General features: G+C 54.9%; 11 protein-coding genes across 46 annotated transcripts; 7 read left to right on the top strand and 4 right to left on the bottom strand.

The window, feature by feature from the left end:
- Positions 1-7,466: 7,466 nt before the first annotated feature.
- UPK1A (uroplakin 1A) lies at positions 7,467-20,431 on the top strand. Its single transcript, XM_037991551.2, has 7 exons — positions 7,467-8,016; positions 9,560-9,760; positions 15,828-15,902; positions 16,034-16,141; positions 18,129-18,308; positions 20,126-20,209; positions 20,290-20,431. The coding sequence occupies exons 1-7, from the start codon at positions 7,930-7,932 to the stop codon at positions 20,332-20,334; spliced, it is 780 nt and encodes a 259-aa protein (XP_037847479.1). The 5' UTR covers positions 7,467-7,929; the 3' UTR covers positions 20,335-20,431.
- Positions 20,432-43,995: 23,564 nt separating this feature from the next.
- Positions 43,996-47,344, top strand: ZBTB32 (zinc finger and BTB domain containing 32). The gene is made up of 6 exons (XM_073016643.1): positions 43,996-44,022; positions 45,088-46,071; positions 46,321-46,394; positions 46,503-46,571; positions 46,697-46,861; positions 47,051-47,344. The coding sequence occupies exons 2-6, from the start codon at positions 45,191-45,193 to the stop codon at positions 47,323-47,325; spliced, it is 1,464 nt and encodes a 487-aa protein (XP_072872744.1). The 5' UTR covers positions 43,996-44,022; positions 45,088-45,190; the 3' UTR covers positions 47,326-47,344.
- Positions 47,345-48,573: 1,229 nt separating this feature from the next.
- On the top strand, positions 48,574-69,768 carry KMT2B (lysine methyltransferase 2B). Of its 2 annotated transcripts, none has more exons than XM_007996400.3 (37): positions 48,574-48,952; positions 50,039-50,111; positions 50,354-52,374; positions 52,917-53,030; positions 53,131-53,281; positions 53,559-53,838; positions 54,011-54,066; positions 54,296-54,571; positions 55,200-55,294; positions 55,552-55,650; positions 55,783-55,896; positions 56,015-56,161; positions 56,259-56,354; positions 56,776-56,893; positions 57,678-57,791; positions 57,960-58,144; positions 58,222-58,311; positions 58,405-58,509; positions 58,622-58,695; positions 59,299-59,414; positions 59,510-59,601; positions 59,683-59,820; positions 60,495-60,653; positions 60,885-61,005; positions 61,081-61,159; positions 61,250-61,410; positions 62,451-62,678; positions 62,758-64,051; positions 64,140-64,229; positions 64,306-64,415; positions 67,207-67,344; positions 67,429-67,503; positions 67,603-67,780; positions 68,527-68,634; positions 68,749-68,832; positions 68,952-69,081; positions 69,172-69,768. In XM_007996400.3, exons 1-37 carry the CDS (start codon positions 48,590-48,592, stop codon positions 69,445-69,447), a joined length of 8,148 nt encoding a protein of 2,715 aa, XP_007994591.2. In that variant the 5' UTR covers positions 48,574-48,589; the 3' UTR covers positions 69,448-69,768. The 2 variants fall into 2 exon arrangements, with proteins under 2 accessions (XP_007994591.2, XP_007994592.2); XM_007996401.3 differs by having other exon boundaries at positions 48,611-48,952; positions 50,420-52,374; positions 52,890-53,030.
- A 371-nt stretch (positions 69,769-70,139) lies between these two features.
- On the bottom strand, positions 70,140-73,662 carry IGFLR1 (IGF like family receptor 1). Of its 6 annotated transcripts, none has more exons than XM_073016641.1 (6): positions 73,605-73,660; positions 72,368-72,538; positions 71,905-72,109; positions 71,265-71,449; positions 70,600-70,656; positions 70,140-70,516 (listed from the first exon to the last, which is right to left on the bottom strand). In XM_073016641.1, the coding sequence occupies exons 2-5, from the start codon at positions 72,374-72,376 to the stop codon at positions 70,606-70,608; spliced, it is 450 nt and encodes a 149-aa protein (XP_072872742.1). In that variant the 5' UTR covers positions 72,377-72,538; positions 73,605-73,660; the 3' UTR covers positions 70,140-70,516; positions 70,600-70,605. The 6 variants fall into 6 exon arrangements, with proteins under 6 accessions (XP_072872742.1, XP_072872740.1, XP_072872741.1 ...); XM_073016639.1 differs by having other exon boundaries at positions 70,600-70,975; positions 73,605-73,658; XM_073016640.1 differs by having other exon boundaries at positions 70,600-70,975; positions 73,476-73,631.
- Positions 73,663-73,735: 73 nt separating this feature from the next.
- Positions 73,736-76,626, bottom strand: U2AF1L4 (U2 small nuclear RNA auxiliary factor 1 like 4). Of its 9 annotated transcripts, XM_007996404.3 has the most exons (7): positions 76,507-76,625; positions 76,284-76,371; positions 75,816-75,882; positions 75,683-75,732; positions 75,515-75,613; positions 75,204-75,337; positions 74,866-75,103 (listed from the first exon to the last, which is right to left on the bottom strand). In XM_007996404.3, the coding sequence occupies exons 1-7, from the start codon at positions 76,548-76,550 to the stop codon at positions 74,968-74,970; spliced, it is 618 nt and encodes a 205-aa protein (XP_007994595.3). In that variant the 5' UTR covers positions 76,551-76,625; the 3' UTR covers positions 74,866-74,967. The 9 variants fall into 9 exon arrangements, 4 of the variants coding, with proteins under 4 accessions (XP_007994596.3, XP_037847485.2, XP_072872743.1 ...); XM_007996405.3 differs by lacking the exons at positions 75,683-75,732; positions 75,816-75,882 and adding an exon at positions 73,736-74,021 and having other exon boundaries at positions 75,009-75,103; positions 76,507-76,626; XM_037991557.2 differs by having other exon boundaries at positions 73,736-75,337.
- A 95-nt stretch (positions 76,627-76,721) lies between these two features.
- Positions 76,722-78,155, top strand: PSENEN (presenilin enhancer, gamma-secretase subunit). 2 transcript variants are annotated; one of them, XM_007996403.3, is made up of 4 exons: positions 76,722-76,848; positions 77,021-77,139; positions 77,569-77,673; positions 77,859-78,155. In XM_007996403.3, exons 2-4 carry the CDS (start codon positions 77,079-77,081, stop codon positions 77,996-77,998), a joined length of 306 nt encoding a protein of 101 aa, XP_007994594.1. In that variant the 5' UTR covers positions 76,722-76,848; positions 77,021-77,078; the 3' UTR covers positions 77,999-78,155. The 2 variants fall into 2 exon arrangements, with proteins under 2 accessions (XP_007994594.1, XP_007994593.1); XM_007996402.3 differs by having other exon boundaries at positions 76,983-77,139.
- Positions 78,156-79,724: 1,569 nt separating this feature from the next.
- On the top strand, positions 79,725-85,874 carry LIN37 (lin-37 DREAM MuvB core complex component). The gene is made up of 9 exons (XM_007996410.3): positions 79,725-79,925; positions 83,545-83,620; positions 83,803-83,853; positions 84,171-84,200; positions 84,281-84,366; positions 84,454-84,620; positions 85,376-85,516; positions 85,603-85,676; positions 85,750-85,874. Exons 1-9 carry the CDS (start codon positions 79,742-79,744, stop codon positions 85,829-85,831), a joined length of 891 nt encoding a protein of 296 aa, XP_007994601.2. The 5' UTR covers positions 79,725-79,741; the 3' UTR covers positions 85,832-85,874.
- A 48-nt stretch (positions 85,875-85,922) lies between these two features.
- Positions 85,923-88,412, bottom strand: HSPB6 (heat shock protein family B (small) member 6). The gene is made up of 3 exons (XM_007996423.3): positions 88,177-88,412; positions 87,136-87,258; positions 85,923-87,048 (listed from the first exon to the last, which is right to left on the bottom strand). The coding sequence occupies exons 1-3, from the start codon at positions 88,372-88,374 to the stop codon at positions 86,887-86,889; spliced, it is 483 nt and encodes a 160-aa protein (XP_007994614.1). The 5' UTR covers positions 88,375-88,412; the 3' UTR covers positions 85,923-86,886.
- A 1,090-nt stretch (positions 88,413-89,502) lies between these two features.
- Positions 89,503-102,043, top strand: PROSER3 (proline and serine rich 3). 8 transcript variants are annotated; one of them, XM_073016633.1, is made up of 11 exons: positions 89,509-89,583; positions 90,749-90,845; positions 91,130-91,332; positions 93,321-93,448; positions 93,558-93,658; positions 95,909-95,991; positions 96,108-96,217; positions 97,811-97,998; positions 98,116-99,109; positions 99,198-99,279; positions 99,447-102,043. In XM_073016633.1, exons 1-11 carry the CDS (start codon positions 89,573-89,575, stop codon positions 99,586-99,588), a joined length of 2,139 nt encoding a protein of 712 aa, XP_072872734.1. In that variant the 5' UTR covers positions 89,509-89,572; the 3' UTR covers positions 99,589-102,043. The 8 variants fall into 8 exon arrangements, with proteins under 8 accessions (XP_007994612.3, XP_072872734.1, XP_037847490.2 ...); XM_037991562.2 differs by having other exon boundaries at positions 96,081-96,217; XM_073016631.1 differs by having other exon boundaries at positions 93,555-93,658.
- A 3,931-nt stretch (positions 102,044-105,974) lies between these two features.
- Positions 105,975-119,219, top strand: ARHGAP33 (Rho GTPase activating protein 33). 10 transcript variants are annotated; one of them, XR_005238296.2, is made up of 22 exons: positions 108,110-108,225; positions 108,307-108,391; positions 108,764-108,844; positions 108,948-109,085; positions 109,523-109,615; positions 110,710-110,832; positions 110,920-110,997; positions 111,081-111,147; positions 111,253-111,315; positions 111,412-111,564; positions 111,642-111,744; positions 112,859-113,003; positions 113,083-113,165; positions 113,249-113,356; positions 114,589-114,734; positions 115,372-115,525; positions 115,608-115,753; positions 115,828-115,902; positions 116,813-117,472; positions 117,571-117,782; positions 117,884-117,962; positions 118,075-118,179. XR_005238296.2 is itself a non-coding variant. In XM_073016629.1 (21 exons), the coding sequence occupies exons 1-21, from the start codon at positions 106,135-106,137 to the stop codon at positions 118,830-118,832; spliced, it is 3,867 nt and encodes a 1,288-aa protein (XP_072872730.1). In that variant the 5' UTR covers positions 105,975-106,134; the 3' UTR covers positions 118,833-119,219. The 10 variants fall into 10 exon arrangements, 9 of the variants coding, with proteins under 9 accessions (XP_072872730.1, XP_037847487.2, XP_072872729.1 ...); XM_073016629.1 differs by adding an exon at positions 105,975-106,140 and having other exon boundaries at positions 108,128-108,225; positions 117,571-119,219; XM_037991559.2 differs by adding an exon at positions 105,976-106,140 and having other exon boundaries at positions 108,128-108,225; positions 111,256-111,315; positions 117,571-119,219.
- Positions 119,220-119,324: 105 nt separating this feature from the next.
- On the bottom strand, positions 119,325-128,893 carry LOC103234540 (uncharacterized). Of its 5 annotated transcripts, none has more exons than XM_073016636.1 (7): positions 128,230-128,893; positions 127,238-127,444; positions 122,151-122,243; positions 121,412-121,533; positions 121,002-121,213; positions 120,584-120,670; positions 119,325-120,498 (listed from the first exon to the last, which is right to left on the bottom strand). In XM_073016636.1, exons 1-5 carry the CDS (start codon positions 128,373-128,375, stop codon positions 121,074-121,076), a joined length of 708 nt encoding a protein of 235 aa, XP_072872737.1. In that variant the 5' UTR covers positions 128,376-128,893; the 3' UTR covers positions 119,325-120,498; positions 120,584-120,670; positions 121,002-121,073. The 5 variants fall into 5 exon arrangements, with proteins under 5 accessions (XP_072872737.1, XP_072872738.1, XP_007994617.3 ...); XM_073016637.1 differs by lacking the exon at positions 120,584-120,670 and having other exon boundaries at positions 119,325-119,467; positions 119,564-120,498; XM_007996426.3 differs by lacking the exon at positions 120,584-120,670 and having other exon boundaries at positions 119,325-119,955; positions 120,410-120,498.
- Between the last annotated feature and the right edge of the window lie 1,414 nt (positions 128,894-130,307).

Below are 130,307 nucleotides of genomic sequence, written 5' to 3'. Positions count from 1 at the left end.
TTTTTTTTTGAGACGGAGTCTCGCTCTGTCGCCCAGGCTGGAGTGCAGTGGCACAATCTCGGCTCACTGCAAGCTCCGCCTCCCGGGTTCACGCCATTCTCCTGCCTCAGCCTCCCGAGTAGCTGGGACTACAGGCGCCCGCCACTGCGCCCGGCTAATTTTTTCTATTTTTAGTAGAGACGGGGTTTCACCATGGTCTCGATCTCCTGACCTTGTGATCCGCCCGCCTCGGCCTCCCAAAGTGCTGGGATTACAGGCATGAGCCACCGCGCCCGGCCACCTTTTTTTTTTTTTTTTTGAGACAGAGTCTCAGTCTTGCCCAGGCTAGAGTGCAGTGGTGTTATCTCAGCTCTCTGCAACCTCTGCCTTCTGGGTTCCAACTATTCTCCTGCCTCGAGATACCTATTTTTTTAAACATAATTATTTACACCTAAGAAATTAGTTCTTAATGGCAAGGCGCAGTGGCTCACACCTGTAATCCCAGCACTTTGGGAGGCCGAGGCGGGTGGGTCACCTGAGGTCAGGAGTTCGAGATCAGCCTGGGCAACACGGTGAAACCCCGTCTCTACTAAAAATACAAAATTGGCCAGGCATGGTGGCACATGCCTGTAATCCCAGCTACTTAGGAGGCTGAGGCAGGAGAATCACTTGAACCTGGGAGGCGGAGGATGCAGTGAGCCAAGATAATGCCATTGCACTCCATCCTGGGCAACAAGAGTAAATCTCCGTCTCACCAAAAAACAAAACAAAAAAAAGAGTTCTTAATATCTCAAGCAATCTCCTGCACAATGTGTAACTTCTCCCTGTGTTGGGACCTGCTCTTTCATGCTGATCACGATGGTAGTTGGAAGTCATTTAAGTAGGCCAAATTGAAGGCCAGGCGCGGTGGCTCACACCTGTAATCCCAGCACTTTGGGAGGCCAAGGCAGGCAGATCATGAGGTCAAGAGATCCAGACCATCCTGGCCAACATGGTGAAAACCCGTCTCTACTAAAAATATAAAAATTAGCCGGGTGCGGTGGCGGGCGCCTGTAGTCCCAGTTACTCGGGAGGCTGAGGCAGGAGAATGGCGTGAACCCAGGAGGCAGAGCTTGCAGTGAGCCGAGATCGTGCCACTGCACTCCAGCCTGGGCGACAGAGCAAGACTCCGTCTCAAAAAAAAAAAAAAAGGCCAAATTGAGAGCTGTTCTTCATGGTACCCCCAAAAGAATTGCCACACAATAACAGCCCAGAATATCCCCAACAGACTTGTCAACAGGGACCTAGCCAGCATGACTAGCTGGAACATTCTCGTGGCTGAACTGGTGTGTCCTAAAAACCTTTCAAATGACCGGGGCGCAGTGACTCACACCTGTAACCCTAGCACTTTGGGAGGCCCAGGCGAGCGGGTCACGAGGTCAGGAATTCAAAACTAGCCTGGCCAAGCTGGTGAAACCCATCTCTTCTAAAAATACAAAAATAAAAATACAAATACAAAAATTGGCCAGGTGTGGTGGTGCATGCCTGTAATCCCAGCTACTAGGGAGGCTGAGGCAGGACAATCACTTGAACCTGGGAGGTGGAGGTTGCAGTGAGCTGAGATTACACCACTGTACTCCAGTCTGGGCGACAGAGTGAGACTCCATCCCAAAAAACAAAAATAAACTTCAAATGGTGACAAACTTGTCTGATGCGTTCACATGAGCAGAGATGATTCTTGTATGGAGAAAAATGGCCCCAGAGACAGATCTTGTGAAATAGCTGCTCATGAGGAAACGTGGCTGTAGGAGCTGGGCACGGTGGCTCATGCCTGTAATGCCAGCACTTTGGGAGACCGAGGCGGCCAGATAACCTGAGGTTGGGAGTTCAAGACCAGCCTGACCAACATGGAGAAACCCCGTCTCTACTAAAAATACAAAATTAGCCAGGTGTGGTGGTGCATGCCTGTAACCCCAGCTACTCTGGATGCTAAGGCAGGAGAATTGCTTGAACCTAGAAGGCGGAGGTTGCTGTGACCTGAGATTGCGCCATTGTACTCCAGCCTAGGCAACAAGAGCGAAACTCCGTCTCAAAAAAAAAAAAAAAAAAAAAAAAGGCGGCTATAAACAGGATCTTAGTGCACACACAGGGAGCTTGAGGGATCATGGGAGGAGGTTATGACGTGGGTCGGAAGTAGCAAAGAACTTAACCATCATGAAAAAAAAGGGCTTTTTTGAGACGGAGTCTTGCTCTGTTGTCCAGACTGGAGTGCAGTGGTGTGATCTCTGCTCACTGCAACCTCCACCTCCCGGTTCAAGCAATTCTGCCTCAGTCTCCCAAGAAGCTGGGATTACAGGCGCCCGCCACCACACCCAGCTAAAATTTTTTTTGTATTTTTAGTGGCAATTTAGAGAGTAGTTTTACCATGTTGGCCAGGCTGGTCTCGAATTCCTGACCTCAGGTAATCCATCCACCTTGGCCTCCCAAAGTGCTGGGATTACAGGCATGAGCCACACCGTGCCCAGCCAACACCATGAAAATTTCAAATGAAACAGGATGGCCAGTGAAAAGTCAAGGTGCTGGACTCCTTGAGTCCAGCTGCCCAATTCTGCCCAGGGTTTGCCGCCAGTGCCAGTGTTTCCTGTATATTCCTTTGGAGATAGCTCATGCATCTAGAAGTATTTGTAAATGTATTGATCTGATTGGATATGGTGCCCATTTCCTCTCTGATGTACTACTTCCATTTGCTCCCATGGCCCCTGCCACACTGGCCTCTTCAGTGCACAAGAACTGTGAGCAAATGAGGTATTTCAACATACCAGGCTGGCTCCAACGCCTTTACGCTCCAGTCCTTTATACTTGCTGTTTGCTCGACCCGGAACATTTGGCCACCAGGTGTCCACAAGCTCACCCCTCACTGCCTTCAGGTCTTCATTAAGGGAGGCCTTCTCTGACCACTCAGCCTTCACCTTCAACTCCTCCCCCTTTGTGCCCCTTCACTCCTTTTGTTTCTTTCTCTTTTTAAAAATTTTTATTTATTTATATTTTAATTTTTGGAGATGGAGTCTCACTCTGTCGCCAGGCTGGAGTACAGTGGCGCAATCGGCTCACTGCAACCTCAGACTCCCTGGTTCAAGCCATTCTCCTGCCTCAGCCTCCCAAATAGCTGGGATTACAGTCACGTGCCACCACGCCCAGCTAATTTTTGTATTTTTAGTAGAGGCGGGGTTTCACCATGTTGGCCAGGATGGTCTCCATCTCCTGACCTTGTGATCCACCCAGCTCAGTTTCCCAAAGTGCTGGGATTACAGGCGTGAGCCACCACACCTGGCCTTGTTTCTTAAGAACTTACCACTAACACGCCAAATATTATCCTTCATCATTGCACCACTGAAATGTAATCTCCATGTGGGCAGATTTGAAAATATATATTTAACTCCCCCTTTCAGCCTTTTTTATTTTTTTAAGATAAGGTCTTACTCTGTCACCCAGGCTGGCATGTAGTGGTGTAATCTTGGCTCACTGCAGTCTCTGCCGCCCAGACTCAAGCTATCCTCCTACCTCAGCCTCTAGAGTAGCTAGGGCCACAGGCATGGACCACCACACTCGGCTAGTTTTTTGTTTGTTTGTTTTTGATAGAGACGGGGTTTTACCATGTTGCCCAGGCTGGTCTCAAACTCCTGAGCTCAGGTGATCCGCCTGCCTTAGCTTCCCAAAGTGCTGGGATTACAGGCCTGAGCCACCGCACGCCAGCCTGCTTTTTTCCAAATGTTCTAATCTTTCTTTTTTTTTTTTTTTTTTTGAGACGGAGTCTCACTCTGTTGCCCAGGCTGGAGTGCAGTGGCATGATCTTGGCTCACTGCAAGCTCTGCCTCCTGGGTTCAAGCGATTCTCCTGCCTCAGCCTCCCTAGTAGCTGGGACTATAGGCATGCACCACCATGCCCGGCTAATTTTTTGTATTTTTAGTAGAGACGGGGTTTCACCGTGTTGGCCAGATGGTCTCGATCTCTTGACCTTGTGATCCACCCGCCTCGGCCTCCCAAAGTGCTGGGATTACATGTGTGAGCCACCATGCCTGGCTGTGTTTTGTTTTGTTTTTTTGGGGGGGGCGGGGACAGAGTCTCACTCTGTCACCCAAGCTGAGGTGCAGTGGCGTGATCTTGGCTCACCACAACCTCCACCTCCCAGGTTCAAGTGATTGTCGCCTCAGCCTCCCAAGTAGCTGGGACTACAGGCGCATGCCACCATGCCCGGTTAATTTTGTTTATTTTTAGTAGAGACAGGGTTTCACCATGTTAGCCAGGATGGCCTCAATCTCATGACCTCGTGATCTGCCTGCCTCGGCCTCCCAAAGTGCTGGGATTATAGGCGTGAGCCCCCCATTTGAATATTTTCATTTTACTTACTGTAATTTTCAAGTTCCAAATTTCTGTTTAGTTCTTTTTAAATAATTTCTGCTTTTAGGCCAGGCATGGTGGCTTACACCTGTAATCCCAGCACTTTGGGAGGCCAAAGTGGGAGGTTCACTTGAAGTCAGGAGTTTGAAACTAGCCTGGCCAACACTCCGTCTCAAAAAAAAAAAAAAAAAAAAAAAAAGACGGTATTCTTTAGCATGTGTTCAGCTAATGATTGGACAAAGATTTCCTTAGCCTCCAAGAACCAATAATCTCCTAGCCTTTGCTGAGGCATGGTGGGCCATGCAACTGAGCCAGGCAATTGACGACTCTGCCATCGCCATGACTTCTCCCGGGAAGGCACACATCCGCAAGGTCAGCCCAATGTAAGAAGACTGGGTTCTCATCTCTGGTCTTTCTTGAGCCTGCATATACTCCCGGGCATGCACACAACCCTCTGCATGCATGTGACCTTCTAGATTTCTAAGAATATTTTGGAGTTTTTCAAAGCCTTCTCATTCCCCAGCTTTATCTTTTAAACTTTTTCATTAGCCTATTATTGGCCTCAACTGTTATTCATTGCTTAGGCAGCTGCCTAGTTGAGCAATTGCATACAATTGTGTTTCACAAATGCCCCTGGGGAAATAATTCTGAGGATGTATGAGCTCTAAGTTAGCTCAAATACAGACAATGTTGCAAGCAGGGGCTTCCAAGGAACCATAAGACGAATCAAATAATTCTGACTTTCTGGGAGTCAGGCTTTTAAGGAGTTTCATCCTCTTCTGCTCCATTTGGTATATGCCAGGCTGCTAGTTTCCACTGAGAATGCCGGCAGTTAATATTCAAGGCTACCATGGAGCTGGAGTGGGGGAATGGAACTACGGCAATTAAAAATGTCACGAAGTACAAAAATTAGCTGGGCGTGGTGGTGGGCACCCGTAATCCCAGCTACTTGGGAGGCTGAGGCAGGAGAATCGCTTGAACCTGGGAGGCGGAGGTTGCAGTGAGCTGAGATCACGCCACTGCATTCCAGCCTGGGCGACAGTGAGACTGTATCTCAAGAAAGCAAAAATAAAAATAAATTTTTAAAATATCATAAAGTGCACTGCTCCAGGATTCAGCTGCTTTTCTTTTTTTTTTTTTTTTTTTTTTTGAGACGGAGTCTGGCTCTGTCACCCAGGCTGGAGTGCAGTGGCCAGATCTCAGCTCACCGCAAGCTCCGCCTCCCAGGTTTACACCATTCTCCTGGCTCGGCCTCCCAAGTAGCTGGGACTACAGGTGCCTGCCACCTCGCCCGGCTAGTTTTTTGTATTTTTTAGTAGAGACGGGGTTTCACCACATTAGCCAGGATGGTCTCGATCTCCTGACCTCATGATCTGCCCGTCTCGGCCTCCCAAAGTGCTGAGATTACAGGCTTGAGCCACCGCGCCCGGCCAGCTGCTTTTCTTGAGTAAACACTTTTCAGATTTTTGTTGTTGTTGAGACAGAGTCTCTGTCGCCCAGGTTGGAGTGCAACCATGGCACGACCTTGGCTCATCGCAACCTCTGCCTCCCAGGTTCAAGAGATTCTCCTGCCTCAACCTCCTTGAGTAGCTGGGATTACGGGCACCTGCCACCACACTCGGCTAATTTTGTATTTTTAGTAGAGATGGGGTTTCACCATGTTGGTCAGCCTGACCTCAGGTGATCCCTCCACCTCAGCCTCCCAAAGTGCTGGGATTACAGGCGTGAGCCACCACACCCGGCCAAAACAAATACTTTAAAATCTCAAGTGAGTTGACTAAAACCAAATTAACCATTTTAATCGGAAAATATCTCATGTATCTAATTACCAAACCAGTGCCTTGATGATGGGATTTTCAATGTCATTTGTTTGCCAAATTCGCAGGCACCGCAGTGGGGAACCACGGCTCCAACAGCAGAGGCAATACACGGCCTGGCCTTGGGGTTGAGAAGTTCTGGGGATGGTGTCCCCATCCCCAGATGGGGACCCGGGCCCGGGCCACCATGTTTGCCTGTGGAACCAGCCCTGCGCCGCGAGGGGGCGGCATCAGAGAGACCATGGCCTCTCGGGAGCCAGCTGCGGGGCATGGCCGTGGGCAGCATCGCCCCTTGGGGACATGTGCTGGCTCAGTCCCCACCGCTGCCAGGAAGCAGTCTGATGACACCCATTTCGTAGGTGGGCAAATCCACAAGCCAAGTCGCACCGGCCAGAAGAGGCGGAACCGGGATTCGAACCTAGGTTTCTCATTCTGCAGCCTGAAGAAATACATGTCTGCTTGGTCCATGTGTGTGTTGGGGGGCAACAGGGACTTTTCTTCAATCAAGCCCAGTGTGCCCCTCTCACTTTCTAGCACGTTCTTGTCCCCGCTCTTTGTACTCATCTCAGACTCCCCTCACACATCTATCCTGGGTGCCATCCTTTCCCTCAGCCCACCGCCCATGTAATCAGCCTCCTAAGTACCCCTTCCACCTGTCCCCTCATCTCCCCACTGCTCGCTCTGTCGTGGTGCAACCCTGGCCTCGGCAGGGGTCCCTGCCTGGGCCTCCCCACGGGCTCCCGGCTTCACGGAGGAGCAGCCACCTGCCCAAGGTCACACAGCAGAAGAGGTACTTTTGGGATTCAGGACCCATCTGTGGGTCTGAAGTGGATTTTTTGTTTGTTTTTGGAGATAGGGCCTGGCTCTGTCACTCAAGCTGGAGTGCAATGGCATGATCTTGGCTCACTACAACCTCTGTCCCCCAGGTTCAAGCCATCCTCCCACCTCAGCCTCCCAAGTAGCTGGGACCACAGGCATGAGTCTGGCTGATTATTTTTGTATTTTTTTTTTGAAACGGGGTTTCACCGTGTTATCCAGTCTGGTCTCAAACTACTGAGCTCAAGCGATCCGCTTACCTCAGTTTCCCAAAGTGCTGGGATTACAGGCCTGAGCTACCACGCCCTCCCCTGATTTGGATCTTGCTCCTACTTCCAGGAAGGCCCATGTCCTAGCAAGAGAGGTGCCAGGTGGTGCGCGCACCCTCCATCCCCAACTCCACCACCCACGGAGCCTGGGACCCAGAGGCCATGGGTCCTACACAGTCTGGAATTTCAAGTCTATAAATCATGGGGGTGGCAGGGAGCCCATAGAAGCTGTTCACCCATCCTGGTCTGCCAGCTCGGCCTCTTGTCCACCCCCCTGCCGTGCCCCAAAACACACATACACACCCTCCCTCCTTCCTGGGAGACCGGCCCAAGGAGGGGCCTGGGCATATATAGGAGCCACAGTGGGTGGAGATGGCCAGAGAGGCTGCAGACAGAGAAGGTGAGGAGGGGACTCTGGAAGTCTGGGTGTGGCATAGGGGGTCTGAGGCTCAGGAAGGGGCAGTGCCAAGTTCGGGCCAGTGACTGCCACACCGGAGCCTGGGTGTCCTCTTCTGCAAAATGCCTCCCCGCCAGGGCTGTGGGCACATCGGTACCAGCCTGGGCCCCGCAGAGAGCTGGAGCAACCCTTCGCAGCTGGGGTGTGGCTCAGAGATGGGGGGTCCGGCTGGCCCTTTACACTCCTGGCCTCATCCTTGCTCATATGTCCCAGGATGATGGCGTCTGCGGCAGCAGCAGAGGCCGAGAAGGGATCTCCAGTTGTGGTGGGCCTGCTAGTTGTGGGCAACATCATTATTCTGGTGAGACTCGCCCCAATGCTGGGAGCGGAGTGGTTGTGTGGTGGGGAGAGGGCAGTCCTGAGCTCGGGGTGGGGGATGAGGGTCCAGAACTGTCTCTTGGACAGACTCAGTGATCAGCACAGCCTGGGTTTAAATCCCAGCTCTGCCTCTCCCCAGTTCTGTGACCTTAGCAAGCGACTGTCCCTCTCTGTGCCTTCTTTCCTCGTCTATAGATTGTGTCCTCATTGTGTGAGCTGTTGTCCTGTGGATTAATCCCTGCATGGTCCTCAGCTCACAGAAAGCGCCCGACCAATGCTGGCTATCACCATCAGCATCGCTCTGGATATAAAGTGACTGCCTGGTGTACAGGAGGCCACAAGAAGGAAAAACAACAGTGTCTTTCAATTAACGTTGGGTTTTGGTTTTGTGTTTTTTTGTTTTGTTTTGTTTTGTTTTTTTGAGATGGAGTCTCACTCTGTCGCCCAGACTGGAGTGCAGTGGCCGATCTCAGCTAACTGCAACCTCCAATTCCCAGGCTCAAGTGATTATCCTGCCTCAGCCTCCAGAGTAGTTGGGATTACAGGCACACACCACCACACCTGGCTAATTTTTTTTTTTTTTTTTTAGACAGAGTCTCGCTCTGTCACCCGGGCTGAAGTGCAGTGGCGAGATCTCAGCTCACTGCATCCTCCATCTCCTGGGCTCAAGCAATTCTCCTGCCTCAGCCTCCCAAGCAGCTGGGATTACAGGCATACACCACCATACCCGGCTACTTTTGTATTTTTAGCAGAGGCAGGGTTTCTACTGTTGGCCAGGCTGGTCTTGAACTCCTGACCTGAGATGATCTGCCCACATCAGCCTCCCAAAGTGTTGGGATTACAGGTGTTAGCCACTGCGCCTGGCCTTGTGTTTGTTTTAGAGACAGGGTCTCGCTCTGTTGACCAGGCTGCAGTGCAGTGGTGTGATCCTGGCTCACTGCAGCCTCCAACTCCTGGGCTCAACTGATCCTCCCGCCTTAGCCTCCCGACTAGCTGGGACTACAGGTGCACATCACCACATCTGGCTAATTTTTTTATTTTTCGTAGAGACGGGGTCTCACTATTGCCCAGGCTGGTCTCAAACTCCTGGACTCAAGCAATCCTCCTGCCTCGGCCTCCCACAGTGCTGGGAGGATTGCAGGTGTGAGCCACCTTGCCTGGCCCATCTGTAATTTTTATGGCCATGGCCATGTTCCCCTCCTCGGGGGAAAACAGCACCGTCAAGGGAGGGCAGGTGGACCAACCATCTCCTCTGTGCCAGTCCACTGCTCCAGCCTTTCCACGTGGCATCCCCTTTCATCCCCGAAGCAACTGGCAGCTGGGGCATGAGGGTCGGTTGTCTGGCTGGGTCTCTTCTCTCCTGGCCTCTGCTCACCCTCATCGCTGCTCATGGAGGGCGAGATCTTTGCCCACTTTACTGTGAGGGCAGTGGAGGCTCCGAATGGGGAAGGAACTTGCTGGTGGAGATGCCTGGTGCCAGGGCTGCTGGCCCCGAGCAGACCTTCCTAACCTGCCGCTCCGTCCAGCTGTCAGGCCTGGCCCTGTTTGCCGAGACCGTATGGGTGACAGCCGACCAGTACCGCGTATACCCACTGATGGGAGTCTCAGGCAAGGATGACGTCTTCGCTGGCGCCTGGATCGCCATCTTCTGCGGCTTCTCCTTCTTCGTGGTAGCCAGTTTTGGTGTGGGCGCCGCGCTCTGCCGCCGCCGGTCCATGGTCCTTACGGTGAGGCCCCGGGGGTGGGGGGATGGGGACATTGAAAACGGAGTTCAGCATCACTGAGTCATAGTAGCAGGTGCTGCCCCAGCCACTAGTGTGAGTTCCCCACAGTGTCACACTCAGGGATCCCAGGCATCATCTCACTGAGTCTTCCCACAGCCCAGTAACCCAGGCTCTGCAGTTACCCCCATTTAATGAAGAAAACAGGCAGAGACAGGGGAGTGGGGCTCTGCACAGTGGGAGGACTTGAGTAGCAGCACTGGGAATTTTATTTTTGGTAAAGATGGGGGGGGGTCTCACTATGTTGCCCAGGCTGGTCTCAAACTCCTGGCTCAAATGATTCTCCTGCCTTGGCCTCCCAAAATGCTGGGATTACAGGCTTGAGCCCCTCCACCTGCACCCAGTGCAGGGCTAGAATTTGAACCCCTGCTAGCTGCTCTCCAGAGTCTGTGCTCATGAACTCTGCCAATAATAGCACAGCTACCATTTAATAATGGTTTACTACATGCCACGAGCTGTTCTAAATGGTTTACTGGATTCGTTCATTTATTCCTCATAGTCCACCAAGAGATACCATCATCATCATGACCCTATTTGACAGAGATTGAAACTGAGGCTCAGAGAAGTGAAGTGACTTACCCAGGGGCACACATTGAGACAGAGGCAGAGTCAGTTTCAACCTGAGCAGATCAGCTCTTGAGCCTGTGCTCTTAATCTCTGCCCACAACAATAACCCACACTTCCCAAGTATCTCTCATGCACCTGACACTAGGGTAAGCAGTTTAGAAAATGAACTTCATGGCCAGGCCCAGTGACTCATGCCTGTAATCTCAGCACTCTGGTAGGCAGAGGCGGACAGATCACTTGAGGTCAGGAGTCCGAGACCAGACTGGCCAACAGGGCAAAATCCCATCTCTAAAAAAAAAAAGAAAAAAAAAAAAAATTAGCCAGACGTGATGGCAGGCACCTGTAATCCCCACTACTCAAGAGGCTGGGGCAGAAGAATCACTAGAACCTGGGAGGCAGAGGTTGCAGTGAGCCAAGATCACGCCATTGCATTCCAGACTGTATGACAGAGTGAGACTCCGTCTCAAAAAAAAAAAAAGGAAAGAAAATGAGCTTCCTCAATCTTCCCAGAAGCCCTTCACAGTTAGTGCTTTTCAACCCATTTACCAGATGAGGAAACTGAGGCTCAAAGAGGCCAACACCCTCTCCCAGGTGACCAGGAGACCTGGGATTCCAATCCACGCCCCAGTGACACAGAGACAGTACTGTGCTTCCTCGACAGCCGAGGGTTTTTCGGATTCCCAGGAGCAGCCACTGATTTGATGAACAAATGCTTATGAGCAGGAACTATGTGCTGAGCCCTATGCTGGGCACTGGGGCTCTGTGCTGAGTGAAACATAAAAGCCCTTGACCCAGGGGAGTGGTGCTCAGAGGAGGAAGACAGTGAACAGGAGGGGAGGTCAGGAGCCGAGGAGGGCGAGGGAAGGCCTCACTGCCAGGGAAAGCAAAGACCTAGAGGCACTGGGGGTGAGGAATGTGTGTAACTGGAGCAAGAGCCTGCCAGGTGGAGGTGGCAGCAAGGGCAAAGGCTCTGAGGCCAGAGCGGGCTAGGAGTCCAAAGCAGCTGGAGCTGAGTGAGGAGGAGGTTGGGCGGTGAGTGGACATGAGGCAGACAGGTGGGGAGGAGAACAGTGAGGAGTGGGGATGGGAAAGAAGCGGGAGGGAAGGCAGGTGTTGTGGACTTTGGCTTTATCCTGAGTAAGATGGAGCCATGGGCTCCTTCCCTCCCTCCCTTCCTTCCTTCCTTCCTTCCTTCCTTCATTTTTCTAGACAGGCAGGTATGGTGGACTTTGGCTTTATCCTGCGTACGATGGAGCCATAGACTTCCTTCCCTTCCTCCTTTCCCTCCCTTCCCTTCCTTCCTTCCTTCCTCCCTTTCCTCTCTCCCTCCTTCTTTCCCTCCTTCCTTCTTTTCTTCCTTCCTTTGTTTTTCTAGACAGGGTCTCACTCTGTTGCCCAGGCTGGAGTGCAGTGGCACAATCATAACTCTTTGCCACCTTGAACTCTCGGGTTCAAATGATCCTCCCACCTCAGCCTCCCAGTGAGCTGGGACTACAAGTGTGCACCACCACGTGCAGCTAATTTTTGTATTTTTTGTAGAGATGGAGTCTCACTATGTTGCCCAGGCTGGTCTCGAACTACTGGCCTCAAGTGAGCCTCCCACCTCAGCCTTCCAAAGTGCTGGAATTACAGGCATGAGCCACCACAACTGCCCTCTTATTTTCTTATCCTGTATTTAATTTTCGGGCATAACAATTTAACCAAAGCCCTAAGAATTCACCCAACTAGTTTTAAAAATTGTGTCTATGTCTGTTTCCGCTATTAGTTTGTCATTAACTAAGACATTTTTTCCCCAAATTTCTTTCTTCTTCTTTTTTTTTGAAATGGAGTCTTGCTCAGTCTCCCAGGCTAGAGTGCAGTGGCATGATCTTGGCCCTCCGCAAGCTCTGCCTCCAGGGTTCACACCATTCTCCTGCCTCAGCCTCCTGAGTAGCTGTGACTACAGGCGCCCACCACCACGTCCCGCTAATTTTTTTTTTTTTTTTGTATTTTTAGTAGAGAGGGGGTTTCACCATGTTAGCCAGGATGGTCTCGATCTCCTGACCTCGTGATCCACCCGCCTTGGCCTCCCAAAGTGCTGGGATCACAGGCGTGTGCCACCGCGCCCGACCTTTTTTTGTTTATTTTGAGATGGAGTCTCGTTCTTTCGCCCAGGCTGGAGTGCAATGGTGCGATCTCGGCTCACTGCAACCTCTACCTCCCGGGTTCAAGCAATTCTTCTGTCTCAGCCTCTGAGTAGCTGGGATTACAGGTGTGAGCCACCATACCTGGCTAATTTTTCTATTTTTAGTACAGATGGGGTTTCACCATGTTGGTCAGGCTCGTCTTGAACTCCTGATCTCGTGATCTGCCTGCCTTGGCCTCCCAAAATGCTGAGATTACAGGTGTGAGCCATGGCGACTGCCTTTTTTTGTTTGTTTTTTTGAGACAGAGTCTCGCTCTGTCGCCTAGGCTAGAGTGTAGTGGCGCAATCTTGGCTCACTGCAAGCTCCGCCTCCTGGGTTCAGGCCATTCTCCTGCCTCAGCCTCCTGAGTAGCTGGGACTGCAGGCGCCCACCACCACGCCTGGCTAATTTTTTGTATTTTTAGTAGAGACGGAGTTTCACCGTGTTAGCCAGGATGGTCTCGATCTGACCTCGTGATCCGCCCGCCTCGGTCTCCCAAAGTGCTGGGATTACAGGCATGAGCCACTGTGCCTGGCCCCCACCCCCCGCTTTTTTTTTTTTTCCAAATTTCTTATGGGAAATTTCTAACGTAGACTAAAGTAGAGTCCGTGGTATTTGAGCTCTGCATACCTCTCACTTGATTTCAACAACATCAGCTGCAGACTGCCCAGCATTGTCTCCTCTATCCCCATTCTCCCACACTTTTTCTTCTGGGTATTTTGAAGCACATTCTAGAAGCCAAGTCGCTTACCTGGATAAGCTCCAGTAAATACTGGAGCACACATTTCTCTGACTGACAAGCACATTGTTTTAAAGCAGTCGGGTGGATGTGCAGTGTTACCCATCTCCCAGCAGCGGAGCTCACAAATCCACACACAACCTCCTGTTGCTTTATAGGTGAAGATGCCAGGTGAGGACAAGAAAAGAATTTGCATTAAACATCAACTATCAAGCTTTTTTGTTCTCCTGCCCTCCATGCTATTGGCACAACCCACCAAATTTACCCAAATTCTTTTATATCATCCAATACCCAGTCTGTGTCAAATGTCTCTGATTATCTGAGAACATCGTTTTATGTTTGTTTGTTTTGTTTTAAGAGACAGGGTGTCACACTGTTGCCTGGGCTGGAGTGCAGTGGCACGATTTCGGCTCATTGCAACCTCCACCTCCTGGGTTCAAGTTATTCTCCTATCTCAGCCTCCCGAGTAGCTGGGATTACAGGCACCCATCTCCATGCCCAGCTAATTTTTGTATTTTTGCATTTTTAGTAGATGGGGCTTCACCCTATTGGTCAGGCTGGTCTCAAACTCCTGACCTCAGGAGATCCACCCGCCTCAACCTCCCAAAGTGCTGGGATTACAGGCGTGAGCCACTGCACCCACACTTGTTTGTTTTGTTTTAAGAGGCAGGGTTTTGCTGTCACTCAGGCTGGAATGCAGTGGTGCGATCATAGCTCACTGTGGCCTCCAACTACTGGGCTCAAATGATCCTCCAACCTCAGCCTCCCAAGTAGCTAGGACTAACACTACCACTAGTAGTAACCATGCTTAACTAATTTTTTATTTTTATTTTTTGTAGCAACGGGGTCTCACTGTGTTGCTCAGGCTGATCTTAAACTCCAGGGTTCAAGCAATCCTCCCACCTCGGCCTCTCAAAGTGCTGGGATTACAGGCATGAGCCACTGCATCTGGCAGAGAATGTCTTTATTTATTTATTTATATTATTATTTTTTGAGACAGAGTTTCACTCTTGTTGCCTAGGCTGGAGTGTAATGGTACAATCTGGGCTCACTGCAACCTCTGCCCCACGGGTTCAAGCAATTCTCATGCTTCAGCCTCCCGAGTAGCTGGGATTACAGGCATGCACCACCACGCCCGGCTAATTTTGTATTTTTAGTAGAGATGGGGTTTCTCCATGTTGGTCAGGCTGGTCTTGAACTCCCAACCTTGGGTGATCCACCTGCCTTGGCCTCCCAAAGTGCTGGGATTACAAGCATGAGCCACTGTGCCTGGCCCCAAATGTCTTTGTTTTTTAATTTTCTTTTCTTTAGTTTTTTTTTTTTTTTTTTTTTTGCTGTCATCTATTTATCCCAGATATTTTTCTCTTTTTATAGGAGACATTTATTTAGTGATTCTAAGTCAATACTTAACTTTGGCAAATATGTTACTTTTTAAATTTCATTTTCCCTTGACATTTTATTATAAAATATTTCTGGCTGGGTGTGGTGGCTCACTCCTATAATCCCGCACTTTGGGAGCCTGAAGAAGGAGGATCACTTGAGCTCAGGAGTTTGAGACCAGCCTGGGCAACGTAGCAAGACCCTATCTCTAAAGAAAATTTAAAAATTAGCCAGACATGGTGGCATGTGCCTGTAGTCCCAGATACTCAGAAGGCTGAGGCAAGAGGATCGCCTGAACCTGGGAGGCAGAGGCTGCAATGAGCTATGATCCTGCCACTGCACACCAGCCTAGGCGACAGAGGGAGACCCTATGTCAAAAATTTTATTTATATATATATATATAATTTTTTTTTTTTGAGATGGAGTCTCCCTCTGTCGCCCAGGCGATCGTGCAGTGGCCCGATCTCAGCTCACTGCAACCTCCACCTCCCAGGTTCAAGCAATTATCCTTCTTCCTTAGCCTCCCAAGTAGCTGGGATTACAAGCACCATCAGGCTGGAGCACAGTGGGGCAATCTCAGCTCCCTGCAACCTCCGCCTCCTGGGTTCAGGCGATTCTCCTGTCTCAGTCTCCCAAATAGCTGGGACTACAGGCCCGTGCCACCATTCCCGGCTAATTTTTGTATTTTTATTAGAGACGGGGTTTTGCCATGTTGGCCCAGCTGGTCTCAAACGCCTGACCTCAAGTGATCCACCCACCTCAGCCTCCCAAAGTGCTGGGATTACAGGCGTGAGCCACCAATGCCCAGCCCTAATTGTTGTATTTTTATTAGAGAAGGGGTTTCACCATGTTGGCCAGGCTGGTCTTGAACTCCTGACCTCAGGTGATCGCCCCTTCAGCCTCCCAAAGTGCTGGGATTACAGGCATGAGCCACCACGCCCGGCCTGCCTCAAAAATAAATTAATTAAATTAAATATATCAAAATACAGAAAAGTTGGAAGACTTGTATAGCGAACACCTGAAACCCACCACATATTATGGATGATACTAGTTACACTGCCCCAAACTTTTTAAAAACTTGCATTTCCACAATGATGCGTCCCTGATGGGGTGTGGCTTCACGGGCTCTGCCCAACGGGCCATCCTCCCTCTGTCTCCCCAGTACCTGGTGCTCATGCTCATCGTCTACATCTTCGAGTGCGCTTCCTGCATCACGTCCTACACCCACCGTGACTACGTGAGCCCGGCGAGGCCTGGGGAGGGCCCTGACCTGCATGGGAAGGGCAAGAGTCCCGGCGCGGCGGGGCGGAGGTCGTCCTCTCTCCCCACCCAGCCCTGCCGGCCCCTGCTCTTCCCTGTTCTCCGCAGATGGTGTCCAGCCCATCCCTGATCACCAAGCAGATGTTGACCTTCTACAGCGCTGACACCCACCAGGGCCAGGAGCTGACCCGCCTCTGGGACCGCGTCATGATTGAGGTGGGCAGGGTGGCCCGGGTGCCGGGAGGGCCTGGGGCTCCGTCCACAGAAGCCGATAGAGCGCCCGATGTGCCCTCTTATAGAGGAGTGAGTGCCTTAAAGACATCCACTCATGAGGTCTCCAGGAGAGCAGGGCTGCGGATGAGTAAACCCTTCTGCAGATGAGTAAACAGGCCCAGAAAGGGAAAGTCCCTTGCCCGAGGCCATGCAGTCCATAGGTGGTGGGAGCTGGGATTGGAACCCGGCAGCCTAGCTCCTGACCCCCTGCTCTTAGCCTGCACATACTACCTCAACAGAAATGTTGATAATAATAACAATAGTAACAGCACCATTCACTGAGCACTAACTTGGGTTTAACACAGTTCAAAGGACTTTTATTTTTATATTTTGAGATGGGGTCTTGCTCTGTTACCCAGGCTGGAGTGATCAGAGCTCACTGCAACCTCCAACTCCTGAGCTCAAGTGATCCTCCTGCCTCAGCCTCCCAAGTAGCTGGGAATACAGCTGCACCCCACCACACCCGGCTAAATTTTTTAAATTATTTTTTGTGGAGACAGGGTCTTGCTCTATTGCCCCAGGCTGGTCTTGAACTCCTGGGCTCAGGATTAGAGCGATTCTCCCACCTCCGCCTCTCAAAGTGCTGAGATTACAGGCATGAGCCACAAGTGCTTGGCCTCAAAGCACTTTTAAATCTTTTTTAATCCTCACGACCACCCCATAAGGGAGATCAGCCTTTTAGTGATGAGGAGACCAAAGCAAGAGGTTGAATATCTTGGATGAGGTCACACACCTGGTAGGTCACAGAACTGGAAGGATTCAAACTCAGACTTCCAGGTTTGAGGAGATACACTCTTCATCAAATCCAGCATGATATTGCATCGGAAGAGGAAGAAATTGGCTGGGCGCAGTGGCTCACGCCTATAATCCCAGCACTTTGGGAGGCTGAGATGGGCAGGTCACTTGAGTTCAGGGGTTCGAGACCATCCTGGCCAACATGGTGAAACCCTATCTCCACAAAAAATACAAAAACTAGTCAGGCGTGGTGGTGTGCGCCTGTGATTCCAGCTACTTGGGAGGCTGAGGCAGGAGAATTGCTTGAACCCAGGAGGCAGAGGTTGCAGTGAGCCAAGATGGCGCCACTGCACTCCAGCCTGGACAACAGAGGGAGACTCCGTCTCAACAAAAAACAAAAAAACAAAAAAAAAGGAAGAAATTGACGACTCAAGGAAAACTGAGGTGTCAATGTGGCCCAAGTCCTCTAGCTAGCCAGGATTTGAACCCATGTTTGAAGGGTGCCCAAACCTATGTTTTCCTCATTCAGGAGCCACAAATTAAACACCAGGATTCCTTACCAAGGCCAGGAAAAGTCAGAAATCTGCCCTTTTTGTGTTATTTTATCAGCATAGTTGTTGATAAAAAAAAATTTTATTTTATTTTATTTTATTTTTTGAGATGGAGCTTCATACTTGATTCCCAGGCTGGAGTGCAGTGGCACAATCTCACTCACTGCAATCGCCACCTCCTGGGTTCAAGCGATTCTCCTGCCTCAGCCTCCCAAGTAGCTGGGAATACAGGGGCCCACCACCACACCTGGCTAATTTTGTATTCTTAGTAGAGATAGGGTTTCATCATGTTGGTCAGGCTGGCCTCGAACTCCTGACCTCAGGTGATCCACCCACCTTGGCCTCCCAAAGAGCTGGGATTACAGGCGTGAGACACCGTGCCTGGCAAAAATATTTTAAAATAAGTCAGAGGTATGGATTTGATCCAAATCCCCAATCAGCCTCCTGGTCCCGGGACAAATCTTGTCTGCTCCGTGCTCACACACAGACACCCACCGGACACACTCGCTTGGAGGCCCAGGACATGGCGAAGTTGGGTCCAGCTGTGTCAAAGGCCAACCCGGCCCCTCCTTGCTGTGTGACCTCAGGCAAGCGACTGTCCTCTCTGAGCCTGAGCCCGCCTGACCCCCTGCTTTTCTCTCCAGCAAGAGTGCTGTGGCACATCTGGTCCCATGGACTGGGTGAACTTCACATCAGCCTTCCGGGAGGCCACTCCGGAGGTGGTGTTCCCCTGGCCCCCACTGTGCTGTCGCCGGACGGGAAACTTCATCCCCCTCAACAAGGAGGGCTGCCGCCTGGGGCACATGGACTACGTGTTCACCAAGGTGTGGCCCTCTGCCCTGCTGCATCTGTCCGTCCATCTGTCTGTCTTCCTCTGGTCTCTGCTCCCTCTCTGATTCTATCTCTTTCTCCTCGCCTGTGTCTGTCCATCTAGCTTTTTCTCTCTCCTCTTCCCCTCTCTGATTTTCTTGTTTTCTGTTTCTTTCTTTTCTTTTTTTTTTGAGACTGAGTCCCGCTCTGTCACCCAGGCTGGAGTATAGTGGCACGATAGCTCACTGCAGCGTCTGCCTCCCAGGTTCAAGGGATTCTCCCACCTCAGCTTCCAGAGCAGCTGGGATTCCAGGCACGCACCACCCTCTTGGCTAATTTTTGTATTTTTAGTAAAGACGGGGTTTGATCATGTTGGCCAGGCTGGTCTCAAACTCCTGAGGTCAAGTGATCCACCCGCTTTGGCCTCCCAAAGTGCTGGGATTACAGGCATGAGCCACAGCGCTGGGCCCCCTCTCTGATTTTCTCGTGCTCTCCCAACTCTCTCTCAAGTCAGCAGGATGCACCCAGGGTCTGTCTGATCCAGACCTGGCACCTGCAACTTTACTCAGGTTGTCCAAGAATAAGAGCAACAATAGGGTGGGGCGCGATGGCTCACACCTGTAATCCCAGCACTTTGGGAGGCCGAGGAGGGCAGATCACTTGAGGTCAGGGGTTCAAGACCAGCCTGACCAACATAGCAAAAATCCATCTCTACTAAAAATGCAAAAACTAGCCCAGAGCAGTAGCACATGCCTGTAATCCCAACTACTCGGGAGGCTGAGGTAGGAGAATCACTTGAACCCTGGAGGTGAAGGTTGCAGTCAGATGAGATTGTGCCACTGCACCCCAGCCTGGGCGACAGAGCGAAACTCCGTCTCAAACAAAACAAAACAAAGCAAAACATCAAACAAAACAATAGAGCTAGGCACGGTGGCTCAAGCCTGTAATCCCAGTACTTTGGGAGGCCAAGGCAGGAGGATCACTTGAGGTCAGGAGCTCAAGACCAGCCTGGGCAACATATTAAGACCCTGTCTCTATAAAAAAGTACAGAAAATTAACCAGGCATGGTTAATTTTGGTGGTGGTGCGTGCCTATAATCCCAGCTACTGGGGAGGCTAAGGCAGGAGGATCGTTTGAGTCTAGGAGGTCAAGGCTGCAGTGAGCTGTGATGGTGCCACTACACTCTAGCCTAGGCAAGAGACTTAATAAAAGGCAAGAGACTTAAAAACAAAACAAAACAAAACAAAACAAGGCCGGGCGTGCACGGTGGCTCACGCCTGTAATTTCACCCAGCACTTTGGGAGGCCAAGATGGGCGGATCACGAGATCAGGAATTCAAGACCAGCCTGACCAACATGGTGAAACCCCGTCTCTACTAAAAATACAAAAATTAGCCGGGCGTGGTGGTGCACGCCTGTAATCCCAGCTACTCAGGAGGCTGAGGCAGGAGAATCGCTTGAATGCGGGAGGCAAAGGTTGCAGTGAGCCGAGATCACACCACTGCACTGCAGCCTGGGTGACAGAGCAAGACTCTGTCTCCACAAAAAAAAAAAAAAAAAAAAAAAAAGCCAGCCGTAAGAGCAAAATCACCCTCAGACTGTCATAGCCATCAGCAAGGCGGCACCTACTTTGCAGGGCCTGGGTTCAACATCAGCTCCCTGGGGCCCCGAAACCACCCGAGGAGGTGGACAGTGCCATGGTCCCCACTGCACAGGTGAGAAAACCAAGGCTCAGGAAAGGCGGTGACTTTCCCAAGGGCGCACAGTGACTCTCACCTTCAGCAGCCACCCTCATGGGCGTCTTCTCAAACCTCCCCCATCCCCCTGCCCAGGGCTGCTTTGAGCACATCAGCCATGCCATCGACAGCTACACGTGGGGCATCTCGTGGTTTGGGTTTGCCATCCTGATGTGGACGGTGAGAGGCGGGGAGCCCACAGGCCGGGTGGGCTGGGGGTGGGGGAGTGGAGTGCCCTCATCTCTCTGCCTCCTCGCCAGCTCCCAGTCATGCTGATAGCCATGTATTTCTACACCACGCTCTGAGGGACGAGAGGGGAAGGCAACATACACACCCCGGCCTCCTCTGGCAACATACACACCCCGGCCTCCTCTGCATCCTCCTCCTGCTTCCTCCGCTGAGGCCTGGATGGCTGCCTCACGTCTGCCCTCCCAACCTCCCTAGCCCTTACCTCCTTCCACTTCCAAGATCTTTTTCCAGGTTCCTGTGCCTCGGGTGTGCCCTGAAACCCCAGGGCTTGTGTGCACATATCTTTAGCCTTGACCTCACTCCACTTGGCTGGTTCTTGCCCAGCTTTCAAGGGACCTCTCCATGATCCCATCTCCCATTCACAGACACCTCTCCTGTAGCTCTCTGAGCTCCTCCTTCATGGCAGGCGTCGCCATTCTTGCCGAACAGTCTGTGATTGCCGTTTGAGCTCTGGAAGCCTTGATTACCATGAGAGTTCTGTCACAGTCACTTTACTGTCCCCATCATCACCCAGCATGGGGCTGAGCACATACTAGATAGTCAATAAATAAATTAATTAATTAATAATGAATGAATGAGTTTGTTCTTTTCTGGGTCAAGGGAGAGTGAACAAGAACTGTTCTAGGCCAGGCATAGTGGCTCACGCCTGTATTCCCAGCACTTTGGGAGGCCGAGGCGGGCAGATCACCTGAGGTCAGAAGTTCGAGATCAGCCTGGCCAAAATGGTGAGACCCCATCTCTACAAAAATACAAAAATCAGCCAGGCGTGGTGGTGCACAACTGTAATCCCAGCCACTCCGGAGGCTGAGGCAGAAGAATCACTTGAACCCGGGAGGCGGAGGTTGCAGTGAGCCGAGATCACACTATTGCACTCCAGCCTGGGTGACAAAGCAAGGCCCTGTCTCCAAAAAAAAAAAAAAAAAAAAAAAAAAAGAACTATTCTACTATTCTGATGGAAGTGGCAGAAACCCAACTGTCACTGACTGAAGTATAAAATGGAATTTATCAGCTCACGTAACTGAGTCAACGGGCTGGCTTCAGGCATGTCTGGATCCAGGTGTTCAATCTAAGTTTCCAGGAAACCTGCTTCATTTCCTGACAGGATTTCTCTGGCAACACCATACTTAACGTCTTTATAACTAAGCAATGCAACAGAGAGAAAGAGCCTCTCTCCCAAGGGCTGTAGCCAAGGTCCAGAGTTGAATCTCATTGTCTTGTCTTAGGTTCTAAGCCCACCGTTAGGTTGGGAAAGGGAGAGCACCTGGCATGGTAATCCTGCTAAGGATGCATGCGGTGGTGGTGTTGGAAGGGGAGTTGTTTATCAAAGGAAAATCCAGGTACAGGGCTGTTGAGACTTATAGGTGATAAAAATCCTTCTCCTAGGGATATAGCTTCCAGGAAGTTCTATAGAGGGTCCATGACAACAAACCATTAAGAACTGAATTATGGCTGGGCACAGTGGCTCACACCTGTAATCCCAGCACTTGCGGAGGTGGGCAGATGGCTTGAGGTCAGGAGCTTGAGACTAGTCTGGCCAAAATGGCGAAATCCCATCTCTATTAAAAATAGAAAAAATACCCGGGCATGGTGGTGCACACCTGTAGATCCAGCTACTCAGGAGGCTGAGGCAGAAGAATCGCTTGAGCCTGGGAGGCAGAGATTGCAGTGAGTTGAGATTGTGCCACTTGCACTCCAGCCTGGGCAAGAGAGCAATACTTTGTCTAAAAAAAAAAAAAGTCAGGTGTCCTTACCAGCAAGTTGATGGTGACTTAGCCATTCTTCTGCCTCAGCCTCCCGAGTAGCTGGGACTACAGGTGCCCACCACTACACCCGGTTAATTTTTTGTATTTTTTTTTTTTTTTAGTAGAGACAGGGTTTCACCGTGTTAGCCAAGATGGTCTCGATCTCCTGACCTCGTGATCTGCCTGCCTTGGCCTCCCAAAGTGCTGGGATTACAGGTGTGTGCCACCATGCCCGGCCCTATTACATATATTTTTAAGACAGGGTCCCATTCTGTCACTCAGGCTGGAGTGCAATGAATGGCAGGATCATGGCTCACTGCAGCTTCAACCTCCCAGGATCAAGCGATCCTCCTGCCTCAGCCTCCCGAGTCGCTGGGACTACAGGTGCATACCACTGTAACTGGCTAATTTTTAAATTTTGTGTAGAGACGGAATCTTGCTGTATTGCCCAGGCTGGTCTTAAACTCCTAGGCTTAAGTGATCCTCCTACCTCGACTTCTTAAAATGCTGGGATCATAGGCTTGAGCCATTGCGCCCAGCTGGTTTTTTCCTTTAAAAATCACACTGCTGACCAGGCGCAGTGGCTCACACCTGTAATCCCAGCACTTTGGGAGGCCAAGGCAGGTGGATCACCTGAGGTCAGGAGTTCAACACCAGCCTGGCCAACATAGTGAAACCCCGTCTCTACTGAAAGTACAAAAATTAGCCGGGCATGGTGGCACACGCCTGTAATCCTAGCTACTCGGGAGGCTGAGGCAGGAGAATTGCTTGAGCCTGGGAGACGGAGGTTGCAGTGAGCTGAGATCATGCCACTGCACACCAGCCTAGCTGAGAGAGCGAGACTGTGTCTCAAAAAAAAAAAAAAAAAAAAAATCACACTGCAAAAGAATACTTAATGGCATGAAAAAAATACTTGGGAAATTGTGACATGAGAAAAACAGGTTACAATATAGCATGCCAAGTATGATTCCTTCTCTGATAAAAATGTAAATATGTGCATGTTTGCATTTTTTAAAGGTCTTCCAAAGGTTATTGAGGAAGAGGACACATTTGCAGGGGATTTTTGTTTCATTCCTTGGGCATTTTGGTATTTTCCAAATATTTTATGATGATTATTGCCTTTGTCCTCTAACAAAAATCAAGAAACGTATCTTAGTTAAAATGTCACTGCTGGACATAAGATGTACATTGAGAAGAGAATTATTCCTCAAAACATTTTCAAACTTTATCTGAGCAGTTAAGACAGGTCAGGGCTGGGCACAGTGGCTCACGCCTGTAATCCCAGCATTTTGGGAGGCTGAGGCAGGAGGATTGCTTGAGGCCAGGAGTTTCAGACCAGCCTGGCCAACATAGCGAGACCTCGCCTCTCCAAAAAATTTAAAAATTAGCTGGGCATGGTGGTGTGCACTTGTAGTCCCCACTACTCGGGAGGCTGAGGTGGGAAGATCGCTTGAACCCAGGAGGTAGGGGCTGTAGTGAGTTGTGATGGTGCCACTGCATTCCAGCCTGGGCAATAGCAAGACCCTGTCTCAATAATAATAATAATAGGCCAGGACTTACCAGATACGGTGGGGAGGGGGGGGCCGGGTTTTGACCTGACCTCTGACCTCTGGGCAGTTGGGTAAGCATGCCACCATCTCTGACCCACATCTGCCACTTGGCTTTTGGGCTCCATCCGACTGCATACTGCAGAGTGTGTCTCAGTCAGACCGGCAGCAGCGTGGCCTCACCCAGGCGGGCCTCAGCCTGCAAGACAGGTTTGTCTGCCCCAGCCCCCAAACTCAGAGGCTGGCTCCTGTGGGTAAGAGGGGAGCAAAGAGGTCAGGGCCAGGTCAGGGCCCCGATCCCTTGAGGGACAGGCAGCCATTCGAGGGCTGCTCTCCCCACACCTCCAGGTGACTACATCCCTCCACGGCTCTCCAGCGCCCTCCTCACCTCACACTGAGGGGCCGGTGTGGCTGGGCCCCTTGCCACCTCTCCAGGTATCTCTCTCTCTCCTGCTCCACTGAGCCAAGCTCTCTCTCTCACCATCTGAGATCACAGAATAGAAACAAGAAACTGTGTTACGTAGCAATCAAGCGGGGCACATGCCTCTGACTACATCCACTTTTGCTTACGCTCCTTCCATGAGGGCAAGTTGGGTTTTATTTTTTTAACTAAAATCTAAAAACCCACACCCCTGCCCTTTCCTCAGGCGTCCCACGCCCACTGATTCCTCCTCTCTGGTCACCTCGTCCTTGGCTGGTGTTAGAAAAATGGCTACAAGCTTCCTGGGAATCAGATAATAAAGCTTACAGGAACTCTTCCCAGATTTAAAAGAGCTTAACAAATAAATAGATAAATAAAGCTTACCTTCTAGAGGGGAAAATAGATAAAACCAATAAGAAAAACACATGTCAGAGGCTAATAAGTGCTAAGGAGAAAAATAAAAGAATGAAAAGCAAAACAAAAACCTAGCCATGGCGGGCGCAGTGGCTCAAGCCCGTAATCCCAGCACTTTAGGAGGCCAAGGCAGGAGGAACGCTTGAGGAATTCGAGACCAGCCTAGGCTCCATAGTGAGACCCCTGTCTCTACAAAACAGTAAAAACAATTAAAAATTTTGCTGGCCATGGTGGCAAGCACTTGCATCACAGCTACTCAGGAGGCTGAGGCAGGAGGATCACTTGAGCATGGGAGGTTGGGGCTGAAGTAAGCCAAGATTGCGCCACTGACTCTGTCAGGCCAGGTGACAATCTCAAAAAAAAAAAAAAAAAAAAAAGGTGGCTGGGCATGGTGGTTCACACTTGTAATCCCAGCACTTTGGGAGGCCAAGGCGGGCAGATCACCTGAGGTCAGGAGTTGGAGATCGGCCTGGCTAACATGGCGAAACCTTGTCTCCACTAAAAGTACAAAAATTAGTTAGGTGTGGTGGCATGTGCCTGTAATCCCAGCTACTCGGGAGGCTGAGGCAGAAGAATCCCTTGAACCTGGGAGGTGGAGGTTGTAGTGAGCCAAGATCGTGCCACTGCACTCCAGGCTGGGTGGCAGAGCAAGACTCCATTTCAAAAAACAAAAACAAAACAAAACAAAATACAGTGAGGGCCTGGTGCCCCCTCTGGAATGTTTTTCATTGTCTGGGTTTGACGCTGTGCTGTGCCATCACCACGTGTGGGGCCGGGGAAAGCGCTGATTCCGGGGCACACGCCTGCCCCTGGAGCGCGGGTGGAGTCAGCTCCATCTATAGGGTCTGGCCTGTGAGCAGGGAGACGGTGCTTGCCCAGAGCAGGCTCAGACCCTGACCCTGAGCCTAGGGAAAGGTGAGCCGACCCTGGGGTCAAATGGACCACAATCCCCCCTCCCCATGAACTTTCCCCTGTGATTCTGGGATAAATGACACAGCACTGAGAATTCCATGGTAGTCGTTATTATTACTGTTGTTTTTACTAATAGCAGGGGCCCCATCACTCACCTGTAGGTAATCAATTTATTACCTCTCAGTTCCATTTGTCACCTGGGGCCAGGTTAGGCTTTGTCAATAGAGGGCGCTGGAGAGCCACTGAGGAGCCAGGGTCCCTCTGCCTCACTCCAGGGCTTTGTGTTCTCCTTCCTACTGCCTTGTGACCAGCAGGTGGCTGCTATGCTCCACATTACAGGGAGTGACCTCCAGGGCCGCCTTCTCCTCCTTCTCCCTCCTCCTCCCTCCTCCTCTTTCTCCCTCCTCCCTCCTCTTCCTCCCTCCTCCTCCCTCCTCCTCTTCCTCCCTCCTCCCTCCTCTTCCTCCCTCCTCTTTTCTTTCATCCCTCTTCCTCTCTCCTCCTTCTTCCTTCTCCTTCTTTCTCCCTCCTCCTCTTCCCTCCTCCTTTTTTCTCCTCCTCCTCCTCCTCCTCTTACCTCCTCCTCCTTCCTCCCCCTTCTCCTCCCCCTTCTCCTTTCTTTTAAGAGATGGGGTGTCAGTCAGGCGCAGTGACTCACACCTGTATTCCCACCTGCAATTCCTCACTTTGGGAGACCAAGACAGGAGGATCACTTGAGTCCAGGAGTTCGACACTGCAGTGAGCTATGGTAGCACCACTGGACTCCAGCTTGGGCAACAGAGGGAGACTCTGTCTCAGAGAGAGAGAGAGAGAGAGACAGAGAAAGAGAGAGAGAGACAGAGAGAGAGAGAGAGACAGAGAGAGAGAGAGAGACAGAGAGAGACAGAGAGAGAGAGACAGAGACAGAGAGAGACAGAGACAGAGAGACAGACAGAGAGAGAGACAGAGAGAGAGAGAGAGAGACAGAGAGAGAGAGAGAGACAGAGAGAGAGACAGAGAGAGAGAGACAGAGAGAGAGAGAGAGAGACGGGATTGCACCGTGTCACCTAAAGCTGGAGTGCAGTGGCAGGACCATAGCTCTCCAGTGTCTTCTTGAACCTAGCTAGGGACTTGCCACTTAACCCAAGAGATCTATTTAAAACATGAAGTGGAATCATTGTTTCTCACAGAATCAGCTGCCTTCTCAGATCCTCTGCAAACGGAAACAGAATCATGCAAAATGGGCAAAGTAAAGGGACAAGAAAATTGCCTTTTTGAAGAGCTGCTCCCAGCCCTGCTGGACAAAATGACCAAAATAGGATCCCTGGTATTAAAGTTCGTCTCATAAAAATCCATTCAGAAAATTGAGGACACTTTGGGAGGCTGAGATGTGAGGACTGTTTGAGGCCAGGAGCCTGGGCAACAGAACAAGGCCCTGTCTCAAAAAAAAAAAAAAAAAAAAAGATAGATATATATATATCTGTACCCAGAGTCAAGACAAGCGATATTTGTTGTCTAAAAACAACTCTGGTTCAGGGTACATCAGTTAGCTTTTTTTTTTTTCTGAGACGGAGTCTCGCACTGTCGCCCAGGGTGGAGTGCAGTGACTCCATCTCGGCTCACTGCCAGCTCCGCCTCCCGGGTTCCCGCCATTCTCCTTCCTCAGCCTCCCGAGTAGCTGGGACTACAGGCGCCCGGCACCACGCCCGGCTAATTTTTTGTATTTTTAGTAGGGACAAGGTTTCACATGTTAGCCAGGATGGTCTCGATCTCCTGACCTCGTGATCTGCCCGCCTTGGCCTCCCAAAGTGCTGGGATTACAGGCGTGAGCCACCACGCCCGATCTTTTCTTTTCCTTTTTTTTTTTTTTTTTTTTTTTTAGACAGAGTCTTGCTTTGTCGCCCAGTCTGGAGTGCAGTGGTGCAATCTCAGCTTACTACAACCTCCACCTCCCGGTTTCAAGTGATTCTCTGCCTTAGCTTCCCAAGTAGCTAGGATTACAGGCTTGCACCACCACACCTGGCTAATTTTTCCATTTTTTGTAGATACAGGGTTTCACCATGATGGACAGGCTGGTCTTGAGCTCCTAGCCTCAAGTGATTCTCCCACCTCAGCCTCCCAAAGTGCTGGGATTCTAGGTGTGAGGTGCCCAGCCCAAGACAGATACTTTACTTTAAGAAAGTAAACTGGCCAGGCACAGTGGCTCACACCTGTAATCCCAGCACTTTGGGAGGCCAAAGTGGGCAAATCACTTGAGGTCAGGAGTTCAAGACCAGCCTGGCCAACATGGTAAAACCCCGCCTCGACTAAAAATACAAAACTTAGATAGGAGTGGTAGCAGGCGCCTATAAATCCAGCTACCTGGAAGGCCAAAACAGCATCATTTGAACCCAGAAGATGGAGGTTGCAGTGAGCTGAGATCCTGCCACTGCACTGCAGCCTGGGTGACAAAGCAAGGCTCTGTCTCAAAAATAAAATAAAATAAAGGAAAAGAAAATAAAGAAGGGAACTTAGGTTCAGTGAGGTCATAAGGGTGGGACCCTGATCCAATAGGACTGATGTCCTTATAGAAAGAGAGACACCAGGAGTGCACACACACACACGGAGGGAAGGCCATATGAGGTCACAGTGAAAAGGTGGCCTTCTACAAACCAAGGAGAAATGCCTCAGGACAAACCAACCCTGCTGGCACCTTGACCTTGGACTTCCAGTCTCCAGAACTGTGAGAAATACATGTCTGTTGTTTGAGCCACCCAGTCTGTGATATTTTGTTACACAGTCCTAGCAGACCATTACATTCAGTCTCTTCTTTGCTTCCCACTGTGTCCTTTCTACCAAGCACCATGCCTAGCACATAGTAAGTACCCCCAAAAAGATGTGCAAACATCATTGCCTCCTGTGGGAAGCTGTCCCTCACCCTTCTCCACTCCTTCTGCCCTTAGCTTAAGTGCCTCTTCTCAGCTTCAGTTCCTACACTTTCCACTTGGCTCTCGAAGAATATGTTTTGAGGTCTAATTCCTCTTTAGAAGGTGAAATGTTTGAAGGCAGGGGCTGGGTCTTCCCCAGGGCTCAGCACCAATGGCATGCACCATCAGAATTTTGTTTTGATTTGTTTTTTTGAGATGGAGTTTCCCTCTTGTCACCCAGGCTGGAGTGCAGTGGCCCAATTTTCAGCTCACTACAACCTCTGCCCTCCAGGTTCAAGTGATTCTTGTGCCTCAGCCTCCTGAGTAGCTGGGATTACAGGAGCCTGGCACCATGCCCGGCTAATTTTTGTATTTTTTTTTTTTTTTTTTTTTTGAGACGGAGTCTCGCTCTGTCACCCAGCCTGGAGTGCGGTGGCCGGATCTCAGCTCACTGCAATCTCCGCCTCCCGGGTTCACGCCATTCTCCTGCCTCAACCTCCCGAGCAGCTGGGACTACAGGCACCCGCCACCTCGCCCGGCTAGTTTTTTGTATTTTTTTTTTAGTAGAGTCGGGGTTTCACCGTGTTAGCCAGGATGGTCTCGATCTCCTGACCTAGTGATCCGCCCGTCTCGGCCTCCCAAAGTGCTGGGATTACAGGCTTGAGCCACCGCGCCCGGCCTAATTTTTGTATTTTTAGTAGAGATGGGGTTTTGCCACGCTGGCCAGTCTTGTCTGCAACTCCTGACCTCAAGTGATTAGCCAACCTTGGCCTCCCAAAGTCCTGGGATTACAGGTGTGAGCCACCGCGCCTGGCCAGGAGTTTAATAAATATTTGAGTGAATGTAAGTTTCTTGACCTTGATGCATGGGCCCTGGAGAGCTAGAAGACCTGAATTCTAAGCTTCATCCCTGTGCAGCTGTGGACACTGAGCCTCAAATGTAATCATGGTCTGGGGTTTTTCCAGAGATCAAAGCTTGGGGAAAGTCCTTTATTCTCTGAAAGGTACAGGGTTATTTTCACATCTGTTATGAACACTTGTGCCGTTGAGCTGAGCTCCTGGGTCTTAGTCAGCTGTCTGGCTCCAGTTGGACTTCCTGCTGTACCTCAGATACACTAAGCTCACTCCTGCTTTGGGGCTTTTGCGCTTGCTACTGCTTCTGGGAACACACTGCCCCCAGGCTTTCCCAAGGCCCCTTAATTTTCAGGGTCTATGCCAGGGCAGATGATACTGATTGCAAGGAAACAACTTGGTTGCAGGGCATTTGGGAACAGAAGAAATACTACTGTTCGGCCGGGCGCCCTGGCTCACGCCTGTAATCCCAACACTTTGGGAGGCCGAGGCAGGTGGATCACGAGGTCAAGAGATCAAGACTATCCTGGCCAACATGGTGAAACCCCGTCTCTACTAAAAATACAAAAAAAAAAAAAAAAAAAAAAAAAAGCCAGGTGTGGTGGCGGGCACCTGTAATTCCAGCTACTCGGGAGGCTGAGGCGGAGAATTGCTCGAACCCAGGAGGCAGAGGTTGCAGTGAGCCAAGATCGCGCCACTGCACTCCAGCCTGCAGTCTCAAAAGAAAAGAAAAGAAGGCCGGGCGTGGTGGCTCACACCTGTAATCCCAGCACTTTGGGAGGCCGAGGCAGGCGAATCATGAGGTCAGGAGATCGAGACTATCCTAACACGTTGAAACCCTGTGTCTACTAAAAATACAAAAACAAAATTAGCCAGGTATGGTGGCGGAGGCCTGTAGTTCCAGCTACTCTGGAGGCTGAGGTAGGAGAATGGCGTGAACCCAGGAAGTGGCAGGAGGATCACTGAGGCTAGGAGTTTGAGGCCACAGTGTGCTATGATTGCACCTGTGAATAGCCACTGCACTCCAGCCTGGGCAACACAGCAAGACCCTATCTCCAGAAAAAAAACAAAACAAAACACAGGAAACCCATACTGTAGACCAGTTTATTAAAATAGAAAGAAAATAACCAGGTGTGGTGGCACACGCCTGTAGTCCCAGCTACTCGGGAGACTGAGACAGGAGAATCGCTTGAACCTGGGAGGCAGGAGTTGCAGTGAACTGAGATCGTGCCATTGCACTCTAGCCTGGGCAACAGAGTAAGACTCTGTCTCAAAAAAAAAAAAAAAAAAAAAAAAAAGGGAAAAATGTAAATAATAAAAAATTGTTAGCAATTATCACTAGGGCTTCTCAGTGAGAATCGGTGAGAAACTCCAAAGGTTCTGAGGCTGTAAAGTATATTCCCAACCACCTTTAGGGTCAAAGTTGGGACAAGATGAACTAACTATAAATGAGGCTTGTTGAGTGAGAGGACTTCTCAACCAATCCAACCCAGGACCTACCAGATAAGTACTTCCTGAAGGTAATGTGGTTTGGGGGTGATCTCGTGGGTCAGACAGATCTGGGTCTGAATTCCAGCTTTAGTTACTCCTCAGGGACTCAGTTTCTTCGTCTTTCTTTTTCTTTTTTTCTTTTTTGAGATGGAGTCTTGCTCTGTTGTCCAGGCTGGAGTGCAGTGGCATCATCTTGGCTCACTGCAACCTCTGCCTCCCAGGTTCAAGCGATTCCCCTACCTCAGCCTCCTGAGTAGCTGGGATTACAGGCACGTACCACCATGCCCAGCTCATTTTTGTATTTTTGGTAGAGACGGGGTTTCACCATGTTGGTCAGGCTGGTCTCGAACTCCTGACCTTATGACCCACCCGCTTCGGCCTCCCAAAGTGCTTGAATTATAGGCATGAGCCACCGTGCCTGGCCTAATTTCTTCATCTTTCAAATGGGAAAATGCAGTGTGAGGTGTGATGAACTCAGGCTTGGATTCAGGTCTTGTATCATTCTACTCCTTGCTCAGCTATGGACCAGCTGTGTGAGCTGAGAGGAGGAGCTGCACCTCTGTGAGCCTTGGCTGTCTATTCTGATGCGTGTTGGCATCATTCTGCTTCCTATGGTGGCTGGGGATTCCCTGGGACCATGTGTGTCTGCACTGTGGTCGCTGTAGTTGGCAGGATAGGAGGCAGTGTATAAAAATGTTTAGGAGCTTAGGCTCTGGAGTCAGACTGCAACAGGCCTAGTTCAAATTCCAGCTCTGATAATTACTCCCGGTGAGATCTTAGGAAAATCAGTTTCTTCTCCAAACCTCAGTTTTTGTTTTGTTTTGTTCTGTTTTGTTTTGTTTGAGACGGAGTCTTGCTCTGTCGCCCAGGCTTGAGTGCAGTGGCATGATCTCGGCTCACTGCAACCTCTGCCTCCCAGGTTCAAGCGATTCTCCTGCCTCAGCCTCCCCAGTAGCTGGGATCACAGGCATGCGCCACATGCCCAGCTAATTTTTTTGTATTTTTAGTAGAGACGGGGTTTCACCATGTTGGCCAGGCTGGTCTTGAACTCCTGGCCTCAAAGAATCCACCTGCCTCATCTTCCCAAAGTGCTGGGATTACAGGCATGAGCCAATGCGCCCGGCCAAACTTCAGTTTTTGTATCTGTCAAATGAGCATAATAACAGTAAATATCTGATAGAGTTTACTATGAAGAGTCAATCAGATGATGCAGGTAAAGCACTTAAAACTGGTCTGGGGCCTGGCACAGTGGCTCATGCCTGTAATCCCAGAAATTTGGGAGTCCAAGGTAGGAGGATCACTTGAGCCCAGGAGTTTAAGTTCAGCCTGGGCAACATAGTGAGACCTCTCTACAAAATAATAATTAATTAATTAATTAGTGAGGCATGGTGTTGTGCACCTGTAGTCCCAGTGAATTGGGAGTCTAATGTGGGAAGATCCTTTGACCCCAGGAGGTCAAGACTGCAGTGAGCCATGATCCTGCCACTGTGCTCTAGCCTGGGCAAGAGAGCAAGACCCTATCTCAAAATAAAAAAGCAAAGATATTATAAGACTGATTTTTTAAATACCTTTCTCTAGGTCGGGTGCAGTAGCTCATGCCTGTAATCCCAGCACTATGTGAGGCCGAGGCAGGAAGATCACTTGAAGTCAGGAGTTCGAGACCAGCCTGGCCAACATGGTGAAACCCCGTCTCTACTAAAAATACAAAAATTAGCCAAGTGTGGTGGCAGGTGACTGTAATCCCAGCTACTTGGGAGGCTGAGGCAGGAGGATGGCTTGAACCCGGGAGGCAGAGGTTGCAGAGAGCCGAGATTGTGCAAAACCAGGGCCAATGTGACCAGACCCCATCCCCATCTACAAGATCAATCCTACTTAATCATAGTGTAGCTTGAAGGTTGGACTCTCACCACAGCAGGGTTCACAGCAGGGTTCGAGTCCCTGCAATGCCCGTACCTGCTGCAGGCCCTGAAATAAACGGCTTCACCTCTTTGGCCCTCAGAGGTTAACCAGGCATAGTAATCGCCTCCCTCACGGGATTATTTAGGTTTCAACGAGTTGATGCACAAGCGTGGCACATGGAAAAGGCTCGATAAACGCGAGGTGCTGTTACTCCCACCACAGCGCCAGTCCTCCCCTTTTTACTTTATTTTTTATTTTTATTTTATTTTTATTTTTTGAGATAGGGTCTTGCTCTTTCGCCCAGGCTGGAGCGTAGTGGCGCCATCTTGGCTCACTGTAACTTCCGCCTCTCGGGTTCAAGCAATTTACCTGTCTCAGCCTCCTGAGTAACTGGGATTACAGGCGTCCCCCACCATGTCTGGCTAATTTTTGTATTTTTAGTAGAGACGGGGTTTCACTATATTTGTCAGGCTGGTCTCGAACTCCTGAGCTCAGGTGATCTGCCCGCCTCGGCCTCCCAAAGTGCTGGGATTACAGGCGTGAGCCACCGTGCCCGGCCCTTTCCCCCATTTTAGCGGTTTCGCTCCCTACTGGGGCCAGGGACGCCTCAGGCTGTCTCTGTCAAGACCTACAGCTCTGGCTGTTGTCCCAGGCTCTTCCGCGAGGTGCTCTCCTGCCTCCGGACCACCCCCATTCCTCCCCGCTCCAACTCCTCAGCGAGCGGCTGCGAAGCACGCGCCAACACTCCGCGTAGCGGGAAGGGACCGAACTCGGATCGCAGCCTGAAATTGCTGCACTAAACTCCCGCCCCGCTGCCCTCTGGTCAATTTAAAGCGAAGACGAGCCTTAGGGCCAGTCAGAGGCGGCAGCGGAGGAGCCATGCCCGCCTCCTTGAGGCGCCCTGGCGTCTCATTGGCTGTGCTTGAGAACGAATCCCGGGCTAAGCCACTTAGAAAGGAGCGGAGCCAGCCAATCAGCGGTGCAACCGCCGCGGGGGCCGGGCCAGAAGGCCCACAGACAAGCACTTCGGAAGATTGGCAAGGGGCGAGCTCGCAGCTTGTCAGCCCCGAAGCCCTGCCCAGGGGGAAAGCCTGCTGGAGGGAGTCTAATCCCCAGGCCAGTTAATGTTGGGACAGCGCAATCGGCCGTTCCCTCTGCGGTGGGGTGGGGGGCGGGAGTGCTGACACGTCTGCGCGCCAGTGCTGACATGTCCGCTCGCCGTTACTCCTGGCTGAGCATACAGTCGAGGTGGCAGTGGGAATTGGAAGTGCGAGTGTCACACTGCCAATCACGGGGCAAGGTACTGCCCCCTCTTGTGTCTTCCTTGTCCCTGTACACGTCCAGGCGAGGCAGAGTGAGCGGTGCCAGCAATCGTGGTAGAGTGGGACAAGAGGAGAGAAAAGGGAGCTGTCCACAGGCACCGAAGCCTGGCTGGCTTTTTTTTTTTTTTTTTTGAGAAGTAGTCTCGCTCTGTCTCCCAGGCGGAGTGCAGTGGCGCGATCTCGGTTCCCTGCAATCCCGGGGTTCAAGCGATTCTCCTGTCTCAGGCTCCCGAGTAGCTGGAATTACAGGTGCCCGCCACCACGCTCAGCTAATTTTTGTATTTTTAGTAGAGACGGGGTTTCACCATGTTGGTCATGCTGTTCTCGAACTCCTGACCCCAGATGATCCGCCCGCCTCAGCCTCTCAGAGTGCTGGGATTACAGGCGTGAGCCACCGCGCCCTGCCTGGCTGGCTCTTTTATTTTATCTTTATTTATTTATTAGAGACAGGGTCTCACTGTGTCACCCAGGCTGCAGTGCAGTGATGTGATCATAGCTCACTGCAGCCTCGACCTCCTGGGCTCAAGGGATCCTACTACCACCTGGACCTCTCAAAGCGCTGGGATTACGGGCATGAGACACAGTGCCTGGCCTTGGCTTGCTCTTATGGGCCTCCAGGCCAATCAGGTGTGGCGGCAGCCTACACACCCCTACACACTTCCCAGATGGTAAAGGGTTGAGAGAAAGGTGACAGGGTTTGCAAATGGGAGCTACTTAGGGAGGCAAAATAGAAGCAAGAAAGGCAGGTCAGGCACGGTGTCTCACGGCTGTAGTCCCAGAATTTTGGGAGGCCCAGGCGGGAGGATTGCTTGAGCCCAGGAGTTCCAGGCTGTAGTGAACTATGATTGCACCATTGCACTCCAGCACGGGCAACGGAGGGAGACCCTATTCATAAAATAAGAATGAAATAATTTAAAAAAAAAAAAAAAAAAAAAAAAAAAAAAGGACAGTGGTACTCCGGAGCACTTGCTGAGGGAGCCTCCAGGGCTGTTCAGGTGAGGGAGAATCAGGGTCCAGTCTCTTCATGGAGAGAGTGGGAAAGGGCAGACTCCACAACCGATCAACGCTGGAGCCCGGCTGGAAATCAATGAAATCTCAGCCTAAGAGGCCTGAAGCCTACGGACCAATGAGACTCAAGGCCCTGCCCCTTCACAGCCAATCAGCTGCAGGTCAGAGACAGACGCGCGGGAGTGGCGCTGTCCTAGGTGCCTCCCATGCTGCCCAGCGTGCTCAGCTGGCCTGAGCGGGACAGTGCGACCCGCGCTGCAGCCAATCAGCGTCCGCCTCAGGATCCGGGGGTGACCACGTGCGGGAGCCTTGCGTCCCTGGCCTCGCTCCACTCCCCACTTTTAACGGTCACTCGGCCTTGAGCCATCCTGAGTGTATGTGAGGCTGAAAGGGAAGGAGGAACAGGGTCTGGGCCGGTGAGTGCCATAGTTTTTCTTTACTTTCTTGGGCTTGGGCCTGGCCCAGGCAAAGCTGGGGTGTGGGAGCTTGACTGGCCCCGTTGATGATTGGGAAGTGCGGGTTGAGGGCTTTAGCCCTTAGGGCTTTCCTCTGTCTTTGAGAGGCTGGAAATGCAGCCTCCTGGCCACCGTTAGGCCTAGGTTTGGCAGAGGCCAAGCCAGCTTGCCCTCGGGGTTGGTCCACGGCCCCCGAGGCCAGCCTGAGTGGGAAGGGTGTTGTGGGGAAGTTGTAGGCCCTTAGCTCTGCACGGGGTCATTGACCATGAGGTATGGCCTCTGGACAATGAGAGGTTACCAGGGGTCTCTGGACTGAGCCTGAATCTGGTGACTGAAAGGAGAGGCCTGTGGATCTCCAAAGGTTATGTAGGGGCTGGGCACGGTGGCTCATGCCTGTAATCCCAGCACTTTGGGAGGCTGAGGCAGGTGGATCATTTGAGGTCAGGAGTTTGAGACCAGCCTGGCCAACATGGAGAAACTCTGTCTCTACGAGGTTTCCAAAAAAAATTACCTGGGCGTGGGGGCACATGTCTGTAATTCCAGTTACTCAGAAAGCTGAGGCAGGAGAATAGCTTGAACCCAGGAAGTGAAGGTTGCAGTGAGCCGAGATTGTGCCATTGCACTCCAGCCTGGGCGACAGAATGAGACCCTGTCTCAAGAAAAAAAAAAGAAAAGGAAAAAAAAAGTTACGTAGAAAGTCACTGGCCAAGAGATGAAACTAGTGTTCACTTGAAGGTCTTCTGGGGTCTTTGGAGCCAGCCTGGGCTGGGAGTGAATGTTCTGGACTCCAGGTTGAGATGTTCTTGGGAGATTTCCCAGTATGGGGTCCAGGTTGGATGATGTGGCCAAGAGGTTAGGCCAGTAATCCTCTGGAGATTCTAGGGAGAAGGGTTCTGAATCTCAGCCAAGCTGTTTGCCCTGGATGAACTATTATTACCCTGTAGTGGCTCTGTACAGAACTGGGATTGGGTGGCCGGGCGCGGTGGCTCACACCTGTAATCCCAGCACTTTGGGAGGCTGAGGTGGGCGGATCACCAGGTCAGGAGCTCGAGACCAGCCTGACCAAGATGGTGAAACCCTGTCTCTACTGAAAATACAAAAATTAGCCGGGCGTGTGGCAGGCACCTGTAATCCCAGCTACTCAGGAGTCTGAGGCAGGAGAATCACTTGAACCCGGGAGGCAGAGGTTGCAGTGAGCCGAGATCATGCCATTGCACTTCTGCCAGGGCAACAGAGCAACACTCTGTCTCAAAAAAAAAAAAAAAAGCAGGGCGCGGTGGCTCAAGCCTGTAATCCCAGCACTTTGGGAGGCCGAGACGGGCGGATCACGAGGTCAGGAGATCGAGACCATCCTGGCTAACACGGTGAAACCCTGTCTCTACTAACAACTACAAAAAACTAGCCGGGCGAGGTGGCAGGCGCCTGTAGTCCCAGGTACTTGGGAAGCTGAGGCAGGTGAATGGCGTGAACCCGGGAGGCGGAGCTTGCAGTGAGCCGAGATTGCGCCACTGCACTCCAGCCTGGGCCACGAGCGAGACTCTGTCTCAAAAAAAAAAAAAAAAAATTAATTAAAAAATAAAGAACTGGGATTGGGTCATGTCTGGAGCTTTTCAGTCTCCCTGTTCCACTCTTTCCCATGCCTGTTCTGATCATTCCCGGAAGATGAAGATATCAGGCTGTAGGTGTGGGGCCGGTGCATGGGGAGGATGATGTCATAGTGGAGCACAGGAAGAGGTGTGTGAGATACTCTACTCTTTAGGAAATCACCCAGGTTGGGGCAGGGCGTGGTGGCTCACGCCTGTAATCCTAGCACTTTGGGAGGCCAAAGCAAAACTCACTGAGGTCAGGAGTTCAAGACCAGCTTGGCCAACATCGTGAAACCCCATCTCTACTAAAAATGCAAAATAATTAGCCAGGTATGGTGGATGCCTGTAATCCCAGCTACTTGGGAGCCTGAGACAGGAGAATCACTTGAACCCACAAGGCAGAGGTTGCAGTGAGCCGAGATCATGTCACTGCACTCCAGCCTGGGCAACAAGGGCAAAACTCTGTCTCAAAAATAAATAAGTAAATAACATAAAATAAAAGGAAACCACCCAGGTTGTCTTTATTGATGATCTTTTTATACTCATGGCACAGGGTATTGATACCTAGTTTCATTCAGCTGTTCAGTGATATTTATGCTTTCGGAGTACCTTCAGTACACCCAGAGTTCTTTAACCAGGGGTGAGGGTGCAAGGAGTGGTTTATGAGTGGACTTCAAGGAAGTCTAACCCCTAAACCAGTTAATATTGGGGCAGCTCAATTGGCCATTCCCTCTATGGTGTGGTGGCGGTCGGGGGTGCTGGCACGTGAAGTGTGCAGTTAAACCCAGCTCAGCAGACAGCCGCCAAGCATGGTGGCACATGCCTGTAATCCCAGCTACTGAGGAGGCTGAGATGGGGGAATGACTTGAGCCCAGGATTTCGAGACTGCAGTGAGCCATGATCGCACCACTGCACTCCAGGCTGGGTGACAGAGCAAGACTGTCTCAAAAAAAAAAAAAAAAAAGAACAATTAATGGTATGCATGTATATTATGAGGAGGGGAGGGCAAAGGATAAGCAAGAGGATAGTTAACCTGTCCAGCCATGAGGCTCAGAGTAATCTGTCAATGTCTTGTCATGTATTCGTATGCCAAGTGGTATGAGTGTCTACTATTTTCTTTTCTTTTCTTTTTTTTTTTTTTTTTTGAGATGGAGTCTTGCTCTGTTACCAGGCTGGAGTGCAGTGGAATAATCTTGGCTCACTGCAACCTCCACCTCCCAGGTTTAAGCAATTCTCCTGCCTCAGCCTTCCAAGTAGCTGGAATTACAGGCACGTGCCACCACGCCCAGCTAATTTTTGTATTTTTAGTAGAGACAGCGTTTCACCATGTTGGCCAGGATGGTCTCGATCTCTTAACCTTGTGATCCGCCCACCTCGGCCTCTCAAAGTGCTGGGATTACAGGCGTGAGCCACCGCTCCCAGCCCGTGTCTACCATTTTCTAATGTCAGCAGTTGGTCCCAGGCTGGGTGGCTCACGCCTGTAATCCCTGCACTCTGGGAGGCCAAGGCAGGCGGATCACTTGAGGTCAGAAGTTTGAGACCAGCCTGGCCAACATGGTAAAACCTCATCTCCACTAAAAATACAAAAATTAGCCGGGCGTCGTGGTGCGTGCCTGTAATCCCAGCTACTCGGGAGGCTGAGGCAGGAGAATCGCTTGAACCTGGGAGGCAGGGGTTGCACTGAGCCAAGATCGTGCCACTGCACTCCAGCCTGGGCGACAGAAGGAGACTCTGTCTTAAAAAAAGAAGAGTTGGTCCCATGGCTGACACTCTCAACCTGATGGTGACTCCCTAAGAGATTTAGAACCATTGGAATAAAGCGGGCTCCTATATTATTTATGGGGCCCGGGCGAGATGACAGAGACTCCCTCTTTTCTTCCCACGCCTGGTGTTGGCCCATACTTCAAGGTGTCTCACATTCTAGCCTGCACATCCGAGCTCAGTCTACAAATCCCTTACACAAAATCAGGGTCTAGCATGTGCGTACATCAGTCAGAGTCCATTCTCATGAATACAGGCTGGGGTTGAGTCCTGTGTAGGGGGCCTCAGAGTCATTTGGTCCAGGAAATCCCGGGTGCTGAGTTCTGAGAGCACGGTCCAGAAGTGAGGTGGGAGCTCACAGTTCCCAGTAGGCACTTTCTAGATGCCTTTTGACTCAGCCTATGCGAAGGGATACAGCCAGAGGAGGTCCAAGTGGGACCCTTTGCCCAGATTTAAGTCAACACTAGTATTCTGTACTGGTCTTAAAACAGCCCCTGTGAGGAAACTGAGGGTCTTGGAAGAGTTAGCTCCATATGAGTGCCGAAGAGAAGGGCCATTCACTGTGAATGGATATAGTGAAACCTGTTTTCTGACTTCTAGTCTAGTTCTTTTCCCAGTTAATCTACAAAGGGTGTGCTATGAAGGGGTCTCTATGACCTAGATTCAGCTCACCTGGGTATGACTATATCTGCTTCTTGGGACATATAGAGCACAAATTTAAGGGAAAAAGGGAACTAATTCACTCCTTGTGGTGTCTCTTTTCTGGAAGTCTTGGATGTCCTTAATTAGAAAGAAAGACTGAACTTTTTTTTTTTTTTTTTTTTTTTTTTGAGGCAGAGTTTCGTTCTTGTTGCTCAGGCTGGAGTGCAATGGCGCGATCTCGGCTCACTGCAACCTCCGCCTTCCAGGTTGAAGCGATTCTCCTGCCTCAGCCTCCCGAGTAGCTGGGATTACAGGCATGTGCCGCCAAGCCCAGCTAATTTTTTGTATTTTTAGTAGAGACAGGGTTTCTCCACGTTGGTCAGGCTGGTCTTGAACTCCCAACTTCAGGTGACCCGCCTGCCTTGGCCTCCCAGAGTGTTGGGATTATAGGCGTGAGCCACTGCGCCCAGTGAAAGAGTGAACATACTTAAACTTCGTGTAAGATTTGGATAATCATTCTTAATCTATATAAAATGCTGTGGGGAATTTAACCACCTTCATTTGTGGAAAGAGATGGGTTCATGAGAAGAGTGGCAAGTTCACATAATTTTTCTAAATTGAATGTTATTCAACTTGGCTTGGGAAGAGGGCTTGATATTTAAAATAAGTGAGATAGAAGGAAAATATTTTCACAAAACAAATGATCATCCCTCTCATTGGTCTATTCTGATGGTTTGCTTTTAATTATAATATTTAAGGAGAATTGGTATTTGTGTTGCTGTGTTGACCTTGTTACATCAAGCTGGGTTGTGCCTGAAGTTCATGACACAAGGATTTCTGGGAAGCTCTGACTTTGTAGCCAGGGTGTGCCCCGAGTCCCTTGCACATTTTACTCTTAGTATCCCATTGGTCAAGCCTATCAGTAAGAATAAGAAATGTCAGATTTCAGGCCAGGCGTGGTGCCTCACACCTGTAATCCCAGCATTTTGGGATGCCAAGGCAGGCAGTTCATGAGATCAGGAGTTCGAGACCAGCCTGGCCAGCACAGTGAAACCCATCTCTACTAAAAATACAAAAAATTAGCCTGGTGTGGTGATGCACGCCTGTGATCCCAGCTACTCGGAAGGCTGAGGCAGGAGAACCACTTGAACCCAGGAGGTGGAGGTTGCAGTGAGCCGAGATTGTGCCACTGCACTCCAGCCCGGGCAATAGAGCAAGACTCTGTCTCAAAAAAAAAAAAAAAAAGATTTCAAATTTTATTCGGTAATACGAGTATCAGGCCAGGCATGTAGGCTTATGCCTGTAATCCCAGAACTTTGGGAGGCTGAGGTGGGTGGATCACCTGACATCAGGAATTTGAGACCAGCCTGGCCAACATGGTGAAACACTATCTCTAATAAAAATACAAAAAATTAGTCAGGCATGGTGGTAGGCACCTGTAATCCCAGCTACTTGGGAGGCTGAGGCAGGAGAATTGCTTGAACCCGGGAGGTGGAGGTTGCAGTAAGCCGAGATTGCACCACTGCACTCCAGCCTGGGCAACAAGAGTGAAACTGTCTCAAAAAAAAAAAAAAAAAAAAAAGTAATGTAAGTATTAAAAAGGACTGAGAGGCAGATATCATATCTCCTTTTCTTACATACTCCCTTTCCAACCATGCCCTACCTAATCTCTCTACTTACTCTACCCTCTGGCAGGACACAGGCTTGCGTCCGTATAACCTGTAGTTTCCTTGCTCTTCCCAGAGAGACAACTGCAGATGATTACTACCGAGTCAGCCAGGAAGAGGAAGAGGGGCAAGGCTTTTGAGTCTAGGGAAGGGGACTCCTTTTAAGAACAGCAACAGACCAGGCACGGTGGCTCACGCCTGTAATCCCAGCAGTGGACCACCTGAGGTTAGGAGTTCGAGACCAGCCTGGCCAACATGGTGAAACCCCATCTCCAGTAAAAATACAAAATTAGCTGGGTGTGATGGTGCGTGCCTGTAACCCCAGCTACTTGGGAGGCGGAGGCACAAGAATTGCTTGAACCCAGAGGCGGAGGATGCAGCGAGCCGAGATGGCGCCACTGCACTCCAGCTTGGGTGACAGAACAAGACTCTGTTTCAAAACAAAAACAAAACAGCACCAGCAGCGTCCCTACTCTTCCAAGTCAAAGTGCCGTCTGCTTCAGCTTCTGCCATCTGTGCTCAGTGGAGGATGGCTTGGGTTGCACTGTCAAGGTTAGAGAAGGGCTCAGGGTGTCATCAGCATAAGGGTTGTAGTGCAGAGGGCCCTGGAGATAACTCTAGGAGGCGATCTCTAAGGGGATATCCTTAGATGGGGTTCCCCATTCTTGGGGGCTTTTGTTCACTGAAAGGGGAGTTCCCTTGCCCCTCCTCCCTTTTAGGTTCCCCGAAAGCCCACCGATGCTCCCTGTCAACTACATTTGGCTTACACAGAATGCTGCCCTTTGAGCAGTCTCCAACTCTCTCGATCATCAATGAGCAAACTAGCGGGGGAGCTGAGTCACAGGCACATGATGTGGGGCTGGAAAGCGAAGGGGCCATACTTAGATGGGCGACCACGTAATTGTCCAGACCCCTGTACCTTTCCTCTGTCCCTGGGGCTAGTCCTTCAGGGTTTTCTGCACTCCTTCCTTGTCTTGAGGGACTCTGTATTTCTGTGTTGGAGGAAGGGTGTTTCCCTCTGCATACACACATATCAGAGGGATCGATGCTTTATGTGTCTTTTATATGGGTGTCTAATGCGTCCCTGGGTGTGGTGGTGTGAGGAATTAGAAAGCACAGAAATGGAAAATACTTAACGTTCAGAGTAGCAGATGAACACAGCTCTCACATTTGCATTTTCCCTTTCGTTCTGACTCATCTTCCCCTCTCCCCACTCTGTTGCCCCTCCACCAGCCTCACCCATTGACACACCCTGTCTGATCTAGGAAGGGTTAACATGTGCCAGCACCCATGTGGAGGGAAGGTGTGGTGGGTCTGGAGAGAGAGAGTGGGAGGCTAGTCAGAACATTTGGGGGTCCTGGAGCCAAAGAGAGAAATGGGAGCTTAGAGACACAATATTTGGGTCTGGGAGGGGACGAGGACTCTTAGATCCTTCTCCCTTAAGAGAAGCCTATGGGATGCCGGGCGCAATCCCAGCACTTTGAGAGGCTGAGGTGGGTGGATCACCTGACATCAGGAATTTGAGACCAGCCCGGCTAACATGGCGAAACCCTGTCTCTACTAAAAATACAAAAATTAGCTGGGCATGGTGGCGGGCCCCTGTAATCCCAGCTACTCGGGAGGCTGAGGCAGGAGAATTGCTTGAACCTGGGAGGCAGAGGTTGCAGTGAGCTGAGATTGTGCCACTGCACTCCAGTCTGGGAGACAGAGCCAAGCTCTGTCTCAAAAAAAAAAAGAAAAGAGAAGCCTATGGGGAAGCAGACCGTGCCTTGTCACCAGAGCAGCTTACCAGTACCTGACTACCTGACTTGTTTATCTCCCAATAATTTACTGTGTGTATATGATACACCAGGCACATATCATAAATGCTTTATTAGCTGGGCACAGTGGCTCATGCCTATAATCTCAGCACTTTGGGAGGCCAAGGCCGGAGGATCATTTGAGCCAAGAGTTCAAGACCAGCCTGGGTAACATAGTGAGATCCCCGTCTCTACCAAAAATTAAAAATTAGCTAGGCTCGAACCTGTAGTCCCAGCTACTTAGGAGGCTGAGGTGGGAGGATCACATGAGCCCAGGAAGCTAAGGCTGCAGTGAGCCGTGATCGTACCACTGGGCAACAGAGCAAGACCCTGTCTCAAAATAAATATGTCATCAATATTTATTGGATAAATGAAAATTTTGCTATAGGATCAGGGATAATAGAATAATAAGAAACAGAAAAAGAAACTTGAGCCTCTCAGACTTCATCCCTTCCCCAGATTAAAGAGTTCTAAAGTGTGAAAAGAGGGGAAACCTCCGGGGACCTTGACCCCTTGGGCAGGAAGTGAAAGAAACCCAAGTCCTGATTTCAGAGAAATGTCATTTGTCATCAGCCCAAGAAAAGGAGGTTTTTCTCTTCGAAGACCACCACAGGTCCTTCCTGGGGTTGCCCCTTTCAGAGCTTGATGGGAGGATCTGAGTCACTCACACATCCAGCCCCCAGGTCATTCCCAGCCAGCAAATGAGGTTTCCCAGTACCAAGTCAGGGAGAGGGAGGAAGCTGGCTTCTGGCTCCTCCAGTCTATTCTTGGGATCCAAATGTTTCAGTCCTTTTTACTTCTGCAGCTGTAAGCTCTGCCGTCATCTCTAAGAAACGACCATACCACTGAATGCTACTGTGTACTTACAAACCACGCTCATATTCGTCACGTCATTTCATCTTCACCCCCACCTCCAAATGAGGTAAGCAGATATTATCCCTATTTCATGAATGAGGTTACTGAGGCCCAGAGAAGTGACTTGCCCAAGATGACTCAACTAGTAAATGGTAGAGATGAAACTCAGAGGCAGGGTTGGTTATTCCAAGGTCCTTGCTGCCACAGATAGACTTCTTTGACTCTGGGAGTTCACACACAAAGTGAGGAGACAGGAGGCTAGGGGCAGAACGTGTGTGTTCTGGAGGTAGAGGGGTGGTCTCTCCTGCAGGCAGAAGGCAGAGGCAGGGTGAGAAAACCACACCCTCTCGGGGGGACTGTGGAAGACTGATACTTGGGACATCCAATGGAGGCCTGTGAGGTCAGGGGCGGGGCTAGCTCCAGGGGGGGCCCCAGGAGCCCCAACAGTAGTTCAGAGCATGCGGTGTCCTGGAAGAAGCTACAAGCGGTGAGTGATGGTCTCTCCCCAGCTGAGGCCTTCTTCCCATCACAACTCTTTCTGTCCCCTCCCTGCCAACCTGGAGCCCTCTCCCTGAGGTGTCCAAGTGTGGCCCTCCCCACCCCAAGGGCCCTTGCTCACAAGGAGCCTGCACCTAGGGCTCTGCCTGCTGGGTGCTAAGACACTGAGGTTCTGGTTCTCTTCGTATCTGGGTTCCCAGCTCTCTTTTGAAAAGCCAGTGTGGTGGTTTTGATGTGTGAGAAACTTCTGCCTGGTTGGGTGCTTTCTATTCTTCACTTTTTGCCTTATGAAAAACAAATTAAACCATCTCCTTACCCGAATCTTGAGAGGAAACAGCCTCCTTGTCTCCAGTCCCCATGTCCCGTCCTCCCATCTCCGCAGGGGTCCATTCTCCAAAACCTCTCTCTATCAATGGGTCAGGAGCCTCTACTCCTGTGGCTTCTGCACCTGCTCTCCTCATTCTCTGGATGGGAATGTCTGGTTCCTTCCCTGAGGACATGTTCTAGAAGCTTCAGCTTCACGGTGATGACTGCCGGATGCCTTAGCATCTGTGTTCCTGCAGGCAGGATCCCTATCATGCTGCCCTCTCTGCCTTTCAGGCACAATGGGCTTTTGCGGGAGGACCCACTAGCTTTCTAAGCTCTCCCGTGAAGTTGTGTCATGCTCCATCCCTTAGTGCCGGGGTTGACTGGGTTTTGTGGTGATCCTCGTCTGTACTGAAGAAAGCCTGGCTTGCACAGAGGTGTGTCCCTGCACAGGGGCTTGGAAAAGCAGAAGTGGCAGTATCTGATATCTTTTACGTCAGAGACTGCTAACTGGAAGACTTCCCACATGCCTGTCTTAAAACCCACTACTAGCTATTTCTGTTAACTGACTGGCCCTTGCTCTTTAAGTCCTGAATTTGGTCTGATTTCCATTCTCTCGCCACCATGCCCACCTGCTATGATTCTGGATAAGCTCCAATCCTCTCTTGGGTTACTTTATTTGCTCACTCAGGACAGAGGGCTCTGATCTAGGACCAGCAACTCACACTCTCTCCCCTCACATCCACAGGCTTGAAATGAGATGAGATGTTCCTCCCTCCCCTTTCAACCATGGACCTCACACTGTGGCCTTTCTCTTAGAGCCTCTGAGATTGGTACCCAAGCAAGGCACAATGTCCCTGCTCCCCATAAGACTGCCCAGCCCCTATGGCTCTGATCGGCTGGTACAGCTAGCAGCCAGGCTCCGGCCAGCACTATGTGATACTCTGATCACTGTAGGGAGCCAGCAGTTCCCCGCCCACAGCCTGGTGCTAGCAGGTGTCAGCCAGCAGCTGGGCCGCAGGGGCCAGTGGGCTCTGGGAGAAGGCATCAGCCCTTCTACCTTTGCCCAGCTCCTGCACTTTGTGTATGGGGAGAGTGTAGAGCTGCAGCCTGGGGAGCTAAGGCCCCTTGAGGAGGCGGCCAGGGCCTTGGGAGTGCAGTCCCTGGAAGAGGCATGCTGGAGGGCTCGAGCGGACAGAGCTAAAGAGCCAGATCCAGTACTGAAGAAACATCAGGAGGAGCCAGAGAAACCCTCGAGGAATCCTGAGAGAGAACTGGGGGACCCTGGAGAGAAGCAGAAACCAGAGCAGGTTTCTAGAACTGGTGGGAGAGAACAGGAGATGTTGCACAAGCACTCGCCACCAAGAGGCAGCCCCGAGATGGCAGGAGCAACGCAGGAGGCTCAGCGGGAACAGACCAGGTCAAAGGAGAAACGCCTCCAAGCCCCTGTTGGCCAAAGGGGAGCAGATGGGAAGAATGGAGTGCTCATGTGGTTGAGGGAGAATCCAGGGGGCTCTGAGGAAAGTCTGCGCGAGCTCCCTGGCCCCCTTCCCCCAGCAGGCTCCCTGCAAACCAGCGTCACCCCCAGGCCCTCGTGGGCTGAGGCCCCTTGGTTGGTGGGGGGCCAGCCTGCCCTGTGGAGCATCCTGCTGATGCCGCCCGGATATGGTATTCCCTTCTACCATAGCACTCCCACCACTGGAGCCTGGCAGGAGGTCTGGCGGGACCAGAGGTGAGTGGAGGGGCCTAGTTCCCGGCCTCCAGGCTGGGAGGGTGTGGCCCAGGAGGGGCAGCCCTGCTGGGTGGAAAGGCACCGCATCTCTACTGCACAGTTCCTGAGCTGGGGATGAGACAAGAATCTGCCGCCACAGGGCATGCCAAAGCCCAGCCCCCGGGAGAGGACTTGGGACGCCCCCTCTTCAGGAAGAGGGCAGGCTCTCAGGTTTAGTCAAGGCTGTAACTCTTCCCTACCCTATCCCAGGATCCCACTGTCCCTTAATGCCCCCAAAGGGCTCTGGAGTCAGAACCAGTTGGCCTCCTCCAGCCCCACCCCAGGTAAGCCCCTTGCTGCCCTGCATACACCTGTAACACGGTGCCTTCTCTGGGGTGGGGCTCCAGGAGTCCAGCCAGAGCAGAGCCCCTACCTCCCACTGTTCTCTCCAGGTTCCCTCCCCAAGGGCCCCGCACAGCTCAGCCCTGGGGAGATGGAAGAGTCTGATCAGGGGCACACAGGTGAGTCGGGCTGGGGCACTCGTGCCTCAGCCCCACTGTAGCCCTTGATTTCCTGCCTGAATGGTATAGTGAGTTGACGCTGGGATTCCCAGCCCTGCCCTCCTTTGCCTTCTCTGTCCCCACAGGTGCACTTGCAACCTGTGAGGGTCATGAGGACAAGGCAGGCTGCCCACCTCGCCCGCACCCTCCCCCGGCCCCTCCTGCTCGGTCTCGGCCCTATGCGTGCTCTGTCTGTGGAAAGAGGTTTTCACTCAAGCATCAAATGGAGACGCACTACCGAGTCCACACAGGTATGGGCGCCCCGCCCTGTGTGAACTGTCGGCTTTCTTCCCAACTCCGCTCCTGAGTCTCCACCTGCGTCTCCACCTGCGTGTCCAGTTCCCGCGCAATCCCCTCACCCCGTGGCCCGATCCACCCCTAACTTGGCCAGCTCTCGCCCGCTTCCTTCGTTCACCCGCCTCCCCTTCCGACCGCTCTAGGAGAGAAGCCCTTCTCCTGTAGCCTTTGTCCTCAGCGCTCCCGGGACTTCTCGGCCATGACCAAGCATCTGCGGACCCACGGGGCCGCTCCGTACCGCTGCCCCCTGTGCGGGGCAGGCTGTCCCAGCGTGGCCTCCATGCAGGCGCACATGCGCGGTCACTCGCCCAGCCAACTCCCGCCAGGATGGACCATCCGCTCCACCTTCCTCTACTCCTCCTCGAGGCCGTCTCGGCCCTCGACCTCTCCCTGTTGTCCTTCTTCCTCCACCACCTGACGGGGTGTCGGTAGCGTCTTAGTCAAGAGTCCAATTAAAGAACGAAAAGCGGGCCGGCTCGGCTTCTGACCTGGCACCGCTGCTACGGCGGCCTAGCAAATTCCGCCCCAGAAAGGGCACCGAGTGCCCTCTCCTGGACGATCGCGGGTCGCAGAAGCCCAGGCCAGCGAGCCCTACCGGGTGAGGACACTGAAGTGTGCAGGAGCGAAGGTTAATAGTAGGGGGGGGGATTGTCGATCTCATCACCATAATAAAGAGTTTCCTGTGCTCTCCCTTCAGGACTAGAAAGCCAAGTTTAGTCTGTGCACACCCCCGCCCACGCCCCTTGTCCTGTAGCGGCCCCTGGTGGTCCTGCGTCCGCCGTCCAGCGGGGTGGACACTTCCTCCACCCCCGAGGCGCCCAGTCCTCCCCAGGAGGCAGCTGGCCGCGAGGGCTCGGTGTCCAGGCACACCTCGCGGCATGCCGGTGCTAGGCTGGTGGGGCCTGTGCGACTGCAAGTCACTCGCCCCTTCCACTGCAATCCACGGCGCGCGGAGTCTGATCTGGGGGCGCTCGGCCCGAGCGAGAGAGGAACGTGTGCTCCGACCCTGCTTTCGGCCACCCGCCTCCTCTCCGGGAGCACACAGACCCCGAGACCGCGGCCTCTCCGGCGTCTTCCCTCCAGGCCGTGCCGAACCGCCGCCGGATCGCGCCCGGAACGGAGACTAACTATGCCTTCCACCGCTCCTTCTCCAGCCCACGCCTCCTGCAGCCGCAAACTGCATTTCCCAGGGCCTCGGGGTCGCGGGGCCCGAGCCCGCGGCACCCTGGGAGTGGTAGTCCACGCGGGCCGCCAGCCTCGCCAAGAACAATGGGAGGAGCCTGGGGCTAGGACCACACCTCCCGGAGACCCGGCAACCCGCTTTCCGGGTCCTGGCCGGGAACCCAGCAGTCCCAGCCCTCGCGCCTTGGGTGCCGGCGGAAGAAGCGAGGCGTCCAGACTACATTTCCCGGAGGCCCCCGCGGCTCGCCCCTCTGCGGCCGCAACGCGGGGTCTGTGCTCCCCAGGCGCGGTCCGAGGGCGCCGGCCGGCCGCGGACTCCCTCTCCCGTGGTGCCCTGCGCGTGGCCGGCCCGGCCCCCGGCCTCCGGCGGCCCCGCGGCGGCGCTGGTTGTTGTCGTACGCCGGGGCCGCCCCGCCCCGCCCCCGCTCTCTCCCCTCCCCCCGGCCCTGCGCACGGGCCGCCCCTCCCCCCGCCTCCCCGGCCCCTCTCACGGTGCCAAGATGGCGGCGGCGGCGGGCGGCGGCAGTTGCCCCGGGCCTGGCTCCGCGCGGGGCCGCTTCCCGGGCCGGCCGCGGGGCGCCGGCGGGGGCGGGGGCCGCGGCGGACGGGGCAACGGGGCCGAAAGAGTGCGGGTAGCTCTGCGGCGCGGCGGTGGCGCGACAGGGCCGAGCGGAGCCGAGCCCGGGGAGGACACGGCCCTGCTCCGTTTGCTGGGGCTCCGCCGGGGCCTGCGCCGGCTCCGCCGCCTGTGGGCCGGCCCGCGGGTCCAGCGGGGCCGGGGCCGGGGTCGGGGCCGGGGCTGGGGCCCGAGTCGGGGCTGCGTGCCGGAGGAGGAGAGCAGTGACGGGGAATCCGACGAGGAGGTGAGGCGGTCATAGGCGTCCCCGGCGCCGGGTGGGGCGGAGGCCGGCGCTTCCAGGGGTCTGGGTTGCCCCGGGGGTGGCGTGGGCAGGCCGGGTCCTCAGGGTTCCTTCGGAGAGACGGGGCACGGAGGGAGGGAGGCTGCATGCAGCTTCCGGGGGAAAGGGCCTCTGGAAGTGGGTAGAGAAGCCCAGGCTGCAGCCGGGCACTCGCGCCCAATGTCGGTCCCGCTGAAGTGTCCTGGGCCGATCCTTTTCGGCAGCTGGCAGAGCTAGGGCGATGGAGGTTTGGGCGAGGAGGCAGTGGGGACTGCATGCCCAGCCAGTCGTGGTTGACAGCGGCAGCGTGGCCTTGGCAGACAGGTTGGAGCTGTCTGGGCTCTTACCTGTGGGCCGCCCTGCCGGGCCTCACAACCTTCTGGTTTCTCCAGGGCCCCAGTTCCTCTTGGCATCTCAGGTGGAATGGTGGAGGGTTTCCTCTTGGGGCTCGGGCTGAACAGGAGTGGGATGAAGGCCGGGACTGGGCACCCTGGCAGGTCAGAGCTCAGCTCAGGATTTCTCCCCCAGCCTTTCAGAACAGGCAGGAAGGTGTGGGTTGCTATCCTGGACGCTTAATAACCACCTGAGGGCTTGCAGTGGAGCCTGTACGAAAGCCATCTGATGCCCTCCCTGCCCCTCCACTTGCGGGCCCCTGTTCCCAACTTAATTCAGAAAGAAATTGTGGCCCGAGAGGGTGTCAGTGGAGGTCCCACTTTGGTCTCAGTTGGACTCTGAGGGAATCTGAGTATGGGGCCTGCTGCCTTCCCTGAGGAGACCCTGTCGTCATCTCTCCTGAGCCAGTGAACCATGGCTTTGGTTGTGCTGGTGTGGTCCAGCACTGGGGATCGGGGTTCAGAATACCTGGCGCCTCCATCCCTAGGGAAAGACCCTCTCTTGCACTCCCCGTGACCTTTGAGTCTTTTTTGTTCTTTTTAAATAGGCAGGGGTATGTTAAGTGGGAACTGGGGATATTCCTCGATGCCTCAGGTGGAACGAGGGCTTTGGCACTGACTGCTGTTTCTCCCCTCCACCCCTGGTCCCCTAAATCAGGAGTTTCAGGGTTTTCATTCAGATGAAGATGTGGCCCCCAGTTCCCTGCGCTCTGCGCTCCGATCCCAGCGAGGTGAGTGACGGGGGAACTCCACCTCTGTAGCGTCACAGGAATTTATCCTCGCCCTTCATGTCAGCTCTTCCCTGTTCAACTAGTCTCTGTCAGTTGCCGAGTGTGTTCTGTGTTCAGAGTCCAAGCTAGTCTGGGCAGCGGGGGAAACACACAAGCAAGACTTAGTCCCTGCCCTCCTGGAGCGCTTTCCTCTGTCTGCAGGGCCGGCTTGATCCATCTCCCCACACCTATTCTCCTTTTAGGTCGAGCGCCCCGAGGTCGGGGTCGCAAGCATAAGACGACCCCCCTTCCTCCTCCTCGCCTAGCAGATGTGACTCCTACCCCCCCAAAGACCCCTGCCCGGAAACGGGGTGAGGAAGGCACAGAACGGATGGTGCAGGCACTGACTGAACTTCTCCGGCGGGCCCAGGCACCCCCAGCACCCCGGAGCCGGGCATGTGAGCCCTCCACCCCCCGGCGGTCTCGGGGACGGCCCCCAGGACGGCCAGCAGGCCCCTGCAGGAGGAAGCAGCAAGCAGTAGTGGTGGCAGAAGCAGCTGTGACAATCCCCAAACCTGAGCCCCCACCTCCTGTGGTTCCAGTGAAACACCAAACTGGCAGCTGGAAGTGTAAGGAGGGACCCGGCCCAGGACCTGGGACCCCCAAGCGTGGAGGACAGTCAAGCCGCGGAGGCCGTGGAGGCAGGGGCCGAGGCCGAGGTGGTGGGCTCCCTTTTGTGATCAAGTTTGTTTCAAGGGCCAAAAGAGTAAAGATGGGACAGTTGTCCCTGGGACTCGAATCAGGTCAGGGTCAAGGTCAACATGAGGAAACTTGGCAGGATGCCCCCCAAAGAAGAGTTGGATCTGGACAGGAAGGGAGCCCTTGCTGGAAAAAGCAGGAACAGAAGCTGGATGACGAGGGAGAAGAGAAGAAAGAAGAAGGAAAAGACAAGGAGGAGGGAGAAGAGAAGGAAGAAAGAGCTGTAGCTGAGGAGACGATGCCAGCCGCGGAAAAGGAAGAGACAAAGCTGCCACCACCGCCTCTGACTCCTCCAGCCCCTTCACCTCCTCTGCCCCTCCCACCCCCTTCAACATCTCCTCCACCCCCACTCTGCCCTCCACCACCACCCCCAGTGTCCCCACCACCTGTACCATCCCCTCCACCGCCTCCTGCCCAAGAGGAGCAGGAAGAGTCACCTCCTCCTGTGGTCCCAGCTACGTGCTCCAGGAAGAGGGGCCGGCCTCCCCTGACTCCCAGCCAGCGGGCGGAGCGGGAAGCTGCTCGGGCAGGGCCAGAGGGTACCTCTCCTCCCACTCCAACCCCCAGCACCACCACGGGAGGCCCTCCAGAAGACAGTCCCACCGTGGCCCCCAAAAGCACCACCTTCCTGAAGAATATCCGGCAGTTTATTATGCCTGTGGTGAGTGCCCGCTCCTCCCGTGTCATCAAGACACCCCGGCGATTTATGGATGAAGACCCCCCCAGGCTCCCAAAGGTGGAGGTCTCACCTGTCCTGCGACCTCCCATCACCACCTCCCCACTTGTTCCCCAGGAACCAGCACCAGTCCCCTCTCCACCACGTGCCCCAACTCCTCCATCTACCCCAGTCCCACTCCCTGAGAAGAGACGGTCCATCCTAAGGGAACCCACATTTCGCTGGACCTCACTGACCCGGGAGCTGCCCCCTCCTCCCCCAGCCCCTCCACCTCCCCCAGCCCCCTCCCCACCCCCTGCTCCAGCCACCTCCTCCCGGAGGCCCCTACTCCTTCGGGCCCCTCAGTTTACCCCAAGCGAAGCCCACCTGAAGATCTACGAATCGGTGCTTACTCCTCCTCCTCTTGGGGCTCCTGAAGCCCCTGAGCCAGAGCCTCCTCCTGCTGATGACTCTCCAGCTGAGCCTGAGCCTCGGGCAGTGGGCCGCACCAACCACCTCAGCCTGCCTCGATTCGCCCCTGTGGTCGCCACTCCTGTTAAGGCCGAGGTGTCCCCTCATGGGGCTCCAGCTCTGAGCAATGGGCCACAGACACAGGCTCAGCTACTGCAGCCCCTGCAGGCCTTGCAAACCCAGCTCCTGCCCCAGGCGCTACCGCCACCACAGCCACAGCTGCAGCCACCGCCGTCACCACAGCAGATGCCTCCCCTGGAAAAAGCCCGGATTGCGGGCCTGGGTTCCTTGCCGCTGTCTGGGGTAGAGGAGAAGATGTTCAGCCTCCTCAAGAGAGCCAAAGTGCAGCTATTCAAGATCGACCAGCAGCAGCAGCAGAAGGTGGCAGCTTCCATGCCGGTGAGCACGGTACCTGGGCCCAGCGGCACACCCAGCCATCCAGTCTCCATTCTCTGCAGTCCCTTAAACTCCCACCTCCCTGGACACTTTCCAGCATTGCGGGGAACCCTCAGAATCTGACTTTCTGTGATCCTCCACCATCCTGTGTTCCTCCCCAGCCCCGGCCCTTCCCTGTGCTAGTTCCCTGTCCCTGTCTTTCTTTTTTTTGGGATGGAGTCTCTTTTTGTCGCCCAGGCTGGAGTGCAGTGGCATGATCTTGGCTCGCTGTAGCCTTCGCTTCTGGGTTCAAGAGATTCTCCTGCCTCAGCCTCCCGAGTAATTGGGACTACAGGTGCCTGCCACCACACCTGGCTAATTTTTGTATGTTGAGTGGAGACAGGGTTTCACCACTTTGGCCAGGCTGTTCTCGAATTCCTGACCTCATGATCTGCCCGCCTCGGCCTCCCAAAGTGCTGGGATTACAGGCATCAGCCACCACACCCGGCCCTCTGTTTCTATCTTTTTTCACTGTCCAGCCCCTGACCCTGTTTATTCCCTGCCAGCCAAGCCCTGGGGGGCAGATGGAGGAGGTGGCCGGGGCTCTCAAGCAGGTCTCCGACAGAGGCCCTGTCCGGCCCGAAGATGAGTCGGTGGAAGCTAAGAGAGAGCGGCCCTCGGTATGCATCGGGAGAAGGGCCCTGAGAAGACTGGCGGGAGGAGTGGGACTGTGGGAGCGCAAGCAGCAGCTGCCCACCCACACTCCGATTTCTCCCCCAGGGTCCTGAGTCACCTGTGCAAGGTCCCCGCATCAAACACGTCTGCCGTCATGCTGCTGTGGCTCTGGGTCAGGCCCGGGCCATGGTGCCCGAAGATGTCCCTCGCCTCAGTGCCCTCCCTCTCCGGGATCGGCAGGACCTCGCCACAGAGGGTAGGTGGGGAGACTGGACAGCCATGTCGGGTTTGGGGATGACCCCACACTTGGGTGACATGCACCAAGATCCTAGGAGAGAGGGAGCCAAGTCAGGTGCTCGGGGGTTAGGTGGCAAGCGGGCTTGAGTACTAGGTCCTAGAGCAACTTCGTTTGGGGGCACCAGGAACCTGGTGCTGTGAGAAAGCCAGAGCCAGATTGTCGGAAAGCAGGGAAGTGAGGTATAAGGCCTGGTGGCTTTGTGGCTCCATCCCCTCCTCCTTGCCTGCTACAATAGATACATCATCGGCGTCTGAGACTGAGAGTGTCCCGTCACGGTCCCGGCGGGGAAAGGTGGAGACGGCAGGCCCTGGGGGAGACTCAGAGCCCGCAGGGTCTGGAGGGACCCTGGCCCACACACCCCGGCGCTCACTGCCCTCCCATCACGGCAAGAAGATGCGGATGGCTCGATGTGGACACTGTCGGGGCTGCCTACGTGTACAGGACTGTGGGTCCTGTGTCAACTGCCTAGACAAGCCCAAGTTTGGGGGCCCCAACACCAAGAAGCAGTGCTGTGTGTGAGTAGCTGGGGTGTGGCCTCGCTCCCGTGGGTGTCGGTCCTGTAGGCTTCCTGCCTCGCTCCTCTTCTGCCTGGCCAGAGCAGTGGGGTTGGCATTCTTGTGGAGAGCTTCCTCTCTTCCCCCAGACCACCAGTCCCCTACCCTGGTGACGTGCTGCTCCCCTCCCCAGATACCGGAAGTGTGACAAAATAGAGGCTCGGAAGATGGAACGACTGGCTAAAAAAGGTGACGAGCTTTAAGGAGCATTTGTTCTCAAAACCGTGTTAGAGTTTGTGCTGTGGAGGGAGCTGTGTTTGTTTGCTCTCGTTCCTTGCAGCTCACCCTCTCTGTCTTCTCCGTTGTGTGCTTTCATAGCTCCTGCGTTCATTCCCTGCCCTGCTTCTTTCTGGCTTCTCTCCCAGTGTCCCGTGTCCCTGGCTGAGCTCAAATCCTACTAAGTCCCCTGTTCCCACAGGCCGGACGATAGTGAAGACGCTGTTGCCCTGGGATTCCGATGAATCTCCTGAGGCCTCCCCTGGTCCTCCAGGCCCACGCCGGGGGGCGGGAGCTGGGGGGCCCCGGGAGGAGGTGGTGGCCCCCCCAGGGCCCGAGGAGCAGGACTCCCTCCTGCAGCGCAAGTCAGCCCGGCGCTGCGTCAAACAGCGACCCTCCTATGATATCTTCGAGGATTCGGATGACTCGGAGCCCGGGGGCCCCCCTGCTCCTCGGCGTCGGACCCCCCGAGAAAATGGTGCGAACTGCTTAATGCTTTCTCTGTTGATCCTTTATTTAGTCTTGTGTCTTTTGTGTAGGAGGGACAAGGCACCCAGACCCAGGGCTCTGTCAGTCTGATAGAGAAGGTGGCTGAGGGCAGGGGAGGAGGCAGTTTTTAGGTGGATGTACAGAACTGGCCTATGAGCTGCTCAGTGAGCCTAATGAGTGAGACTTAAGGGTCATCCTAGGCCTGGTGCAGTGGCTCATACTTGTAATCCCAGCACTTTTGGGAGGCCGAAGTGGGAGGATCACTTGAGCCCAGGAGTTCAAGACCAGCCAGGGCAACACAGTGGGACCCCATCTCTATAAAAGCAAAAGTTAGTTGTATGTGGTGGCACGCATCTGTGGTCTCAGCTACTCAGGAGGCTGAGGCAGGAGGATCATCTGAGCCTGGGAGTTCAAAGCTGCGGTGGGCTATGGGTCACGCCACTGCATTCCAGTCTGGGCAACAGAGCGAGACCCTGCCTCAAAAAAACAAGAAAGAGTCGTCCTGGCGGGTCTTGGTTAGTTAAAGAAGGCCCTGGGAATCCAGGTAACATTTGGGGTTGTAGAAGAAGAGGGGCGTGGAAGGGGAGGGACCTCACTGCTCATTGTGTCCTGACTAGAGCTGCCACTGCCAGAACCTGAGGAGCAGAGCCGGCCCCGCAAACCCACCCTGCAGCCTGTGTTGCAGCTCAAGGCCCGAAGGCGCCTGGACAAGGTCAGCACGGCCCGCTCCGAGAGCCCCTTCCCTCCAGGAGCTACCTGGCAAGTCAGAGTGACAGACACACCTGAGTGTCGTGGTGTGTCCACACGAGAGGACAGGCCCTGAGGGATGAGGCGGGCCTTGCCTGTCTGGAGAGCAGAGGGGTCTGGATCAGGGTCTGGGTCCAGTAGTCTGGGGGAAGGGTGGTGAGGAGAGGAGTCTGCATCTCGGCCAGGCTGGCAGCTCTGAACTCCGCCACCTTCCCTCCCCAGGATGCTTTGGCCCCTGGCCCCTTTGCTGCTTTTCCCAATGGCTGGACTGGAAAGCAGAAGTCTCCTGATGGTGTGCACCGCGTCCGTGTGGATTTTAAGGTACGGCATTGAGTGGGGTGAGTTACAGAGCCTTTGGTTGGAAGAACCTTGATGACTGTGTCATTGAGAAGTCAGGTGGGTCTGCCTTGTATGCCTGGCTGCCCTCTGATCCTGCGTCCTCTCTTCCCCCAGGAGGATTGTGATTTAGAGAACGTGTGGCTGATGGGGGGCCTGAGTGTGCTCACCTCTGTGCCAGGGGGCCCCCCGATGGTGTGCTTGCTGTGTGCCAGCAAAGGACTCCACGAGGTTAGATCTCCGCCTTTCTTCACAGACCCCCAGATCTCTGTTGGTCCTCACAGCCTGATTCCTTGGGCCCTCTGGCCTCATGCTATGCCCATCATTCACTCCCTGACCCTGTCCCCAGCTGGTGTTCTGCCAAGTCTGCTGTGACCCTTTCCACCCGTTCTGCCTGGAGGAGGCCGAGCGGCCCCTGCCCCAGCATCACGACACCTGGTGCTGCCGTCGCTGCAAGTTCTGCCACGTCTGTGGACGCAAAGGCCGCGGATCCAAGGTTTGGGCCCAGGGGCCAGCCAGGGTGCGTGGAGGCCTGAAGGTGAGGGCATCCCTGTGCCAGCAGGTTTCACCATCTCTGTCTCCACATTCAACAGCACCTCCTGGAGTGTGAGCGCTGCCGCCATGCTTACCACCCGGCCTGTCTGGGCCCCAGCTATCCAACCCGGGCCACGCGCAAACGGCGCCACTGGGTGAGAGATGATGTTCACCCCTTAGCTTTGTGTCTAATGAATATCACCACCACCCCCAAACTTGCTCTAGGCCGAGGCTCTCAGGAAGAGCAGGGGTTGGGGATCCTCTTAAGAATTTGATTAGTAACATTTTCTCTTCAAAAATTTCACATAGGTCAGATTTATATTCAGAATTTGTGTGGAGTGGTTTTAGGAGCTTTTGAATCTCACGTTCCATGGGCTCAGAATCCCCTGCTCTAGCCTGATGTCCACTCCTGCCCTCCTCCTGTTCCTCCTCAGTGTCTGTCCTGTGTGTCTTCTCCTGTTACCTATCCCTCCTTGCCTGCTTCCTGCATATCCCCAACTCCTCCTCTCCCGTCTCCCGCTCATGTAGCTCCAGCCCAGTGTCTGGCTTTCCCCTAACATCGCCCTGCTCCCCCAGATCTGTTCAGCCTGTGTGCGCTGTAAGAGCTGTGGGGCAACTCCAGGCAAGAACTGGGACGTCGAGTGGTCTGGAGATTACAGCCTCTGCCCCAGGTGCACCCAGCTATATGAGAAAGGTGGGGACCGGGCAGGGGAACTGGACACTGGGGGCCACAGGGGAATGGCCAGGCTCCCCTACAGGCTTTAGCACAGACCCTCTTTTCTCATGGCTTTCCACCTTCTAGCTATGGGACTATCGCTTCAACTCAGGGAACTCTTCCACAGGAGTCCATCCAGTATGTAAAACAGGGACACATAGCCCCTCGGAGGGTGGTGGGAGTGGAAGGCCTGGGACCCCACTATCTTGGTGTCTGAGGTACTTCCTGGAACCTCACGTCTCCACTGAGCAGTTTGGAAGCCTTATTCAGGCAGTACATCTGCAAGGCCCTATGTTCTGCAGAGTCTGAAAAGAGGTCTCATCCTAAGGCCGAGCACAGTGGCTTGGAAGGCCAAGGCAGGTGGATCACCTGAGGTCAGGAGTTCAAGATCAGCCTGGCCAATGTGGTGAAACCCCATCTGTACTAAAAATACAAAAATTAGCCGGGCATGGTGGTGGTTACCTGTAATCTCAGCTACTCGGGAGGCTGAGGCAGGAGAATTTCTTGAACCTGGGAGGCGGAGGTTGCAGTGAGCCGAGATCTCGCCACTGCACTCCAGCCTGGGTGACAGAGAAAGACTCTGTCTCAAAAAAAAAAAAAACAAAAAACAAAAAAAAACTCATTCTCAAGTAGCTTTTAGGGACTGGTAGGGACTCAAAGCAGGGGCATAACACAGCTAAGGTACAGCTAATCCCTGAGCAGAGATGCTCAGGGCTGAGTGGGAACCCCAGCACCTCTGACTCCTTCTCTTCTTTTCCTCCAGGAAACTACTGCCCGATCTGCACACGCTGCTATGAAGACAACGACTATGAGAGCAAGATGATGCAGTGCGCACAGTGTGATCACTGGGTACATGCCAAGTGCGAGGGGCTCTCAGGTGAGTCAGTGGAGCACCTGGGCTGCAGCCTCAACCCTGTGGGGACCCCTACCCCCACCACAGGCCCCGAGAGGACAGGTGGGCTAAGGATACTTGCTGGCCTAGAGGCTGCTGGGAGCCCTCACATCCTCTGAAACCACTTTTCCCTTTCCCACTCGGCTGTCCTAGATGAAGACTACGAGATCCTTTCAGGACTGCCAGACTCGGTGCTCTACACCTGCGGACCGTGTGCTGGGGCAGCACAGCCCCGCTGGCGAGAGGCCCTGAGCGGGGCCCTCCAGGGAGGCCTGCGCCAGGTGCTCCAGGGCCTGCTGAGCTCCAAGGTGGCGGGCCCACTGCTGCTCTGCACCCAGGTCTGCAACCAGCCCTGGAGGCAGGATGGGGTGGGGCCAGGCCCACCCCCAGCCCTGCTAACTTCCCCGCTTTGCAGTGTGGGCCGGATGGGAAGCAGCTGCACCCAGGACCCTGTGGCCTGCAAGCTGTGAGTCAGCGCTTCGAGGATGGCCACTACAAGTCTGTGGTGAGTGGGACACCAGAAGGAGCAGATGGGTGCCAGGAGGAGAGGGCTGGGGTTGCGCAGAGGTGACTCAGTCTCTGACAAACCCCCTTACAGCACAGCTTTATGGAGGACATGGTGGGCATCCTCATGCGGCACTCGGAGGAGGGAGAGACCCCAGAGCGCCGGGCTGGAGGCCAGATGAAGGGGCTCCTGCTGAAGGTGAGCTCTTCCGGGGACGCCTGTGGGGTGGGGGAGTGGGCCCTTCAGACCCTGCCCCTGCCAGCTCTCCTGGGAAAGCCGGCTCTTCTCATCCTGTTAACCCACTCCCCAGCTGCTAGAATCTGCGTTCGGCTGGTTCGACGCCCACGACCCCAAGTACTGGCGACGGAGTACCCGGCTGCCAAAGTGAGCAAGGCGGGGTAGCAGGAGGGAAGCCGGGGAGTTAGGGCAAGGCCAGGGCATGCAGGGGCCACACTGGGCTAAGAAGAGATGAGTGGAGGTAGGGTCTGGAGCGGAGCTGGAGAGGAGGGTGGTGGAACCCGGGTGAGATTCCCTGGTGGTGCTAGACTAGCAAAGCTTTGTTTCTGCTTTGTGCAGGGCAATGCTGGGGACAAAGCAGGGAGTGAGTCAAATTGGGCTCTGCTTAAAGAGCTCACTGTGGGGCCGGGCAGGCACTGAAGACCCAGATGGTCAGGGCAGTGATGGAGAATACCAGGGGGCGGTGGGGACCCAGAGGTGGTACCTTCTGGAGCCGAGGTGTTAGGGAAGCCTTCCTGAAAGAGATGACATTGGAGCAGAGCTGGGGAGAAAGAGTATTCCAGGCATGAGGGGCAGCATTTCATATGTCCAAGGTGCCACAAGAGGGCCTGGCTTATTTGGTGAACTGAGACAAGTTCCACATGGAGAGGGAGCAGTGGGTGTCATGGCAAGTTGAGGCTGGTTTGTGGATGGGCCCCCATTCAGCCGCTCTTGTTGGGCGCATCAGCTGCTAACCCTGTCTGTCCACAGCGGAGTCCTTCCCAACGCGGTGTTGCCCCCATCCCTGGATCATGTCTACGCGCAGTGGAGACAGCAGGAACCAGAGACCCCAGAATCAGGGCAGCCTCCAGGGGATCCCTCAGCAGGTACTGGGAAGTGGGGGTCCAGAAGCCAGGGCCCTGTGTTGGTGGCCTGGCTCCAGGTCCTGATTCTTACACCTCCCTTCACGTTTCCTCTCTAGCATTCCAGGGCAAGGATCCGGCTGCCTTCTCACACCTGGAGGACCCCCGTCAGTGTGCACTCTGTCTCAAATACGGGGATGCAGACTCCAAGGTGAGGGCTGCTCTGTGACACACCAGGTTGTGAGGCCTGGTCCCTGGCCCCCCGTATCATGCTACTCCTCTTCTGCCCCAGGAGGCGGGGCGGCTCCTGTACATCGGGCAGAATGAGTGGACACACGTCAACTGTGCCATCTGGTCGGCAGAAGTCTTCGAGGAGAACGACGGTTCCCTCAAGAACGTGCATGCTGCTGTGGCCCGAGGGAGGCAGATGGTGAGGGCGCGGGCCCAGAGAGGTGGGCAGCCCTCTGGCTCTTGGGGAGGCCTCCTCTGGTGCAGACAGCTCTTACTTCACATTCCCTACCTGGCATCCTTTCACGGCCAGGCTGAGGTCTCTTGGTTGCCCTGGGATGTTGGTGCTGATGGCAGCTTTTTCTTATGTGGGCCCTCTGGCCATAATCTGGGCCTGAAGCCCGGGAGTCTAAAAGTGAGAAGAGTGCCCATTGATTGAACCTGGGCTGCATGCTTTCCATGCTGGGTGGCGTTGAGCTCTCACTACATCCCCGTGAGGTTAGAATTCCCCCACTCCTCAGAGTGGTGCCTGGGCCAGGTACAGAGAGACCTCAAGCGCTCTTGGGCAATGGGGTGGTAGAGATTCCCACTGCAGGGGTATCTGTGAGGATGAGAATAACAAAACCTCTACCTGAAAACAGTGTGACAAAGATGGTCAGTGCCATCAGCAAGCATTAGCTGTTGTCATTCTCACTTCAAAGAACCAGAGAGTTTGGTGTGCACCTGGGCGTGGATGCAGCTGGGGAGAGGCTGCGCCTGGGGAGAGCCTGTGCCAGGTGCCAGGCTAGACAGGGACCCGTGCAGACTCAGTGGCAGTGGTGCCTGGCGCCTGGCCCCAGCCCTAGCTTCTCCCCTGAGTCGCCCTCCCCTACGCAGCGCTGCGAGCTCTGCCTGAAGCCTGGTGCCACGGTGGGCTGCTGCCTGTCCTCCTGCCTCAGCAACTTCCACTTCATGTGTGCCCGGGCCAGCTACTGCATCTTCCAGGACGACAAGAAAGTCTTCTGTCAGAAACACACTGATCTCCTAGATGGCAAGGTGGGCCAGAACTGTGGGGCACACAGCTCCTTCCCCACCTATCTTCCTGTTCACTCAGGGACCCCCATGGCCCCCAGGCCTGGCCTTATTGCCTCTCAGTGTCTCCTGATCTGTTTTCCCAGAGGCCTTTAGGCCAAGCCCCTGACTACTCAGACTTCACCTATCAAGTTATCCCTGGTATCCACCTCCCCTACCAATTCAGCCACCCCACTTTGCCACCCCCTCTCCCAGGAAATCGTGAACCCCGATGGTTTTGATGTTCTCCGCCGAGTCTATGTGGACTTCGAGGGCATCAACTTCAAGCGGAAGTTCTTGACAGGGCTTGAACCTGACGCCATCAATGTGCTCATTGGTAAGCTGCCTATTCTCCGCCCTGTCCTCCTGCCCTGGCCTGCCTGCCTTTCCTGACCTCCACTTTGCACCACAGGCTCCATCCGCATTGACTCCCTGGGTACTCTCTCTGATCTCTCGGACTGCGAGGGACGGCTCTTCCCCATTGGCTACCAGTGAGCGGTCAGGGTGATCCGTGGGGCCAGGGGACTCCGTAGCTGGATCCCATTGCCCAAGCATCCTAACCATCTTGTCCCACACGCCAGGTGCTCCCGTCTGTACTGGAGCACGGTGGATGCTCGGAGGCGCTGCTGGTATCGGTGCCGTATTCTGGAGTATCGGCCATGGGGGCCGCGGGAAGAGCCAGCTCACCTGGAGGCTGCAGAGGAGAACCAGACCATTGTGCACAGCCCCGCCCCTTCCTCAGGTGTGGCATTGGCTCTGTCTTCTTCCTGAATGCCGCTCTCCCTAAACAAACCTACACATCTCTGTTCCCCCCTCCCTTTTGTAAACTCTAGGAGGCTTGCTCTTGCTTCAGTTGCTGTAACATAACGGCAGCTCGCTTACTGCCGTGCCTTGCGTGCCAGGGACTGTGCCCGGCTTTTCATGGGAAGTGAGGTGGGGAGAGCGGCACGCTGTCTGCTTGAGTGGGGTGCTGGCTTTTGGGTGACTGCAGGGAACAGAGCGCTTACAGCTCCCTAACTTGGGGCTCTGTGCTCATGTAATGCTCCCCAGTGTTGCCATACTACACCTCAAAGGGGACAGTGGCTAAACACAGTAACATGGTGGGGGAGGTGGAATTGGACCTGGATCTGCTCAGCTCCCAAACCAGCCCCCTTCCAGCCATGCTGGCGGTGGGATGTAGCTGAGAGCTGGATGGCACAGGGCAAAGAATGGGCTTGGAAATGGGGAAGAGTTTGTTGTGGGCAGAGCAGGAGGCGGAAGAGATTTGGATGGTAGAAAGGGCTTAATTCCAGGTTGGAGCATGACAAGAAGTGGACAGAGGAGGATGGTACACCCATCCCGTCTGGAAATGAGGGCGTGTTGGGTGGAGGAGGGAATCAGTTTGCAGAGGTTGGGTGGAGCCAGGTAATGGAGAACCTCCGGGCGGGGGCGGGCGGGGGCCTCTGATGTGGCAGGGATGCATCAGGCAGGTAACAAAGTGGTAGGACTGGCCATGCTGGAGAGAGGGCATATCTCCATGGCATGCAAAGCCTGCAGCAGAGAGGAGATGGCAAGGAACGAGTGGGGAGCGGCCGTGAAGGGTCCCTGGCCCAGGTGTGTGCGGGTTTTGCGGACTCCATGTTGGGTTTGGCCTGGATGATCACTGGAAACTGGGGCCTGTTGTGACTGGGTCAAGGTAGGGGACTTGGGAGGCACAGTGGCTCAGGAGGAGGGCAGGAGGGCATGTGGGCAGGCTTTGGCGCAGAGCCCCTACCACCCCAATGCCGTTTCTCGCCTCTTCAGAGCCCCCAGGTGGTGAGGACCCCCCACTGGACACAGATGTCCTTGCCCCTGGAGCTCCTGAGCGCCACTCGCCCATTCAGAACCTGGACCCCCCACTGCGGCCAGATTCAGGCAGCGCCCCTCCTCCAGCCCCCCGTTCCTTCTCGGGGGCTCGAATCAAAGTGCCCAACTACTCGCCGTCCCGGAGGCCCTTGGGGGGTGTCTCCTTTGGCCCCCTGCCCTCCCCTGGTGAGCACTGGGCATGTGGGGGTTGGGGTTGGAGCTGGGGAGGTGGGAGCTGCTGGTAACACCGACCCTCCCCCCACAGGAAGTCCATCTTCGCTGACCCACCACATCCCCACAGTGGGAGACCCGGACTTCCCAGCTCCCCCCAGACGCTCCCGTCGTCCCAGCCCTTTGGCCCCCAGGCCGCCTCCATCACGGCGGGCCTCCCCTCCTCTCAAAACCTCCCCTCAGCTCAGGGTGCCCCCTCCTACCTCAGTCGTCACAGCCCTCACACCTACCTCAGGGGAGCTGGCTCCCCCTGGCCCGGCCCCATCTCCACCACCCCCTGAAGACCTGGGCCCAGACTTCGAGGACATGGAGGTGGTGTCAGGACTGAGTGCTGCTGACCTGGACTTCGCGGCCAGCCTGCTGGGGACTGAGCCCTTCCAGGAAGAGATTGTAGCCGCTGGGGCCATGGGGAGCAGCCACGGGGGCCCAGGGGACAGCTCCGAGGAGGAAGCCAGCCCCACCTCCCGCTACATCCACTTCCCTGTGACTGTGGTGTCCGCCCCTGGCCTGGCCCCCAGCGCCCCCCCTGGAGCCCCCCGCATTGAACAGCTGGATGGCGTGGACGACGGCACTGACAGCGAGGCCGAGGCGGTGCAGCAGCCTCGGGGCCAGGGCACTCCTCCTTCAGGGCCAGGAGTAGGCCGGGCAGGGGTCCTCGGGGCTGCAGGGGACAGGGCCCGACCTCCTGAGGACCTGCCATCAGAAATTGTGGATTTTGTGTTGAAGAACCTAGGGGGGCCTGGGGAGGGAGGTGCTGGCCCTAGAGAGGAGTCGCTCCCCCCGGCGCCTCCCCTGGCTAATGGCAGCCAGCCCCCCCAGGGTCTGCCTGCCAGTCCAGCTGACCCCACCCGCACATTTGCCTGGCTCCCAGGGGCCCCAGGGGTCCGGGTGTTAAGCCTTGGCCCTGCCCCTGAGCCCCCTAAACCTGCCACATCCAAAATCATCCTTGTCAACAAGCTGGGGCAAGTATTTGTGAAGATGGCTGGGGAGGGTGAACCTGTCCCACCCCCAGTGAAGCAGCCACCGTTGCCCCCCACCATTTCCCCAACAGCTCCCACCTCCTGGACTCTGCCCCCAGGCCCCCTCCTCGGCGTGCTGCCCGTGGTCGGGGTGGTCCGCCCTGCCCCGCCCCCACCGCCCCCTCCCCTGACGCTGGTGCTGAGCAGTGGGCCAGCCAGCCCACCCCGCCAGGCCATCCGTGTCAAGAGGGTGTCCACTTTCTCTGGCCGGTCCCCGCCAGCACCTCCCCCATACAAAGCCCCCCGGCTGGATGAAGATGGAGAGGCCTCGGAGGACATCCCCCAGGTTCTGGGGCTTGGCAGTGGCGGGTGAGTGTGGGTGCTGAGACTGGCAGAGCAGGCAAGGGGGTGGATGGGTGGGAGATGCGGCTCATCCTTCTCGGGCTCGCCCTCCCAGGTTTAGCCGTGTGAGGATGAAAACCCCCACAGTGCGCGGGGTCCTTGACCTGGATCGGCCTGGGGAGCCCGCTGGGGAAGAAAGTCCTGGGTGAGTGACCAGGCCTCTCTCCCTGGAGGGTCTGGGACCTCTGTCCTTCCCCTTCCTGACAGGTCTCTTCTCGCAGGCTCCTCCAGGAACGGTCCCCTTTGCTGCCACTTCCGGAAGGTGGTCCTCCCCAAGTCACCGATGGTCCCCCAGACCTGCTGCTTGAGTCCCAGTGGCACCACTATTCAGGTAGGGACCGGCCTTGCCCTCTCTCTCGCTCCTTGCCTGTGCTTGGCTCAGCTGGGTGACTCACAGATGCAGAATCAGTCTGCTTTGAAAACCAGTATCTACTCCTGGGGGCCAAGCCTGAGCCTCAGTGCTAGAGTTAGAGATGACCTTGGGGAGTCTCTGGCCTTGTGGGAGAAACAGACATGGAAATGATATTTCAGCTCTGTGGGATCCTCTTAAAGGCCTTTGTCCAGCATGCCCAAGAGCCCAGGGGAGGGCCTCAGAGCCTAGCCTGCCAAGGGCTGAGAGTTAGCTTCCTAGAGTAGCCAAAGGTGAAGTTCTAGGATCATCCAGAGAGAATGCAACCCACCTAGCACCCAGATGGTGGTCAGGGACAGTGGGAAGATCAGAAGACTGGTGTCCCAGAGGCCTGGGGAAAGGAGTCATCACATCTCAGTTGCCACAGAGACTGCCAGGCCTGTGGAGTCTAGGGTTGGTGTCCAGTGAGAGCAGGTGGCACAGGGTGGGATGTTGTGTCAGAGTCCAGAATTGAGACCATGGTTGAGGAAGGCAAAACAGCCCAGGCACCTGGCCAGAGTTCAGCTAAGGATGCTGAGTGGGAGGTGGGCCAGTAGCGTGGAGGTGCTTGGTGTGAGGGCCGAGACAGCGGAGGCATGGATGGCGGGGAAGGGCAGGCTGGGATGGAAAAGCCAGTGGGAAAAGGCGTGGTGGCCGGTTTTGAACTGGTGACCTCTGAGGTAAAGGAGAGGAGGGAAGCAGGTGTTTATGCAGAAACTGTAATAGGTAGAGGTGGAGACCCCTGGAGAAGGCGTGGCTGGTAGACTGCTTGAAGCTGGGGGGAGTTTTCTGTTGGTCCTTTAGGGCAGTGGTGGGGGGAATGGCTGCGGCCAGGTAAGCTGGTGGTCAAGCAGCCTGAGGCTGGGATTTTGTGGTGACCCAATCCTGTCCAGATGTTTGGATTTTCTCGTGACACAGAGCTCAGTTGCTGAGCGGGAAGCAGAGTGACGTGGATTGAGACTGCTTAACTCAGAGGCTGCTTATGTCTCAGAGATGACATGAGAATATGGCAGTGGCCTTGGGAGGTCCCTGTCCTCAGGGACCAGACCACATTTTGGTGCAGGACACAGACACGTTAGCAAGGGCAGGTTAGAGTGGGCACTGAGAAAGCGAGCAGTGAGAGCACCTACCAGGGTCCTGTGGTCAGTCCTGCCATGTTCAGGAAACAGTGGAGGTGAGGGTTGGGGGACACGGGGAAGAAGTTGTCAGAGGTGGACTCTGGGGCACTGAGGCCTGGAGAGGACGGGAGTCACACGGCAGGAGTGTTGCTTTAGAGTCTCCCTTGGGGGGAGGGAGGTGGGGCAGGGTGGCCTGGAGAGGTGACATCAGGAGAGTGTGGCCATGTGGGTTTTGCCTCTCCTAAAGCCTGTTCCACTCAAGCTTTTGTGCCCCCAACTCCCAGTGGTCAGTCCCCAGCCCACATCTGCTTGAGCAGCAGCAGCGTTTGGTGCAGCGGATCTCTCCCGCCTTGAAGCATTGTCTTCCCTGGCTTCCAAGGCTGCTCCTGCTCTCACCTCTGGTCCTGTCCCCTTGCCCACGGCTGTCAGTCAAGATGTGTGCGGGGGCCCTGGCCTTGACTTCTCTGTATGCTCACTCCCAGGGCTCCCTTCCAGCTTGGTGGCTGTACTGTGTTCTGATTGTCTCCACATTGCTCTCTCCAGCCTAGACCCTGTCCCTGAACTGTGGCCTCCTCCATCCCGTCCTGCTGCCTGCCCACCATCTCCACCAGCAGGTTGCAGGGGGAGGTTTCTAAGAGGCCTCTCAAAGTCAGCTTGTCCCAAACTGAGCCCTCCACCTGCACGCCAAACCCATTCTTCTTTCACCTTTGCTATCTCAGTCCATGGCAGTTTTATCCTTCCAGGTGTTCAGGCCCAGCGTTGTCCTGACCCCCAACCCGCTTCTTCACATCCACATCTACTACGTCAGCATGTCCCATCTGCCCTGTTTAATCTGTTAACCCTCAAGAAATCCACTGAATAGCTCATAACATACAGTGTACTTGGCTCTGTGCATGTGAGCCTATATAATAATATATTTGTAGCTGGGCGCAGTGGCTCACGCCTATAATCCCAGCATTTTGGGAGGCCAAGGCAGGTAGATCACCTGAGGTCAGCCTGGCCAACATGGTGAAACCCCGTCTATACTAAAATACAAAAATTAGCCAGGTGTGGTGGTGGGCGCCTGTAATCTTAGCTACTCAGGAGGCTGAGGCATGAGAATTGCTTGAATCTGAGAGGCAGAGGTTGCAGTGAGCCAAGATCGCGCGATTGCATTCCAGCCTGGGCGACAAAACGAGACTGTGTCTCAAAAAATGATAATTATATATTTGTAATAGTTACAGAAATTTGCTGCATCTAAAAAAAGACGTGCAAAATATTCTCCGGTATTTTAAATTTTGTGTGAGAGACAGAATAATGACAGGTAGATGGGATGTATGGGACACTGGGTTTGAGTAAGCCCTAGGCGTGTCCTGCCAAAAGGCCCCAAGCCTCCGTGGAACGCACTTGCACCTGAGAAGTCCTGCAGAAGAGGAGCCGCAGGCTCCTTAGGGGAAGAAATGTTCATTCTGCAGCGCACACTGGGTAATTGGAGCAGAAGGAGGGCCATTAGACCCTAGTATCTGTGTCTGCGCCTAGGGGTGGAGAGAGTGGTGTCTGCTGGGAGCACAGCGGGGCTCAGGGGCTTTTGAGTCCAGGAAAGGTGATCTTCACTCCAGCCTGCTTCTTGGGACCAGGTGAGGCTTCAAGCTCTGAGGAAGAGCCTCCATCCCCAGATGATAAAGAGAACCAGGCCCCGAAACGGACTGGCCCACATCTGCGCTTCGAGATCAGCAGTGAGGATGGGTTCAGCGTGGAGGCAGAGAGCTTGGAGGGTGAGTTTGGGGGGTGCAGTGGCAGGAGGGAGAGTGTCCATAAAACACCATCCTGACTCAGCCCTGGCTCTGCTGTCTCCCCAGGGGCGTGGAGAACTCTGATCGAGAAAGTGCAAGAGGCCCGAGGGCATGCCCGACTCAGACATCTCTCCTTTAGTGGTAAGGAGTGGGCCCCGCAGGGGGCTGGGGGCTGGATGTCTCCCTGAGGGCACCATGGGCCCTCCACATGACAGGTGTGTCCTCAACATTTCCTCTCAGGAATGAGTGGGGCGAGACTCCTGGGCATCCACCACGATGCTGTCATCTTCCTGGCCGAGCAGCTTCCCGGAGCCCAGCGTTGCCAGCACTATAAGTTCCGTTACCACCAGCAGGGAGAGGGCCAGGAGGAGCCGCCCCTGAATCCCCATGGGGCTGCTCGGGCAGAGGTCTATCTCCGGTGAGAGGTCTAGGGTGTGATGCCTGGGTCAGGATGCTCCTATGAGAGCTCTTGAGGGTGGGAGTTAACTGTGTAGTTACATATTTATATACTGTATATATACTATATATTTTTATATATATGTGGAGGTTGGAAACAGGCCTGGGGAGGAGACACTAGGTCACTTCAAGAGTTATTTCTAGAGTTGGCCATGCTCAGTGGCTCACGCCTGTAATCCCACCACTTTGGGAGGCTGAGGCAGGAGGATCACATCAGCCCAGGGTTCGAGACCAGCGTGGGCAACATGGCAAAACCGCATCTGTAAAATAAAAATTTAAAGAAGAGGCCGGGCGCGGTGGCTCAAGCCTGTAATCCCAGCACTTTGGGAGGCCGAGACGGGTGGATCACGAGGTCAGGAGATCGAGACCATCCTGGCTAACCCGGTGAAACCCCATCTCTACTAAAAAAATACAAAAAACTAGCCGGGCGAGATGGCGGGCGCCTGTAGTCCCAGCTACTCGGGAGGCTGAGGCAGGAGAATGGCATAAACCCGGGAGGCGGAGCTTGCAGTGAGCTGAGATCCGGCCACTGCACTCCAGCCTGGGTGACAGAGCGAGACTCCGTCTCAAAAAAAAAAAAAAAAAAAAAAAAAAAAAAAAAATTTAAAGAAGAGTTATTTCTAGAGCTGACATAAGAACGAACCCCACCCATTTCTGTTAGCCCTGTCTTCAATAGTATATTCCTCCTTCCCCTGCTCCCACCTGCAGGAAGTGCACCTTTGACATGTTCAACTTCCTGGCCTCCCAGCACCGGGTGCTCCCTGAGGGGGCCACCTGTGACGAGGAAGAGGATGAGGTGCAGCTCAGGTCAACCAGGTATGGAGTGTGAGCTGGGGGGCAGGTGGTGGTCTGGAAGGGTCTAGAGAGAGAGCACGGATGAGAGAGGTCTTTCTGAGCACCAGCCTGGGTGACCCTGCTGTCCCTCACCAGACGTGCCACCAGCCTGGAGCTGCCCATGGCCATGCGCTTTCGTCACCTTAAGAAGACGTCCAAAGAAGCTGTGGGTGTCTACAGGTGAGTGGGGTTGGGGGGGAGGATGCCCCTTGGGTGGACGGACAGGTGCACTGGGTAGGGGGTACCGCCTGCTTTCTGTCCCCCTGCCCCCTGAGTTCCCTGTTTGTCCTGCCCTGCAGATCAGCCATCCACGGGCGAGGCCTGTTCTGTAAGCGCAACATCGATGCAGGGGAGATGGTCATCGAGTACTCTGGCATCGTCATCCGCTCCGTGCTGACTGACAAGCGGGAGAAGTTCTACGATGGGAAGGTGGGCTCCCAGTGGCCGTGGGAAGACAGTGGGTGAAGCGAGCCTGTCCACAGGGACAGAGCACCTGATCTTCCCACCTCATCCCCGCAGGGCATCGGGTGCTATATGTTCCGCATGGATGACTTTGATGTAGTGGACGCCACGATGCATGGCAATGCCGCCCGCTTCATCAACCACTCTTGTGAGCCCAACTGCTTCTCTCGGGTCATCCATGTGGAGGGCCAGAAACACATTGTCATCTTCGCCCTGCGCCGCATCCTGCGTGGTGAGGAGCTCACCTACGACTACAAGTTCCCCATCGAGGATGCCAGCAACAAGCTGCCCTGCAACTGTGGCGCCAAGCGCTGCCGTCGGTTCCTTAACTGAGGCCGTGGTTGCCCACCACGACCCCTCACACCTCCTGCTGCCGTCGCTGCCATCTTGCCCCTAGCCTGGGGGCCCCCCAGCCCCTCCCAGAGCATCTCACCCCCATCCTCATGTTCAGGGTGGATGTGGGCATGCAGGCGACAAGGGCCCTGCCTCCACCCCTCCAGCCCACCCAGCAATCGCCCCCTTTCTGCCCTGGGGGCCCAGGATGTAGATATTGTACAAAAGTTTCTAAATCCCTTCTTTTCTATGCACTTTTTTATTTAAGAGGTGGGGTCCCAGGTGGGAACCCCCCCACAATAAAGTCTGTCAATGTTTGGAGAGGTGGTCTTCCCATTTCTAGGGTATGGGGGCAGGTAGGAACCCCACTTCTACACACCCACCCATCATAAGCCAAGGAAGTTCATCAGCCTCAACAGATAGGTGAGGCCATCATTGAGAATTAGAAGTCAGTCGTGGGGTCTGTTACGGCTTCAGAACAACACAACACAGCACGTGTCTGTAGCAGGGCTGTTGCCCAGAGGGGATTCTGGTGGCCCAGAGGCACCTGGGGTCAACCCTCCCACATGTGGCCCTGTATGTATGTTAGAATAGGCCCTTCTAGGGCAAAGAGCAGTGAGGATAGCTGTTGGGTCTTTGCCTAATTAGGATTGTACTTCAAGAAGTACTTCAATGCTAATTGTATACTGGGCTTAGTAGTCAACAAAGTTCTTTATTGAATGTTAAGCCCAACAAACCCCAGATCAGCCAAGCTTGGACAGCACCTGCAATGCATCTGCCCGCCCTAGCTGGGCGAGGTGTGTGCCAAGCTGGCCCAGAGAGGCAGAGGGCTCCCTTGCCACCACCATCTCAATCAGAGCCCGCAGCGGCGAGCGACTCGGCCGCAGCGAATAGGCAAAGGTGGACCAGGCGGCAGGCAGCCCGTATCTCGCGGCCAGGTGTCGAGTAGTGCCATGGGCCATGCCCCCACCTGGCCCAGGCTCAGGGTCCAGCGGTACAATCAGCTCTTCCAGCACCTCCAGCTCATCCAGGAGGCGAGACAGGGGCTGTGACCCCAGACCGGGCAGTTCTGGAAGAAAGGGGAAGGGTAAAGGGGAGGAAGGGTGGGCGTCCAGTCCACCTTGCCCGCCCCAGGGCTCCTCCAGGACTAACCCCTGCTCAGGAGTGGAAGTAGAGAGGCCTTCCATGTGTCCCCTGTCTCCAGGGCGCCTGGGGAGGACAGATGCGAGGAGGAAGGGGCGTGGGTGTTGGGGACTCTGCAGACCAAGCCAGGATAGGGATAGGGGTCGGCTTTCTCCTTGGGCCGGCAGAGGTGCCAGAGCAGAATGAACAGGAGGATCGCTATCACCGCCAAGGTCAGGAGCAGGACCAGCACCAACAGCGGGAGGAAAGTCGGCAAGGCCTGCTGAGGGATGGGCTCAGGGGTCCTCCAGGCAATGGAACTTGCTGGTGAGCTGCGCTCCTGGGAGCTAGGGGCGCCTGGGTTTCCAGGTGTGTGGGGGCAGGGCCTCTTGGCAGGGACCGGCCTCTGGGGATAAGGGGTTGGAGTAAAGCTGGAGGCCACACTCCACTCCTGCCCGCTCCCAAACCTTCCATCTTTATACCCTTTAACTGGGCCAAACCATCTGATACGGTACCTGATAAGGTAGTTGGGCCCCGCAAGGCCCAACTACCTTAACGTAGGAGCTCCCGACCCCTGCAGGCCAGTCACCTCCCGAAACCACGGCCCCACCCCTTACGTGGGGCTACGCCCGCTCCCTACATCTAGGCCCCCCACCTCCGGCATGCCCTTGCCCGGCCGGGAGTCCCATCCGCACCTCTCTGCAGCGCCACAGGGTTCTGCCCCCGCCCGCGGCGGGAGTAGGAGTGACGGCTCCGCTGCCGCAGGGGCTACATAGCTCCGCACCGTCGGGGTTGCACTGCCCAGAAGGACACTCTCGGAACGGGAGCGTTACGAAATCGCCGTGGTCATTGAGCCCGCAGTTTTCCCGGAACTCATAGTCTAGCGGGAAAGCTGCTCTCCAGCGCGGCCGTCTAGCCCGCCCCTGCTCAGGCAACGCCCTCTCCCTTCGCCCTATCCCAGCGTGCCCCGCCCCTCCAGGGCGCTCCCAGCCTATCAGCGTGCGCTCCGCTCCTGTCACTTTTCTCCGGGCTTGCCTTTTCATTCCCCGCCTGCTCGGCTCCGAGCTCCGCCCACTCCCGGTTTATCTACATAAAGCCCACCCTTTCCACCGGGCCCCTATCCCGCCACTCCAGCCATATCCCTTCGCTGTTGCCCTACGGTAGCCCGCACTATCTGCACAGGCTCTGCCTGCCATCCCTGTGTGATCTACATAAGGCCCACCGCTTAGACCCCTAAGCAAGACTCTCTGGCCCGTAGCCCACAGACCTCACCCCTTCCCCGCTCCCTATCACCTGCAAGCTCCGCCCAAGCAAGGCTGGGTCTCGGATTCTCACCCGGGCAGGGGGGCGGCCCGAAGCGCTGCAGGCAGCTGCTGCAGCACTTGTTGTCTGGGTTCCAGTATTCAAGGCGGCCGCAGTACTGGGAGGCTTCCGGCAGTGACGCCAGAGCCAGAAGCAGCAAGGCTGTCAGGAGGCATCGTCCAGGCCCCATCTCGGGGGCCGTGATAGCGGAACCTCCAAACACAGCGCCTCTGCCACACTTTCCGGGGAAACCGGGCAGAAGAAAGGACGCGGTGATGTGGGGGAACAGAATTCCCACGCCTCTTCGGAAGCCGGGAATCTACCCTCGAGTCCCCATCCCCCAACTGAGCCGGTTATCAGAGAAGCCCACAAAGCCAAAAGGGGACTAAGAGAGAGCACTGCGGATCTAGATTGTAAGAATGCATATCCCACCTCTGCCATTTCCTCACCCACCCACCTTCCCTTTTCCATCCCTAAAATGAGACAATAATAGCACCTGTCTCATAGGGTTATTGTGGAGAATTAGAACCGTTATTAGAAGTAAAGCAGGGGCTGGGTGCGGTGGCTCATGCCTGTAATCCCAACACTTCAGGAGGCCAAGACAGGAGGACCACTTGAGCCGAGGAGTTCGAGAGATCAGCCTGGACAACAAAATGAAACCCCGTCTCTACAAAAAAAAAAAAAAAAAAAAAAAAAAAGGCAAAGCACTTTGCCAAGTGCAGTGGCTCGCATCTGTAGTCCCTGCTAGATGGGAGGATTGCTTGAGCCACGAATTATAGACCAGCCTGGGCAACACAGTAAGACCTCATCTCTAAAAACAAAACCAAAAAAACTGGCTGCCGGGCGCAGTGGCTCACGCCTGTAATCCCAACACTTTGGGAGGCTAAGGTGGGTGGATCACCTGAAGTCAGTAGTTCAAAACCAGCCTGGCCTACATGGTGAAATGCTGTTTCTATTAAAAATACAAAATTAGCTGGGCATGATAGCGCATGCCTGTAAATCCCAGCTACTTGGGAGTCTGAGGCAGGAGAATTGCTTGAATCTGGGAGGTGGAGGCTGCAGTGAGCTGAAATTGTGCCATTGCACTCCAGCCTGGGCAACAAGAGTGAAACTTTTTTTTTTTTTTTTTTTTTTTTGAGACGGAGTCTCGCTGTGTCGCCCAGGCTGGAATGCAGTGGCCGGATCTCAGCTCACTGCAAGCTCCCCCTCCCGGGTTCACGCCATTCTCCTGCCTCAGTCTCCTGAGTAGCTGGAACTACAGGCGCCCGCCACCTCGCCTGGCTAGTTTTATGTATTTTTTAGTAGAGACGGGGTTTCACCGGGTTAGCCAGGATGGTCTTGATCTCCTGACCTCGTGATCCGCCCGTCTCGGCCTCCCAAAGTGCTGGGATTACAGGCTTGAGCCACTGAGCCCGGCCAAGAGTGAAACTCTTTTAAAAAAAACAAAACACAAACAAGCTAAAGTGCTGAAAATAGCACCTTACATATAGTAAACTCAATGTTTAAGTGTAAGGCATTACTCACTCCCATCTCAATTTGGCAGGGACGGAGGAGACAGCCCTGTACTGACTGAGACAACCTCCCAGCACCTCACCTCACCTCACCTTCCAATCCTCATCTCCTTGGGGCTAGGACTCCTGCCACCTGCCACAACCAGGTCTCTCCCCCTTGAATAAACCTTAGATGGAGGTGCTAAGGTTTTCAGCACAAAGGTGTCCCCACCCTACCAGTACCGTTAGGGTCCTGGGTCCCAAGCTGCCCGTGCCAAGTTCCTCAGCTGAAGTTGTGGCCGGGACCCAGTCTTGTTTCCCCTTTTCGTCACATGTGTGGGTGGAGGGAAATGCCAAACCACAGCAAAAGCAAGTTGATACCGAAGCAAAACACGGAGCTTTATTAAGACAAGGGCGGTAGAAGAAAGTTTCCATGCTGAACAGATTACATTATGGAGCCCGGGAGCCTGGGAAAGATGGGCCAGGAGAGTGAAGGGGACTTTGAGGAGAGGTCCTGCCAGAAATATTTGTCCCTGTCCGGGGTGAAGGGTAAGAGGGTAAGGGGGCCAGGGCCTCAGAAGCGGCCATGCCGGTGATCAGGGGAACGCTGACGGTTCCCCTCTCCGGGACAGTGGCTAGTATGGAACCTCGGGGGTGACCCGGGAATAGGAGTGTTGAGAGTTAGGTTAGAATGCTGAGGAGTGGTGCAGAGATCCTGCAGGCCTGCCTCTCTGCTCTGGGATGAGGCAGGAGGGTGCTGAAATAACTAGAGTTCTAAGACATGGCCTCAGTGGCCAGCATCGGGGTACTCAGTGGCCAGTATCAGGCCAGGCTAGTCGTGGATTAGGGGTTCAGGCTGGTTTGGGGATTGGGACTTAGGTACTGGTCTCCAGATGGGGCTCAGAACTACTCTTAGGGTATAAGAGTCTTGGGAATGACCAGGCGCGGTAGCTCACGCCTGTAATCCCCACACTTTGGGAGGCCAAGATGGGTGGATTACCTGAGGTCAGGAGTTCGAGACCAGCCTGGCCAACATGGTGAAACCCCGTCTCTACTAAAAATACAAAAATTAGCCAGGTGTAGTGGTGGGCACCTGTAATCCCAGCTACTTGGAAGGCTGAGAAAGGAGAATTGCTTGAACCTGGGAGGCAGAGGTTGCAGTGAGCTGAGACCATGCCTTTGCACTCCAGCCTAGGGAAGAAGAGCAAAACTCCGTCTCAAAAAAAAAAAAAAAAAAGAGTCAGCCAGGAGTGGTGGCTCACACCTGTAATCCCAGCACTTTGGAGAGCGAGGCTGGTGGATCACGAGGTTAGGAGTTCAGACCAGCCTGGCCAAGATGGTGAAACCCCGTCTCTACTAAAAATACAAAAATTAGATGGGCATGGTGGCGGGCACCTGTAATCCCAGCTACTTGGGAGGCTGAGGCAGAGAATTGCTTGAACCTGGGAGGCAGAGGTTGCAGTGAGCCAAGATTGTGCCACTGCACTCTAGGCCAGGCGATAGAGCGAGTCTCCATCTCAAAAAAAAAAAAAAAAAAAAAAAAAAAGAGTCTTGGGAACGTTGTTACTAGGGCTTAGGGTCAGGCTCATCTGAGGATATAGGGGCCTTAGGACATGAGGAGACATAGCAGGCTGGTCTTGAGGTACCTGCACCTGGGTCCCCGCCCATAGAACTCCCTCCGGAGGTTCTGGGAAATGGGCTGCAGATGCATGAAGTTGCAGAAGCCACCTCGGGTACATTCCCTGCATAGAGAGATGGAGGAGGCCATTGTCACTGACAGTCCCTACCACACATTCAAAGTCTGGGATTCCAAGTGCCCATCCCACCCTTGAACTACCATACCCCATCTCATACTGGCGACAGCATGACTCTCGAAAGTCAGTGACAGGAGACAGTTCAGGGTGCACAGCCTGCCCATTGAACCAGCGGTTATTGAGTTCAGCCACGGCCCGCTCTGCATCCTCTTCCCGCCAGAACTGCAGGAAACGTCAGTCGGGGTCAGCAGGAGAACTCAGAGATCTTCAGGGTACTCATTAGCAGCTCTGGGGCTGGACTGGATTTAGTGATGAACTTCAAGCTGAGAGCCTTCAGTGGCCACCATCAGTCATTGAAATGCCTCCACCTCTGGGCCCTAAGCGGGGGACAGCAAGCACCTTGACATAGACGTTGCCCACGAGGTGGTCCCCAAGGTTGTCGCACACATTCATCTCTTCAATCTCCCCATACTTCTCCTGCAATTCTGTGAACACCTCCTGTGGAAGACGGAGAGGAACTCAGCTGAGCTCCCACAAGAAACCCAACCTACCCCTGCCAACTCTCACCTCGAAGAAGCTATCATAGTGCTCCTGCACCTCCACGTCGCTCACATGACCTGGGGGACGGGGGTAGGGTGTAATCAGGGCGTAGCCTCCTGGGGGCTATTCACCTTGCCCCCAGGCCTGGTTCCTTACTCACAGTGTGATCTGTCTGCAGTTTGGGCTGTATTCTGTGGATTCCGGTACAGGTTGAGCAGCACTATGGTCTGCACAGAATTTAAAAGGGGCGGGGCCTGAGCTCAGAGGGCAGGGCTGCATGTAAAGAGAGTGAGGCATGAAGGTTGGGGGTGGAACCTTGCACCCCAGCCTAAGCATGGTGAGTGCATCGGCGATCCTTTTCCCCTAAGAAACCAGAAACGGGAAGGAGGGGACTGACAAGAACGCACAGCCGCGGTGTGTAAGGTATACCCATGGGGGCGCGACCAAGTTCCCAGGAGACGGGCAGGAAGACTGGTGGGAGGAGCCTGCAGAAAGGTCCAATCAGAAAAAAAGCCGGGCGGTAGGGAGGGCCTCAGGAACTCGGAATAGGCGGGACATGGTGACTACGGCGCCAGAAGAGGAAGGGCCAAGGAGGCGTTAACTCCAGAAGTTCCGTGTCGGGTCTCACCTGGCTGAATGTCGGCTTGTTGTGAAGCCGGGAGCACCGGTCTCCGTGCCGGCAGGCCCCGATCTTAAAGTAAAAAGAGCAGTTAACCCTGGAAGAGGTGCAAAGACAGAGGTGAACCGAGGGCTGGGGAGGCGGGACACCCCAGAAACGCCGCCCCACCACCCAGGACCCCAGTACCCCGGCCTCGACCCCCCGAGAGTCCACTCCCAGCGCCCGTTCTCACTTGTCCTTCTCAGTTCCGAATATCGAAGCTAAATATTCAGCCATTTTTACCCAAGCCCTCCAGTTCTGGCTGCTCTTACATCACTTCCGTTGCTTAGGAGCGCTGGGAAGTGTAGTTCGTTGCCCCCCTCCAGGCGCTCACCAAGCTCTCGGAAACGCCCCAGGGCGCTTGCGCGTGGGAGACGCGCGACTCCCCGGTAGGAAGTCTCTCAACGGCGCATGCGTGCAGTGTTGCCTCGCCCAAAGAAGACTACAATCTCCAGGGAAACCTGGGGCATCTCGCGCATACGTCCATAACTGAAAGTGGCTAAGGCATCCCAGCCGGAGGAAGTGAGCTCTCCCGGTAAGTTGGGGGTCGTTTCGCCCCCCCTAGTAAATATAAAGAGCTCTTTAATCCAGCCAGCTTGCTAGTGGGGGCGGGGATGCTCTGCTTTCAGCAAACCCACCTTTACATTTATCTCTGATTTGTTGTAATAGGGGCGTGGTTGTTCGTGATCCTTGCATCTGTTACTTAGGGTCAAGGCTTGGGTCTTGCCCCGCAGACCCTTGGGACGACCCGGCCCCAGCGCAGCTATGAACCTGGAGCGAGTGTCCAATGAGGAGAAGTTGAACCTGTGCCGGAAGTACTACCTGGGTAAGGGCAGATCACTAGGGTTCAAGGAAAAGAGAGGGGACTGGACTAGAGCACCCGAGGGAAGAGGGCCTCGGGGCCTGGATTCGTGAGTCTAAGAGATGAAGCACCTCTGAACGCCGACTCCTGGATTTGAGCGGGGAGGGCCTGAGTCCTGAGGAATGAGGAAGCTGGGGCCTCAGTTTCTGGATCCCAAGAGAGGAGGGGGATTGAGGGCCTGGACTCTTGGGTCCAGCGAAAGAGATGGTTGAGGAATCAGATTGCTGGATCCCAAAGAGGAGGCAGATTCCTGAGTCCCTGACAGCAGAAATCTCCATTTGAACTTGAGTGTGGGAGAGTTTCTTCCAAATAGATCTTCTGAGTGGGAGTTGGAGATCTTCATTGCCTTATGAGGTTTTAGGGTTTGTGTGGTTTTTTTTTCTTTCTCCCTAGGTGGGTTTGCTTTCCTGCCTTTTCTCTGGTTGGTCAACATCTTCTGGTTCTTCCGAGAGGCCTTCCTTGTCCCAGCCTACACAGAACAGAGCCAAATCAAAGGCTGTGAGTCCAGAGTACAGAGGAGGGAGGCCAGTGGCTGGGGAGAGGGGGAAGCGGGGGAGTCTTGGTGGGAAGGGACAATGGAGGATCCAGAATTTTGGGGCTCTGGGTGAGAAGGGAAGGCTGGTCTAGGGAAGTCTGGAGAGCAGCAAGAGGCCAACCCTTCCCACTTCTGTTTCCCATGACAGATGTCTGGCGCTCAGCTGTGGGCTTCCTCTTCTGGGTGATAGTGCTCACCTCCTGGATCACCATCTTCCAGATCTACCGGCCCCGCTGGGGCGCCCTTGGGGACTACCTCTCCTTCACCATACCTCTGGGCACCCCCTGACAACTTCGGCACAGACTGGAACCCTGCTCATTCTCTCAGGACAGGCTCCTTAGAGCAGAGGAGCCTGTCCTGGGAGCCCCTTCTCAAACTCCTAAGACCTGTTTTCATCTCCCCTGTTCTCTGCTGACATCACCCAATAAAGGACCCTAACTTTCAATACTGACTTCCTGGGATCTTTTAGAGGTTGAGGCATAAATGATTATTAATATTTAAAAACATTTGTTGAGTGCTTTGTGCCAGGCTTAGTATTTAGACATGATGTACATTTTTTACAGTAAATACTACTCATAATCTTCTGAACTAGGAACTTTCCTGCTTAGGAAACTATTAGATGAGGAACTAAGAAAGGAATAGTGCTTCCGTTTCTTTTTTTTTTTTTTTTTTTTTTTTTTTTTTTTTTTTTTTTTTGAGACAGTCTTGCTCTGTTGCCCAGGCTGGAATGCAGTGGTACAATTGGTCTAGTGCTTCCATTTCTAGGGGCTGTTACCCTGTACTGGTAGTCGTGAATTCAAAAACATAACTTTCCTACTGTGGGCTTCAGTATTCTCATCAGAAGTGTAGATCACAATGCTACCTCCTAGGATTTATTTGGACCAAGATGTGTGATAAATCCAGGTTTCCCGTTTTCTGAAGGAAGTGTTGTCTGCAAAAATAAAAATAGTCAAGAGCTTTCTCAGAGAATCCTTCCTTGACCATCCATCTTATTTAAAATTCAATCACCACCTTGATATTCCTATGTCCGTTTAAGGCTACACTTTTTTTGTGGGTTTTTTTTTTTTTTTTTTGGTGGGGGGGGTGGGGATTTGTTGTTGTCTGTTTTTCGAGATGGAGTCTTGCTCTGTCGCTCAGGCTGGAGTGCAGAAGTGCGATGTCAGCTCACTGCAACCTACGCCTCCCGGGTTCAAGCGATTCTCCTGCCTCAGCCTCTGGAGTAGCTGGAATTACAGGGGCATGCCATCAGTCCCGGCTAATTTTTGTATTTTTGGTAGAGACGGGGTTTCACCACGTTGGCCAGGCTGGTCTCGAACTCCTGGTCGCAGGTGATCTGCCCGCCTCGGCCTCCCAAAGGGCTGATACTTACAGGTGTGGGCCACCGTGCCCTGCCCAGACTATATTCTTTCTCCTATTACATTTCACTTAGAATGTTTTACTTGTTTACTGTTTATCTTCCATCCTTTAAAAGATAAGCCCTATTACGGCAGGGATTTTTGTCTGTTCTGTTCCTCAAGGTGTCCCCAATGCCTAGAAGAGTGCCCGGCATACTAATAAATATTTGCAAAATGAATGAAGTTGTACCTGCAAAGAGATTAACTGGTACCTGTCACCTAGAGAGTGCTCAGTGAGAGGGAACCCAACGTTATTTTACACTAGTCTTCCTCTTAGGGATGAAGGGACTCCAACGGTTGGTTAAATATGGTAAAGAGCTAAATTGGTGTCGCTCAACCCTTCTAACACTACAAGTCCCGGGAAGCCTCGCGATGCCCTAATCCTTTGTTTCCCACCGTGCCCCGCGCGGCGCAGGCGCTGTTACTCCGGGTGGGTCTGGGAACCTGGAACTACACCTCCCAGGAAGCTTGGTGGTCGATGGTTTGTTTCCGGAAGCAAAGCCCCAGGAGGGTGGGACCTAAAGCTGGGACACTACGGAAGCAGCTCTCAATTGGTCAGGATATAAGATTGACGACTGCATTAACTAATAGGAGCAAGCTTCTGCCGAAGGGGCCCGCCCACAGAAGGGTGGTGGCCATGGTCCAGGCTGGACACAACCAAAGGCGGAGGAGCCGTGGCCCACGAAGCTCATCTTTGAACTGTCCCCGCCCGCCTCCCGCCTTGATTTGTGACCCTAGGCCCTTTGGGGCGCCTCTGACCCAGCTAGCCAGATCCTGGACCCAAACCATGTTCCCCGTGAAGGTGAAAGTGGAGAAATCAGGTGAGGACCCTGACGTCGGGGGCCTGTCGGGACCATCGGGTTGACAGGGTGTGGAGTCCCGGTAGAAGGGAGTATCGCGGAAAGGGGACTGCACGACTTTTCCCTGCAGCCCACCTGACAATCGCTGTATCAGGCAGCGAGCGTTGGCTGCCACCTTCACACCCTCCCGGTCTGCGCTTGAAGTCGCTTTGAGATTGAATGGTGGTGGCTCAGGCAGTGCGGTGCGTGGTAAGATATGGGGAATCCTGAGCCGGTAACTCTGAGAAGGGCCCTTTTCTCTTTTTTTTTAATCTAAATTTTTAAAATATTTAAGTAGAGACGGAGTATCGCTCTATTGCCCAGGCTGGTCTCGAACTCCTGACCTCAAGTGATCCTCCCGCCTTAGCTTCCTAAAATGCTGAGATTACAGGCGTGAGCCCCCGCGCCCGGCCGAGAAGTTCTCTTTTCTTGGCTTCCCCTCAGTTTCCCCATTTCCAGCAGTGATCAGTCACACATACTTGCTGTGAGCCTGAAGTACAGGCACTCTTAATCCTCACAGTCACTATATTCCAGTAATCCTAGGAAATAGGAATTGTGGTCATTGGGGAAACTGAAACTTAGATCATTTTGGGTTGGAGCAGAGCTGACCGGATCGCAGGCCTGGCATGGTAAGGGCAGTGGGAGGGGTGCAGAATTTAGACAGAAAGATAATAGTAAAATGATGTAGGATGTCCCATGGCAAAAGTGTTATCAAAACAAAGTGGGAGGCCAGGTGTGGTGGCTCATGCCTGTAATCCCAACACTTTGGGAGGCCGAGGCCGGCAGATCACTTGAGGTCAGGAGTTTGAGACCAGCCTGGGCAACATGGCAAAACCCTGTCTCTATAAAAAATACAAAAAAAAAAAAAAGAGAGAGAAAGAAGAAAGAAAGAAAGAAAAGAAAGAAAAGAAAGAAAAGGAAAGAAAAGGAAAGAAAGAAAATTAGCCAGCCTCTAGTCCCAGCTACTCAGGAGGCTGAGGCAGGAAGATCGCTGGAGCTGGGGAGGTGGAGGTTGCAGTGAGCTGAGATCACACCACTGCACTCCAGCCTGGGTGATAGATTGAGACCCTGAAAAAAAAAAACAAACAAACAAAGAAAAAACCAAAAAACGAAGAAAGAAAGAGAGAGAGAGAAAAAAAGAAAGGAAAAGGGAGGGAGGGAAGGAAGGAAGGATAAAGGAAGGAAAAAGGAAAGGAAAGGAGAAAGAAAGAAAAGGAAGGAAGGAAAGAAAGAAAAAGAAAGAAAGAAGAAAAGAAAAGAAAAAGAAAGAAAAGTGAAGTGGGTCTGACCACAAATGATGGTGAGGGAAGGTATACATCTCTTAGTACCAGGCTGAGGAGTGCAGACTCCACCCCTGGGTGCTGTAGAGTCATGGAAGGTTCCAATGGAAGGTTCCAAGCAGGGGAAGATCAGGGTCAGGTTTGTTATTTTCCTGGAAGATTCCCCTGGCTGCCTTGTGGAGGGTGGATCAGAAGGGGACACTGAGGTGGGAGCCCAGGGGGAGCAAAGGTCTGGACCAGCATGGGTAGAGTGGAGAGGAAGTAGGTGGGAGAGACACTAGGGAGGCCTAGTGGACAGGTCATGGGATTGGTGGGCTGGGGTAGGGGAGAGAGAGGGGTATTCATGGTGAGGTACAGGGAGGAACTTGGGGACAGTGAGGCGACCCTTGAGAGGGAGGCTTCAGGCCCAAGTCGGGGGTTCAGGAGAGAAGCTGAGCCTGGGGAGAGATCCGTACCCTCTGCATCCGCCCAAGGCTTTGCTGCAATCTCAGCTACTCCCTTCCCCACCCTCACTCTGTCTTTCCTCTGAGCTATGTTTGAATCCCTGTGTCTCCTGAGCTTCTCAGGAAGTCCCTGGACTGGTCAGGCAAGTTCCCAGGTGTCCCCTCCAGGCTCTGAGCACTAGAGCCAGAGCTCCCACCAGTCAGAAAGGCAGAGTAAACACCTCTCAAAGGTACGACAGCATAACATCATCACTTCCTCAAGTTCTGTGATGATGGGAGGCAGCCACAGGCTCACTGGGCAGGAGGGTGGGCCTAGATCTCATTTCCTGAGCGGGGAAAAAAAGCCCAAACAGGATGTTTTAGGTGAAATCTCCCAATTTTGGCCGGGCATGGTGGCTCATGCCTGTAATCCCAGCACTTTGGGAGGCTGAGGTGGGTGGATCATGAGGTCAGGAGTTTGAGACCAGCCTGGTTAATATGGTGAAACCCTGTCTGTACTAAAAATACAAATATTAGTTGGGCATGGTGGCACACGCCTGTAGTCCCAGCTGCTTGAGAGGCTGAGGCAGGAGAATCACTTGTACTCGGGAGGCAGAGGTGGCAGTGAGCCGAGATCACGCCACTGCACTCCAACCTGGGCAACAGAGCAAGACTCTGTCTCAAAAGAAAAGAAAAGAAATCTCCCAATTTTTAAATGTCAGCTCATTCAGATTGAATTCAGATTTAAAATTATACCACTGTTGGCCGGGTGTGGTGGCTCACGCCTGTAATCCCAGCACTTTGGGAGGCCGAGGCCAGTGGATCACTGAGGTCAGGAGTTCGAGACCAGCCTGGTCAACATGGTAAGACCCCATCTCTACTAAAAACACAAAAATTAGCCAGGCGTGGTGGCGGGCTCCTGTAATCCCAGCTACTTGGGAGGCTGAGGCAGGAGAATCGCTTGAACCTAGGAGGTGGAGGTTGCAGTGAGCCAAGATTATGCCACTGCATTCCAGCCTGGGTGACAGAGCAAGACTCCGTCTCATAAAACATAAATACATTAATTAATTAAAATAAAATTATACCACTGCCTCAACCAGATTCTGCACTCAGGTTGAGCCTCTGTCTCATAACTTCAGCTTTGGAACCAGACAGCCTGGGTTCAAATCATCAGCTCTGCAATTTCTTTGCTGTGTGCCTTTGAGCATGTGGCCTAACATCTCTGTGCCTCAGTTTCATTCTCTTTAAAATAGGAATAAAAATAATATCTATCTGAGCCAGGCTCTATGGCACATGCTTATAGCCCCAGCTATTTGGGAGGCTGAGACAGCAGGATCACTTGAGCCCAGGAGTCCAAAACCAGTCTGGACAACATCATGAGATCCTTTCTCAAGAAAAAAAAATCACATCTACCCCTAAGGGTTATTGTGATAATTCAGTGAGTTATTATGTATAATACATAGGTATTTAAACCTTGCCACTGGGACAGGCACAGTGGCCCACACCGGTAATCCCAGCACTTTGGGAAGCCGAGGTGGCTCACTTGAATCCAGGAGTTCAAGACCAACCTGGTCAATATCGTGAGACTCCACCTCTATATAATTTTTTCTAATATATTTATATCATATTAAAACACATTTTTTTAAAACCCAAAAGACTCATAAGGTAGGGTGGTTGGCCTTGCCTCCTGTCACAGTGCGATTGGGTGGGACAGCTCTGGAACTCAGAGTTCTTGGCATCACTGCAGCCATCTCTGCCTGCTGCACCCTTTCAGGCTGCCTGGGCCTGGCTCTGAGATTGGCCAGGGCAGATGACACGCATGCCCCTCCCTGACCCAGTCCGCTGTCCACTTAGCTGGGGCCTGGGAGCTGACTCCTGCTGGGTTCCCTCTTGCCCCAGAGCTGGAGATGGCCAAAGCCCGGAACCAACTGGATGCTGTCTTACAGTGTCTGCTGGAGAAGAGTCACATGGACAGGTAGGCCAGTGTGGGGTCACAGGGCCAGGCACCTTGGCAGGTTGGGCCCTCTGGTCCTGGGTGGATTGGGTGGGACCCCAGAGGCTGACTTGGGGAGGAAGGTGCTTAATGGAGAGGCTGCTCGGTGCCTTCCTTCTCTGGGTCCCTGGAACCCTGAGCTGAGAGATCGCTTCTGCCTCTAGGGAGCGTCTGGATGAGGAAGCTGGGAAAACGCCCTCAGACACCCACAATAAGTGAGTTTTTCTGATTGGATTTGGAGCTGAGTTTGTGGTTGGTGACTTCTTCCCTTATCCAAGGCCTAACCGCTCTGCCCAGCACTACCTCCATCGAAGTCCTGACCACTCCACCTGTACAAAGACCCTGCGGCAGGAGAAGCTTAGGTCCCCTCGCGGTTGCCACCTAGACCCCCACGGGTATGGGTGGGACAAAAGGCCCAAGAGGCAAGTGGGGTTCATGTGAGCATCTCAGGTTTCATACCAGTATCCCCAGGGTGCCCTCTGCAGGGTTTTGCACAGGCATTTGTCTGAGGGTCAACTGTCTTTCCCCACAGGGACTGCTCCATCGCAGCCACTGGCAAAAGGTAAGGTGGCAGGGTCCCAGCCAGCTGACTAGAGGCTCTCAGCTCCTACCCCAGTCCTGACACGCCCTCTCCCTATGCAGGCCATCTGCCCGCTTCCCCCACCAGCGGAGGAAGAAGAGGAGGGAGATGGATGACGGGCTGGCTGAGGGAGGGCCACAGCGATCCAGTGAGTAGACGGTGGCCCTAGAGGGTGGGCAAGGAGCCGAGGGCCTATGTGAGGGTGCTCACACACCTCCCATCCCCACCCTCCCAGACACATATGTGATCAAGCTGTTCGACCGCAGTGTGGACTTGGCCCAGTTCAGCGAGAACACGCCACTGTACCCGATCTGCCGCGCCTGGATGCGAAACAGCCCCTCTGTGCGCGAGCGCGAATGCTCTCCCAGCTCACCCCTGCCCCCGCTGCCTGAGGATGAGGAGGTGGGATGGGTTGTGGACCCCAGCCCAGCAGCCTGGTGCCAGGGCAGTGGGTGGATAGGCTTAAAGGATCCTGCCCCTAAGCTAGCGGGGTAGACAGACACAGTCCCTCACATGAATCCTGGATCAGGCCAGGCACACAGATGTGCACCCTTAGGCTGGGGTGTGGATCGAGGTCCCTAGGGAAGACATACATAGCCACCTGGCCTGGGGGACAGGGAACAGGGTTACCCTGGGCAGTTAGATGTGGATCTCCAAGATCAGGGGTTCCCAAGAGCCGAGGGGCTAGACAAGGGTCCTTAGTACAGACAGAAGTGGCCACCAGGCCTTGAGGAGCAGATGGGCTGGGCAGGAACGGATGGGGGTCTATAAGCCATCTGGCCCAGGAGGGTAGACAAGGGTCCCCAGGACAGACATATAGGACCCTTCACACTGTCAAAAATGGACAGAACTTCCTAGGTGGCACAGATGTGACCCCGTAGACAGGATTCCCTGAGGCAGGCAGATGTGACTCCCTGGGCTGACAGGTGTAGATGGAGTCTCTGGGCTGGATAGGAGAAGACAGGGGTCCCTGGGGCAGGCAGACTTGACCCCCTGGCTGGTTGAGGTGTCTGCCCTTGAGACATGCCTCCTGTCTGAGTCCCTTAGTGAGCCCCTCATGCCATTTGTTGCTGGGAAAGGCAGGAGGGATGAATGTGGATTCCCAGCCCCTCTGCTTTGACTCTCTTGGGCCTGGCTTGGGGCCCTTGTGTCCCCAGGGCTCAGAGGTCAACAACAGCAAGAGTCGTGATGTGTACAAGCTGCCGCCACCCACACCCCCGGGGCCACCTGGAGATGCCTGCAGATCCCGCATCCCATCCCCACTGCAGCCTGAGATGCAGGGCACCCCTGACGATGAGGTGAGTATGCCAGGCTGGCCCAGGGCTATGGGACACGTGGTGGGACTCAGGAATGTCTACTCAACCTGGCCTCTCTGTCCATGCAGCCCTCTGAGCCCGAGCCCTCACCCTCCACACTCATCTATCGCAACATGCAGCGCTGGAAACGCATCCGCCAGAGGTGAGCGTCCCCCAACCTGCTTGCCCCTCCTAGGGCCTTTTGCAACTGCTGAGTCTTCCCTCTGCCTCCCCAGGTGGAAGGAGGCCTCTCATCGGAACCAGCTTCGTTACTCAGAAAGCATGAAGATCCTACGAGAGATGTACGAACGACAGTGATGTTCCCAGGTCCCCCCACCCCAGTAAACATCCCCCAACTCCACACTGGTGTCTGCTCCGGTCCATCCTTCCTGGCCCAGACACAACGCAGTTGGCAGAGCTGTAGCACGTTTATTTGGAGAGTGAGCCTGGGAAAGAGTAAGGGAGTCGTGGCAGGGAGAAAGGCTGTAGGGAATCAGAGCCGGTGCTCAGCTGGGTCTTGAAGGAGAAGAGGAGGAGGGTGAGAGGTGGGTTGCCGAGGATTATCTGGTTGAAGAAGACTTGGGGGTCAAGACAAAGGGACTTAGGGGGACGGGGTCTGGTTAGAGTTAGGGAGGGGGCCTAGGACATTCGTGCAGAGTCTGGGGAGGTTTGGGTGGGAGAGTCTGTACAGTTTGGGGTTCGGTGTTCTGGTTGGCCTGGGATAGGTGTCCAAGAATTAGGGTGGTCAGAAGAGGGTTCCAGAGTCTGGTGTGGCTGGCTGGGGTTTCACGGCAGAAAATGGGCTGGAGCGGGGCAGCTGTGGACTGTCTGGTTGTAGGGGAAGGATCAGGTCTTGGGAACCAGGCCTGGATGGTCTAGAGTGGGACGTCTGTGCAGTCCAGGACATTTGGGAGGTGGGGAGATTGTGCCTCACAGGCCTGGGGTTGGGGGAGGGCTGTCTACACCATAATTTGGTGTCAAAATAGGGAAGGGATGGAAATGTAGTACCCAGATATCTTCGTAGAGGACTCAGAAGGAAGTAGAGAAGGGGTCTTAAGTGGGGCTATATGCCAAGAAAGTGGGTGGGTGAGGCTGAGACTGTTGGCTGAGGGTTAGGGTAGTGCTGGTAGGGTCTGGAAGCGGGGGAGGTGTCGGTGTGGGGTCCGAAAGCTGGAGGAGGTGTGAGAGCGAGGGTGTCACTGTAAGGGTCTAGGTTATCAAGGCAATGTCCAGGGTGGAGGTCAGGGCAGAATCCAGGAGTGGGTGAGAGGACAGTTCTTGGCGCGCTCGGGACATCTGGCTGGGCGGAGTCAGATCGGCTTCAGTAGAAGGAGCCTGAGGAGGCTCCCGGGGTGCGGGCCTGGCCCAGCCCCCTACTTGGCTGCGGTTGGCGGTGGGGCCTGGGTCGACGCTGGTGCGGCCTGGATGGACAGGACGCCCTCGGGGGACAGCGCGGACGTCACGGCAGCCGGATCCACGCCAGGCGGCAGGCGGTAGCGGCGGTGGAACTCGCGCGCGACGAATCCGTGCTCATCCTGGAGGGGAGGGAGGCTTGAGCGGCCCCGCCCCATCGGCCCTGCTGCGCGCGTACTCGCTCCAACCCCGCCCCCGCCGCGGCTCACCGGGCGTTCCTCGTGGCGCGCGTGCACCTCCACGTGTTCGCCCACCACCTTGACAGCAATTTCCTCCGGCGAGAAGTGCTTCACGTCCAGCAGCACCGAGAAGTGGCCGGGGTCTGTCGGCACCTGCGCGCAGCGGGCGCGGGCGGGACTGTTATCCGGCCGGGCCAGGCTTGCGGGACCCACCCAGGGAGACCCCACCCCCGTCGGTTCCGTGCCGCGGCTCACTCTGGCCTCCGGAGCTGAGCAGTCCGCTTTCCTACTTGGAGTCACCCAGTACCTCTTCATCCTGAATAACGAGGATTCGCCCTCCCCCTGTAATATCTGGGATTGCCCTCTTCCCTGCAGTGACAAGGCTCCCTTCCCCTGCAAGGTCAGGAACCTGTGCCCTCCCCTGGTGTCACTGAATCCGAAGTCATCGTGCCCCCCAGGGCACTGATTTCCCAGCTCCCTCTTCAGAGCCCCGGGTCCCTTCTCCCCCAGTCCCACCAAAGTCGCCGAGATGACCCTTCCCCCGTCTCCAGGATCCTCTGCTTACTCTCCCAGTCGAGTCACGGGACCTCAGCACCTACTGGTAGCCTTCCCCCACTTCATAGTGGCCAGGAACCCTTCCTCAAGTCGCAGGGCCCTCCCCTCCTCTTCTGGAGATATCGGGCCCTGCACACAGTCTCTCAACTCTTCCCTGAGACTAAGAACATTCCTTCCCCTTGGGAGTCACTGCCCGCCTCCTTTTCCCCAGATTTCCCGTGTCACCAGCCTCCTTCAGAGTAAGCAAGACTCCCCTTAGAGTAACCCAGGCCTTCTATTCTCCGGAGCTGAGACCCCCCGCCACACACACACACCCCTAAGAGCGACGGGGACCTCCCACCCGCTGCAGTGAGCCGGCCTCTGAGATTCCCCAGGAACTCCGGAAGCCCTTCGGAGCTGCGGACTCTCCACTCCGCCCAAGGCCAAGGAACATTCTCTCACACGTTCCTACCCCAGGCTGCCCCAGACCCCTGGCATTGGAAGTGGTCGAGTTCCCCCCCTCCCCAGGCCTGGCACCTGGGCGACGGGCAGCGCCACGCTGGGTGCACGCAGGTAGTAGGGGGCGAGGGTGGTGGGGCAGAGCGCAGCCAGCTCGGCCTCCAGCAGCCCCTCGCCGAAGCGCTGGTCAAAGAGGCGTCCGGGCGCCGAAAGTCCGGGCAACGGGGCCGAGGCACGGCGCAGCCAAGACGGCTGCACAGGCACCGGGATCTCCATCCTGCTCCTCCGCGTTGCAGTGCCCCTGCGTGCGCAGCCGCCGATTTATAGTGCGCCCTGTGCCGGCCCCTCGGAGGGCTGCCCAGGGACACTGGGACCGTGGCCAGACCCGGCCATTAGGAGAGCCTTATTTAGAAACCCAAACAATGACTTGGCCATTTATTAAGCGCTTGCTGGATGCCTGGCAAATGCTGTCAAGACGATGTCATGAAGATTCCCCAATTTCCAGAAGGGGAAACTAAGGCTGAGGCAGCGGAGCCTTGCGGGTGTGGGGAGCACAGCTCGGTGATTGAGGCCCAGAGCCCAAGAGGCCCACAGTAGAGTTTCCAGTCCCTTTAATCCACTGCCTCCCCGCTGGCAGGTCTGAGGATGACGCAGATGGAGGTCTTAGGAGCAGATTCCTGGGGAATGCGGTAGCCCGGCCAGGATGTCAGGAGGACATAGAACAGGCCCTCCCTACCCTCATCCTCAGCCGGGCCTTGGGCCCAGTCCCCTGCCGGGCCTAATTCTGTGCCTCTGACTCAGCCTCTGGTGTGCACCGGCCAGGGGGCGCGAACATGAACAGTTCAGGCTGGCCCCCCGGGGGCCGCGCGCTGGGGCTCGAAATAGCTCATTTTGATCCCGCTACCTCGGCCAGGAGCCCAGACCTGGCAACTGATGCAACCAGCTGCTCCTACAGCAAGAAGTAAGTGGTTAGATGACCACCGGGACGGACTGATTGGCACAACTGATGGGGGAATAGCTGTTAGAGAGGGAACACAGCGTCCCCCACCCCCACGCCATTGCCCCGCAACAGAAAGAATGGTAGTTAGACCCGAGTCGGGACAGGACTTCTGCAGCAAGAAGGCGCTTAAAAATCTGGACTTTTAAGCGAGGGTACTTTAGATCACCTCCTAACCTCAGGCCCAGCCTCAGATCCTTCCCATTGGTGCACGGTCTTGCCAATTACTGCTACACGAGGCAGGTTCTCCAATCAAACGCGCCCTGTCGGGCAGGCAGTCGTCCCAGCCAATCGTGAAACACCTCCCTTCGGGTACTTTTGTTTTCTCTCTTTCATTGGTCGCCTTGGAGGCCGCTCACCGCCTGCGCGGGCACAGAGAGGGGCGGGGCTGACAGGGCGTTGCTAAGCGACGGAGATGCGCGCGGGGCCTGTTTGGTGAAGGAGCAGAGCGGGCGGAAGCGCGGAGGGAGCCGTGGGATGGATCCTAGGTGAGGCCGATCGCTCTTCCAGTGAATACAGGAGGCTGGGGAGGACCAAGGGCGAGAGCAGCACAGCCTGGGGACCGGCGGGATAGGGTCTGTAGTCGCTAGGGCTCCACCGCACTGGAACTACAACTCCCAACATGCTCCACAGCCGTTGGCCGCTCCAGCCGTAGCCTTCAGCATTCCGGGGGTCCCCGAAGAGTCTTATGTTCCTTTCTGAGTGGCCCCAAGGGATTATTTCCGCTAAAGGTATCCAAGGAAGGCTTGAGATCTGAATTTCTGAATTTTGAAATGGCCCCCAGACACGCCTGGGCGTTGTCTTTGAACTTTCTCGGGGAGGCGGAGCCCAGTGGATCCTGGGGCTTGTAGTCCATCTACCCTTTGCCTTCGTGTCCCCAAGAATTTGTGGGAAATGCTCGGTGATAAAGTCCAGCCGCGGTTCTTTTTTTTTTTTTTTTTTTTTTTTTTTTTTTTTTTTTTTTTGAGACAGAGTCTCTCGCTCTGTTGGCCCAGACTGGAGTGCAGTGGCACAATCTTGGCTCACTGCAACCTCTGCCCCCTGGGTTAAAGCCATTCTCATGCCTCAGCCTCCCAAGTAGCTGGAGCTACAGGCTCCCGCCACCGCGCCTGGCTAATTTTTTATATTTTTAGTAGAGACGGGATTTCGCCATGTTGGTAAGGCTGGTCTCGAACTCCTGACCTCAAGTGATCCACAGGCCTCGGCCTCCCAAAGTGCTGGGATTGCAGGCCTGAACCACCACGCCCGGCGAGCCGCGGTTCTTAACCTGAGCTCCACTTCACAATCATCTGGGACGCTGCGAAAAAGACACGGAGGCCCAGCCCCACTAATAGATGTCCTGATTCTGTTGGTCTGGAATGGGAACCGCGCGTCTGTAACGTTGAAAAGCCCCTCCTAGACTGGATCCAGGGTTGAGAACCACCGGCTACCAGTTCCTGAGTTGCTCCCTATTAAGACTGCTCCAGGGGCGGACTCCCAGGACTCACCCTTCCACTGTCGCTATCCTGAGCGTGCAGCGGTGCTTCATGGAAATGACAGCCCCTCTCCTCCAGGAATCTATGGCAATTGTCCGGTTCTGCCCTCCTCTAATGTCCCCCTCCCCAGGGCTGCAGCAAAATCACATGCTGCCTGAACTCCACTTTCCTCTTGCAGCCTGCCAGTTTTCTCCATTCAAGATAGTCCCTTTGGAGATGCGCCCCTGGGTGGAAGCCACTACTGGCCATCCCGGAGCCAGACCTGGTGTCCCAAGGTGAGGACCCCCCTCAAAGAGTGCTGAGTGCCGGCCCAGTAGCAAGAGAATGACCTCTAGAGGGTAGGAAGACGTGTGACCTTCTCCCCTCCCCATGGCCCTGCCCTTGTCCCCCTCTCTACCACCTAGATTCCCCATCCGAGCCCCCATCACACTAGGTTGTTATCATTACAGGATGTGTTTCTTTCTCTCTGGACTGAGACTTCCTGTGTGTCTTGGTTCCCCTGCAGGGACGACCCATCAGGCCTCATACTTTTTCTTCTTGTGCTTTTCCCCGATCTTAGACCCTGAGCCCATCCAGGTCTCAGAGATCCAGGCTCCCACAAGTTCCCAAGGCTCTAGGCACAGGTCCCAACTCCCCTGAGCTGTTTGAGGAGTCCTGGCCATCCAGTTCAGGGACCCCTTCCCCGCCCAGCACCACTGAGGGACAGATGGGGCCCTCCCCAGCACCCACCCTGATTGACAGCGGGGACTCCGTGGTGGCCAAGTAAGTACCAGCGGCCCTGGGGGAAAAGGAGGCTTTGGGTTAGAGGGAGGGAGAAGTTATGCAGTAATAATCATCATGGCCAGAGCTGTTTCTGCAGCACTCTTTTAGGACCAGGCACTTTGTGTGTGTTAAGAACTCTGGCACTAGACTGCCTGAGTTCAAATCCCAGCTCTGTCATTTAACTCTATGTATGATCTTGGCCTCAGTTTCTTTATCTCTTTTCATTTATTTATTTATTTAGAGACAGGGTCTTGCTCTTATGCTCAGGCTGGAGGTCAGTGGTGCAATCACAGCTCACTATAACCTTAAACTCCTGGGCTCAAGCCATCCTCCCACCTCAGCCTCCTGAATTGCTGGGATTACGGGTGCATGCCACCACACCTAGCAAACCTCCCGCCTTGGCCTCCAAAAAGTGCTGTGATTACAGGCCAGATTTACCATGCCCAACCTCAGTTTCTTTATCTCTAAATTGGTTGTTTTTTTTTTAATGGAGTTTCACTCTTGTTGCCCAAGTTGGAGTACAGTGGCATGATCTTGGCTCACTGCAATCTCTCCCTCCTGGGTTCAAGTGATTCTCCTGCCTCAGCCTCCCAAGTAGCTGGGATTACAGGTGCCCACCACCATGCCTGGTTAATTTTGTGTATTTTAGGAGAGATGGGGTTTCACCATATTGGCCAGGCCGGTCTCAAACTCCTGACCTCAGGTGATCCGCCTCAGCCACCCAAAGTGCTCGGATTACAGGTGTGAGCCACTGCTAGGCCTAAATTGGGTATACTAATAGTACACATCCCCTAGGGCTGTCTGAGCTTTCAATGAGTTGCTATCTGTAATGATCTCTAGCAATGCTTCTCACATAGTGACCACTTAGATTTGTAGAATACAGGTTCAGCTGCTGTAACAAAGAGTCCCAAATTCATTATGGCTGAAACAAGATAGAATTTATTCCTCCCTCACCTGCAGTCCAGGCAGAAGCCACCAGGGATGACGTGGCAGCCCATAGTTGAGATGTCAGGGACACAGGTTTCTTCTGTCTTATTGCCATCCCAACTCTAGACCGTTGCCCTTTCCTTCATGGTGCAAAATGGCTTTCAACCACATCAGCTTACCAAAATCACATTTCATACCCCGTTTATCAAGAACTTAGTCACGCAGTCACAAGGCTACAAGGGTACCTGGTAAATATAGTCCATAGGAGAGCGGCTGTGTGCCCAGCTAAAAGTTACATTCCTGGCCGGACACAGTAGTTCATGCCTGTAACCCCAGCACTTTGGGAAGCCAAAGCGGGAGGATCCCTTAAGCCCAGGAGTTCCAGATCAGCCTGGGCAACATGGCAAGACCCCGTTTCTACTAAAAATACAAAAATTGGCAGGACTGCAGTGACTCACGCCTGTAATCCCAGCACTCTGGGAGGCCAAAGTGGGTGGATCACTTGAGGTCAGGAGTTTGAGACCAGCTGACCAAAATGGTGAAACTCCGTCTCTACTAAATTAGCTGGGCATGGTGGCACACATCTTTAATCCCAGGGACTGGGGAGGCTGAGGCAGAAGAATCACTTGAACCGGGGGGGCAGAGGTTGCAGTGAGCCAAGATCATGCCATTGCACTCTAGCCTGGGCAACGAGCAAAACTCCATCTCAAAAAATAAACTAATTAATTACAAATAAATAAATAAAAATATAAAAATTAGCCAAGCATGGTGGCATGCACCTGTGTCCCAGCTACTCAGGAGGCTGAGGAGAGAGGATTTCTTGAGCCCAGGAGTTGGGGGCTGCAGTGAGCTATGATTGCACCAGTGCCCTCCAGCCTGGGTGACAGAGTGAGACCCTGTCTCAAAAACAGTTATGTGACTATATAAGAAAGAAAAGCAGATATTGAGGAATAGCTACCAGGCTCTGCCATGGTGCTTGGTAAACGTTGGTTGCTATGATTATTCTTATTATTATTTGGCTCTCCTCCCTCCACTCACTTGCTATCCCCTGATGTTCACAGGTATATAAATAGGTTCCGCCAGGCTCAGCCCACCAGTCGAGAGGAACGCCAGCCTGCAGGCCCAACCCCAGCTGACTTTTGGTGGCTGCGGTCTGACTCTCCAGACCCTAGCAGTCAAAGTGCAGCAGGTATCTCCTTCAGTGCCATCCACCACCTGCACCCTAAACCTTTGCTGATCAATGCCCCCAGCAGCCACTCCTCCTGGCCCTCATACCCTTAACTGGGGCTTCTCAGCAGGAGCCAACAGACCAGAAGGAAGACCCCATACAGCTGTCCCTACTGCGGCCAAGGCGACCAGTGCATCCCACGCTGTGGCTCCGCTTCAGGAAATAAAGCAGGTGACATCCCCTTTCACTCCCTCCGTTGTGTGCCTGAACTGACAACACCAGCCCTGGGATAGAATTAGATCAGGAGCAGCGGCTCACACCTGTAATCCCAGCACTTTGGGAGGCCAAGGTGAGAGGATTGCTTGAGGCCAGGAGTTCAAGACCAGCTTGGGCGACATGGTGAGATTCTGCCTCTACTTAAAAAAAAAATTTAAAAAAAAGAGCCAGGTGTGGTGGTATGCACCTATAATTCCAGCTACTTGAGAGCCTGAGGCTGGAGGATGGCTTGAGCCTAGGAGTTCAAGGCTGCTGTGAGCTATGATTGTGCCACTGCACTCCAGCCTGGGCAATAGAGCAAGACCATGTCTCTATTTAAAAAAAAAAAAAAAAAAAGAGGCTGGGCATGGTGGCTCACGCCTGTAATCCCAGCACTTTGGGAGGCCGAGGCAGGCAGATCACGGGGTCAGGAGTTCAGGACTAGCCTGACCAACATGGTGAAACCCCATCTCTACTAAAAATACAAAAATCAGCCGGGCATGGTGGTGCACACCTGTGATCCCAGCTACTTAGGAGGCTGGGACAGGAGAATCACTTGAACCGGGAAACGGAGGTTGCAGTGAGCTGAGATATAGCGCCAGTGCACTCCAGCCTGGTGACAGAGCAAGACTCCGTGTCAAAAAAAAAAAAAAAAAAAGAATTAGAGCTGATCCTCATTTAAAGGAAGCTAAAACAGAAAAGGAGGATTTGCTGGCTAATGTAATTGAGAAATCCAAAAGTAGATGTTTCCAAAAATGCCTGGATCCAGGTGTTTGAATAATGTTGGGAGAGACCCAACTCTCTCTAGGCTCATGCTTTTTTTTTTTTTTTTTTTTTTTTTAAAGAGACAGAGTCTTGCTCTGTCACTCAGGCTGGGGTACAGTGGCGCCATCTCGGCTCACTGCAGCCTCTGCCTCTTGGGTTCAAGCAATTCTCCTGCCTCAGCCTCCCAAGTAGCTAGGACTATAGGTGCACACCACCACACCCAGCTCATTTTTTTGTATTTTTCTAGTAGAGATGGGATTTCACCATGTTACCCAGGCTGGTCTCGAACTCCTGAGCTCAGGCAGTCGGCCCGCCTCAGCCTCCTAAAGTGCTAGGGTTACAGGTGTGAACCACCAAGCCTGGCCTTTTTTTTTTTTTTTTTTTTAAATTAGATAAGGTCTTACTCTTAGGCTGGAGTGCAGTGGCACAGTCATGGCTCACTGCAGCCTTGAACTCCTTGCAACCTTCGCCTCCTGAGTACCTGGGACTACGGGCATGCGCCACCATGCTCAGTTAATTTTTTGGGTTTTTTTGTGGAGATGGGATCTTACTTTGTTGTCCAGGCTAGTTTCGAACTCCTGGGCTCAAGCAATCCTCCTGCCTTGGCCTCCTAAAGTGCTGGGATTGCAGGTGTGAACCACTGCACTCAACCTTTTTTTTTTTCTTCTTCTTCTTTTTTATTAGACAGGATCTTACTCTGTCACCCAGCCTGGAGTGCAGTGGCACAATCATGGCTCACTGCAGACTTGAACTCCTTGAACTCTTTGCAACCTTCACCTCCTGAGTACCTGGGACTACAGGCATGCGCCACTGTGCCCAGCTAATTTTCTGTGTTTTTTGGGTTTTTTTTGTAGAGATGGGATTTTACTTTGTTGTCCAGGCTGGTCTCGAATTCCTGGGCTCAAGCAATCCTCCTGCCTTGGCTCTGATCTGGGAGGTGGGATCCATCCTACTCCAACCATGATTTGTCCATGAAAGGTGCTGATCCGCCGGGCTTGGTGGCTCACGCCTGTAATCCCAGCACTTTGGGAGGCTGAGGTGGGTGGATCACCTGAGGTCGGGAGTTCGAGACCAGCCTGACCAACATGGAGAAGCCCCGTCTCTACTAAAAATACAAAATTAGCCGAGCGTGGTGGCACATGCCTGCAATCCCAGGTACTTGGGAGGCTGAGGCAGGAGAATTGCTTGAACCCAGGAGGTGGAGGTTGCTGTGAGCCGAGATCATGCCATTGCACTCCAGCCTGGGCAACAAGCGAAACTCCATGCCCCCCCGCCCCCCAAAAAAGGTGCTAATCCAAAGGGCAAAACTAGGTCTGTCCTCCCTGAGGAGGAGGAGCAGATCCTAAGCTGACACGTGAGGTTACCAAGGGTGACACAGCCTGCATTCCAGGCCCTCTGTTTAGAACGCTTTTCCCAGCAGCCTTTGGGTTGGGGCTGGCGTCTGACCCTGTCACCCTGCAGAATCTCAACACGTGGAACTCATCCCTGCTGGACCTGGAGACGCTGAGCCTACAGAGCAGAGCTGCCAGGCTGCTCAAACGCAGGTGCCTGTACCCCCGCCCCCATCACCCTTCCCACTGCAGCTCCACATGGCCCAGACCTCCATTGCCTCACTCCTGCCTTCTCCCTGCAGCAAAGCCTCCATCTCCTCCTCCCTTAGCCCCAGCGATGCCAGCACTTCCTCATTCCCCACCAGTTCCGATGGCCTCTCTCCCCTCTCGGAGACCTTCATCCCTGACTCCAGCAAGAGCCCTGGCCCCAGGGCACCCGGTAAGGGCTGAGAGGCAAGGACTGAGGGAAGCCTGGGTGCAAATCCGAGCTCTGCCACTGACCAGCTATGGGACTTTGGGCCTCTCTGGGCCTTGTTTCTCCAGCTGTAAAACAGGGATAAAAAGGCCAGGTGCAGTGGCTCAGGTGTGGAGGCTGAGGCGGGAGGATTGCCTGAGCTCAGGAGTTTGAGACCAGCCTGACCAATGTGGCGAAACCCAGTCTCTACTAAAAATACAAAAATTAGCCGTGCGTGGTACATAGTGGTGCATGCCTGTAGTCTCAGCTACTCAGGAGGCTGAGGCAGGAGAGAATCGCTTGAACCCAGGAGGCTGAGATTGCAGTGAGCCGAGATTGTGCCATTGCATTCCAGCCTGGGTGACAGAGAGAGACTCTGTCTCAAAAGTAAACAAACAAATAAATAAATAAATGGTGCCATCACAGTGTAATTGCTGTGCTCAAGCAATCCTACAACCTCAGCCTCCCGAGTAGCTGGCACTACAGGCATGCACCACTATGCCCAGCTAATTGTTTTTATTTTTTCATTTGTTGAGATGGGGGTCTCACTGTGTTGCTCAGGCTGATCTCGAACTCCTGGGCTCAATGATCCCCCCACCCCCTCGGCTTTCCAAAGCACTAGGATTACGAGAATGAGCCCAGCTGGTTGTTGCAGTTTTGAATAGGGAAGCCAGGGAAGGTGACCAAGATCTGATGGATGTGAGAGAAGGCACCGTGCGATAATTGAGGGAAGAGCATTCCAGGCAGACGGAGCCATAGGTGTAAAAGGCAAAGCCTTCGCCTTTTACCAGGAGAGAGGTGCAGCCAAGGGAGGGTTCCTAAGCACAAAGGGCCTGCTCTGACTCAGGCATTCACAGGCTCCCTCTGGCTGAGAGTAGGGAACAGATTTGGAGGAGAGCAGAGAGGCCAGGGAGGTTGCTTGAGAGTCCAGGTTGGGTAAGAGGGGCTGGAGCAGGGTGAGGGCTATAGGGGGTGGGGGAGTGGGTGGATTCCGGGGAATATGTCTTCTGGTCACTGCTGTAACTCCAATGTCCAGAACAGCTCAATAAATATTTGTTGAATGAGAGCAGGCGCTGTGACTCACACCTGTAATCCCAGCACTTTGGGAGGCCCATGTGGGACGATGATGGCTCGAGCCCAGGAGTTTGAGACCAGCTTGGGCAACAAAGCAAGACCCCATCTCTACAAAACAATAAAAATTACCCCTGTGTGGTGGCGCATGCCTTTAGTCCCAGCTACTCAGGAGGTTAAGGCAGGAGGATCGCCTGAGCCCAGGAGGTCGAGACTGCAGTGATCTCACCACTGCCCTCCAGCCTGGGTGACAGAACAAGACTCTCTCTCTATATATAACAAAGACTTGAATGATGACAGGTGGAGAAGCCCAGGAGTGCTCGCTCCCCTGACTTTGACCCCTTCCCTTCTTCCCACCCTAGAGCGGAGCTGGGACAGTATCCGGAGAGCCTATCTGAGTGACCCCCTGCACAGTTGAAGGAAGGGCATGTGTGCAGGCTGTCATGGGGTTGCTGATCTCCCTGGCCCCTGCCTCACGCTGTCCTCTCTACCTCCCATCCCCTACAGCATCCCCGGCAGCAGCCCAGGCCCAGACCCCCACCCCTGCTCCAGCCCCAGCCTCCTCCCAAGCACCCCTTCGGCCAGAGGATGACATTCTGTACCAGTGGCGGCAGCGGCGGAAGCTTGAACAGGCTCAGGGAAGCAAGGGTGACAGAGCTTGGGTGCCACCTCTGACCCCTGCCCTTCGCACTCTGGTGAGTCGAGGGAGGGAGAAGTCTGGTGGGAGCTGGAGGAGGGGCTGGATCTGAGGGGGACTGAGGATCCTCCACCCTCTCTAGAGAGGGTCTCAGATCTCTCTTATCTGTCTACAGACCTCTCCTGCTCCAGTGGAGACCCTCGGTTCTCTGGGGACCCAGCCTAACCATGTCCCACTGTGGAGCAGTATGGCCGGACCTGGTCCACCAGAGGCCTTCTATATGGAGAGACCTTCTTTTCCCTCAATGTCCTCTCCACACATCTTTTGGGCCCCCAGCCCCCACGGGTTCTTCTGCACCCCACAGTCTGGGCCTTGGGTATCCCTTGGGGCTGTTCCTCCCATGCAGTCGGCCTCCACCCTAGCACATCTGGGCTCCACCCTTGTGCCCCCGGCTCCCCTGGCCTCCACCCTGGCTCCCCTGGCCTCCACCCCGGCTCCCCTGGCCTCCACCCTTGCACCCCCGGCTTCCACCCCGGCTCCCCTGGCATCTACCCCTGCACCTCCAGCCTCCACCCTCGCATCCCCAGCTGTTCCCCAGGGCCTGCCCATCCCTGAGCCAAGCAGCTGTGCCCAGCCTAAGAGCCTGAGGTCCACGTCTCGGAGGAGCAGAGCCCCTCGCCGAGAGGCTGCCGAGGGAGTCACTGCAGCTGGCCAAGGACCTGGCTCTCAGCTCAGGGGTGTCCTGGGCCAGGTAGTGGCAGCTCGGCTGTTCCCTGACAGCCTGGAGGACGCACCATCTCACTTCGAGGGCCCGCCTCCACCTGAGGCTGGATCTCTGAAAGTCAAGGCCACACAACTCCAAACCAAGGCCACTCCCCCTCCATCTGAATCCCGGTGTCGGGCCAAGGCCGAGTCTCGGAAAGCCAAGGCCTTGCCGCCAGCAGCGCGGTCTGTGATCTGGAAGAGCGAAGCCACTCCTTCCTCTGGATCCTGCCGGCAGCCCGAGGTCCCACCCTCTCCAGCTGAGCAGGCATCTACAGTCGAGGCCTCGCCGCCTGCCTTCCAGGTGGGGTCTCCGGAGGCCCTGGCCCCGCCCCCTCCCGCTGCTGACCACGCCTGCTCGGAGGCCCTGCTCTCCCAGGCCGCCCAGCTGCTGCAGGCTGCAGAAGGTGATGTCCGCTCCCTCCCGGATGTCAGTGGCGGGCCAGCCCCCAGGAGACCGGCCCCTTGGAGCTCATTCTTTCCTCCCTCCACCAGACTCCGACGGCAGCGAATTCCAGGACGATCCCGTGCTGCAGGTGCTAAGAGCCCAGAGGGCAGAGCTGAGACGGCAGAAAAGGTGACCGATCCTCCATCCCCAGAGTCTATGACACTGGGCCCCCGAGTCCTCTGAGACCCGGTGAGGCACCTAGCCCTCCTCATCCCCTGTTCTAGCACTCCGTCCACAGCCCCAGATCCTAAGCCTGAGCACATACCCCAGCTTCTGCTCTCCCTGCCTTTCTCCAGGGAAGCGGATGCCCGATTATCGTTCCTGTTGAACCAGGCCAAAGACCCGGGATCTTGCTCCCCTCCAGCCAGGTCGCCCCCCAGGTCCCCAAGGAGGCTGCTACGAAGGGAAGGAGCTTCCCTGGAGGCCAGACGACTTTGAATTGTACATAGAGATTCTATTTTACCCAGCGAGGCCGTTTTTTTTTTTTTTTTTACACGGTTACTGGTTATCTGTGAGAAAGGGGTTGTTTGGAAAGGCCAAGGGGTCGTGCCAATTTAAGGAAATGCCCCCCACCCTCCTCCGCCCCGTGACTCTGCCCTGCACCCCCCTTTCCTGACCATGGAAACAAGATCTCCTTTCTGGTTATATCTTCCCTGGGGCAGAGGGGATTTCAGACAAGACTTCTGGCAAGACTGGGGACCCACCTTATCTGACTTCACTCAGGAACCCTGGCTCAAATGAGACCAAAGGACTGTCCTCTGGGGAAGAAGCTACTAGGGTCATTGGAGTGTTGGTTGATGGTCAGTCCGTAGCCCACACCTGCTTGAGCAGCAGCAGCATCTGATGCAGCTGACCCCTCCCTCCTTGAAGCACTTTCCCTCCCGGCTTCCAGCACTTCTCTCTGCACCTCTCTGGTCAGGCCTCATCACTAGCCCAGCATGTCAACTTTGGCATGACCCAGGGCCATGGCGTTGACATCTCTATCTACACCTACTCACAGGTGCTCTTGTCTAGCTTAATGACACTAAACCCCATCTGTATTCTGATAATCCTCAAATATCTATCTCTAATCTAGACCTGGCCCCGAAACCTTGGGCTCCTACCTCATCACCATTTCTACCCAAGCGTTTAAGACATCTCAAATTCCATAGGTCCTAAATGTTTCCAATCTTTCCCCCTAAGCATGCTGCTCCCCAACTTTCTTCAGCTCTGTCCTTTGCTGCTCAGACCAAAAACCTTAGAGTTGTCTTTGACTTCTGTCTTTCCCTTCCACCCACAGTTAACCAGCAAATCCTGCCATCTCCACCTTTGTTTTATTTTATTTTATTTTATTTTATTTTTTGAGATGGAATTTCATTCTTGTTGCCCAGGCTGTAGTGCAATGGCGTGACCTCGGCTCACTGCAACCTCCACCTCCCGGGTTCAAGCGATTCTCCTGCCTCAGCCTTCTGAGTAGCTCCGATTACAGGCGCCTGCTACCACACCCAGCTAATTTTTTTGTTTTGTTTTGTTTTGTTTTGTTTTGTTTGAGACAGAGTCTCGCTCTGTCGCCCAGGCTGGAGTGCAGTGGCCGGATCTCAGCTCACTACAAGCTCCGCCTCCCAGGTTTACGCCATTCTCCTGCCTCAGCCTCCCGAGTAGCTGGGACTACAGGCGCCCGCCACCTCGCCCGGCTAGTTTTTTTTTTTATTAAGTAGAGACGGGGTTTCACCGTGTTAGCCAGGATGATCTCGATCTCATGACCTCGTGATCCGCCCGTCTCAGCCTCCCAAAGTGCTGGGATTACAGGCTTGAGCCACTGCGCCCGGCCAATGCAGCGCAACTTGTAAAGTTCAGTTAGAAAAGGTGATTTCTCAGCTAGGCATGGTGGCTCTCGCCTGTAATCCCAGCACTTTGGGAGGCTCAGATGGGCAGATTACTTGAGGTCAGGAGTTCAAGGCCAGCCTGGCCAACGTGGTGAAATGTCTCAACTAAAAATACAAAAATTAGCCAGGCATTGGTGGTGGGTGCCTGTAATCCCAGCTACTCGGGAGGCTGAGGCAGGAAAATTGCTTGAACTCAGGAGGCAGAGGTTGCAGTGAGCCGAGATCATGCCATTACACTCCAGCCTGGGTGACAGAGTGAGACTCCATCCCAAAAAAAAAAAAAGATAATTTATCTTTCTCTCTTTCTCTCTCTCTCTGACACTTGCTTTAGAGGGCCACATTAAAAAAAAACTAGTTGCCATGCTGGGAAGAGGTTTGGGTTACACAGGTGTATGCACTTATCAAACTTAGTGAAGTGTGTTAATTTCATTATATGTAAAGTTTACCTCAAAAGCAAATATTGAATGCCAGTTAAAGATACGCCTGTAATCCCACTTCTTTGGGAGGCCAAGGCGGGAGGATCACTTGAGGCCAAGAGTTTGAGACCACCCTGGGCAACACAGCAAGACCCATCTCTACAAAAATAAATAAGCAAATAAATAGCCAGGTGTGGTGGCACACAATTTGTAGTCCCACTACTGGGGACAGAGAGGGGCACTGAGGCGGGAGGTTTACTTTGAGCCCAGGAGTTCAAGGCTGTATTGTAGTGAACTAAGATCATGCCACTGCCCTCCAGCCTGGGCTACAGAACTAGACCCTGTCTTTAAAAAAAAAAAGAATTTAAGAGGAAAAAAGTATGTACACTGAGCTATTTAGGGAACAATATACCAATGTTGGCAATTTATTTTGAAATGCATCCAGAGATGGGTTGATGGATAAATAGGGTAATAGGTAGATGTGAGATAAAGCAAATATAGCAAAATGTTCATGGTAGGATCTCAGTGGTGGATCTAAGTGGTGTCCACTGTAAAATTTTTCAACCTCGCTGTATATTAGAAATTTTTCATAATAAAATGATGGAGAATATATGATTGGGGTTGTTTTGATATCTGCATTTATAAAACGGAGGGATAAGATGGATATCTAGCAACTTCTGTATGTCACAGACATGGTAAATACTTGTTTCCAACCTTTCTTTTTTTTTTGAGATGGAGTCTTGCTCTGTCACCCAGACTGGAGTGCAGTGGTGCAAACTCGGCTCATTGCAACCTCTGCCTCCTGGGTTTAAGCGATTCTCCTGCCTCAGCTTCCCAAGTAGCTGAGATTACAGGTGCATGCCACCACGCGTGGCTATTTTTTTTTTTTTTTTTTTTTGTATTTTTACTAGAGACAGGGTTTCACCATGTTGGTCTGGCTGGTCTCGAACTCGACCTCGTGATCCACCTGCCTCGGCCTCCCAAAGTGCTGGGATTACAGGTGTGAGCCACCACACCCAGCCGGTTTCTAATATTTCTAAGCAAACCATACATTTAAATGAAATCAGAGTGGGCACAGTGGCACATGCCTGTAATCCCACCACTTTGGGAGGCCGAGGCGGGCAGATCACTTGAGGTCAGGAGTTAGAGACCAGGCTGGGCCATATAATAAAACTCTGTCTGTACTAAAAATTAGCCAGGCGTGGTGGCAGGTGCCTGTAGTCCCAGGTACTTGGGAGGCTCAGGCAGGAGAATTGCTTGAACCTGGGAGGCAGAGGCTGAAGTGAGCTGAGATGGTGCCACTGCACTCCAGCCTGGGCAACAGAGTGAGACTCCATCTCAAAAACAAACAAACAAACAGTATAATCGACAAGAAAAATAGCTGTTGAGATATAAGGAGAAATGAAAGATGTTACAGTAGCAGAACCTGATCTAGCTGGGTCACTGGTGGAGTCTAGAAGCGTTCCTGAGGAACTTACATGTAAGCTGATAGAAATTATCTAGTTAACAAAGGGCTGTCCTAATTACTCTTATTGGATAACCGCTCCCAAAACTTAGTGGCATAAAACAATTATTTTATTATGCTCCTGGATTCTGGGAGTCAGAGGTTTGGACAGGGCTCAGTTGGGATCAATTTTTGATGCTCCATGATGTCTGGGGATTCAACTGGAAGGACTCAAAGGTGACTTGATAGACTTGATGGCTGTGGAGTGGAATCCTCAGGAACTTCTTCCATGGTCTTCTCCCAGTCTGACTGGGACTACTGACTGTAATGCCTATACATAGCTCCATTGGTTTGGGCTTCCTTAAAGCATGGCTGCTTCAGCATAGTCACACTTCGCATATGATGCACCGTGGTTCTATAGCTCATTCCAGTGGACAAGAACATTGGTCAAGAAGCTGCATTGCCTTTCATCGCATAGCCTTAGAAATCGCTGTGTCACTTCCTCTGTTTTCTGTTGGTTGAAGCTATCTCAGTCCCACCCAGATTCATAGAAAGCAGTCATAGACTCCGCATCTTGATAAGAAGAGTATCAGAGAATTTGCAGCTGTTTTAAAATCACTGCAGGACCCCATTCTCCATGATGTGATTATTACACATTACATGCTGGTATCAAAACATCTCATGTACCCTCTCAATATATATACCTAAATATACCTATTTTGTACCCAGAAAATTAAAAATTTTTTTAAAAAATCACTGCAGGGGTTGATGGGGAAACACTCCAGACAGAGGTAATATCGTGTGGGAAGTCCCTGTAATGGGAGTGAGGTCAGCAAATTTAGTACATAAGTAACTGCATATTCACTCCTCCCTCAGCACTCCCTTTCACCAGCCCTTGCTTAATTATTCTCCATAGAATGAATCACCTTCTAATATTCTTTTTTTTTTTTTTCCAGACAGGGTCTTGCTCTGTCTCCCAGGCTGGAGTGCAGTGGCAAAATCTCGGCTCACTGCAACCTCTGCCGCCTGGGTTCAAACAGTTCTCCTGTCTGAGCCTCCCCAATAGCTGGGATTACAGGCATCCGCCACCACGCCTGGCTAATTTTAATTTTTGATTTTTAGTAGAGATGGGGTTTCACCATATTGGCCAGGCTGGTCTTGAACTCCTGACCTTGTGATCCTCCCACCTCAGCCTCCCAAAGTGCTGGGGTTACAGGCGTGAACCACCGCCCCCAGCATTTTTTTTTTTTTTTTTTAGACAGAGTCTCACTCCAACACCCAGGCTGAAGTGCAGTGGCGTGATCACGGCTCACAGCAACCTCTGCCTCCCGGGTTCAACCAATTCTCTTGCCTCAGCCTCCCAGGTAGCTGGGATTACAGGCACACCCGCCACCATGCCTGGCTAATTTTTGTATTTTTAGTAGAGATGGGGTTTCTCCATGCTGGCCAGGCTGGTGTTAAACTCCTAACCTCAAGTGATCTGCCTGCCTCGGCCTCCCAAAGTGCTGGGATTACAGGTGTGAGCCACCATGCCTGGCCTAATACTCTATGTATTTTTTAATGTTAATTTTGTTCATTGTCTTTTCCCAGTAGCTTTTGAGCTCCAATGTGGGCAGGGTATGTTTTCTTCTGGTTTGGTTATTGATGTATCTACAAATTGATCAGAGTTTGAGTGAATGAATGAATGAATGAATGAATGAACAGACCAAGACCCTCTGAGGTGAGAATCTTGTCGAGGGCATGACCAAGGAGAGACCCTCTTGTGAAGGGCATTATTACAGTGTTATCTGGGCTTGCTCAGAAGTAGCAGGTCTATTGGAATTGCTCTATGGGGGGCATAAGTATGATCTGGCATTTCCCCCTAAACGTTTTCCTAGGGAAAAAAAAAAAAAAAAAAAAAATCAAGGCTGGAGATTGGCCCGTAATAAGCAGTAGAAGGGGAAACAAGAAAATGTCCAGTGGGCAGGGGGAGGCCAAGTCTCAGAAAGCCTTGGGTATGGTGTATAAGGCAAGGTGTATGAGGCAATGAGAAACGTCCATGGACGGAGCATCCTGGGCATTATGTGAGCGGGGTCGGGATCAGGACTGAAAAGGTGAGACTTGGGACTGGGACTTTGAAAAGCTGCTTGAGGAACGGGGCACTGCTCTGAGGCCGTGGGAGAATCCAATTAAGAATATTAGGCCGGGCCCGGTGGCTCACGCCTGTAATCCCAGCACTTTGGGAGGCCGAGACGGGCGGATCACGAGGTCGGGAGATAGAGACCATCCTGGCTAACACGGTGAAACCCTGTCTCTACTAAAAATACACACACACACACACACACAAAAGCCGGGCATGGTGGCAGGCGCCAGTAGTCCCAGCTACTCGGGAGGCTGAGGCAGGAGAACGGCGTGAACCCAGGAGGCGGACCTTGTAGTGAGCTGAGGTTTCGCCACTGCACTCCAGCCTGGGCGACAGAGCGAGACTCTGTCTCAAAAAAAAAGAAAAAAAAAAAAAAAAGGGAATATCAGGGGCTGGCGTAGTGGCTCACGCCTGTCATTCCAGCGCTTTGAATGGAGGCTGAGGCGGGAGGATCTGTTGAGCCCCAGAGATCAAGACCATCCTGGGTAACACAGTGAGACCCCCATGTCTAAAAAAATTAGCCAGGCGTGGTGGCGCGCGCCTGTATTCCCAGCTACTTGGGAGGTATCGCTGGAGCCCAGGAGGTTGAGGCTGCGGTAAGCCGCGATTGCAGGACTGCGCTCTAGCCTGGGCGACAGAGCGAGACCCTGCCTCTTAAAAAAATAAAAATAAAAAGTCAGAAGAATGGCCACTGGGAGTGGACGAAGGGGAGGGTCTGTTGCTTGGTGTTGGAAGTGTCGGAAGCAAAGCATAAAGAACCTGGGGGCATGGCTCAGGAGGGCGATGACAGCCAATGAAAAGCAGTCATGGGCGTGGCGCTGTCAAACTTCGGGGGGCTGGGCCCGAATATACAGAGCCGGGGCGGAGCCCAAGGTAAAGCCAATGAGAAGCCGCCTGGTGGGCGGGGCATCGACTAGGGCCAAGGGCGGAGCCAATGAGAAGCGGCGCCGCGTTCCCTCTGCCCCCCGCCCCCGTGGGGCGCGCGCCGGAGCCACGGGCAGCCGTTAGGGGCGGGGTCTGCAGCCGCCCGCGCGCGGCTCGCGCCCTCCCCTTTGTGTCGCCATGGCGGCGGCAGCGGCGACGAGAACGGCGAGCGAGGGGTCGAGCGCGGCCGGGGCCTGAGGAGGCTACGCGACCATGGTGGTGAGGGTCCCACGCGGCCGTCAGCCTGTCCGTCCGCGTGTCAGTCTGTCCGTGCGCAGCCCCGCCCCGCGCGCCCCGCCCCCGGCCCCGCCCGAGCCCGCGGCCTGTGCTTCTGCCGTGGTCCCTCCAGTCCTGCGGCCCCATCCCAGGTCCCAGCCCGTACCTCGACCCCGCCCCCTCAGCGCGCATCCCCTTCTTCCACGCCCTGGATGGGGTGACAGGGACCTAGGGCCCGGGCTGGGAGGAGGCGGGGCTGGTCCAGGAAGGGACTCGCGCTACCCAAGTGGCCCTCGAAGAGGCCTCCTGAGGCTCCTGGGTCTTTCCCCAGCCCCTATCCCAGCACCTTCCTCGGCATCCTTCTGCCAGCCCTCAGCCCTCCCCGGCGGAGCCCCCTCCTCCTCCCCACAGCCCCTTTCTCATTCCTGAGCCCCACCCCCACCCGCTCCATCCCCAGCCTGACCCTTTTCTTCTCCTTCTCCCTCATTTTCACCCCATCCTGGTTCCTCTCAATCCCCCCTGCCCAGCATCAGTCTGAGCCTTTGCCTCATCTCTCCAGCCACTCCCTCCTTACTCCACCCCAACAGGCCAGCACTCTACCTCCCTTGATCCTCGGGTCCGCTCCATCTCCTTGTCCTCATCCCCCTCCCCCACCATCTCCCTCTCTCACCATGCTGCTCCCGCTCATTCATCCATTCATTCCCTCACTTAGCAGACATTCACTGAGACCGCCTCTGTGCAGGCTCCATGCTCCAGGCACAGAGAGAGTCAGCTCCCATCCCGCCTTGGGGAACCTCATGGGCTGGAGGGGGAAAGACCCTGAGGGTGAGACCCTGAGGGTGACTCGGGGTTGCAGGGACATGGAGGAGGGAGATGCTACAGCCCAGTCTGGTGAATCTGTCTGGCAGCTGGTTAATTTATTCATCAGATTTTACCCAGCCCCTGCTGTGCGACTGGGCTGGCACTGGGGACCCAGAAAATAATCAGGAACAATCCTGTCTGAACATCAACTCCATGCCCGGCTGTATGCTGGGGAGCTCAGTCTGGGGCCCTCCTTCTGGGAGGCCAGTCATAGTCCAATGAGAGAGATGAACTTGTCACCACCAGTGCCATCTCAGAGTGATCAGAGCTGTGAAGGGAGAAGCTCAGGTCGAGGCATGGAACCTGGGATGGGGGAACTTAAGGGGATGGAGAGAGTCCAGAAGAGATGCCAGGCACAGCCTGAAGGGTCAGGGAGAACTTCCTGGAGGAGGGCACATGTGAGTTGGGACCTAAGGGGTGGGAGTGAGGATGAATATACCCCAGGGAAAGGTGGGGCAAGTGTTCCAGGTTGAGGGAACAGCCTTTGCAAAGGCCTAGAAGGAAATGAGAAGAGGGTGCTTGTTTTGGACTCTTAGAAGTTCAAGAGCTCTGCGAGCGGGGGCAATGGAAAGAGATGGGACTGGAGAGGTAAACAGAAATCAGCTCAGGGAAGTCTCGATTATCAGACCAGAGAATTCAGACTTCATCTTGAAGACAACAGGGAGTCATTGAAGGCCCAGGATCTATGGAGAAACAGAGCTAGATTTGTGTTTTCTGAAAACAATCCAGGCTGTTGCTGAAAAGCTGGCAGGAGGGGAGAGGCTGGAAGCAGGAAGGCTGATGAGATGGGAGCCGTGATTGTCCAGACAGTGGTAGGAGGTCGCTGTACTCTGCAGGGGTTATGGAAGGGTTTTCAGCAGGGAGAGATGGGACCAGCATGCTCTCCGTCCTGTTGCCCTGCCTCACGTCTGGCCCCTGCTTCTCCAGTCCACCACCCCAGACCACACACGAAGAAGCAGTCCTGTCCTCAGCCCAGCCCTAACCTCCCCCGACCTGCCCTCCTGCTTCATGCTCAGGGCGGTGTGTGGAGCGCCCCGGGCTCTGGGCCCTGTGCTGCCAGATAACAATGCTCTCGTTGTCTCTTTGCTCCCATCTCTGGGGGCCTCTGATTCTTCTCTCTGCTCTACAGGCACGCAGCACTGACAGCCTGGATGGCCCAGGGGAGGGCTCGGTGCAGCCCCTACCCACCGCTGGGGGGCCCAGTGTGAAGGGAAAGCCTGGGAAGAGGTGAGGGTGAGGGAGGAAAGGGCTCAGCTAGGAGCTGGGGAGGCTCAAGGAGCCGCTGGTGATGCATCCCCTGTCTCCCAGGCTCTCAGCTCCTCGAGGCCCCTTCCCGCGGCTGGCTGACTGCGCCCATTTCCACTACGAGAACGTCGACTTTGGCCACATTCAGGTATGGGGGCTTTGCATTTGCACCCAGGAGGGAAGACAATATCCTACGCAACCTTGCAATGATATCAGCTGCTGTGCTTCTGAAACCTGTCCCTGTGACTGGCTGCTGCATGCATCTGAGCAGTCAGTAGCAAAAGTTGCAGGAGCCACAGCAGATGGGGAGAGCTGCTCATTCATTCATCCATTTGTTCTTTTATTCATTCAACGACAACTTTTGTTAGGTATCTGCTCTGTGCCAGGGACCAGCACATCACCAGGCCCTGTCCTCGGGGAGGTTCAGAAAGGGGACACAAACCCATCCCTAGAGAGTGCCATCCCGGGGAGGTCAGAAAATGGGACAAAAGTCCACCTGGGCCTTGCTTTCCCTCTGCAGCTCCTGCTGTCTCCAGACCGTGAAGGGCCCAGCCTCTCTGGAGAGAATGAGCTGGTGTTCGGGGTGCAGGTGACCTGTCAGGTGAGGCCACCCCGCCTCTCATCTAGCCTGGGAGACTGGCCACAGTAGTCCTCAGCTCGGTGTCATGGGGCCCCTGCTCCCTTCTGTCCCTCTGCTCCCACAGGGCCGTTCCTGGCCGGTTCTCCGGAGTTACGATGACTTTCGTTCCCTGGATGCCCACCTCCACCGGTGCATATTTGACCGGAGGTTCTCCTGCCTTCCTGAGCTTCCCCCACCCCCCGAGGGTGCCAGGGCTGCCCAGGTAACCTGCTTGTTGTCTCAGCCCCTGCCTCGTGAGTGTGTCCTCATCCACAGTGTGTGAAATCATCAAGGCAGCAGGATAGAAAAATATTTAAATACTGGTATGGCCCAAGTCCCAACCAATCTGAATGAATGGAGAAACCTTAGAAATGTAGTAGGCTTCTGCTACATTTAGCTTCACTAAGTTTTAGGATCATGGGGAGTTCCAGGGGGTCCCATGGGAGGGTCACCATGGTCTTACCAACCAGGGCACTCAAGAGCTTGGCCCAGCCCAGCCTACTTACTCATTCATATGCCCATATCTCAGTACCTAACAGCTGAGTAGCACCCATGCGTTCAGGATGAACTTCAGCCCAGAGGCAAGCTAGGGCAGTGTGGGAGGGCAGTGGGCTCTCTCACGTCCACTCACAGAGGCCCACCCTGACAACCTGCCCCCAGATGCTGGTGCCACTGCTACTGCAGTACCTGGAGACCCTGTCAGGACTGGTGGACAGTAACCTCAACTGCGGGCCTGTGCTCACCTGGATGGAGGTGGGCCTGGGCAGGGGGCTTGGAGTTCAGAGTGGGTGAGGGGGTGTCTGAGGGGCGAGAACCAGCCTGGGAGTGTGTGTGGGCATAGAAAAGAAAGGAGCCAGAGTGGAGGAGGCATTGATATTTTAGTGTCTGTGTGGGCGCATGTCTGTGAGAGAATGTGTATGAGTATGTGTGTGCACGTGTGTGTGTTAGCAGGTGTTCGGCTGTGAGGATACAAGGATTTAAATGTATATCAGTTAGAAATGGGTTGGGCTGTAACTCACAGAACACCTGGCTATGAGTGGCTTAAACCAGAAGGTTTTTTTTTTTTTCTTTTGTTTTTGAGACAGAGTTTCACTTTTGTTGCCCAGGCTGGAGTGCAGTGGCATGATCTCGCTCACCACAACCTCTGCCTCCCAGGTTCAAGTGATTCTCCTGCCTCAGCCTCCTGAGTAGCTGGGATTACAGGCATGTGCCACCACGCCTGGCTAATTTTGTATTTTTAGTAGAGATGGGGTTTCTCCATGTTGGTCAGACTGGTCTCGAACTCCCGACCTCAGGTGATCTGCCCACCTCAGCCTCCTAAAGTGTTGGGATTATAGGCGTGAGCCACTGTGCCTGGCCTCTGGCTAATTTTTTTTTTTTTTAATATTTTGTAGAGACAGAGTCTTGCTTTGTTGACCAGACTGGTCTTAAACTCTTGGGCTCAAGCGATTCTCTAGCCTTGCCCTCCCAAAGTGCTGGGATTACAGGCGTGTGCCACCACGCCCAGCACAGAGGGTTTTTAGATGGCAACCATGCGGTATCTGCTGTGGAGGATGAAGGTGCAGAGGTGGATGGGGAAGCCTTCAGGTGGGGAAGCCTTCGGGTGGGAGAATCGTGGGACATGTGAGGGGAAATAAAGGGGTTTGTCTTAGAGGTTTCCCCACCTCCAGAGGGTGCCAGGGATGCATCCCTACAAACAGGAATTTAGGTGTTTGACCAATAGCTCTGTGTGACAGGGGCTCTTGGCAGGGGACAGGCAGTGGCCTTGCCGGGCTTGGAGGAGCTTGGTATGCCTATACTAACACCGTCTCCTGACCTGTCCTTGCCACATCCCACCTCCATTTCAGCTGGACAATCACGGCCGGCGACTGCTCCTCAGTGAGGAGGCGTCACTCAATATCCCTGCAGTGGCGGCCGCCCACGTGATCAAACGGTACACGGCCCAGGCACCAGATGAGCTGTCCTTTGAGGTGAGGCTGTGGGGAAGCAGACTGCAGCTGGGCTCCCCACACCCCCTGCTCCTTCTGACCCTTCTCCTCCCGCCCGCCCCCTCCCAGGTGGGAGACATTGTCTCGGTGATCGACATGCCACCCACGGAGGATCGGAGCTGGTGGCGGGGCAAGCGAGGCTTCCAGGTGAGTCCAGCTAGGTGCGGACAGGTGGGGCTAGGGCACCTGCCAACTGGGGTGGCCCAGCCACTGACCCTGACCTTCCTCAGGTTGGGTTCTTCCCCAGTGAGTGTGTGGAACTCTTCACAGAGCGACCAGGTCCGGGCCTGAAGGCGGGTAAGTGCCATGGACAGACAGGAGGGGTGAGGAGGGGTGGGGAAAGGTGGGGTCTCCTGCGTCTTTTGCCTCCCACTCATCCCTTCCACCCCATTGTTTGCCCAGCAGATGCCGATGGCCCCCCATGTGGCATCCCGGCTCCCCAGGGTATCTCGTCTCTGACCTCAGGTAATAGAAACAGGCTGCCAGATCCCTGCCCCTGCCCCGCCAGGCCCCTGGCCATGCTGACCCCACAAGGCCTGCCTTTGCCCTTTGCCCTGACAGCTGTGCCACGGTCTCGTGGGAAGCTGGCCGGCCTGCTCCGCACCTTCATGCGCTCCCGCCCTTCTCGGCAGCGACTGCGGCAGCGGGGAATCCTGCGACAGAGGGTGTTTGGCTGCGATCTTGGCGAACACCTCAGCAACTCAGGCCAGGATGGTGAGGCCTGGGCCCACCCACCCCACCCGTCACACCAGGGCTGCGGCCCACCCAGCCCTGATCTTGCTTTCTCTCAGTGCCCCAGGTGCTGCGCTGCTGCTCCGAGTTCATTGAGGCCCACGGGGTGGTGGATGGGATCTACCGGCTTTCAGGCGTGTCTTCCAACATCCAGAGGCTTCGGTGAGGGCCCTTAGCCAACCCTGTCCTTCCACAGGCACCAGCACCTCCACTCCAGCCCCGTGCCGCATGCGGGGGACACAGTTACCAGGAGTCAGGAGTTGCAGGATCAAGGCTGGGGTCAGGGACAGCTCTCTTGAGAGTAGAGTTCACAATCTAAGCGAAGACTCTGTCTTCACCGAGCACCTGCCACGTGCCAGGCACTGTTCTAGGCACTGGGGACACAGCAGTGAGTGAGGCAGCCAGAAACGCCTGCCCTCACAGGGCCCACAGGCTAGAGGAAGAGACAAACAGGGGAGGGATAGAGTTCACCGGAAGATGACAGCTACTGTGGAGGAAAACAGATTGGGGTAGGAGGATGGTGATGAGGAGCCAGGAGGGAGGCCTGCAGTTTTGGATGGCAAGGGCAGAGCCACCTCATTTGAGGGCCTGGAGGAGGGGAGGGGCAGGCCATGCAGAGGGAGCAGCGGGGCAAAGGGAACAGGGACAGGAGGCCATGGCCAAGGAGTCCCCATGCCAGTGCAGGCAAAGCCTTCATGTTAGGGTTTTGGCTTGTACTGTAAGTGAAGGGGGAACCGCAGGAGGGCTCTGAGCCAGGGCGGGGTCTAGAAGTGGGGAGGAGCCAGGCGAGATCTTGGCCTGCAGGAGGCTGAGAGGGGAGTGCTTGAAGCCTGCGGGGGGGCCAAGAGGGAGGCAGGAGGTGGCAGTGGGTGGGAGACTTTACCACAGGCAGTGGGGCCCCACCAGAGAACTGGGAGCAGCAGGGTGCTGGGATTTTGTCCACATTTTCCAGTGCCCTCTTACAGCCAGGAGAATGGCGGCTGCTTGGTAGGAGCTGCTCATGCTCTGGAGTCAGTCAGTCTTGGGTAGCTGCAGGCAGAGGCACATCTGCCTGAGCCTCAGCATCCTCCTCTGTAAATGCAGCACCCTTCTCTTTTGCCACACAGGCTTGCTGGGGAGTTCAGTAAGGTTCTGCCTCTGAAGAGCCCAGTGTAGGACCTGGGGAAGAGGGTTCCATCCACCTGCAGGCACTTGGGGGTAGGGGCAGGGGGAGCACGGCCAGGTGAGTGAGCCCCTCTGACCTGGATCTTCCTCCTCCTTGACATGGTGGTCTCAGGCATGAGTTTGACAGCGAGAGGATTCCAGAGCTGTCTGGCCCCGCCTTCCTGCAGGACATCCACAGCGTGTCCTCCCTCTGCAAGCTCTACTTCCGAGAACTTCCGAACCCTCTGCTCACCTACCAGCTCTATGGGAAATTCAGTGTGAGTAAGGGAGCTGGCGGGACGGAGGGGGCCGGGACGCCTCTGACCCAATCCTCATCACACTCACCCACCATCTCAGGAGGCCATGTCAGTGCCTGGGGAGGAGGAGCGTCTGGTGCGGGTACACGATGTCATCCAGCAGCTGCCCCCGCCACATTACAGGTAAACCAGGAGGGGCGGGGTGGGACTTGGTGGGATTCCAAGGGGGTTGAGGCTCAGGTGTCCCCCTCTGCTCCCACCCCCAGGACCCTGGAGTACCTGCTGAGGCACCTGGCCCGCATGGCGAGACACAGTGCTAACACCAGCATGCATGCCCGCAACCTGGCCATCGTCTGGGCACCCAACCTGCTACGGTGAGCTGCTTGCTCGCCTGCCCACCCCTCAGGTCTTTCCCCAAAACCATGCCAGGAACCCACCCAGCTTTTCTTTTGTTTATTCATTGAATACATGTCTATCAAATACCTTCCGTGGACCTGGCCCCATCCCCAGCACTGGGGACACAGCACTGAGCACGGCCCTGTCCTCCTGGGACTCATGTTCTCATGGAGGAGATGGACCATGAACATCAACAGGAAAATACAGAGTAAAGTGTGATGGTGATGAGTGCTGAGGAGGAGAGAGGAGGAGGGAAGGGCAGTGTGAGGTTTTTAGTGAGGGTGGCAAGGGAGGCTTTGGCAGGTCTTCTGTGGCCAGCAGCAGAATAAGCCTGGAGGACTTGATGGTGAACGAGACAGGCATGATCTCTGCCCTGCAGGAGTTCACATTCTCCTGGGGGCACAGATACATAATCAAGTAAAACAGGTGATATGTCAGAGGGCGGGCATATGATGGATGGAGAAAAATAAATGAGAAAGGCCAGGGGTACAGAGAAGAGAGTGTACAGTTTTGAATAAAGTGGGTGAGGAAGACTGCACTAAGAAGGCAACATTTGAGTCAAGACCCGCAGAGGATGAAGGAGAGCCCTGGGGGTGCATCTGGGGAGTGCCAGGTTGAGGGAACGGCAGGTGCAGACATCTGGGCCTGGGCTGGTGCCTGGTACATTGAAGGAGCCACAGGGAGGCTGGTGTGGCTGGAGCTGAGTGAGTGAGGGGTTGAAGGAGAGGAGATGATGAGGTCAGAGAGGTGACAGGGACCAGACAGAGGGGTGACTCACAGGTCATGGGTCACAGTGAGGACTTTGCTCTTGCCTGGAGCGAGGTGCAGCCAGGGCAGGGCTCTGAGCCAGGTAGGCCCTGATGGGACTCAGGTGGTCCCAGGATCCCTCTGGCTGCAGGTGGGGACCGTAGCAGGAGGCTAGGAAGGAGGCTCTGGGATGTCTAGGCTGGGGAAGACAGAGGCTGGGCCAGACGGGGCAGTGGAGGGGGTGACAGACTGAACCACAGGAAGAACCACACTGACTGAGATGGGGAAGGCAGGAGGGGCGGGTCTGGGGGAAGGTTGAGAGCCTATCGAGGTGTGATCAGTTTGAGAAGATCAGAGGTATTGAATAGACAGTCACTGCCTCCACTGGCTCCCCACATTGCCCTGCCAGAACCTGCTGGCTGGGCTCAAGGCACCCAACCTCCCTCCTGCTCCTCCCATCCAGGTCCATGGAGCTGGAGTCAGTGGGAATGGGTGGCGCCGCGGCGTTCCGGGAAGTGCGGGTGCAGTCGGTGGTGGTGGAGTTTCTGCTCACCCACGTGGACGTCCTGTTCAGCGACACCTTCACCTCCGCTGGCCTCGACCCTGCAGGTATGCCCTCCCACCCGCTGAGGTCCTGGCTACTGCCCACCACGGTCAGGGCTGCAGAGGGAGGGCAGGTGGGCTCCCAGTCCCATCCCCACCCCACTGAAGCTGGGCCTCCCTCCCGGCTCCTTGAGGACCCCGCCCCGGCCTCTCCCTCCCCGCGCCCCCCCTCCTTCTCATTTCAGCTCCTCCGCTCAGGATTCCCACCTCTTGGCCCGGACGCCGCTCTTCCTTCACCCCTTGTAGCTCCTGGGGGCGCTTGGGGCCATGGGTCCACCTGGGAGGAGGTGGGAGGTCCCCAGACTTGACCCCTCCCCGGCCCCGCCCAGACTCCCCGCCCTGCCCCGGACCCCAGCCCAGTCAGGACTCTGCTCGTCGGAGGGCCCTCTGGCCCGAGGTAACTGAAGCCAGAGCCGCTGCCCTCGCTGGCTGCCGGGAGCTGCCTCCTCATCAGCTCGTCCTGCCCCGCCCTCCTCCCACCTGCCTGCTGCCCGCCCGCTCCCTCCTGATCTGCCCCGGCCCCCTGCCTTGCCAGCCCGGGTGGGCATGCTGCGGGGCCGGGGCTTGGGCTGTGGCGCTTGGCTTTGCCCGTGGCCTTGGGCGGCCCCAGAGCTGACAGGTGCCCCCTTTCCACACTCCCCAGGCCGATGCCTGCTCCCCAGGCCCAAGTCCCTTGCGGGCAGCTGCCCCTCCACCCGCCTGCTGACGCTGGAGGAAGCCCAGGCGCGCACGCAGGGCCGGCTGGGGATGCCCACAGAGCCCACAACTCCCAAGACCCCCGCCTCACCTGCAGAAAGGTGAGTGGGATGCTGGGGGTGGCGAGGGGCAGGTGGAGGCCTGGTTCCTCAGACGACCTGCCATTTCTCCCCCAAACCGCAGGAGGAAAGGGGAGAGAGGGGAGAAACAGCGGAAGCCAGGGGGCAGCAGCTGGAAGACGTTCTTTGCACTGGGCCGGGGCCCCAGTGTCCCTCGAAAGAAGCCCCTGCCCTGGCTGGGGGGCACCCGCGCCCCACCACAGCCTTCAGGTGAGAGGCTGGGCCATGGGCTGGTGGGCAGCGGTGGTTGCTAGAGTGCCCTCCTACCTCTTCGTCTCCTGCAGGCGGCAGACCGGACACCGTCACACTGAGATCTGCCAAGAGCGAGGAGTCTCTGTCATCGCAGGCCAGCGGGGCTGGTGAGCAAGGGGGGGATGTGGGGGGGCACTATCTGCGCCCAAGTGGAGCCAGGAGGAATTGGGGCCCTGGTTTGGCCTCCAAATTTTGTACTTCACATTTGGGGGTCCTGGGGCTTTTGAAAATTTTAACCTGGCCTTTATGTACAATGAGTTGAATACAGTATCCTTTGGTTCATCACACACTGAACTTATTGGTCCATGACAGGCCCTTTAAAAAGTCTTTATTATTCCTGTTGAACATTTTTAAATAACATTATGGACATCCATGAACCCACCAGCCTAGAACTAAAGCAGCTCCATTCCTTCTCCCCTTCAAGTTCCTCCCCACTGGAGGCATCCTCAATTTGCAGACTACCCTGCCCTTGCTTTCCGGGTTTGATCATACACAGGTGTGTGTGGAAGGATCATACTGCTCAGTTCTAGTCATTTTGGAAACTTTATTTAAAGGGTGTCATAAGAAAGGGGCACCGCGCTTGGCTTTTTCCCCATCGCTACCTCACAGCCTGCCGCGCTGCTGGGTGCCGCTTTCCAGCCTCTGCCAGGGGCTGCTTATCCATCCCACCCAGGCATGCCTCTGGGGGCTCTTCTGAACCACCGTGCTGTCCTCACACTCCTGGGGTACTGCCCTCCCATGTACCCAGGAGCACAGGCACTGTCCTGCCGGCTCAGCAGCTGTGTGTGAATCTGTTGGTCTCATGCCCACAGCCTGTGGGGCGGCCACAGGACCTTCGTGCTTTGGGCCGGAAGTGTCCTCTTCATGGTCTCCACCGTGAATCTGAAACAGCTTTTCCTGGCTTCACAGCTACTGTGGCACTCTCTGGGGAGGTGCCTCTTCATGTCCTTTCCCCAGCTTTCTGTGGGGCTGTGCGCCCTGTTCTCAGGGATGGTCTCACTGACTCCACCCCTCCAGGCCTCCAGAGGCTGCACAGGCTGCGGCGACCCCACTCCAGCAGCGATGCTTTCCCCGTGGGCCCAGCACCTGCTGGCTCCTGCGAGAGCCTGTCCTCTTCCTCCTCCTCTGAGTCCTCCTCCTCGGAGTCCTCCTCTTCATCCTCTGAGTCCTCAGCAGCTGGGCTGGGGGCACTCTCTGGGTCCCCCTCACACCGTACCTCAGCCTGGCTAGATGATGGTGATGAGCTGGACTTCAGCCCACCCCGCTGCCTGGAGGGACTCCGGGGGCTGGACTTTGATCCCTTAACCTTCCGCTGCAGCAGCCCCACCCCAGGGGATCCCGCACCTCCCGCCAGCCCAGCACCCCCCGCCCCTGCCTCTGCCTTCCCACCCAGGGTGACCCCCCAGGCCATCTCGCCCCGAGGGCCCACCAGCCCTGCCTCACCCGCTGCCCTGGACATCTCAGAGCCCCTGGCTGTATCAGTGCCACCCGCTGTCCTAGAACTGCTGGGGGCTGGGGGAGCACCTGCCTCAGCCACCCCAACACCAGCTCTCAGCCCTGGCCGGAGCCTGCGCCCCCATCTCATACCCCTGCTGCTGCGTGGAGCCGAGGCCCCGCTGACTGACGCCTGCCAGCAGGAGATGTGCAGCAAGCTCCGGGGAGCTCAGGGCCCACTCGGTGAGTCCTGCTCGGCCTACCCCACCCCTGTCCCCGCCTGCTCTCACTGACCCTGAGGACCTGGCCTCAGCTGAACCCCTCTCCATTCATTTATATAGGTCCTGAGATGGAGTCACCATTGCCACCCCCTCCCCTGTCTCTCCTGCGCCCTGGGGGTGCCCCACCCCCACCCCCCAAGAACCCAGCGCGCCTCATGGCCCTGGCCCTGGCTGAGCGGGCTCAGCAGGTAGCCGAGCAACAGAGCCAGCAGGAGTGTGGGGGCACCCCACCTGCTCCCCGATCCCCCTTCCGCCGGTCGCTGTCTCTGGAGGTGGGTGGGGAGCCCCCAGGGACCTCAGGGAGTGGGCCACCTCCCAACTCCCTAGCCCATCCGAGTGTCTGGGTCCCGGGACCCCCACCCTACTTACCAAGGCAACAAAGTGATGGGAGCCTGCTGAGGAGCCAGCGGCCCATGGGGACCTCAAGGAGGGGATTCCGAGGCCCTACCCAGGTCAGTGCCCAGCTCAGGGCAGGTGGGGGGGGCAGGGATGCGCCAGAGGCAGCAGCCCAGTCCCCATGTTCTGTCCCCTCACAGGTTCCTACCCCCGGCTTCTTCTCCCCAGCCCCCAGGGAGTGCCTGCCACCCTTCCTCGGGGTCCCCAAGCCAGGCTTGTACCCCCTGGGCCCCCCATCCTTCCAGCCCAGTTCCCCAGCCCCGGTCTGGAGGAGCTCCCTGGGCCCCCCTGCACCACTCGACAGGGGAGAGAACCTGTACTATGAGATCGGGGCAGGTGAGGGGTCCCCCTATTCTGGCCCTACCCGCTCCTGGAGTCCTTTTCGCTCCATGCCCCCTGACAGGCTCAATGCCTCCTACGGCATGCTTGGCCAATCGCCCCCACTCCACAGGTCCCCCGACTTCCTGCTCAGCTACCCGCCAGCCCCCTCCTGCTTTCCCCCTGACCACCTTGGCTACTCAGCCCCCCAGCACCCTGCTCGGCGCCCCACACCGCCTGAGCCCCTCTACGTCAACCTAGCCCTAGGGCCCAGAGGTCCCTCACCTGCCTCTTCCTCCTCCTCTTCCCCTCCTGCCCACCCCCGAAGCCGTTCAGATCCTGGTCCCCCAGTCCCCCGCCTTCCCCAGAAACAACGGGCACCCTGGGGCCCCCGTACCCCTCATAGGGTGCCGGGTCCCTGGGGCCCCCCTGAGCCTCTCCTGCTCTACAGGGCAGCCCCGCCAGCCTACGGAAGGGGGGGCGAGCTCCACCGAGGGTCCTTGTACAGAAATGGAGGGCAAAGAGGGGAGGGGGCTGGTCCCCCACCCCCTTACCCCACTCCCAGCTGGTCCCTCCACTCTGAGGGCCAGACCCGAAGCTACTGCTGAGCACCAGCTGGGAGAGGCCGTCCTTCCTTCCCTTCACCCCTACTGGATCTTGGCTCAACCAAATCCCTTGTTTTGTATTTTCTTGAGCCCCAACCACTACCCCAGGTTTCTAACTTTGTAACTTGCTTCTGATGTGGGTCCCTAACCTGTAATCCCAGCTTCCCTACCCTGGACTGAAGGGTCCGCCCATCCCCCCCCTCCATCCTGGGGGCCCTTGCACAAATCTGGGGTGGGGGGGCTAGGCTGACTCCATCCTCCTCTCCCTCCAGGAGCCCCCAGCATGTCCTGACCTGTGCACGGGGGTGGGGGGACAACTCCTACCCTTCCTTCCCCACATGCCCCACTAAACCATCTGACAACATTCATGAATAAAATGGTGAAAATGTGGCTGCTGAAGTCGTGCTGGGGCCAAACTCAGTGAGTGAAGACAGACAGAGGGGGCGCTCTATCATTCTATTTCCTTCTGGGGAGGCACCAAGGCAGGAGTTACTCCTGGGAGCCTCTGAGAGGTGGTATCCGCAGAGCGGGAACCATGGGCACCCTGGGAGTCTAGGTCAGGAGTGGGGCTCAGGCTGGGCTTATCTCCAAGCTGACATCCTTTTTGCAGCTCTGCTATGATCTCCAGCAGGTCCATCCTGGGAAGCAGTGGGGCACAGGCAGACCTAGGGTTACCTCAGGGATAAAGACCTAGGGTTACCCAGGGTCCTCCCATCCGAGGCCTCAGGTCTCACTTCTGCAGGCTGGAGAAGAGACCTTCTCCAGTCAGCTCAGTAGCGGGTGCCTGCAGGAGAGAAGGCTGGAGATGCCACCTGGTAGCCATGGCGCTCCAGCGGGCCTGGGAGGGCGGATGGGGCACAGACTGGGCTCGGGGTCCTCTGCTTAGCCTGCCCTCGTGGCCTTCCAGCAGCCTCCCAATGTGTAGGAAGCCTCCCTGTGGGTCAGCAGGCTGGGGATGGGCTCATAGGGCTGGGGCTCCAGCAGAGTAACCCTGTGTGTGTGCCACAGCAGCCCCTGCAGGGCTGGAATCTTGGCTGAGAGCTTCCTCAAACTGCTCCATAGAGCTCTGGGTCCCCAGCAGGGAGGCTGAGTCCTGGAGGCTGGAGGTGGAGTGCAGGAAAGGGCCCTGGAGGAAGCAGGGTTTGTTAAGGGTCACAGGTGAATGAGGGGACAGTTGGGCGACCCTAAAGTTCCCTGGTCAAAGGAGAGGCAGCCAGAGAACTTGGGGTTGGTGACTACTGGAGGGCAGGCAGAGGTAGTCACAGGTTAGCAATGGGACAGTCGTGCAAGGCTCTGGGGGTATCTGTACTGTTGGGCTGGGCTCCAGGCAGCAGTGCAGGCTGACCCTGGCTGTGGGGCTGTGGCCAGACCCAGGGCTGGGGCCTGAGCTGGGCCCTGAACTGGGCCCAGAGCTGCTGCCTAGAGTCAAGCTGCTGCCCAAGCTCCAGGCTGCACCCTGCTGTGGCCTGTGACCTCAGGTGTCTCTGGGGCCTGCAGAGAGGGATGGCAGAGAGCTGGCATGGGTTGCCCAGGTGTCCCACAGCTCCGTTGGTCCCCCACAGCCCCGTCCTGGCTCCTACCTGGAATGGGATGGGTCCTGGGGACATCACAGGGGGCACACACCTGGGTGTGGTCTTGGCTCTGTGAGCCACTTCACGGCACACTTTCTCTGTGGGGACAGACCAGTTGGTCAGATGGGGGGCACAGTTCAGCTGTGCCCAGCACCTGCCAGCATCCCTTCCTTGCCCTCTAACCTGATGGGGAACCCTGGGGTGCAGGGGACAGCATGGTCTACTCCATCGGGGAGCTCACCTCAGGAGCCGTATCCTCTGGACCGGAGGCTGGGTATGGGGACACAGGCCTGCCTGGGGTCCCATGGCCACCACCCACCCCCTGCTGACCTGCCCTGTACCTGGGCCGTGGCCTCCCGCAGTAGGTATTGGGTACTCCGCAGGCTGCCCCAGCAGTCAGCAGGTGCTAGGCCTAGCCCAGCTCGAACCTGGCACAGTGCCGGCACCTGGGGGTCGAGGGCCAGTCTCTCCCCTGCCTCCAGCTTGGCCTTCACCTCAGGTCCCCCTCTCCCAGCCCAGGGCAGCCCTCCTGCCAGGAAGCACAGTTAGGGACCCAAGCAGGAGGGTGCCTCCATGGGGCGGGGCGTAGCCACTCACTGACCAGTGAAGACCTCCTGGGCCAGGATGCAGAAGCTGTAGAGGTCTGAGGTGGTGGTGGGCATGTCACCACAGATCAGCTCAAGTGGCAGCCATGGGTACAGTTCAGGGGGCTGGGGAAGCCCTGGGCCTGGGCCTCCCCAGGGGTAGCCCTTCTGCAGCCTGTGGAGCCCAACGGGCCTGGTGAGCCAACGGCTGCTGGACAGGGACCTGGACCTGCCACCAGACAGAGGAAAACAGACCCCAGGTCACACAGCCCAGCACCCAGCTCCTACACCACTCACAGTGCCCCTCCCCACCCCCACCTCCTCCCTGGGGCCTACTGGACACCACTGCCCGTGGCCACAGAGGCTGGAGACTGGGGGGAAGCATGCAGGCCCAAGTCAAGGGGCAGCAGGTGGGGCAGGCACTCACCTGGGCCGCAGCCAGGGCTGTTACAGGAGGCGCCCGTGCTCCACGTGGCCCACTTTAGCCGAGCCTGGCCGCACCAGCTGCACGGCATGGGAGCTGAAGCAGCTGTGAGCTCACCAGCAGGCCTGCAGGAACAGCAGGACCTTTAGCACCTGCAGCAGCAAGGGGCTGGGGGCAGGCCCAGCACAGTCCCAGGTGCCTCCTCACTTGGTCTCCGCGGGTGCAGCACCCTGTGCAAGGAGCCCAGCCACACAGGCTCAAAGAGAAGGCACAACCCTGACAGGTCTGCAGAGGGATGCAGTGCCATCAGCAGCAACAGGCCAGGGTGGTGCAGCGTGCTGGGCAGGGGGACAGCAGGCCACTCACAAGCAGGACCCAGCCACACAGGGTGGGAGATGCTCCTGGGTCCAGACCGCCCACCATGTGCCAGGGCAGGCGATCTGCACCTGCCACCGGACAGAGGAAAGACTGACCCCAGGTCACGCAGCCCAGCAGTGGGAGGGCCAGCACCCAGCGCCTACCTCATCCTGGTGGCCTCCCCACCCCCACCTCCTCTCAGGCTTACAGGGCACTGCACACAGAACTGGTACCCACCCACTTTCCAGTGGGGGGATCGCCCCAGCAGGAGGGCCCCATGCCGGGTGCTGGCCCAGAAGTGAAGACTGGCCATGGTTACTGTCACACACCCTAGTCTTCCATGGGAGGGCCAACAGGAGGCTGGGCTGGGGGCTGGCACTGGTACCTGCAGTGGTGAAGGTCAGCCAGCAGCACATCTGTCTGGGTTCCAGGGGCCTTCAGCTGCTGCTCGGTCACGGTGTGGCCCATCCACAGGAGGCTGGAGAGTGGGGGTGGGGCAATACAGGCCTGAGACGAGGGGGTTTTCCCCGGGAGGGGAGCAGGAGAGCTGGCAAGGGCACAGCAGGGCTCTCACTTGGCCATGAGGGTGTGGGAGCTGCTCTTATAGGTGTGGTCGGGCTCTCCCTGGGCTACCAGCAGCTCCTTGGAGTTCACAAGGGGGATGCCCATTACCAGCACTGATGGCCACAGGCTACTCAGCTGGGAACAGGCGGGACCATGAGGCACGAAGAAGATAGGGGTGGTTCCCACTCCCACAGCCGCTCCCGCTTACCTGACCAAACCCCAAGGCCGGGACTTGGGAGGCTCTCCTGATCTGCACTAGCCTCAGCGTCCTGGGTTGGGGGCAGGCCGAGGGTAAGTCTGGGGTGGCTGGGAATGGCGGGTGGGTGGGCTTCAGGATGTGGATGGTTACCTGTCGGCCTGCATCAGCTCCAGGGAGGACAGGGAGCCTGGTGGGCTGTTCCCAAATCTGGCCTGCAACCGGTCCAGAGATGCCATGGATGGCAACTCACCGTCATGCACTAACGCTGATATGTGGGACTGGCAGAGCTGCAACAGCTCCAGCAACTGCAGGAGTGCACGTGGGGTGAGGCCCGATGGGCACCGGCCCTGATCCCTCACTCCCACCAGGGCCACTGCTCACCTCCCAGTTCTGCTTGACCCCACCCTGCTCAGCCCATTCTCATGGTGTGTGACCCCGCTGGTCATGCAGTTGCAAGTCACCCCCTGCCTGCCGCAGGGGTACCATCACCAGAGAAGGCGCCTGCGTGCACGGGGGTGTTGCCATTCAGACAGCAGCTAGAGCAGCACAACGTGGGTGGGAATCAGTTAGGGAAGGGACTGAACAGGGACAAAAAGGGGCAGGATGGGGGCCCTGGGGGTGGGAGGAGTCACCGTGTCATGGCAGGGGTCACGTGAAGACATGATGGGGTCTTCAGGGAATGAGGATCACTGGGAGCAGGGAGGCACTGGGAGAATGGGAACAGTCCCTGGGGAATGAGAAGAGGTTAACTGAGAGAACAAGGAGGGTCACTGGGGGGACAGGAGGGTCACCAGGAAATTGAAGAGGCATCATGAGGGAGAGATGCCTCAGGGGAAGAGAGCCCTGGCTCTCAGGTTCTCTGGGGCTCAAGCTTGGGTCCCTGGGATGGGGGGCATCACTGGCTGGCCAGTCACTGGTTGGGGTTGGCACCAAAGGCCAACAGGAGCTGCACGGCAGAGCTGTGGCCCAGCAGCGCCGAGAGGAAGAGCGCCATCTGCCGCGAGGAGTTCTCCCTGTCCACCTGGTCACCTAAGGGGCGGGCAGCCTTAGGGTGCCCCTGGCCTACACTCCTGGGTTGGAGACCTGAAGGCCACTAGACAAACACCCTTGCCAATTCCCATCCTCCACAGCCCCTCCATGACTGGATGACCATGGACCCCAGGTTCCATCACTGTGTCCTGGAACCCCTGCCCTCCAACTGCTGAGGACCATGCCTCGAAATCCACCTCAACACAGTGCTCCCAAAATCATTAAGTCCACAGAGTTGAAACAAGGGGTGACATCTGCCTGCCATGCAAACATCTATTCCGCAACCCAGGGGGATCAAAACCACACAAAGGTCCCCAGGGGCCAGGAGGAAGTGGATTTCAGGGGACTTTGACTTCCAGGAACCTTGTGCACTGGCCGGGACAGGTGGACTCCACCCAGCTGTAACTCAGTGTGGTACACACAGGTCCCATGAGGCCAGCACTCAACTCTTCAAGTAAAGCAAACTCTGGATTTTATCAGGAGCTCTCTCAAATTTTATTTATTTTAATTTTTAATTTTTTGTAGAGATGGGGGTCTCACTATATTGCCCAGGCTGGTCTTGGACTCCTGGGCTCAAGCAGTTCTCCCGCCTTGGCTTCCCCAAGTACTGAGATTACACACCTCAGTTTCCCAAAGTACTGAGATTACAGGCATGAGCCACAATGCCCGGTCTCAATTTTATTTTTGAAGCCTGCATCTAAGGGCTCAATCCAGGTGGCAACCTCCTCCATGCCCTTACCTCCAGGCCTCTGCCAATCCCCTCCCCATCCCCAACTATCTTCCTGCTCAGCTCCCCATCCCAACCACTCACCCCTGCCCCAAGCCCTGGATCTCTCCACTGTCATTCCCCAGTTCCCTTTCCTCCAGCCTCTACCCCAGGTAGGACAAATGCACAGCATCCTTGTCCTTGCATTCTTGTGTCCTTGGCAGACATGTCTAATTATTCATGCACTGGGTTCAACCCAGCGTGGTCTCTGCCACAAAACCCCTCCAAATGTGGACCTTTAGGAACCTCTGAATACCAGATTTGTGGCATTGCATTTGACTCAGTAGCCCACCATCTTTTACAACAGCATCTTAACTGCCTTTCTGCACTCATCCTGCCCCACAGAGGCCTTTTTAAAAAAAAAAAAATTTAATTTTTTTTTTTTTTTTTGAGACAGAGTCTCAATCTGTTGCCCAGGCTGGAGTGCAATGGCACAATCTCGGCTCACTGCAACCTCCGCCTCCCAGGTTCAAGTGATTCTCCTGCCTCAGCCTCCCAAGTAGTTGGGATTACAGGCATGTGCCACCATGCCAAGCTAATTTTTTTTTTTTTAAAGTAGAGTAGGGGTTTTGCCATGTTGGCCAGGCTGGTCTTGAACTCCTGACCTCAAGTGATCTGCCCACCTCGGCCTCCCAAAGTGCTGGGATTACAGGCGTGAGCCAGTGCGCCTGGCCTTTTTATTTTTTTTTTCTTTTTCTTTTTTTTTTTAAAAAAAAGACAGAGTCTTGTCAGGCATGGTGGCTCATGTCTGTAATCCCAGCACTTTGGGAGGCCAAGGCGGGCAGATCACCTGAGGTTGGGAGTTCAAGACCATCCTGACCAACAGGGAGAAACCTCGTCTCTGCTAAAAATACAAAAATTAGCTAGGCCTGGTGGTGCATGCCTGTAATCCCAGCTACTCAGGAGGCTGAAGCAGGAGAATTGCTTGAACCTGGAAGGCGGAAGTTGCGGTGAGCTGAGATCGTGCCACTGCACTCCAACATGGGCAACAAGAGTGAAACTCCGTCTCAAAATAAATAAATAAATAAATACAATAAAATAAAGACGGAGTCTCACTGTATCACCCAGGCTGGAATACAGTGGTGCCATCACAGCTTACTGCAGCCTCAACCTCCTGGGCTGAAGTGATCCTCCAACCTCAGCCTCCTGAGCAGCTAGGACTACAGCACACTCCAGAGCACCTGGCCCAAGGTCTCTTCTTAAAATACAAATCACTTTTAAGCACTAGATAATCTTATATGAGTTGTTCCAAAGAAAAGAAAAATAGAAAAAGAGGGCAAGCCTCATTTTATGAGGCTAGCAAGACCTTAATTCCAAAACCAGATGAAAGTTTCCAGAACAGAAAGTAAGATTATATATCAATTGCATATATATGCAAAAACCTTAAATAAAATAAAAATAAATTTATCCCCATAAAGCAAGGATGAGTCAACATAAGAAAATCTATCAGCTGGGCATGGTGGCTCATACCAGTAATCCCAACACTTTGGGAGGCCAAGGCAGGTGGATCACCTGAGGTCAGGAGTTCAAAGCCCCTTCTCTACTGAAAATTCAAAAAACTAGCCAGGTGTGGTGGTATGCGCCTGTAATCCCAGCTACTAGGGAAGCTGGGACAGGCGAAACGCTTGAACCTGGGAGGCAGAGGCTGCAGTGAGCGGAGATTGCACCACTGCACTCCAACCTGGGTAATAAGAGTGAAACTCTGTCTCAAAACAAACAAACAAACAAAAAATTAAAACTAGTAAGCAAGTTCAGAAAGTGGCCTGAAACACAATCAACTTTACAAAAATCAAAACAGAAATTGTACATTATTAATTTAATGGGTTTTTGTTTTTGTTTTGAGACAGGGTCTCCAGCCCAGGCTGGAGTGCAGTGGCCTGATCAAGGCTCAGTGCAGCCTCAACCTCTTCGGTTCAAGCAATCCTCTCTGCTCAGCCTCCGAGTAGCTGGGACTACAGGTATATGATGCCACCACTCCCAGGTAATTTTTAAAAATAGAGATAGGGTCTTGCTATGTTGCCCAGGCTGGTCTCAGACTCCTGGACTCAAGCAATCCTCCTATCTCAGCCTCCTAAAGTGCTGGGACTATAGGTGTGAGCCATGTGGAACAGGTTGCCCAGCCTAATTTAATGTTAATTATAATGTTAATATCCTGCTTACAATGCCAATAGTTTCCTATCACACACACAAAATCCAACAAAACTCACACTCTTTTAGAGGCCCTTAACTGTGTGAACTTGTGGCCTCTTCAGCCTCAGGTCTCTCCTAGTCCTGCTGCTACTCACATGTGGGCAGTTCATTTTGACTTCAGAGTGTTTGCACAGCCTCTTCATCACTCCCCACTTCTTTTTTTTTCCTTTTGAGACAGAGTCTTGCTCTGTTGCCCAGGCGGGAGTGCAGTAGCATAATCTCAGCTCACTGCAACCTCTGCCTTCCGGGTTCAAATGATTCTCCTGCCTCAGCCTCCCAAGTAGCTGGGATTACAGGCACGTGCCACCATGCCTGGCTGATTTTTGTATTTTCACCATCATGGCCAGGCTGGTCTCAAACTCCTGACCTCAAGTGATCCGCCTGCCTCGGCCTTCCAAAGTGCTGGGATTACAGGCATGAGCCACTGCACTCCACCATCTCTCCCCACTTCTTTTCCCCTTTTTTGCATGGCTGACTCTTATGCTATGAGACTCAAGCATCCTCCACTTGAAAGGCCATACTGTCTAGTGTCTCATCCTCATTCCACTGCATTTCATTCCCAGTGGTCCAAGGGTCATGTTCACCCTTAAATCCCCATCAGGGACCGCAGAGCTCGGCACACAGTCAGTGCTCGGTACCACTGCTGACTGGCCAACTGAAGCCACACCTTCCATACAGCTCCTTGATCCTGCCCCCACAGATGTACCCGCAACCAGGCCCTCACCTCTCAGCAGGAGCCTGGCCGGGCCCCATCCTGGGCTCCCCCGCCACAGCCACGTGGTGCAGACGGCCCACCTGGGTGTCTAGATCCCTCTCGGAACCCAGCTCCACTGGGAAGCGAAAGGGCAGTGAGGGCGTCTGTGGGGTCCGGTTCCGGGGCAGGGATCCGCTAGGGGGTCTCATGAGGGAAGGGGGATGTGAAGGACCGGAACTTTGGGGACAAGAAAACAAAGACAGAGTTGGCTGGGGGTTTTGGGGGCGCAGTCTAGAAGGGAAGGGGATTCAGGAGGGGTCTGATGGGAAGGGAGGCGGCTGAATGAGAAAAGGGGGTGGCTCTGGGAGGGCGACACACCAGAAGGTCTGGGGTCGCAGGGAGACTGAGAGCTGAGGGGGATCTAAGGCAATTGGGGGGCTAGGAGGGGGCTTAGGGCTGGGGTCGGGCGTGCCAGGGTGGCAGAAGGGCTGCGAGGATAGAATCTGAGCCTGGGAAGGGAGTCGAAGGGCTCGGGAGGAGGCTCTGAAGGCTGCGGTGGGAGGAAGAGGCGCCTGTGGTTTAGGATTTGAGAGGTGGTGAGAGGGGTCGTGGGGAGGCTCTGGGGACAGCGTCTGTGGGGTCCGCGGGGTGGATGGGGTCTGAGGGCAGCCAGCGGGCTCTGAAGGAGGAGAGGGCACTGATGGCAGGATCTGCCGACGGTGCGAGGGTCCGAGGGTGGGACGCCTGGACTAAGGACTAGGGAAGTGTCTGTGTGTTGGGGGTGGGGTCTGCAGGCTGGGAAAGGGGGCTCTGAGGACAGTGTCTGGGGCTGGGGAAGGGGTCAGCGGAATGGGGACAGGGTTTGCTAAACGGGTGGGGGCGGGGTCTGAGGGCCGCGGAAGAGAATGACAGGGTGGGAGGGGCTTGAGGGCTCGCGGAAGGGTCTGAGGGTGATCTGCGGCACCAGAAAGCTCGGGGAAAGTTCTGGTCCCAGAACCCAGTCCAGGTGGCTTTGCACTCACCGTTGGGCTAGACAGTGGTCGCCACGTGATTCGGCCGGCCGTATGAGCGGGAATCCGAGTTGCTTGAGCCCCAGTGGCCTCCCGCAGCGCCTGCGCAGTAGCACCCCCTTCCCCAACACAGCCCAGCGATTCGGCCTGGGCCCCATCGCCCTGATCAGTCGGGGCTGTCACTGTCTGAGGATGGGGCTGTCTACCCACACCGGACTAAGCTCTGTAAGGCAGGACCTGGGGTCGTTCTTGTCACTGTTGTGTTCACAGCCTTGTTCACACCAGCCCTAGCTCAAAGGAGGCCTCATTCAGTGCTTTTATTCTCACTCTGTCGCCTAGGCTGGGGTGCAGTGGCGCGATCTCGGCTCACTGCAACCTCCATCTCCCAGGTTCAAGCAATTCTCCTACCTCAGCCTCCCGAGTAGCTGGGATTACAGGCTCACACCACCACGCCCAGCTAATTTTTGTATTTTTAGTAGACACGGGGTTTCACCATGTTGACCAGGCTGGCCTCCAACTCCTGACTTCTGCCCATCTTGGCCTCCCAAAGTGCTGGGATTACAGGCATGAACCACTGTACCTGGCGTTTTTCTCAGACAGGATCTCACTCTGTTGCCCGGGCTGGTGTGCAGTGGTGAGATCATAGCTCACTCCAGCCTCCACCTCCAGGGCTCAAGCCAACCTCCTGCCTCAGCCTCCCAAGTAGCTGGGACCACAGGCACAGGCCACCCACCACACCTATTTTTTTTTTTTTTAAGGTGGAGTCTCGCTCTGTCGTCAGGCTGGAGTGCAGTGGCACTATCTTGGCTCACTGAAACCTCCGCCTACCAGGTTGAAGCGATTCTCCTGCCTCAGCCTCCCAAGTAGCTGGGACTACAGGTGAGTGCCACCCCGCCAGGCTAATTTTTGTATTTTTAGTAGAGACAGGGTTTCACCACGTTGGCCAGGATGGTTTCGATCTCTTGACCTCGTGATCCATCTACCTCAGCCTCCCAAAGTGCTGGGATTACAGGTGTGAGCCATCACGCCTGGCTAGCTAATTTCTTTCTTTCTTTTCTTTTCTTTTCTTTTTTTTTTTTTTGAGAGATGTGGGGTTTCACTATGTTGCCCAGACTGGTCTCAAACTCCTGACCTCAAGCAATCCACCTGCCTTGGTCTCCCAAAGTGCTGGGATTACAGGCATGAGCCACTGCGCTTAGTTTCATTCAATGTTTTTTTTTTTTTTTTTTTTTTTTGAGACAGAGTCTGGCTCTGTCGCCCAGGCTGGAGTGCAGTGGCCGGATCTCAGCTCACTGCAAGCTCCGCCTCCCGGGTTTACGCCATTCTCCTGCCTCAGCCTCCGGAGTAGCTGGGACTACAGGCGCCCGCCACCTCGCCCGGCTAGTTTTTTGTATTTTTAGTAGAGACGGGGTTTCACCGTGTTCGCCAGGATGGTCTCGATCTCCTGACCTCGTGATCCGCCCGTCTCGGCCTCCCAAAGTGCTGGGATTACAGGCTTGAGCCACCGCGCCCGGCCCATTCAATGCTTATTAACTGACAGAATGACTTGGCTCTTTCTTCTGTCCCTCCCTGGCCACTTGGCCTAGACCAAGCCCCTTGACTTCAGTGCCTTGGTGTCTGCTCTCCATGTGTGCCCTTCCTTTAGGCATCCCCTGGGATGAAGAAAGTTCTGCATCAGTCACTGGTCAGACCCAACCCAGGATGGGCTGCCTCAGAGGTGGGGGAGGCTTCCTTAGTCCTCCATCAGTGCCCTTACTATTCTCAGTGGGTGTCTAACGATCTTTTTCTTTTCTTTTCTTTTGAGACGGAGTCTTGCTCTGTTGTCCAGGCTGGAGTGCAGTGGCATGATCTCAGCTCACTGCATGCTCTGCCTCCTGGATTCATGCCATTCTCCTGCCTCAGCCTCCCAAGAAGCTGGGACTACAGGTGCCCACCACCACGCCCGGCTAATTTTTTTTTTTTTTTTTTTTTTTTTTGTATTTTTAGTAGAGACGGGGTTTCACTGCGTTAGCCAGGATGGTCTCGATCTCCTGACTTCATGAGCCACCCGCCTCAGCCTCCCAAAGTGCTGGGATTACAGGTGTGAGTCA

The sequence above is a fragment of the Chlorocebus sabaeus genome, chromosome 6 (genome assembly GCF_047675955.1).
Source record: "Chlorocebus sabaeus isolate Y175 chromosome 6, mChlSab1.0.hap1, whole genome shotgun sequence".
Taxonomy (NCBI): Eukaryota; Metazoa; Chordata; class Mammalia; order Primates; family Cercopithecidae; genus Chlorocebus; species Chlorocebus sabaeus.
This window is presented reverse-complemented; position numbering and strand designations above follow the sequence as displayed.

Bases quoted from the DNA above. Each gene is read 5' to 3' on its own strand.
- UPK1A (XM_037991551.2), top strand. From the start codon at position 7,930: ATGATGGCGTCTGCGGCAGCAGCAGAGGCCGAGAAGGGATCTCCAGTT. The intron at 8,017-9,559 runs GTGAGACTCGCC...CGCTCCGTCCAG, and splicing joins TGGGCAACATCATTATTCTG to CTGTCAGGCCTGGCCCTGTT. The intron at 20,210-20,289 runs GTGAGAGGCGGG...CCTCCTCGCCAG, and splicing joins TTGCCATCCTGATGTGGACG to CTCCCAGTCATGCTGATAGC.
- ZBTB32 (XM_073016643.1), top strand. From the start codon at position 45,191: ATGTCCCTGCTCCCCATAAGACTGCCCAGCCCCTATGGCTCTGATCGG. The intron at 46,395-46,502 runs GTAAGCCCCTTG...TGTTCTCTCCAG, and splicing joins CTCCTCCAGCCCCACCCCAG to GTTCCCTCCCCAAGGGCCCC. The intron at 46,572-46,696 runs GTGAGTCGGGCT...CTGTCCCCACAG, and splicing joins GTCTGATCAGGGGCACACAG to GTGCACTTGCAACCTGTGAG.
- KMT2B (XM_007996400.3), top strand. From the start codon at position 48,590: ATGGCGGCGGCGGCGGGCGGCGGCAGTTGCCCCGGGCCTGGCTCCGCG. The intron at 58,145-58,221 runs GTCTGCAACCAG...CCCGCTTTGCAG, and splicing joins CACTGCTGCTCTGCACCCAG to TGTGGGCCGGATGGGAAGCA. The intron at 67,781-68,526 runs GTGAGAGGTCTA...TCCCACCTGCAG, and splicing joins CGGGCAGAGGTCTATCTCCG to GAAGTGCACCTTTGACATGT.
- IGFLR1 (XM_073016639.1), bottom strand. The intron at 71,450-71,904 runs GTGAGAATCCGA...CTTTCCCGCTAG, and splicing joins CGGGCCGCCCCCCTGCCCGG to ACTATGAGTTCCGGGAAAAC. The intron at 70,976-71,264 runs GTGCGGATGGGA...CCTTATCCCCAG, and splicing joins CCCTGTGGCGCTGCAGAGAG to AGGCCGGTCCCTGCCAAGAG.
- U2AF1L4 (XM_037991557.2), bottom strand. From the start codon at position 76,550: ATGGCTGAATATTTAGCTTCGATATTCGGAACTGAGAAGGACAA. The intron at 75,883-76,283 runs GTGAGACCCGAC...AATTCTGTGCAG, and splicing joins ACAAGCCGACATTCAGCCAG to ACCATAGTGCTGCTCAACCT. The intron at 75,338-75,514 runs GTGCTTGCTGTC...CGTTTCCTGCAG, and splicing joins TGGGCAACGTCTATGTCAAG to TTCTGGCGGGAAGAGGATGC.
- PSENEN (XM_007996403.3), top strand. From the start codon at position 77,079: ATGAACCTGGAGCGAGTGTCCAATGAGGAGAAGTTGAACCTGTGCCGG. The intron at 77,140-77,568 runs GTAAGGGCAGAT...CTTTCTCCCTAG, and splicing joins GTGCCGGAAGTACTACCTGG to GTGGGTTTGCTTTCCTGCCT. The intron at 77,674-77,858 runs GTGAGTCCAGAG...TTCCCATGACAG, and splicing joins ACAGAGCCAAATCAAAGGCT to ATGTCTGGCGCTCAGCTGTG.
- LIN37 (XM_007996410.3), top strand. From the start codon at position 79,742: ATGGTCCAGGCTGGACACAACCAAAGGCGGAGGAGCCGTGGCCCACGA. The intron at 85,517-85,602 runs GTGAGTATGCCA...CTGTCCATGCAG, and splicing joins AGGGCACCCCTGACGATGAG to CCCTCTGAGCCCGAGCCCTC. The intron at 85,677-85,749 runs GTGAGCGTCCCC...CTGCCTCCCCAG, and splicing joins TGGAAACGCATCCGCCAGAG to GTGGAAGGAGGCCTCTCATC.
- HSPB6 (XM_007996423.3), bottom strand. From the start codon at position 88,374: ATGGAGATCCCGGTGCCTGTGCAGCCGTCTTGGCTGCGCCGTGCCTCG. The intron at 87,259-88,176 runs GTGCCAGGCCTG...CGCTGCGCGCAG, and splicing joins TGGCGCTGCCCGTCGCCCAG to GTGCCGACAGACCCCGGCCA. The intron at 87,049-87,135 runs GTGAGCCGCGGC...CCTCCCCTCCAG, and splicing joins CGCGCCACGAGGAACGCCCG to GATGAGCACGGATTCGTCGC.
- PROSER3 (XM_007996422.3), top strand. The intron at 91,333-93,320 runs GTAAGTACCAGC...TGATGTTCACAG, and splicing joins GGGGACTCCGTGGTGGCCAA to GTATATAAATAGGTTCCGCC. The intron at 93,449-93,554 runs GTATCTCCTTCA...GGGGCTTCTCAG, and splicing joins TAGCAGTCAAAGTGCAGCAG to CAGGAGCCAACAGACCAGAA.
- ARHGAP33 (XM_073016628.1), top strand. From the start codon at position 107,784: ATGGGAGCCGTGATTGTCCAGACAGTG. The intron at 109,086-109,522 runs GTAACCTGCTTG...ACCTGCCCCCAG, and splicing joins AGGGTGCCAGGGCTGCCCAG to ATGCTGGTGCCACTGCTACT. The intron at 109,616-110,709 runs GTGGGCCTGGGC...CCTCCATTTCAG, and splicing joins CTGTGCTCACCTGGATGGAG to CTGGACAATCACGGCCGGCG.
- LOC103234540 (XM_073016636.1), bottom strand. From the start codon at position 128,375: ATGGGGCCCAGGCCGAATCGCTGGGCTGTGTTGGGGAAGGGGGTGCTA. The intron at 127,445-128,229 runs GTGAGTGCAAAG...TTGTCCCCAAAG, and splicing joins GACCACTGTCTAGCCCAACG to TTCCGGTCCTTCACATCCCC. The intron at 122,244-127,237 runs GTGAGGGCCTGG...CCCACTCTCCAG, and splicing joins GGCCAGGCTCCTGCTGAGAG to CCTCCTGTGGATGGGCCACA.